Raw genomic sequence first — 144,179 nt, 5'->3', positions numbered from 1 at the left:
CTGTTACGAACGTATAATTCAGCGTTCATGCAATAATAGGACATTTCAGATCATGAGGATAGTAATCCTACTTTTTTTTTACTTTTCGTGTCTTAGCGCTGTCTTATCTCAAACGGGAGCAATAATCATGTACATGTATATCACTTAAAGCCAGTAAAAGTCTGAAATGACCAATATCTGTAATCGACTGTACTGAGTTTTACTCGACCAGTCTGAATTGTTCTTAATTTTAATCGACATTACTCAAGCCCCGTCTGAAAACGTCTTAACCCATTCTTGACCTGTGCTAGACCCTTTTTTCAGTCTAAAAATTAAAATCACAAAAATACTGAACTCCGAGGAAAATTCAAAAATAAAGTTCCTATTCAACTGGCAAAATAAACACCTCACACACATCAAACAAATGGATAACAACTGCCATATTCCTGACTTGGTACCAACATTTTTTTATGTAGAAAATAGTAGATTAAACCTGGTTTTATAACTAGCTAAACCTCTCACTTGAATGAAATAGCATCAAATTCCATTATATTAGACAGCAATATGTGAACAAAATTAACAGACTGAATAGGCGAAAATGTGAAAAATAGGGGAACAGCAGACAACAGTGAACTAACTTATATAAAAGTTATTTCTTTTACGTTTTATCAATTATTTTTCTTTTGTGGCACATCAACTTAAATGTATATGAACATATGATAATATAATAATTTAAAGAAGATTTAATCTTCTTCTGTTATTAGACAAACATAACTTAAAATGCTGATAAGTTGTAAAGAATGATTTATATACAATGTGAGACGGATAGGAGGTTGACCAAAGAACACCTCTAATCCTAGGTCTTGTTTGCGTGTGTGCGATGCGTGGTTCATTCCTATAAATGGAGTATTTTTTGTAATAGTTGTAGTAGGATAACTATCTGTAAATGTGCGTTTTACTGTTATTTGTGTTATGTGTGTAAAATAAGGTTTAAAAACAATAAGTACATATAAAGTAGGTTAAAAGATTGGTATTATAGAGGACATTTTACAACCATTTGATGGATGCAAATACTGGTGGACGTTGAACAGGGTCAAAATTCATAAACCGTATGAGTCAAAAGGATACTTTTTTTATACTATCTCCAACAAATTAAATTCTTATACAACGCTATTATTATAGTTACTGCAATTTGTTTCAATATTCGAATTTTTATGAAATTGTGATCGAATAACATGGTTTTGTTTTATCTGAAAAACTAAATTTTAATTTACTTTGACATGTGCGAATTGACTTTTGGTAATTTCATTCACATTTTCGTAATAAGATTTAAATATTTACAAAACTCCGAGAAATTAGATCATTCCATCATGTCCATAAAAATTCACAATTTGTCTGCATGTTCGTAGATACATTAAAATATCGTAGTATCATGTGGTTTCTTACCGCGAATTCATTTTAGATTACAATCGCTTTAGTAAGCCTAGTGTCATATGTAATTTCAGGGTGAATCCCTTGAATTTTTTTTATTTGTAATTAATATTCAATATTTCAATTTCCAACCGGAAAAAAATATAACTAAATGAATACATTGTTCAGATACCTGTACATTTATTTCAGATATTTATAAAGTATTTAATTTAAAAGTACATATACTAATCAATTTTATCACTTTCTGCATGAATAATCATAACACATAACAAAATACTATAGGCATATCCTGTTTCGTAAATTTGTATTTACTTATCATTGGTATCTTACACAAGAATTATGAAATAACATTCAAAGTCTTGAAATGATCTTGACATACTTCATGTAATTACTCAATGTACTTAAAGGGAGAAACAATCCGGGCATGGATTGATTAAAAAATTTCCTGTTTTAATATGTGTTATACTTATACAACACAGTAACTGTTTATCTTGACCTCCATTCTGTCAATCTCAGGAACAGGTATCCTTGTAGTCCCCACTCTATCAGAAAAGTTCACAGTTTTTACAGTTTGGCTGCATGTACATTATAATATTGTAAGATCTTAAACTGTGAAATCATTAAAGATTAAAATTTCAGGGTTAATTCCTTATTTTTTTTTATATTTTCCATTACTATTCAATATTTCCAAATACTACCGGAGCAAATATAACTACTTGTATATAAATTCATAGTTTAGATACCTTTGTATGTATTTTTAATATTCAAAATAAAGATTTTATAAAGTATTTAAATGAAACTACATTTTGTACAGCACAGCAATCCCAACCATCCCCCTCATGTTGAACAGTGGTGTAACAGTACAACATAAGGAATGAACTATAAAACTCAGTTGAAAAGGCTAAACTTATCAGATGAATACAAATAGAAACACATCTAACAAAAACTGCGTGGACTTTCACATCAGCGATTAGGAAAGACAAGAATACAAAAATTATCAAAGAACAATAACATAATGACAGGACGAACAAGTTCAGACCAACGTCAAATAGACATCACCAAAAACAGACCAGACAGTAAAACTAATATGCATTAAGAAAAATAAAAAAGTACTATAACATGTTATTAAGATGATAAACAACGTCAGTACCCAGAATCTATTCTTCAAGACCAACCTATATTATTTGGGCATTTGATACAGAATATTTATCAACAAGGTCTTGGTACCTTCCGATGTTTTATAAAAAAGCACGAGACGTTATTTGAAATACCCCTGGTTCATTAACTTTCTGCTCAGACACTGGTGACGCATTACAAGTCTGAGTAGAAACTGCAAACTCTTGAATACTGAATAAGTTGGGAAATGTATATCCTATGTGCAGGTAAAGCTGGTATATTGCTACTAAGGTGGGAGAAATTGAAATTTTAGAAAATTAAAATCTACTCGTTTGTCAAAAATTATGGTCCTGAGATGCCTGTGTATGTCAAATTCGAGGAATAAGTCTAAAAATGAGCCGGAGAAAACCGTGTCTTTTTTATCGTTTAATTTCTATACCGACTTCACCCGCATATGGAATATACATTTCCCAACTTATTCGGTATTCAAGAGCTTGCAGCTCCTACTCAGACTTTGTAAAACGTCACCAGTGTCTGAGCAGAAAGTTGATGAACCAGGGGTATGTCAAAGAACGTCTCGTCCTTTTTCTAAAAAAGTTCAACGGAAGGTACCCAGAACTTGTTGATAAATATTCCGTATCAACTTCACAAATAGTACACGATGGTCTTTAAGTATAAATTTTGCGTACTGACGTTGTTTATCATCTTAATAACGTTTTATATTATTCTTTTATTTGTCTTTATTTATATTACTTTTGCTGTTAAGTCTGTTTTTTGAGATATCCTTTTGACGTAACTCTGTGCTTATGTATCCCATCATACTTTGAACGACAAAATTATTTTATGATGTGACTCTCTACCAATGTATCTTGTCATACCTTGAATGACAAAATTATTTTATTTATTAATATTACTTTTACTGTTAACCCACTGTTTTTGTGATATACATTTGACGTGACTCTGTATTAATGTATCCCGTCATACTTTGAACCACACTATTATTTTATTTATTATTATTACTTTAACTGTTAAGCCAGTTTTTGTTATATCTATTTTGCGTGACTGTATTTATGCATCCCGTCATACTTTGAACGACAAAATTATTTCATGTCGACCTGTGCGAATTTCAAACGCGCAATTTTACACCAGTACTCAAAACCCTTCTTCCTTGATGGGTGCATTTTACATAGACAAATAAAATCGTATAATATAATCAAAATGAGGATGTTAATTTGATGTATGCCCTTTTTGTGCTTCTTCTTTACATTTGTTGTTTTTATAGTGATTAAGATGATAACACAATGTTGACTGCTGTACCCCGGGTACGTCTAAACACCGCTCAGGACCTCCTGAGTGCACTCAGGACATACAAAGTGCACTCAGGACCCTTCATAGTCATCGCATTTGCACACAGGATGGATGTATATATTCGTTACATGCTGCTTATTTAAGAATTAAATTTTGGTAGAATTTGAAATCGAACTTAGATAGATATGTTATTTTTTTTTAAATAATGAGGGCACGTGTCACTGATTACACAACTACTGAGCCGTGAATTATCCAATCAACAAAATTAATTGGATTATCTTTATTGATGATTATGAATTGTGTTGTTTGTACAATGTTGCGTTTAAAATATTTGAGATTGTTTCATGTAGTTAAATTTAAATTATGCACTGTGAAAATAGTAAATTATATGGTTATGGAGAAAAAAATAAGATAACCCATTCGATGTTCTTTTTCAGTCTATTTTTCATTTTGACGGCTAAATTTTTTTTTTTTGTGTTCTGCAGTTTATGAATAAAGAAAATATATCAACTTAATAAACAAAAACAATGTTTACTAAATATCAAATTTTATTCTCAATAAACAATACACATAGTTAAAGAGAAGACAATTACATGTATGTACAATATTTACAATGACAATATTTACAATTTAAGAAGTATAATATCTTGGCTGTGAATGTGCTGTCCTTGGTCTTTTCCTTTGGTTAGGCTTACGAGCAAGCTTCTGTGGTTTTGGCACTTCAAAATCTGAGCACGAAGACTTAGTTACTTTTTTACAACAAATCATTCTTCAGAATTTACTTTTACATTAAAACTGCTCAAGGAATTTAATACTGGACAAGAACGAGCTCAATGCAAAACCAAATCTTACTACATGGAATTGTTTAGAAATAATACCCAAATGTGAGATTTCAAAAAACGGAGATAAATTCATTTCTCAGAATTTATTTTCACATCGAAATTCGTTCAAGGCTTGTACTACTGGACAAGAACGACTTTAATGAGAAATAAAATCTTACTAAATGCGGATTTGTTCAAACATTCGTTTTACTCAGGAATTATATTACTGGACAAGTCCGATAAAAATGAGAAAAAGAATCCTAACTATATGAGATTTTTATTGTTTGAAAAATTTATTTTGGTCAGTACGGTTTCTATAGTTAAAAACGGGCTCCATATACATAACTAATTAACTTCATGAAAAGTAAATTTATTTCCCTTTTTAACCTCGTTCAAGGAATTTATTACTGGACAAGAACGAGTTTCAATAGGGGAATAAATCATACAAAATGAAATTTTGATTGAATCATAACGACAAGAAAGTAGAGAAAACACACACACACACACACATACATATATATATATATAAATATTAAAGTATTAAAAAACGCAATGATACCAATTTAAAAAAGAATCAACGCTACTATCCGTAATTGTAACTGTTAGCTTGGAAATAAATTATATATAAAGAGGTGTATCACATATTCTTTTTTACTATGGAACAGTACAATTAAAATCTATTTTAGTATAGAGATATGAAAATACGAAAGGATTATTCATCTTAATTTTTAACCTTTAAAAAATAAAACTAAAACTTTTCCGTATATTGAACGAAATTTGATAACAAAAAAATCAACGCTACTTTTTGTGATTAACTGTTAGCTTAAAAGTAAATAATATATTCTTTTTTTTTCACTATGGAACAATGCAATTAAAGTCTATTGTAGTATATCTAGAGATATGAAAATACGAAAGAATTATTCATCTTGATTTTTAAATTAATATAACTAACACACTTAGTATTGAAAAAAAAATTATATAAAATTCGAAAATCTATACAAAGAAAATATTTATGATATATTTTTTTATCTATTAAGTTAATATACCTTGCTCAATCTCAAACTATATGTAGATTTCTCATATTTCTCAACTGGCTTCAATTATTACAAACAAAACGAAAGGTTTATTTAACATTTTTTTCCAAAACAATATATCTTCTTTGTTCTATATTTTTCAAAAGACATCTTGGTTTTGTTTGTTTGCCAAGCTTACATGTATGAGGTTAGACCCATCACTAATCACTTCTAATTATTAAAGATCAACATGATAATATAATCATCGGTCATGCCTGACATATTTCATAAAAACGGCGCGTGCCGATGAAAACTCAAATAACTTCTTAAATATTAAATTGATTTTACCGAAACAAAAACTATAAGATGAAGTATTAAATTATCTATCGAATGCATAACTTCACCACCCACTAAAACATATATTTCATGTCCTGAGTGCACTTTGTATGTCCTGAGTGCACTCAGGAGGTCCTGAGCGGTGTTTAGACGTACCGCTGTACCCCTATTTTTGACATTTTTACCTATCGTGTCTGTTTGTTTTGTTCACGCATCGGTGACAATATCATGGAATTTGATGCGACTGTCATACAAGTGAGAGGTTTAACTAGCTATAACACCAGGTTCAATCCACCATTTTCTACATTTGAAGTGCCTGTACCAAGTCAGGAATATGACAGTTCTTGTCCATTCATTTTTGATGCGTTTTGTTATTTGATTTTGCCATGTGATTATGGACTTTCCGAATTGAGTTTCCTCTGAGTTAAGTATTTTCGTGATTTTACTTTTTTCTATTGGGGAATATATTAATGGAACCTAATCAGAAAAGTTCGGATTGTTAATTGAACAAAAATCATCAATATATCTTAATGTGAAATTAAATAACTAGGCCTTTTTGTTTTTGACAAATGTCTGAAGGAACTCCGGTTCGTATGAAAATAAATAGAGGTTGGCAAGGAGAGGCACATCGTTTGTTCTCATAGGAAAAGAACCTGATTATAACAAACATCTTAAATTGACAATCTGTGTAATAGGTATTTATTTTTTGTCTAAATTTTGTTGTCGTTGGTTATTCAATTTTTTTTCTTCATTTTGTTTTGCAATTATAATTATAAGGGCTAAATAAGAATAAAAGCAAATAAAAAATATGATTTGTGTAATAAATAAACCTTTTGAAATGCTGGTAGAGATATTCCCCTTCAGAACAATAATTAGGAAAGTCTGTTTAACATTTAAAAACGCACCCGGAACGATAATACATGTAACTATAAACACCTTTAAGGATAAATACCTTTTGTGTTATAAAATAGTTATCTGAATTACTTTTGGAAAATGTGTATTACACGTACACAAATCAAATGTACCCGTATTGTATAAATTTTTATAAATAAAACATAAAAAAATATACACTACTGTAAATTTACTGTGTCTGATACTTCTGCAGTTTGTTTACAGTTTAAGATGGTTGTACATGATATAGATATCTATTGCAAATCACGCGGAACAGATTTCAAGGTCGACTACTTTTTGCGTATTAAAAATAAAATTGTGTTTATTTACACGTTTGTGTATTTAAAATTGCAAAATACACGTACTCCCAAATGTATATATAAAATTAGCAACTGCACTGGTTGGAACTATTTTGTATATAACTCTACAGATGTATCCAATGTGACAATAGCGAGTAATCATTTACAAAGTTTTTAAATGGATTTATTTAAACAAAATTACATAAACTCTCGAGGATTCTGTCATAAGAAAAAAACGTGGTATGAGTTTCATTACATTTTTCCTTTACTGATTTGGTATCTTCTTGTTCGACATACTAATAGTTCATTCTGTGCTTCTCCGGAGTGTCTTGTTGGATATGATGCAGGGAAAATGCCAAGGCCACATAATGCAAGTGGACTGTGTGGACGACATTGTAAATATTCATGGATTTGTGACCCTTGTCAAATACTGAACAGTACAGCAGGTAATTATTTTGATGTGAAGGATCAATGCATAGAGCAGACAAAATATATAAATATAAATGGTCCTTTTAAAGGAGAGGACAATGTATCTGGTAATTTTTAAGAAGTCTAGAAAATATATCACAACTATTTAAAATTAGACTTGATATTTAAAAACTCATATATTAGAAAATTGGTACCGACATATGTGCACAATTTTAAGATTATTTGTTAGTCCGTGTATTGACGCCAGTTTTTTTAATGTTCGACCTTTTCGATCGGACCAGATATCCCGCCAGCATTGTGCGCAGAACAAAAGATGTAATTATACATAAACAATGTGTCCATAGTTCATGAATGATGCCCAACTTGCACGATCATTTTCTATGTTTAGTTGACCGTGAAAATTGGGGTCAAAACTTAAACAACTTTAACCTGAAAAACTTGAAGCGAGACAGAGGGACGAACGAACCAACAAACAGACGCACAGACCGAAAAAATATTTGCATAAATGGGGATTAAAAAATAATTAAATAACAGAACTTGAAAATAATTCCAATAAAATTGCTTCCTAAAGCGAAGCTGGATACGACCGTATAGGTACAACCCTGAACAGTTGGGACCAAATTGGACACATTATTCTTAGGTTTCTGACACAGAATAACCGTAGTCAAAGAACGGTTATACGATTTGAAATAAGAAATCTTGAAGAAAATTACCCCCCCCCCCCCCAATAAATTGTTTACCCCCACCCGTCCCCTTTTTGCCAATTTCTAATCTTTCCCTCAACATATGGTTATCATCTCAATTCAAATTTCCGATTGAGTTTGCAACCATCAAAACCCATTTAAATACACCAAAAAGAATATAAAATGACATACATAATCATGGCTAAAATTAATATATTTTCACAACATTTAAAAGTTTCTCTAAAAAAAATAATTTATATGCATTGAGATAAACGTATGCTTAACCTTTAAACGTTTAATAATAACGTGTAAAACTGCTTTTTCTCATTTTAAATTTTAAAGAAGTAAAAATATATCTAAATATGAAAAATAGATAATTGCAATAGAATACAATCGTATACAATCGTAATTTTTGTTTTGTTCATTTCAGCTGATGAAATTGATGAGATGCTTTTTGTTGTTGAACCACCTAAAACTATTTGCCGTAATGTGCGCAAATACAGAATTTCATTAGCAATAGTTAACAGAATGAATTCGGGGTAATGTGTTTTATTTTATGTTTTGGTATTTTTCCCTCCTTTATGATTTATAAAAAACAAGGGTCTAACAAGAATATTTTCGGGGATGTTTTAAACCAAGGAATGTTTTTCTTCGTACGTCGTTAATTAATACTAGTTCTCACCATTATTTTCATTGTGTCAAGTGATCAATAGTTCGCATTATCTATACTAGAAGATGCCTACGAAATCGCGGTACAGTTCATAGGCAAGTGCAGGGGCGACTCCAGCTATTTTTAAATGGAAGAGTTTCAACTGTATGTCCCCTTTTAAATCCATAAATCGTCAACAAAGGGGGGTTCCAACCACTACACCCCATCATTGATACCAAAACTATGTGTGAAAACAAACAGAAATCGTAGGGAGTACGTCGACTGTGCGCAAAAGTGACCGAATTCGGATATTTCTAAAAAAAATGCGTTTTTTTTTAGGAAAAAAGATAGTTCCAAAGACAAATCTAGGATGTATAATAGTTATCGAAGGTACCAGGGTTATAATTTAGTACTCCCGACGCGCGTTTCGTCTACATAAGACTCATCAGTGACGCCCAGATCAAAATAGTTATAAAGCCCTACAAGTACAAAATTGAAGAGCATTGAGAACCCAAAATTCCAAAAGGTTGTGCCAAATACGGCTCAGGTAATCTATTCCTGGGATACGAATTTTTTTTTTTTTTTTTCGAAAAATTCAAAATTTTGTAACAAGAAATTTATAAAAATGACCATATAATTGATATCCATGTCAACACCGAAATGTTGGCTACTGGGCTGGTGATACCCTTGGGGACGAGACGTCCACCAGCAGTGGCATCGACCCAGTGGTGTAAATAGTTATCAAAGGTACCAGGATTATAATTTAGTATGCCAGACGCGCGTTTCGTCTACATAAGACTAATCAGTGACGCTCAGATCAAGATATTTATAAGCCAAACATAAACACTACATTTATACGTCACATCAAAAATATTTCCGACTGTTTATGGTTTCAAAGGAGTTGCAGCTCAATGAAATCGGTCTCTTCCGTCAGTAGTATAGATGCAAAGTTTGATCTAGTTATGTTACATTAGTTATTATTGTTTTTGTTTTCTCCTATTACATAAATCTTAAACCTTGCTGTACTGTCGTGAGTAAGCTTACTAATAAGAATTTTCTCGTTACTGAAAGCCGAATTATAACCTGAGGGTTGAAACATATCGTCGTTTGTTCTGTGCTAATTAATTTTTTCGTAGGCAGTCTAAGCATATCTATATATTAGCTCGTCTGGCCTAAATTGTCATTGGATAGTTATTTTTCATAATGCCCGAAAGAATATTTGACTTGATATCATTGATAATAAATTGAAGATTTCATATCTGTAGTGTTATTTCAACTTTAGACTTTTTATATAAAAAAGAAGATGTGGTATGATTGCCAATGAGACAACTATCCACAAAAGACCAAAATGACACAGACATTAACAACTATAGGTCACAGTACGGCCTTTAACAATGAGCAAAGCCCATACCGCATAGTCAGATATAATAGGCCCCGATAAGACAATGTAAAACAATTCAAACGAGAAACCTAACGGCCTTATTTATGTAAAAAAATGAACGAAAAACAAATATGTAACACATAAACAAACGACAACCACTGAATTACAGGCTCCTGACTTGGGACAGGCACATACATAAATAATGTGGCGGGGTTAAACATGTTAGCGGGATCCCAACCCTCCCCTAACCTAGGACATTGGCATAACAGTACAACATAAGAACGAACTATAAAAATCAGTTTAAAAAGGCTTAACTCATCAGATGGACAAAAATACAAGTAGACGTGGCCGGGTACTTGTACATCCCGACACAAAAAGACGCAATGAACAGATCTGAGAGTACTCGCAGTTATCTGACAGCTAGTTCAAAGCCATTGACAACTAATAAAAAATCATACATCTAAGACTAAACAATCAATCCGTACACATCCAACATCCAATTGATTTAGTGTAAAGACGCCATAAACAGCCAGAGAAAAAACATGACCTTGTGCAATGCCAAGTTACAGGTATCGACAGATTGTAGATCCATGAATATATATATATGTATATAACATACTAGTAATATTTAGTTAGCTTTTAATTTACTGATAACAAAATCAATATTTATACCAATAAAAACAATATTCAACGATCTTACTACAGTGTTGAATAGGTAACCTTTTAGAATAAGTTTATTTAAAGGAGCGACAAGTTTACATGGATCATTTTTAAATTTCCGGGCACGGTTAACAACATTTCCGTAAAAATGAGGATGTGCTATCCGTTTGAAATAAGTTTTCTACAGGTACAACCAAACTTCAAAACCAAATCTTTATATCTATGGAAAAATTTAGTAAATGTTTTAAGTAATTTATGGTAACGATATCTCTGGTTTAATAATTTACCAGTAATACATAGGTTGCGTTCGTTAAAATTTTATAGTTCATTTCATAAAATATATATCATATATGATCATAATATAAACGAGAAAATGATAGTTTTGAAAACCAACTTGCATATGAACAAAATATCGATTATTCACAACGTAAAGACATTTCAATTAAACTCACTCTATGTTTGATTTATATGTGAAATGGTAATTAATAAACTCATCATATATACAAGGTATTAGAATTAATATATTATACAATTAAAAAGTCAATAAAGGGTTTTAACTTCATTTATTGACGAGGGTCTAGAAAATTTACATAAAGATATAGGACCCAGGTATTTATACAAAAATGTAAAATTTTATCCCTTGTCCTTAAAATACAACTTTCATGCATGCAGAACAGAGGTAATTATTATTATGAAAATGTCACAATTGTCATTGCCCTTACAAAGGCGACGAAATTTATTCATTTCTATGTTTTCCACATAAGGTGTAGTAGAAAGTGCTCAAGCAGGACAAGATATATAAAAAACATCTTGGCTGAAGTCGTCATAGACTTTTATAGGTCTAGAGTTATCACCCTTGATGACACTGAAGTAGATTAAGATTGCTCTTATATGAAAATGTTTCGCCATTTTTCGCTCTTTAACCAAAAACTATAATAAATATTGTTTTTGTATTTTATCAATTTTATACAAAACTTCTAAATGAGGTGGAAGATATATACAGGCTTCTTTAAACTGTAATTTTGATGTTGCCGAATATCGATCTTATATTATAATATCGTTGTTATTTTAGCGTCACTGATAGTTCTGTTCTGACTTCAATAAGTTGTTACACAAGAATTATTTTTCAAATCCTTTTACAAAGAGGAGTTTATGATAACACAACTGTTTTGGTTCCAAAGGTACGAAAATAAAAGAAGTAGTATTTCAACTAATAACACCATTCAAATGTTTGTAAAACGTAGGTCTGTGAGTATTGCAAACGAAACACTTTACGTGCCAAACTTTAAAAAATGAAAAAAGAATCTTCCTTTTTCAGCTATCGTTTACAAGCTATAAGATTTTAGCCAAGATTTTTCCCAAAATAAATATGTCTAACGTCATAGCATGTATTTTATACAGATGTAAATTATCGGTCTTATGTAAACCATTAATATTTATACTAAAAGCCAGTTGTCATCAACTATTCAACATAATGCTGAATACACTTAATTGTTTACCTACAGGGTTGAACAGAAATGGAAGTCAGTAGAGAAATTTAGTGCAAATCTACAGTGTTTTTTCTAATTTAAAATTTATATTTTGTTTCAGTAAGGGAACAAGTCAAGCAAAGACTTTTGCAACCAGTCTGAGGAAATACGAGTGGAACTTTGAAACTGGATCTTGTGGAAATAATGTTGTTATATTTCTTTCTCGATACGATAGGCAGGTAATAAAATTAGTAAGTCGGAGTCGTCAACTTGAACATAAACGTAAAAAGGAGGACTTTTTATGATAGTTGATTGGATGATGTATGTATCTATCATCTATTACAAGAAACAGAATTGTTACGAACTTCACTCAGACAGCAATCGACTGACGGTTAAGGTAAAAAAACGAAAATGCAAAACAACAACTGTTTAACTCATGGCCTTCAAAGATGTGAAAATCCATACCATATTTTACCAATTGTTTTTTTTTATGTAAATTATAAAAGATTATATTAGGGTTAAAACATAACAATGTCACACTTTTTTGTATATTGGTAACAAATAGTTTATATCTTGTGTATTTTTTTTCCGAAATAAAACAAACGTTTCACCGAGAATGCTGTAGGTTGTGATAAATGCGTACATTTTGTTTTAACAATCAAGAACGTTTTATGTATATTAAAAGAACACTTAACCCCAACATATTTTAAAATAAAAATGGAAAAAAATGATCTATCAAATAGAAGACAAAGAAAACTGTTTAACAACTATAAAAAACAAGTAACATTCCTTTATGGAAGTATATATCTTAGTAAATTCCAATGATCCAGCAAAGTTAAAAAAAATAAGATTTTCTCGAAAAACATTTTGTATTTGTTAAACAGTTTATCAAAAGTTAATACAAAGTTCTTCATTTGAACAATACTATATCGAAATTTGCCTATTTCATGTATAACTAAGACCTATCGTTTATTGTTTTAAAACAGGCAACACTTTAGTCAAAAGCAAGATTGACAAAAAGACAAGCAACAATAAAAACATCAGGGATGGGGTAATCGTTATCTGTAATCGTAATTGATTGTAATTGATTACATTTTTTCAAGTAATCGACAGTAATCTGTAATCGAATACATTTTCGATTACATGTAATCGTAATTTAATCGATTACAGCAAAAATTTGGATGTAATCATCGATTACTTTTCGATTACATTTCGATTACTTTAGTAAAATAGTTTGATGAAAAATAACCTATTTCAGAGGAAAATATGTATGTTATCACTTTGTAGTACAGGTAAAATATTATGGATTAACAATACTTAAGCAACTGCCTTATTTCTATCTATTGTCTCTAGCTGCATTATGAGTAACCAGATCCCTCCCCTACCTAAATTTACTTTATATCTAGCTTTTGAAACAAATGGATGTATGTGCTTGTCAATAATTCAAGAGCTTTAATATTTAAATAAGAAAATAGATTTGAAAAAATAAAATAGATCTTAAATAAGAAATGTGTCTGTCTTTCGTTCAGTTCTGTACTACATTTTTTAAAAGTAGTAAGCTTATTTGTATTAAATTTCCTGAAAACATCATTTTCAATCAGAGTTGAAATTAAAGCTAAGAATACATTAACAGTTGATTTCTTAAATGTTATGATAAATATACATGTATATAAATTAAATTTAAAAAGAACACAAAATCCTTTTAACAATGAACCGATGGCAATGCATAGCAATTCTTTTTAGAAATAGATACATGTATCCCTTTGACACTATAAATATATTTTGTATATAATTTGATTGGAGAAGTTAACAACATTCTTGCCTTTACCAATGAGATGATCATAGTCTTCTTATCAATAACAAACATACTTTGTTTTTATTTCAATTATCTTATGTCTAATAAAGAAGGAAATTTACAATATTTAGCCCCAGGTTATAAATTGTACTCCAGTGGCAGTTAAATAATATGTAATTAGGGTGGTTATCCAAACAAAAGTTTTAAAACATGCATGTCATTATAAAAATAAATTTTGATCTTAAAAATTAGCTGAACTAATTAATTATTCTCCTTTTTTTATATTTCCTTAAACATTGTAATTAACTATGCTAAAATATTTTTTTTTAAAGAGTAAAAACAAAAAAGCTAACGTGTAAGTAAGAAAGCTATTTTTTTGAAAATAATTAGTTATGAATAAGTGATTATTGCAATGCGATGACATCTTTCATATATGTTGAAAGTCAAAATTACAAGATTTTTTAAATATTTCTAATTTTCATCAAGAGATTTGATCTAAAAAGCAGCTATTAACTTATAATTTAGAAACAATGCTTTGAATGATGCATTAGGTAAAGATCTTAATTTCAACTATATATACAAATGTTGAGCAATATAATTGTGTTTTACTCAATGTTATTTTTTGTTGAAATGTTGAAGTATGTAATTGACAGTAATCGAAAAGTAATGTAATTACTTTTGATAAAGTAATCGATTGTTATCGATTACATACTAAAATTTGAGTAATCGATTATTAATCGATTGCACAAAAATCCTTCATGTAATCGATTATTAATCGATTAAATTTGTCAGTAGTCGTGCCCATCCCTGAAAAACATATATACTATTCAGCAAACAAGGGGTTAAGAAAAACACGCCTTACATGGTTTTGGTTTTTATCATTGATAAAGGCTGTATGCTGGCTTATAATTTCTTACGTTGACTTCATTTGAACATGATTGTGTCTTCGGCAATAAAGCATGTCATTAGTTTTATACTTATCAACAACCTGACTTAGAGGCCAGCAGATACAGAAGTTCCTCTTCCATATCTATCATGTAATGCGGTACTTTCAAAACAATAGTTTGAAATGTAATATAAAAAAGAAGATGTGGTATGCTTGCCAATGAGACAACTGTCCACAAGAGACCGAAAATGACAGACATTAACAACTATAGGTCACCGTACGGCCTTCAACAAATTGAACAAAGACCATACCGCATAGTCAGCTATAAAAGGCCCCTTTAAGACAATGTAAAACAATTCAAACGAGAAAACTAACGGTCTTATTTATATAAAAAATGAACGAAAAACAAGTATGTAACACATAAACAAACGACAACCACTGAATTACAGGCTCCTGACTTGGAACAGGCACATACACAAATAATGTGGCGGGGTTAAACATGTTAGCGGGATCCCAACTATCCCTCTAACCTGGAACAGTGGTATAACAGTACAACATAAGAACAAACTATAAAAACCAGTTGAAAAAGGCTTAACTCATCAGATGAAAAAAATACAAGTGGACGAGGCCGGGTACTTATACATCCCGACACAAAAAGACACAATGAACAGATCTGAGAGTACTCGCGACTTTCGATTTCATGACTGCTACTATCAATATCTTAAATTATAATAACTGCCTTCAGGAGGATCTAGCTTTATTATTCAACATATTACTAGCAATGAGAAAAATTAAGGCAACAGTAGTTTACCGCTTTTTAAAAGAAGCAAGATTTTGGCATCTTTTCAAAGTCATTACTGTTGTCTGTTTTTGTTTTTTAATAACCTCTAGAATAACAAAGTTTGTCGACCTTTATCATTTTTTTAAGATAACGACAAACGGTTACGTCACTTGGAAATGTGAAAAAAGGATATTTGGCTATGTTTACATTTTCAAGATGCAACTAAAGCATAGCCTTGACGACCAGAGCGGATATCTTAAGCATAAATCAAAATATAGCAACATTTTTGAATTTTAAAAACTTCTGGTAAATATTGCTGCAATGAACTTGTTTACTAGCAAATATCATATTTGACATGACGATGATTCATGTTGTTCTGTAGATATATACATCAGCTGGTGAAGCTGCTTTCAAGGTTTTGAATGAAAAGTGCATAACTGGCATATACAAAAAAGCAAAGGAAGACTATTTTTTATCTGATGACTTTGAAGGAGGATTGAAATTCATGGTACAGGAATACAAGTATGGATTTATTTCTAGTATATATGTTCGTACTGTATTCGTTAATCATGAAATCCCACAGGTTAATACCTTCGTGACAAGATGCAAATTTAACGAGGTCTCTCCACTAAACAACTCAAAACTGAATACATGAACGTACGTGACTTACCGAATTAAACTTACTACCGGGTTTGTATTACATGAGCAACACGATGTAGAGCAGGATATGTTAACCCTTTCGGAGCACATGAGATCACTTGCAATTTTTCGTGTTGCTTAGTCTATTTTTTTTTGTGTACTGTTGTTCGTCCGTTTGTCTTTTTATTTTAAAGTCATTGTGTATTTTCGGCTTATAGGTTTGCATGTCCCTCTGGTATCTTTCGTCTCTCTTTTTTTCAGAAAAAACATAGCTCTCAAATTAAGAATAACAAAGTAACATTTATTTACTAAGTATACTCGTCAAATAATTTAAGGATGCACTTAGGTGATCTAAGGTAAATCAAGAATTCAAAATTGATGAAAATATAAAGAATATGAAACAATTTAAAAAAAGCTATATTATACATTTATATATCTTTACAATAATTACAAGATATATTACAATCAAAGTCTGCTCTATCATACTTTTTAATTTAAAAAAGCACTCCTTAGGGATAATATATTGGATCATTTAGTACTTGCTGATTTCGACCATTTAATTCTTGCTGTTTACGGTAGAAATTTGGGTTGACTCCTTTGTTCCCCTATCACTGGATCTTTTATCTGACACTAAATCAGTTGAAATGTTTTGTCAGAATTCAGTCAGTCTCACTGTACAAATTATCAAAATAGACAGTATGCAATATTGTTTTTGCTCATTGTTGAAGGCTGAAGACTATTGGTGTTAATTTCTGTGTTATTTGGTCACTTGTGGAGAGTTGTCTCATATATAATTTTATTTGGCAATCGCCAATGGCAGTCAGCAGGGTTAAAGAACATCAGTTGTTTAAATATACTTCTTCACTTTTTTGGTCTTTTGGAAAATGATGTTTGTGATGTATTTAGACCCTTCTACTACGAAATTTGTTTACATGCACACGTATAAAAATTCTGGTTTTTATCCAACGCAATCATAGATTTGAACGTAGTTTTCAATTTAGACTCGTTTATATTTTTTCGTTTGGGCTTGTATCATATTTTCTCCTCCGGTTTATATGATCCGTTCATCCTATATTGACTCTTAAAATTCACGAATCTATCTAAAAATGAGGGTACATTTTATATGGCCTTCCAAATACCGTTTCGATCCCTAACATCACTGAAGAGACATTTATTGTCGAAATCCGGATCTGGTGTACAAAAAAATATTAACACCTTATGTTTGTGGCATAACATCGTGGCCACAAGTTAATTGTTTTCTGTTTAGTATTGAATTTATAATAAGATCCATTTTGTTACATCTTGTGATCAATTTTATTTGGCAATCGCCAATGGCAGTCAGCAGGGTTAAAGAACATCAATTGTTCGACCTGTTAGTCAAATGCGTTTTGTTTAAATATACTTTTTCACTTTTTTGGTCTTTTGGAAAATGTTGTTTGTGCTGTTTTTAGACCCTTCTACAACGAAATTTGTTTTACATGCACACGTATAAAAATTGCGGTTTTTATTCAACGCAATCATAGGTTTGAACGTAGTTTTCAATTTAGACTCGTTCCATCCTTTATGGGCGGACTTTACATAGATAAATAAAATCGTATAATGTAAGCAAAATGAGAATGTTAAATTTGATGTATGCCTTTTTGTGCTTCTTCGTTACATTTGTTGTTTTTATAGTGATTAAGATGATAATACAATGTTGACTGCTGTACCCCTATTTTTGACATTTTTACCTATTGTGTCTGTTTGTTTTGTTGACACATCGTTGACAATGTAATGGAATTTGATGCGACTGTCATACAAGTGAGAGGTTTAGCTAGCTATAAAACCAGGTTCGATCCACCATTTCCTACATAAGAAAATGCCTGTACCAAGTCAGGAATATGACAGTTGTTATCCATTCGTTTGATGTGTTTGAACTTTTGAATTTGCCATTTGATTTGGGACTTTCCTTTTTGAATTTTCCTCAATATTTTTGTATTTTTACTTTTTTCTTACATATCAGCTAAATAATCTATAGTAAAGGATCCTACAAATTATATATATATATATAAAATGACAATATATAAACAAGTTCTCGTGTTTGTGGTACACCATCAGAATTGTTTTGAATTATCGTTTTCTGTTTGATAATAGATTAATTATAAGATCCATTTTGTAACATCTTGTGATCCGTTAATTTGGCAATGTATAAACAAATATCTATCCGGATATGGTGTTCATATTTTTGCACCTAATATTTGCGGTATACCATTTTCGCAGGTTTGTTGTTTTACTTTTGGTAATAAGTTTGTTCTTGCTGTTTGCTCATTGTTGAAGGCTGAAGTTGATGAGAATGTTGTACAATGTGAGAGGTTTAGCGCTATTATCATTTTCAAATTACTTTATATATGAAGTGCTCTATAAATATAGATAAAGAAATTGGCCTTGAGGGAAAAGGGTGGCACTGGATTAAATCTTATAAATGGTCAGAAAATTCTAAACTTAAACTTATTGATGCTTTATTGACTGAAAATGTAAAGAATGAGATAATAGAGTTTGAAATGGTTAATTACGAGGAAAATCAGGTTGGTGTTGATGAGGCTACAGAAAAATTGACAAAAATTTTAGATAATATTTCAAGCCTGTCTTGTAAAGCAACTCCAAAAACTAAGAGGTGGAAAAAGAAAAAGAAATTTAAACAAGCTTGGTCAGACAATGTTATATATGAAACCAAGCGTCAAATAAATAAAATAGGAAAAAAATAAGGAATAATCCAAATAATAATAGTTTAAAGCAAAAAGTTTTTGGGTTAAAAAAAAACTTAAAGAAAATGGTTAAACAGAAAAAGTATGAATATAAACAAAAACTTTATAATTGTTTAAGTGATTATATCAATCAAAATCCAAAGGAATATTGGAAAATTTTAAAATCTCTTAAGAATAAAACGAAAAAGATGAAATACCAGAGGTATAAAAAGATGAAGAAGTTTTAATAAAGCATTTTCAAGATCAAGGTAAACCTTCATCTATAAATAATGCTTTTATGATAGACATTGAATCACAATTAAAGCTATTAGAAAATAATATAGATTTCAAAGCTGAAACAGATGCTCCAATATCTTGTTCAGAAGTAAATAAGGTAATCAGAGGACTAAAACTTCAAAAGTCTGCTGGACCAGATAGAATTATAAATGAAATAATTAAAACCTCAAATCAAGTAAAAATTAAGTCAATTGTTCAAATATTTAATTTAATTCTATAAACGGGTATATACCCAAAATCATGGAAGGACTCATATATAATAGCACTTCATAAAAAGGGAGACAAATCTGATCCCAATAATTACAGAGGTATATCTTTAATCAGCAATCTTCCTAAAATATTCAATGCTGTACTCAATAATAGACTAATCACAGTTGTGGATAAACAGCTGAATAACTGACAGTTTGGCTTCAGAGAAAACCACAGAACTGCTGACAGTATTTTCATATTAAAATCTTTAATTAATAAATATATACACAAAAATAACAGAAAAATATATGCATGCTTCATTGACTTAAGAAAGGCATTTGACTCTGTATGGAGGACAGCCCTTCTATATAAATTATGCAAAATGGGAGTAGGAAAGTCTTTTTACAGGGTAATAAAAAAAACAATATTTAAATACAAAATCCTTTTTAAAATATAAAGATCACATTTCTGACTATTTTGACATTACTAGAGATGTGAAACAAGGGAACTCATTAAGTCCTACTTTGTTCAATATTTTTATAAATGATATCACTAAAGGTTTGAAAGATGACAACTCAAGTCCATTGGAGCTCATAAATAGTAAACTAGGCTCCCTCCTGTTTGCTGATGATCTGCTTTTACTATCAGAATCTAAATAGGGTCTCCACAATAGTCTAAATAAAGTTTCCATGTTTTGTGAAAACTGGCAGCTTTCTCTGAACATAAATAAAACAAAAAGTATGGTCTTTTCAACAACAAAGCAAAAGCCTGAAACATCTATACTTGTATATAAAAACAAAAAAACAGAGAATGTTATGGAATATCCTTACTTGGGTCTGCTGATTAAATCAAATGGTAATCTCAGTCATAGTACAGCTGAATTAACAAAAAAGGCAAAAAAGGTTTCGTTTTCTATTAAAACATATACTAATTTTTATAATTCTGAGATAACATATTTGGACTCATATATAACATATTACAAAGCTAAAAAAAGAGCTTTGGTTTCTGGAAAAATTGTGGACCCATTTAATTTTATTGACAAGACTCCAATAGAAAACTTGCATCTTGTTTATTGCAAGTTTACCCTTGGCACTAACAAGAGTGCCTCAAATTTTGGTACAAGGAACGAATTGGGAAGACTGCCTATTGAATGTCATATAAAAACCCAAACTATTATGTATTTAGCAAGACCTTTCACCTCAAATTTGAATCCCTTATTACATGAATCTTTTCAATTAACTAAAACTTTGGATTCTAGTGGCTCCTATTCATGGTTCACTTTTGCAAAAGATATTCTTTCTGAATCTAACATTGATATAGATACACTAAAAACCAGTAATAATTTAAAACAAATAAAAAATATTAAAAGCTATATTAAACCCCAAATAAACTCATATTACAACAACCTGTTGATGGATAAGTTGAAATCTATTGACGATAAAAGTAAATTAAATTTTTATAAAGGACTTGAGCCAAATCTATTGATCAAACCTTACCTCTCTAACCCAAACTTTGAATTTAGAAAATTAATTACAAAACTTAGAATCAGTGACCATACATTACTAATTGAAAAAGGAAGGCATTTTAAAATTCCTCGCGAAGAGAGACTTTGCAAAAAATGCAAAGTACTAGATGATGAGAAACATTTCTTAATAAATTGTTCTCATAATTCAAATATTAGATTAACATATTTTAATTGCATTAACAGAGAAAGTAATTCATTTATAATCTCACTGACAATGACAAAGTTATATATATACTTAACCCATCAACACCAACACAAGTGAATAAACTAGGATCCTTTATAAAAAAGTCAATGGAACTGAGGACAGGGGACCCTTTAATATTTACCTGAATTTGTGTATATATATTGAGTTACTTAGTTATTGTCTTTATTTGTTTTTGTTGTAGTTGTATGTCACAAACTGTGTAGTTTATATGGCAATAAAACTTTGAATTGAAAAAAAAATTGAATTGCTATAAAAGTGCAGTATTTTTGTGATTTTACTTTTTAATAATCAGATCCATTTTGTTACATCTTGTGATCCGTTTATTTGGTATCACCAATGGCAGTCATCAGGGTTTAAGAACATCAGTTGTGCGACCTGCTAGTCAAATGCGTAATGTTAAATTATACTTTTCTCGTTTTTGGTCTTTTGGAAAATGTTGTGCAAATAATAAATAACGCCTAAAAAGTGTTCACAACAACACCAATAAAAAAAGGAAACTATAAATGTAATTATTTATAAATATTTCGGATAACATATATCCTTCATCAATTTGATTGTGATGTTAAATGAATCAAATGTCAGTCTACTAAGATTAAACTATAACAATCTTGAAATTTATACAATAAAACAAGAGGCTCTCAAGAGCCTGAATCGCTCACCTTAATTCTTTTGGTTAAATCTCTCATCAATGATTATTTTGGCTTTTCAATTTATTTAAATGTTTTTTGGATCGTCCTATTTTCTTCAAAAGCCAAAAAAAATAATCATTTTCTCCTATGTTCTATTTTAGCCATAGGAGCTATGTTTCTTGACATACAAGGAAATAAAATATAAAATTTATACTAGATACTCTGAAACTCATTTAGCCTAAGTTTGGCTGAAATTGATACAGCAGTTTCAAAGGAGAAGATTTTTTAAAGTAAGTCAACATGATGAACAAATTGTGAAAAAAGTCTTTAAAGGGCAATAACTCCTTAAGGGGTCAATTGACAATTTTGGTCAAATTGACTTAATTGAAGATCTTACTTAGCTGAACATTATTGCTGTTTACAGTTTATTTCTATCTTTAATTATATTCAAGATAATAAACAAAAACAGCAAAATTTCCTTAAAATTATCAATTCAGGGGAAGCAACCCAACAACAGGTTGTCTGATTCATCTGAAAATTTCAGGGCAGATAGAAATTGACCTGATAAACAATATTACCCAACGTCAGATTTGCTCTAAATGCTTTGGTTTTTGAGTTATAAGCCAAAAACTGCATTTGACCCCTATGTTCTATTTTTAGCAATGGCGACCATGTTTGTTGATAGATCATAACTTCGGATACAATTTACAAACTAGATACCCTAAGGAACATTCAGTTAAAGTTTGGAAGTATTTGGCCCAGTAGTTTCAGAGGAGAAGATTTTTGTAAAAGATTACTAAGATTTACGAAAAATGGTTAAAAATTGACTATAAAGGGCAATAACTCCTAAAGGGGTCAACTGACCATTTCCGTCATGTTGACTTATTTGTAAATCTTACTTTGCTGAACATTATTCCTGTTTACAGTTTATCTCTATCTATAATAATATTCAAGATAATAACCAAAAACAGCAAAATTTCCTTAAAATTATCAATTTAGGGGCAGCAACCCAACAACAGGTTGTCTGATTCATCTGAAAATTTCAGGGCAGATAGATCTTGACCTGATAAACAATATTACCCCATGTCAGATTTGCTCTAAATGCTTTGGTTTTTGAGTTATAAGCCAAAAACTGCATTTGACCCCTATGTTCTATTTTTAGCAATGGCGACCATGTTTGTTGATAGATCATAACTTCGGATACAATTTACAAACTAGATACCCTAAGGAACATTCAATTAAAGTTTGGAAGTATTTGGCCCAGTAGTTTCAGAGGAGAAGATTTTTGTAAAAGATTACTAAGATTTACGAAAAATGGTTAAAAATTGACTATAAAGGGCAATAACTCCTAAAGGGGTCAACTGACCATTTCCGTCATGTTGACTTATTTGTAAATCTTACTTTGCTGAACATTATTCCTGTTTACAGTTTATCTCTATCTATAATAATATTCAAGATAATAACCAAAAACAGCAAAATTTCCTTAAAATTATCAATTTAGGGGCAGCAACCCAACAACAGGTTGTCTGATTCATCTGAAAATTTCAGGGCAGATAGATCTTGACCTGATAAACAATATTACCCCATGTCAGATTTGCTCTAAATGCTTTGGTTTTTGAGTTATAAGCCAAAAACTGCATTTGACCCCTATGTTCTATTTTTAGCAATGGCGACCATGTTTGTTGATAGATCATAACTTCGGATACAATTTACAAACTAGATACCCTAAGGAACATTCAATTAAAGTTTGGAAGTATTTGGCCCAGTAGTTTCAGAGGAGAAGATTTTTGTAAAAGATTACTAAGATTTACGAAAAATGGTTAAAAATTGACTATAAAGGGCAATAACTCCTAAAGGGGTCAACTGACCATTTCCGTCATGTTGACTTATTTGTAAATCTTACTTTGCTGAACATTATTCCTGGTTACAGTTTATCTCTATTCATAATAATATTCAAGATAATAACCAAAAACAGCAAAAATTCCTTAAAATTACCAATTCAGGGGCAGCAACCCAACAACGGGTTGTCTGATTCATCTGCAAATTTCAGGGCAGATAGATCTTGACCTGATTAACAATATTATCCCATGTCAGATTTGCTCTAAATGCTTTGGTTTTTGAGTTATAAGCCAAAAACTGCATTTGACCCCTATGTTCTATTTTTAGCAATGGCGACCATGTTTGTTGATAGATCAAAACTTCGGATACAATTTATAAATTAGATACCCTAAGGAACATTCAGTTAAAGTTTGAAAGTATTTGGCCCAGTAGTTTCAGAGGAGAAAATTCTTGAAATAGTTTACGACGACGACAGACGACGACAGACGACGGACGACGACGGACGCCAAGTGATGGCATAAGCTCACTTGTCCCTTCGGGACAGGTGAGCTAAAAAGTCAAACCGAACATTAGTTAAGACGCTTGCACCATTCTAAAAATGTGTGAAAAATGACACAGGTTATATGGCTAATAACAACAAAGAGTTTAAATATATGCTTTAAATAAAAATAATAATATGCGATATGAACTAGCACAATTCTAAAACTTTAACGGTGAAGACAGTTATGATGTTACAAGAACGATTGCGTCAATACAAATTCCAAATAAACAGCTCTGAACGATCTAAATTTGTAAATATTTTGAATTTGACAACGGTAGAGTAGTTACAACAGAGTCTGCGTATTTAAACATCGCAAACAAACATAATAATTATAAAATAATATTTACAAATTTAGATCGTTCAGTGGTGATGACATATTTGTCAACATTGATGTCATTCATGATTTATGGTTATTTTATGTAATGTATCCGTTTTTATTCTGTAGTTAGTCACCACATCAGTTTAATCATGTATATCTATTAAATAGTAATTTAATAAAATTTACTGTTTGCAAAAGTATGAATTATTCTAAATAACAAGGATGTTCTTAACATAGACAGAAAGCCGTATTGGTCGCAACGTTTTCGAACTTTTGGTTCTCTGTGCTATTTAACTTTGTACTTTTTCGAACATTTTTCATCTGAGAGTCACTTGTGTGGACGAATCGCATGTCTGGCGTATTGGACGAGTCCGAAAAGCAGAATTAACTCTTGATTTATATCGACTGAGCAACGTCCTCAGTATTGCACATGCTGATTTGTCCGTCATTTTATAATCCACTTTATTATATGTCTGAAACAAAACAATTATTCATCTTGTGATTTTATTGTCTGATTCCGGTACACTTGGTTAATGAAATGTAAATAATACAATAACGTATTATTCTCTAAAAACTGTAATTGTAAATGTGAAAAAATAAAATTAGTATCCGACATTGTGAATTTTGATTGGAAAATCTCTAAGGCTCATAATTCATACCGCATATATAACTGCAAACGCATACAGCTTTGAAAATCATGCTAGTTATCTATAATTTCAATTATCTTTTAATTTATCATTTTGTTGATTGTATGCAATTTGTGTTGTATATTAGCTTGTAAATAGTGTTTCATATATTGATGCAATTTTCTTTCAGAAAAGCTTTAGAAGAAGGAAAATGCTCCTATGATTCAATAGCATGGGAACTCATAATCGTATGGATAGTATCTGGTTGTATCATGTATTTTGGTGTTTCTTTTTTGATTTTGAAAATGTGTCATGGCGACGGTTCATGCAGTAGCAGCGGACGGGGTGGATTGGGCGAAGTGGGAGGAGGAGGTGGAGGTGGAGGTGGCGGAGGTGGCGGAGGAGGAGGAGGAGGAGGAGGCGGTGGTTGTTAAGATGAGATTATAAACTAGGGTTCAAGAGTAGTTTTTTAATTAGTTGTAAAATGAGAAAATGCATTTAGAGTTAAAGATACTAACGTTGACTTATTTATATGCTGTATTTTACTATATGTAAAGTAGTTTATCGACCTTATACTGGATGACATAAAAATAGATATAAAACAGAAAGAAACAGAGATTTGACTTAAACATAAACTTTGGAAAAAACCCTGACCATAAATGAACGACTCTGATATGAACGATGCATATTTTAATCGGAATATTATTCCAGGGTACATTTCGGCACATGTTTTGTTGTATATTTTATTATTAAAACGCATTTGTAACGACTAAAACAAAAATGATTTCCTTTAGATATACTAATTTATGAAACAGGAAAAATCGTGTACGGTAAATTTATATTACAATGTCGTTGAAAGAGTAGATCAAACATGGTTTTTAACATAAACAAATAGTGCCAACAGGTATGGTAAATGACTCTTGGTAAAAAATCCCGATAAAATGTAAATGACAAATTCAAACACATTTTACCACAGCAGTGTATTTGTTTAACTCTAGGAAAACACTTCAGTGCACGAACCATGAATTTTGTGTCTAAATGAACCCACTTATGGATAATTTTTCTACGAGACAACACCACAACAACGACAGCCATTAATACGTGGATCAACCGACGAAAAACGATGTACAAATATCATATTTACAATGTTTCTCTACAGCGAAAATTTTAATTTAATCAAGCGTACACTTGTACTCATTTGACATATTAGTACTTATGAAAATTTATACATATTGTTACTTTGATACATGTAAAAAAAATAAATTGCCAAAAATAGTTATGTTCTACTACATGTAATTCAAAGTGTCATTGTATTCTACCCCTTAGGTCGAAATAAGTTGTATTTCCATTTCCCTTTAGCTTTTTACTTTACTTTCCCCTTTTTTTCACTGGTTATGTTGTTGGGTTTTTTTTTGGTTTTTTTTTTTAGTTTGTTTTATTTTCTAGCATTGTTTAAGCTTTTTTTTTGTTTTTTTTTTGCACCCTTTACTTAACATACCTGAATTCCTACAATACTATTTTCTGATGAATATCAGTCACGATGAATAATTAAGAAAATTCACTATTGTATAAGTTTTGTTAAAAAGAAATCAAAGACGATTCTTTTAAAGACTAAGTCTACACTAATCTTACTATTTTAAGTAAATCAGGTTGATGCATACATACTCACCTCTAAGCAAAGCTGAATTAGTTAAAAAGATCAAATTCACTCAAAAAGCCTATGTTCCTTGCTTATTTGTAGTCAATTAAAACACCAATAACAAACAAAAAAAACTTATTCCCATAAATTTTCTTGATATACGAAAAGCCTCTTGATGTTCAAACAGAGTTAATACTATTTATTTTAGGGAATACATTTTCTTGATATACGAAAAGCCTCTTGATGTTCAAACAGAGTTAATACTATTTATTTTCTTCTAACAATACAACTATTTTTGGCACTGTTGTGGTAAAACCCTGTTTTTTTCCTGTTACATGTTCCACCTCCTTTTCATTTTGTATATATTTTACTTTTTATTACTTACTTTTTTATCAGTCATCCACGTCCTACTATTCTTATCAGTTGTTGATAGTCACTGTTACCTCCAACACACGATAAGATTATAACCATTTTTATATTATGAGCACATTAAGCCCCCACGCGTGTCCTATATTACACAAAGTATCTACTATAATAATACCGTTATGTCAAACGTTGACCTAATTACATATAGGGCACGCGTTGGGTCAAATTACTCGTGGTCTACTCGATTGCCTAAGCATCTACGCCTAAATATAGATCAACTTGTGTTATTGCTGATCATAACAAAGTACAAATTTTTTGGTGTACATTTATATGTCATATGTCGAATAAGATGTAACATTGAAATAACAAAGTTATTTTATGCTTTACTGAATGTTAGATTGAACTGTTACTCAAAAAAAAAATGATGATCTTCAGAATATGAGTTTGAGCGTATTGTCGTCGTTGTTGATTTTACTGACCATCATAAGTATTGCCGAGCAGTCAGGATTCTACTTCGTCAAAATTATCTCCCCATTACGCCAGTTCATTTTCACAATCGTAGAAATGGAAGCCATTGTAGGGATGATGCGCTGCCAATTTTGCTCTCGGAAACCGATAAATTTATCCACATTACACCATTACGATCCTTATATGTCAGTTGTATTTGAAAAGACAAATGTATCAACTAGCTAATGAGCATCAGTTAATGATCTTGTCTGCATTGATTCAACTTAAAACTATTGTCTGATCGGTTGTCAGTTGGAATTTTCGAAAATTCATAAACATTTAAAAAAAATTCTAATTAAATATTTCGTGGAAGGGCAGACTAGATTTTTTTAGTGGTTGAAGATTATAAACCCTAGTTTTCACACACAAATTTTTTTTTCGAAGATATGCATTTTCATCATCCAACTTGAAAGACTGTCGTCAAGTACTTTCAGTAAAAAAATAGCTATTCGAACACACCTACTCTGTTTTTGTGATTCATTAGATAGGTATTTCACTTGACCCATATATTTCATCATTTAGTACTGGTGATTCGACAGTAAACCAACTGCTATGTCTTATTAACGATATTGGTAAAGCATTAGATGAAGGGAAAGAGGTCAGGGTAATCTTCTGCGACATTAGTCGAACTTTCGACCGAGTTTGGCATAAAGGCTTACTTTATAAGCTTAGACAAATAGGAATTAATGGTAACTTGTTACTTTGGTTTGAAAGCTATTTAAACTCAAGAAGGCAACAGGTTGTTATTGGTGGAGAAACGTCCAACAACGAACATGTTTCAGCTGGGGTACCCAATGGGGCTATCTTGGGTCCTATTTTATTTCTCATTTATATGGTGGTTGCTAACGAATATGAAGCGGCAGAAAAGCTAAATAAAGATATTGAGAAAATACATAATTGGTCTAAACAATGGCTTGTCAATTTCAACCCAAACAAAACAGAAATAATGACCATTTCAAAAAGGCACCATAAACCCCACCACCCGCCAGTGTATATGAATTATAATATAATAAAAAAAAGTTGAGTCGCACAAGCATTTAGGGGTTATTATAAATGAAGATGGAAGCTGGAATAATCATGTAAAAATGATTATTGATAAGGCTATTTCTAGAAAAGCATTATTCTGAAAGTTAAAGTTTAAACTATTTATTTATCTTTCATACGCCCAGTCTTATAATATGGGGACATTGTTTGGGATAACATACCTAATTATTTAAAAACATCTCTGGAAAACTTACAACTAGAAGCAGCAAAAATCGTTACAGGTGGTACTAAGATATCATCGCGACAATTGCTGTACGATGAAACCGGTTGGGAAAAAGAAAAATCACAAAAATACTGAACTTAGAGGAAAATCAATTCGAAAAGTCCATAATCACTTGGCAAAATCAAATAACAAAACGCATCAAAAACGAATGGACAAGAACTGTCATATTTCTGACTTGGTACAGGCATCTTCAAATGTAGAAAATGGTAGATTTAACCTGGTCTTATAGAGCTAACCATCTCATTTTGATGACAGTCTCATCAATTTCCGTTATATTTACATTTATGCGTTAACTCAACAGACGCAATAAATAAAATAGTCAGAATATGGGTACATCATCGTATAACAATTATAAAAGGAACAATTTCATTGAACACAAAAACATCTATCTACAAACACATTCATTGATTTGTGTGTCTGACGTCAGAAAGTTGTATACGTCACATAGATTTGTCGTTCAATGTGCATACAAACTATTTTAATATTTACCGGGAAACTCTCCAGTCTCGACGTGATAAACATAAGTTATTAAAATTTCATCAAATGTTTCACGGAGATTGTCCTGATAATCTTTCTGTGTTTGTTCCAAATCAGAGACTAGATCTACACGACCACAGGACTAGGGGTCTTCAAATTTACAAACTGTATTATGAAGACAAGCTATTATCAAAAGTCATTTCTACCAGCCGTAGTAAACCTTTGGAATAATATTCCAGACGTCAATCAAAATCGTGTTTTAAGACTTATCTCTCTCAAAATAATATTAAAATACCATTGTATTTTCACTTAGGCTGTAAAAGAGAACAGATATGTTTAGCAAGACTAAGACTCCAGAGTAGTGTTCTAAGGGACCATCTATTTAAAAAAAAATCTAATCGAGAACGCACTGTGTTCCTGTGGTCGAGTAGAAACTACCTCTCATTATTTCTTCAAATGTCCAAAATATAATGAAATTCGAAGGGATACTATCGGAACGATCTCCTGTTCTAATCTTAAGATTATCATATATGGGGACAATCTTAAAGCTGACGAGGACAATATGCAAATGTTTCATAAAGTTTCTGAATACATAAATAAAACAAAACGTTTTGAAAGTTAATCTAGTATATGTATATATATTATATATATAGACTTTTTTTTATATGATGTACATTCGAATGGATTGCCCGGCGTAATTGACTATAGTCGGACGTGTGTGTTGGTTCCAGTTACTGTCTAGAAAAGTAAATAAGAGTTGACTGTTTCGTGTTTTTTTTTCCCTTTTTTTTCCACATTTTATTTTTTTCATTTATTATATTTGTTGTATTTTTTTGGCGTGTGTGCCTGTTTATTTATTCAATTTATCATATGCTACCATAAACTGAATATACTGTTGGCACGTAATATTGTTTGTTAAATAGATGGGTTTTTTTTTGAGGGAGACGGATTTATAAAAGTTTTTCCAAACTTGTTTCCGAATCCCATATTTGAACTTTATGTAACATTGTAATATTTATCTTGACATTTTTCATTAATAAATACTGTTTAAACTAACATAAACAAATGGAACATGTGAATATCCATACGCTTACCTTAAAAAAAAGTTCGATAAGTCCTTAAAATGGCCCCTATTTCTATCTTAAATTTAGAATGTATTTACCAATATCACAATGAATCATAGCCAATACAGTCCCTAGGTAGGAAATATATCTTTTTTGTCTACAAACAGCGTACTTGCGTTCTATTCAAAATAGCCTGACCTCTATGTTTTTGACAAGTGTTTGAAGGAACTCCGATTCGTATGAAAAAAAGGAGAGGTGGGCAAGGAGGGGTGCATCGATCGTTCTCATAGAAGAGGAAACTGATTATAACACACAATTTGGCAATCATACTCTGTATAATTGGTATTTATTTTTTGTCTTAATTTTGTTGTCGTTGGTTACACAATGTTTTTCTTCATTTTTTTTCAATTATAATTATAAGGGCTAGGGCAAATAAAAAATATGATTTGTCTAATAAATAAACCTTTCGAAATTCTGGAAGAGATATGCCCCTTCAGTAAAATTATTTGGAACGTATGGTCAACATTCTAAAATGCACCCGGAACGATAATACATGTAACTATAAATACCTTTAAGGATAAATACCTTTTGTGTTATAAAATAGTTATCTGAATTGCTTTTTGGAGATGCAAATGACAGATACACAAATCAAATGTACCCGTATTGTATAAATTGTATGAATAAAACATAAACAATTATACACTACTGTAAATTTACTGTTTCTTATACTACTGCAGTTCATAGTTTGTTTATAGTTTAAGATGGTTGTACGTGATATAGATCACCCGGAACAGATTTAAAGGACGACCACTTTTTGCGTATTGAAAATAAAATTTTGTTTATTGACGCATTTGTGTATTATATTTCAAAATACACGTACTCCTAAATGTATATATAAAATAAACAACTGCAATGGTTTGAAGAATTTTGTTTATAACTCTACAGAAGTAACCAATGTGAAAATATCGAGTAATCATTTACAAAGTTTTAAAATGGATTTATTTAAACAAAATTACATAAACCCTCGAGGATTCTGTCATAAGAAAAATGTATGTTATGTGTTTCATTACATTTTTCCTTTGCTGATTTATGTTCTTCTTATTCAACAAACTAATTGTTCATTCTGTGCTTCTCCGGAGTGTCTTGTTGGATATGATGCAGGGAAAATGCCAATGCCACATACTGCAAGTGGACTGTGTGGACGACATTGTAAATATTCATGGATTTGTGACCCTTGTCAAATACTGAATAGTACAGCAGGTATTTATTATGATGTGAAGGATCAATGCATAGAGCAGACAAAATATATATATATAAATGGTCCGTCTAAAGGAGAGGAAAATTCACCACAATCAACTTAGAAGAAAACATGTGTACATATATTTTAAGATTTTTTGTTAGTCCGTGTATTGACGCCAGTTTTTTTAATGTTCGACCTTTTCGATCGGACCAGATATCCCGCCAGCATTGTACGCAGAACAAAAGATTTAATTATACATACACAATGTGTCCATAGTACATGATGTCCAACTCGCACTATCATTTTCTATGTTTAGTTGACCGTGAAAATTGGGGTCTAAACCTGAAAATTTTTAACCTGAAAAAAATTAAGCGAAACAGATGGACGAACGAACCAACAAACAGACGCACAGACCAAACAAATATTTGCATAAATGGGGATTTAAAGTTAATTAATTAATTAAATAACAGAACTTGAAAATAATTCCAATAAATTGCTTCCCAAAGCGCAGCTGGATACGACCGTATAGGTTCAACCCTGAACAGTTGGGACAAAATTGGACACATTATAAGTTTTTGACACAGAATAACTGTAGTCAAAGAACTTAAAATTAGTTATACGATTTGAAATAAGAAATCTTGAAGACCCCCCCCCCCCCCCCCCAATTTATGTAATCTTACCCGCCCTTTTTCAAAAAAAAATCTTTCCCTCAAGATATGGTAATCATCTCAATTAAAATTTTTGATGAAGTTTGCAACCATCAAAACCCATTTAAATACATCATAAAAGTATTAGAATATAAAATGACACATAATCATGGCTAAAATTAATATATCTTCACAACATTTAAAAGTTTCTTCTAGACATGTTACAAAAAGGTATATTCTCGACGTTGAGGTTGACAAATTACACTTTAAATTTGAGGACGGTGTCAAAACATTGATTATAGATAAAAATTACATCATGTGCGTCTTGATGAATTCACATTTATGTAGAACATCATTATGTAACATCCTAATATTATGACAATTGCTTTTGTGATATTGTTGGCTATCATACGACATGAAAGGTGTACTCGTGCAAGAGTGGGTGGGCTAGTAAAAGCGGGGCTGAGAGTTATACAAGGTTATTCGATTCTAGATTGATAATGTATACATAGTAAGCCAGTTAAATAATAGTTTTATTGGTGTATTACAGTTCCCCTAGAACCCCCTCCCTCTCCCTGAAATAAACCCTGGTACCCTCGTAGAGTAGTAATAGGTACACATCTATAAAAACGCCATAATATTTTTTTAGGAAACCCCTAGCATTGTAAGCTTAACTAGAGGAAAGACCCATCGGCCATTGGTGTTAATTTTCCTATTGTCATTTTCTTATGAAAAGGTTGGCGAATTTCGACAAAACTTTCCAGGAATTTATAAAAATACGAAATATCTGGTGTTAAGGTGTAAATGCAAAGTCACCATGTAATGCTTTTGAAAGTCTGCAGGAATGTTCAACTGATGAGTAGTGAATTACACAGTGATGAATTACCACTGAACACTTTGATAAACACTATCAATATATAATGCATACTACTATCACAGTTTTTTATGTTTCTAGAAACAGCGAAAAAGTAATTCATACTATAACTAGCTGACAACTTTACATAATTTAAAAGCAAGGTAACGGCGGTTATTTAAATAAAGCATTTTAATTTTTATCTTATAAATTTTGTTTATTAAACATTAAATCAAACAAAACACATTTTATAGCCTTAGGACCAAAATTTTGATCAACTAGAATTAGGCCGAACAATTAAAAATATACAGTGTGATTCAGCGTATGTAAAAGAATGAAATACTAATAGCATGAAAAATTGTAACACATGCACTTATAGCAAAAAGTCCCAACATGAAGAATCACAAAATCCAAAAATATTGTTCTCTTATGTGTAAAATATTACGAATCAATCGAATGATATCCCTTATATATAATGCTTAATGGACCAATATCTATTTCGTTGAGATCCGAAGACCAATAATCAAGTAATTGTCCATTAACCAGGAAACCCTTGCCCCTTTTTTACCCCTAATTCCTAAACGGTTTGAGTCATAAACCCCAACAGCTAATCTTAACCATCCCTTTGTGATATCGGAACTGGTGGTATAATTTCAGAGTGATCCATACACTGTTCCAAAAGTCATTGTCTGGAAACTAGAAAAATACTTATTTTGGTTCCTTTTTGGCCCCTTATTCATAAAATGTTGGAACCAAAACCAAAAATTAATCTCAACCTTTCTTTTGTTGTGTCAAATTTTGTGTTGAAATTTTGTAGATTTCTATTTACTTATACTTAAGTTATTGTCCGGAAACCACATATTTTCGGACGACGCTGAGGATGAAGACGACATGATACCAATATACGACCGCACATTATTTTGCCGTCGTATAAAAAGGGAACTTCTATATAAGTATGGTGTATGAAGAACATGTAGTCATTACATTGTAACTAAATTATTTGGGTATTCAGCAGTCAAAAGTCACGTGTAATGATTTCGGACATTTTGATAAACACAAACCGACCAAACTTTTCAACAATATACTGTTCAGTAATGTGAATTATTTATTAGAAGATTGCAGCCCTTTTGTGTGATTGATATGTATATAGTCAAGTCCAAATAGTTTTTGTCGCACGATAAGTCCGCGTATTTATCTAACTCCATCTGAATTGTTACACAATTTCGATAGTAACATCATGATGTTTTATTGATTTTAACTCTTGAATAATTTTTTAAACATGTACTCCCATGACATGCAAAAGTAATGTCAGTGCATCTTATATACGTTTTATAATATGGATATATCAAGACATTAAAAAAATAAATCGTAGAAGTCATGCACAGAATATGCGTACTACATACAATGGAAATACTTCATTATGTTCACCAACAAGATTGTGATAAAAAAAATTGTATCATTTAAACAATTCAATGCATTGTCTTTTTAATTGCTTTGTATTTTTATACGAACAAAAAAAAATCGACATGCTGATATTTTTTAACTTTGAAATTATAGCATAATTTATATGCATTGAGTTAAACGTATGCTTAACCGTTAATAGTTTTAAAAAAACGTGTAAAACTGCTTACTGTCATTTTCAATTTAGTAGAATTAAAAGTATATCTAAATATATAAAATAGATAATTGCAATAGAATACAATCGTAAATTTTGTTTTGTTTATTTCAGCTGATGGCATTGATGAGATGCTTTTTGTTGTTGAACCACCTAAACCTATTTGCAGTTATGTGCGGGAATACAGAATTTCATTAGCAATAGTTAACAGAATGAATTCGGGGTAATGTGTTCAATTTTTATTTTAGTATTTCTTCCTTCTTTATATGATTTATAAAAAATCTGGCTCTGACAAGAATATCTTGGGGAATGTTCTATACCAAGGAATGTTTTTCTCCGTACGTCGTTATTACATACTATATCTTACCAGTATTTTCATTGTGTCAAGTGGTCAATAATTTACATTATCTATACAAGAAGCTTTAGATGCCCGCGAAATCGTGGTACAATTAGGCAAGTGAAGGGGCGGATCCAGCTATTTTTTTTAAAAAGAAGGGTTTCAACTGCATAAATCGTCAAAAATGAGAGGTTCCAACCACTGGACCCCATCCTTGACACGAAAATTAAGTGAACAAACAAAAATCGAAGGGAGTACGTCGACTGTACACAAAAGTGACCGCTAACGGTATCCGAATTCGGATATTTCTAAAATGATTTGGGTTTTTTATTAGGAAACAAGATTGTTTCAAAGACAAATTTAGGGTGTACAATAATTATAAAAGGTACCAGGATTATAATTTAGTACCCCAGACGCCCGTTTCGTCTTCATAAGACTCAACAGTGACGCTCAGATCAAAATAGTTATAAAGCCAAACAAGTACAAAATTAAAGAGCATTGAGAACCACGAATTCCGAAAAGTTGTGCCAAATACGGCTAAGTTAATCTATTCCTGGGATAAGAAATCACAGCGTAAAGACTTTCCGATTAAAATCACTCTATGTTTGATTCATATGTAAAATGGTAATTAATAAACTCATCATATATACAAGGAAAAAACCACTGTTCGCCAAACACTGGTATCATTTACATAAGACTCACCATTGACGCACGTATTAACAACGTTAAAATACCAAGTGAGACACAAAGCATGCATTGAGCAGTAATAATTGAAATTGAAATTAGTAAATTAAGTTAGACATGTTAGAGGTCAGCATGATATTCATTGAGGTCAATAAACCAAATAAAACATGTTCATTGTACTTGTATTAATATATATGGGGTTCGTGTTGTTTATTCTTATTATGAGTTTGACTATCCCTTTGGTATATTTCGTCCCTCTTTTATACAGTTAAAACATCAATAAAGGGTTTAATAAACTTCATTAATAAGTTAGTGATTGACGAGGGTCTAGAAAATTTACATAACGGTGTAGGACCCAGGTATTCATACAAAAATGTAAAATTTCGCCTTGTTCTTTAAATACAACTTTCATTCATGCAGAACAGAGGGATTTATTATTATGAAAATGTCATTTTGGTTTCTAGGGTACGAAAATAAAAGAAGTAGTATTTCAACTAATAACATCATTCGAATGTTTGTAAAACGAAGGTCTGTGAGTATTGCAAACGAAACACTTTGCGTGCCAAACTTTAAAAAATGACAAAGAATCTTCCTTTTTCAGCTATCGTTTACAAGTGATAAGATTTTAGCCAAGATTTTTCCCAAAATAAATATGTCTAGCGTCATAGCATGTATTTGATACAGGTGTAAATTATCGGTCTCATGTAAACCATTAATATTTATACTAAAATTCAGTTGTCATCAACTATTCCACATAGTTCACACAAATTAATGCTGAATACGCTTAATTGTTTGCCTACAGGGTTGAACAGAAATGGAAGTCAGTAGAGAAATTTAGTGCAAATCTACTGTGTTTTTGTAATTTAAAATTCATGTTTTGTTTCAGTAAGGGAACAAGTCAAGCAAAGACTTTTGCAAATAGTCTGAGGAAATATGAATGGAACTTTGAAACTGGATCTTGTGGAAATAATGTTGTTATATTTCTTTCTCGATACGATAGGCAGGTAATAAACATATTAATCCTTTGTTTTTTCGGAGTCATCAACTTGAACATACACGTAAAAGGGATTTTTTTTTTTATTAAAGTTTATTGGATGATGTATTAATCTATCATCTATTAAAAGAAACAGAATTGTTACGAACTTCACTGAGACAGCAATCGACTGACGGTAAAGGTAAAAAAACGAAAATGCAAAACAACAACTGTTTAATGCATGGCCTTCAAAGATGTGAAAATCGATACCATCTTTTACCAATTGTTTTGTTTTGGGTGTAAATTATAAAAGATTATATTAGGGTTAAAACAAAATGTCATACTTTTTGGTATATTGTTAACAAATAGTTTATATCTTGTGCATTTTTTTTCCGAAATAGAACAAACGTTTCACTGAGAATGCTGTAGGTTGTGATAAATGCGTACATCTTGTTTTATCAATCAAGAAATTTTAATGTATATTTATGTAACACTTAACCCAAAAATATTTTAAAATAAAAATGAAAACAAATGATCTAACAAATAGAAGACAAAGAAAACTGTTTAATTGATGTATAACAAATATAAAAAATAATTAACATTCCTTTATGGAAGTATATATCTTAGTAAATTCCAATGATCCAGCAAAGTTAAAAAAAAAAGAGGAGATTTTCTCGAAAAACATTTCTATTTGTTAAACAGTTTATCAAAAATTAATACAAGGTTCTTCATTTTAACAATATTATATCGAAATTTGCCTATTTCATTTATAACTAGTATCTATGTACGTTTATTGTTTTAAAACAGGCAACACTATAGTCAAAAGCAAGATTGACAAACAGACAAGCAACAATAAAAACATATATACTATTCAGCAATCTAGGGGTTGAGAAAAACAAACCTTACACGGTTTTGGTTTTTATCATTGCTAAAGGCTGCATGCTGGCTTATAATTTCTTACGTTGACTTCATTTGAACATGATTGTGTCATCGACAATAAAGCATGTCATTAGTTTTATACTTATCAACAACCTGACTTTGAGGCCAGCAGATACAGAAGTTCCTCTTCCATATCTATCATGTAATGCGGTACTTTCAAACGAATAGTTTGAAATGTAATATAATAAAGAAGATGTGGTATGCTTGCAAATGAGACAACTGTCTACAAGAGACCAAAATGACACAGACATTAACAACTATAGGTCACCGTACGTCCTTCAACTATGAGCAAAGCCCATACCGCATAGTCAGCTATAAAAGGCCCCGATAAGACAATGTAAAACAATTCAATCGAGAAAACTAACAAAGAAATGAACAAAAAACAAATATGTAAAACATAACCAAACGACAACCACTGAATTACAGGCTCCTGACTTGGGACAGGCACATACACAAATAATGTGGCGGGGTTAAACATGTTAGCGGGATCCTAACCATCCCCTAACCTGGGAGAGTGTTATAACAGTACAACATAAGAACGAACTATAAAAACCAGTTGAAAAAGGCTTAATTCATCAGATGGACAAAAATACAAGTGGACGTGGTCGGGTACTTATACATCCCGACACAAAAAGACACAATGAACAGATCTGAGAGTACTCGCGACGTTTGATTTCTTGACTGCTACCATCAATTTCATAAATTATAATAAACGCTTTCAGGAGGATCTAGCTTTATTATTCAACATATTACTATCAATGAGAAAAATAAAGGCAACAGTAGTTTACCGCTTTTTAAAAGAAGCAAGGTTTTTGGCTTCTTTTCAAAGTCATTACTGTTATCTGTTTTTGTTTTTTTAATAACCTCTAGAGTAACAAATTTTGTCGGCCTTCGTCAATTTTAAAGTTAACGACAAACAGTTACGTCACTGACAAATATGCGAAAAGGATACTTGGCTATGTTTACATATCCAAAAAGCAACTAAAACATAGCCTTGTCGACCAGAGCGAATATCTTTAGCATATATCAAAATATAGCAAAATTATTGAATTTAAAAAAAACTTCTGGTATATATTGCTTCAATGAACTTGTTTATTAGCAAATATCATATTTAACATGACGATGATTGGTGTTGTTCTGTAGATATATACATCAGCTGGTGAAGAAGCTTTCAAGGTTTTGAATGAAAAGTGTATAACTGGCATATACAAAAAAGCAAAGGAAGACTATTTTTTATCTGATGACTTTGAAGGAGGATTGAAATTCATGGTACAGGAATACAAGTATGGATTTATTTTTATTATATATGTTCGCACTGTATTCGTTAATCATGAAATACCACTGGTTAATACCTTCGTGACAAGATACAAATTTAACGAGGTCTCGCCACTAGACAACTCAAAACTGAATACATGAACGTACGTGACTGACCGAATTAAACTTACTACCGGGTTTGTATTACATGAGCAACACGATGTAGAGTAGGATATGTTAACCCTTTCGGAGCACATTAGATCACCCGCAATTTTTCGTGTTGCTTAGTCTATGTTGTTTTTTGTGTACTATTGTTCGTCCGTTTGTCTTTTTATTTTCGGCTTATAAGTTTGAAATCCCTCTGGTATCTTTCGTCTCTCTTTTTTTTCAGAAAAAAATAGCTCTCAAACTAAGAATAACAAAGTAACAATTATTTACTAAGTATAGTCTCGTTAAATAATTTAAGGATGCACTTAGGTGATCTAGGGTAAAATTAAATAAATCAAGAATTCAAAATTGATGAAAATATAAAGAATATGAGCCAATTTAAAAAAAGCTATCTTATATATATCTTAACAATAATTACAAGATATATTATACAATCAAAGTCTGCTCATCATACTTATTATTTAAAAAGCACTCCTTAGGGATAATATATTGGGTCATTTAGTACTTCCTGATTTCGACCATTCTTGCTGTTTGCGGTAGAAATTTGGGTTGACTCCTTCGTTCCCCTTTCACTGGATCTTTCATCTAACACTAAATCAGTTGAAATGTTTTGTCAGAATTCAGTCAGTATCACTGTACAAATTAACAAAATAGACAATATGCAATATTGGTTTTGCTCATTGTTGAAGGCTGAAGACTATTGTTGTTAATTTCTGTGTTATTTGGTCACTTTTTGAGAGTTACAACTCGTCTAAACATCAACCCAACAATGTTAGATCTGTAAATTTGCTTTCGTAATTTGTTTGTTCTTTCCTCGCCGGGATTCGAACCCATGCTACTGAGATATCGTGACACCAAATCGCCTGCACTGTAGCCGTCCCGCTAGACCACACGACCACCTGGGCTTCATAAAAATGAAGCTTTCGGTGGCCGGGTGTTACCTTTCCAAGTCAGTGTTAATTATCTATAGTAAAGGATCCTACAAATTTATGTAAGATACAGTCACAGGAAATAATTATATTTATAAGTACGTCTGAGCCAGTGACAACTCTACAACAGATTTATCCATCGGATCACCAGCAGTGATGGTTGTATGATTGCAGTTGTCACTACACACAGGCAGACATATACATATATTTATTTACAGTGATTGTATGCTTCTAAAAATAGATTAGCATCCTGCAATTATACTGAAGAGATGAGAAGATGATCATTTCTGTACACTAACAATAAATACTTCGTGTATTGTATCAGAGATCCTTATTTAATTCCTACACGAAGGTAACACCTCCCGAAACGAAAGCTTATTTTAATAAGCTAGAGTTAGAGGAGGGGATAAGGTCTCTGCACAATGCTAGGCGGTGTTGTCGTAGAAGTTAGAAAAAAAAGTACAGGTTCCAGCCCCTGCGCCGTGGAGGAAGTTACGATTCAAATCTACTCTAACATCGTTAGGTTGATTTTCTAGGCACTTTGTAAAACGTCTGAATAGTAGTCCACGATTTTCTCCACGAGGGCGCTGGATCGTTACGAGTAACGATACATGTACACAATAAATAAATTATATAAACGCCTAAAAAAGTGTACACAACAACTCCAAATACAAAAAGAGGTAACTATAAATGTAATTATTTATAAATATTTCGGATAACAGATATCCTTCGTCAGTCAGATTCTGATGTTAAATGAATCATTTGGTCCGAGTACACAGTTATTTCGTAGTGCATTTCTTTTAGACAATAAATGAAAATTAAAAAAATCCCACCTGCGCTTTCTCAATAATATTTTCACAGTGTGTTGTACTACTTTTGGGACAAATTATGTCAAAATTATAGAAAACTTCATCAGCTCTAACTCAAATTATGGACAATTTTATGTTAAGGGGGTTTTGAAATCTTTTGACAGCTTCCGGAGTGCTAATTTTTTACCTTTTTCAGCTGGACCTAATCACTACTTTACATTAATATTTATGACCCAAATTTTTTTACAGTGTCATTTCACCCCCCAACTTGCTATATGAGGCATAAAACATGGAGAAATAAATTTGGAAGGGGTATAACAAAAAATGGCAAGTAACACACTGTCCACACTAAGGACTACAACGAAAATCAAAGGACGATAACTGTGTACTCGGACCATCTTTAAGACTACTTCGATTAAACTATTACAATCTTGAAATTTATACAATAAAAAAAGTCAAACCGAACATCAGTTAAGACGCTTGCACATTTCTAAAAAAACATTACATAGGTTATATGGCCTATTACAACAGAGAGCTCACATATATGTTTAAATACAAATAATAATGTGCGATTTGAACTAGCACAATTCTAAAACTTTATCGGGAACGACAATTATGATGGTATAACATGTAAAAGCATGATAACGGCTGTAAAATTACCAAACTGACAGCACTGAACGATCTAAATATTTGAAATTGACAGTAGCTACAACAGAGTCTGAATACTTAAACATCGCGACCAAACGGCCGTTTAAATGTAATAATAATTTTTGACTAAGTATAACGAGAAGAACGTGGCTTGGTACTTATACATCCCTAAAAAAATTGAGTAATTTAAATTGCTGTATTCAACAAATTTATTTAATAAATGAAAAAGGTTAAGAAAGAGAAACAGAGACTGTAATAATAAGTAATATAACCTAAATGTGAAGCACTACACCGAGTCGAACTACATCTTTTCATTTATTCCATTTGGTGCCAAAGTTGTTAGTTTTCTTAACCAAAATCTTTCCCGAGCAAGTCTATCCTCCTTAGACCAGGCAGAGTTGTGGTCAATGATTTTAATGGTCAGTCGATTGAGATCTGTCTTAGTGTGACTAGGGGATCTCAAATGTCGACTGAGAGGGAGGTCTGGCTTGCACTGGTAGTCGCTACGATGGCCTTTCATTCGTTTGTGAAACGGCTGTTCTAACTTGCCTACATACTGTTTACCACATTTACACTGCAAGAGATACACAAAATTTGACGTCTTGCAATTCACATTGCAAAATATGGTGTATTCTGTGCCAGTGGAGTGACTGTTAAAAGTCTGGGTATCCAGTATTTGTTTGCAAGTCAGACATTGTTTGTTTCCGCAACCCTTGCAAGAGCCCATAGATGAAGAGCCTGCTTGAGAGGATAAATCAGCTCTCACCAGCATGTCTTTAAGGCTTTTGGGCCTACGGAAAGCCAGTACAGGTGGCTATATATATAAATGCCTAAAAAGTGTACACAACAACACCAATAAAAAACAAACTATAAATGTAATTATTTATAAATATTTCGGATAACATATATCCTTCATCAATTTGATTGTGATGTTAAATGAATAATATGTCAGTCTACTTAAATTAAACTATAACAATCTTGAAATTTATACAATAAAAAAGTCAAACCGAACATTAGTTAAGACGCTTGCACCATTCTAAAAATGTGTGAAAAATGACACAGGTTATATGGCTAATAACAACAAAGAGTTCAAATATATGCTTTAAATAAAAAAAAAAATAATGTGCGATATGAACTTGCACAATTCTAAATTCTTTAACGGTGAAGACAGTTATTATGTTACAAGAACGATTTGCGTCAATGAACATTCCAATTAAACAGGTCTGAACGATCTAAATTTGTAAATATTTTAAATTTGACAACGGTAGAGTAGTTACAACAGAGTCTGCGTATTTAAACATCGCAAACAAACATAATAATAATAATATAATATTTACAAATTTAGATCGTTACGTGATGATGACATATTTGTTAACATTGATGTTATTCATGATTTATGGTTGTTTTATGTAAAGTATCCGTTTTTATTCTGTAGTAAGTCACCACATCAGTTTGATCATGTAAATCTATTAAATAGTAATTTTATAAAATTTACTGTTCGCAAAAGTATGAATTATTCTAAATAACAAGGATGTTTTTAACATAGACAGAAAGCCGTATTGCTCATAATTCATACCGCATATATTACTGCAAACGCATACAGCTTTGAAAATCATGCTAGTTATATAATTTCAATAATCTTTTAATTTATCAATTTGTTGATTGTATGCAATTTGTTATGTATATTAACTTGTAAATAGTATTTCATATATTGATGCAATTTTCTTTTCAGAAAAGCTTTAGAAGAAGGAAAATGCTCTTATGGTTTAAAATCATGGGAACTCATAATCGTATTGACAGTATGTGGTTCTATCTTTGGTTTTGTTTTGATAGTCTTTTTGATGGGGAAATTTTGTCCTGGCAACGGTTCAAGCAGTAGCAGCGGACGGGGAGGATGGGGCGGAGGGGTAGGAGGAGGTGGAGGAGGAGGAGGAGGTGGTGGTGGAGGAGGAGGAGGAGGAGGAGGCGGTGGTTGTTAAGATGAAATAATAAACTAGGGTTCAAGAGTATGATTTTAATTAGTTGTTCAGGCGTCCAAATGCAACCTAGTACGATAAAATGAGAAAATGCATTTAGAGTTAAAGATACTAACGTTGACTTCTTTATATGCTGTTTTATACTATATGTAAAGTAGTTTATCGACCTTATACTGGATAACATAGAAAAAAATATAAAACAGAAACAAACAGAGATTTGACTAAAACATAAACTTTGAAAAAAAACCTGGAATTCATGACCATAAATGAACGACTCTGATATGGACGGTGCATATTTTAATCGGAATATTACTCCAGGGTACATTTCGGCACATGTTTTGTTGTATGTTTTATTATTAAAACGCATTTGTAACGACTAAAACAAAAATGATTTCCTTTAGATATACTATTTTATGAAACAGGAAAAATCGTGTACGATAAACTTAGGCCGTGTTCACACCAAACGCCATGTACAGTAAACTTGTTTACAATTAGTTTAATGTACTGGACATTGGTTTCACATTAAATTTGTTCACATCTATACACCTTGTTTAATTACCTGTACATAAGATTTGTTCACACTTGTAAACTCTATGTCATTTAAATGTTCATTACGTAGAACCGAATGCAAAGTTTTCGGACAACTGTTCTAGCAGTAAGGGAACGACCATTTGACCTCAAATCGGCTGGGGGGGGGGGGGGGGGGGGGGGGTGTCGATGGAAATATTCCGAACCCAAATTGGATTAAAAAAAAAAAGGTCCTACAGATGATACAAAAATATTATAAATCAAGAGTTTCCCCATACATTATAGTGTTAAATGTTGAAAAAAAATTGATTACCAGCATCGAAAAAAAACCCGGATTTAAACGTTTGCGCGGCAAAATTTCTGGCTCAGATAAATTAACAAAATGCCCCCCCCCCCCCTCTTTTTGAGTTAAGTGGTTGCTTCTTTATGAAAGCCATTTTGATGATTTGCAGTAGTTTAAAAATAATAAAGATGTCTCGATTAAGCATTAGAAAACGTAGGCTGCAGCAGCATGCTTACAGGCGAAGAATATATATTTTTATTTTCATAAAGCCAATGCATTACATCGGTACAGAGATTGAAGGAGAAGAAGGAATGACATATAAGGGATCACTATATTCCTATCTTTTCTGTTCGTTTCAAATGGTATTTCTTCTCCAAGGAGTATTTGGCAAAGGGAGGGGGTAATGTTGTTTTTTTTAGTTTTAAGGGTAATTTAACTGATCCGAGATACATGTACTAGACAAACAATACATTTACCTCACACTTTTTAAGTACTGCATTTATGAGTGAATCGTTATTTGAGTAAAGACCAGTGGCAAACATTTCTGTGCAAGTCATGTCGATTTAGAAAGACCTTAATTGTCAAATGAATTATGTGTTCGGCAATGATGCTGCTTTGAGTCTTGATAAGGGCTTAATAAAGCTACGTTAAGTTTAAAAAAAAACACAAATAAATATATCAAGTTTAGACAAATATGTCTGTAAAGAACTTTATTAATAATTGTTATAAATATCAATTTTATTCAAAAAATGTTTCTTCCTTAAATATGTACACGGTTAAACTAATGTTTTAAATGCCTAGTTTTATGTACACTAAATCTACACAAGGCCTACATCGAGTATCGACTGCATGTAGACAAAACATGTTTTACACTACATGTAAACATTGAGTTTTATCAATGGGAACGTAATTTTGTTTAATTTACGTGTGAGTTACACTTACACATCACCGAGTTTAGGTCAATGTGAACACGGCCTTATATTACAATGTCGTTGAAAGAGTAGATCAAACATGGTTTTCAACATAAACAAATTGAACATGTGAATATCCCTACGCTTACCTTAAAAAAAAGAAAAGGTCCACTAAGTTCGATAAGTCCTTAAAATGGCCCCTATTTCTATCTTAAATTTGAAATTAGAATGTATTTACCAATATCACAATGAATCATAGCCAATACAGTCCCTAGGTAGGAAATATCTCTTTTTGTCTACAAATATCGTACTTGCGTTCTATTCAAGACGTCATGAATAGCACCTTTATGTATAAATACCACCAAATCATGGTACATAAATCACGTCAGATTGTATATGGAAAAGGGTTGAACAAATAGGTTCCCTTGAAATTGACAGTTGTGGGAAATTAATCCTACGTGTCTTTCATTGCAGTTACTCAATTGTTATTTAAATTTGCTTATTTCCTTCGTGCTTTTATGTAAGTAATTTCAAAAACATTAAATGAAGTATTGACTACCTTTTGTCTGAACATATGCAGTTACATGTAGAGCGTTTGTTATTCAAAACGTCTAAATAGCACTGCAATAAACAAGGTAAAGCAAAAAATCCGAGTATTAGTATAGGAATGGTATTAGACGGTTCCTTTGCTGTCCGTGAAGTAAGTTGACAACCTTTTATTAAACCAATCCTTTATAAATCTAATTCTAGTGACTTCCTGTACTGGTTTTTGCTTTGCTTAATTGATTTATGACTATTGAACAATGGCTTACTTCTGTTGTCTTTTTTCATCAACAAACAAAGCCCATACCGCATGGAAATCATAAAAAAGGTCACGAAATGACAAATTTAAAATAATTCAAACGAAAAACTAACGGACTAATTTTTGTACAAAGTAATGAACGAATGAACCAAATATGTTATACAGCAACAAAAGGCCACCACTGAAATACAGGCTCTTGATAGAAAAACATACTATATAGTGGGTTTGAACTAGTAACACACAGTTGAAAAGTGCTTTACTTGTCAGATGACAAACACTGGTCCGAGAAAATAGTTTTAGTGTACGGTAGTGCATTTAAAAAATTTAAAAAAAGATCTATTTATAATTTATAAAATATGTTAACAGTGTGGGGTACTAGTATTACAATTGAAACAAAATATATGAAAATTATACAAAAGTCTACAACTTAAATTCATGACTCTTTTTTGTATAACGGTTTGATTACACAAACAAAACTTCAGATCTAGACATACCAATTTTTGACCTTTTCAAACTTGACCAGATCACTTCTCGTTTTAGATTATAATCATAACTATTTCCTACGTGTAAAGATTACTACGAACAGATTTTAAATGTTATTCGACTTTTTTGCCCCCGGCGGCAATATGAGTAGGACAATTTTGCGGTTATTACATATGCAAAACCCATTTTTTTCGTAACAAATATGTGATAAAATTATAGATTATTACATGGCATTTTCCATATTTGCCTGAGTATCAGCCCTAGACTCCCATACCAAGCCAGAGTGCTTGATATGGGTCGAGGGCTGAGACCAGGACCAATATGGAAAAGGATAAGTTATAATCGATTGATAACATATTTCCCAGCTGGAGAAAAAGAAAGCATACTTCTATTAAATTATGTTTAAAAAAAAAGGTCGAGGTTATCAATCAAATTGCAATATTAGCTGGGTTATTTCACCCCAGTATTATACTTGCTTTCTATTTTTATATAAATGACTGAGGATAAATGTTGAGCGTTCTTTTCAATATCAAGATTTTTAGTCTTATATAAATGATTTTTTTTATTAGTTTGCTTTGAAGTCGATATCAGTAGCTGTGAGTACTCCATAAAATTGGTGGATAGTCTTATTGGCAATCATACCTCATCTGATTATATTTATATTTACTGTTTAGTCTTTGATAAAGTATATTCATCCGTTTTCCTCTAGTTTATGTTTTAACACGTGATTTTCTATGTATCATTAATCGAATTTTAATCCAAGTAACCGTTATTAACTGGTGGTAAGCGGATGGTCGTAACTAAAAGTTACGACCATCCGGAGATGGGAGACAACTGTAGGGATAAGGTTTTCTTTTCCGATTTTCGTGCAGTATAAGGTTCATTTGAGCCAAACCGCTTGTCTCATACATACAATACGGCAGTTCGGTGATATTGAAACCAAATTTGATGCATTAAGACATTCCAATTTTCGTAAAACAGTCATTCATAAATTCGAGCATGATGGCCGTAACTAAAAAAAAACAAAAATGTTGATGATGGTCGTAACGTAGATTTGTGATGCTCGTAACTCTGTTTTAATAAGACCGAATAAGGCAAGTTAAGAGTTTTAAGCGGGCCTTTTATATATATGCATAATTATATTATATGATGTATTTTTGAAGATTTTATTTTTATTTTTACATAAAACGTAAAATAAAGCAATTCCAATCCGTGTAACACTTATCAATTCAAAATTTAAAAAAGTTTTAGAATATTAGTTTTTGGGGAATTTTGATTAAATAGATATAGGAAGATGTGGTGTAAAGTTTGATTTAAAATTCCAAATGTTTAAAAAGTTTTGGACCAAACAAGGCAATTTAAGAGTTTTAAACGTGTCTTTTGTTATATGAATATATTATATTATATATTTGTGAAGTTGTTTCCACCTAATAATAAAAACTAAAAGGGGTGAAGAGAGGGGTACATGTAAAGTGCGAAACGGAAGAAAATTGGAACGAATCTAACGAAACAATACAAAATGAAATGAACAGCCATATATACTGAAAATATAACGTATAAAATTAACCAAGAGGCAAATAGTTGAATTAATGTAAGCGGTTAAATTCAGTAACAATTTCTCAAAAGTGGAGAATTCGGTTTAAAACAAGAACAACAGCTCTGATTATGATAGGTCTTAGTTAGAAATAAAAAGCACGAAATGTATCAAATCATTGTTTAATTACAAAATAAATGATTTTAAGAAAAGGCATTTTTAATAAATTGGACACCACCTGAAATAACACTGAGTATCCTGGTTTTTTTTTCTTCTTTAGATTTTGCATCTATTGAAAAGATAAACTTTTTGAGGATGTACTTATACTAGGGGGTGTTGTTTTTTAATCTACAATTATTGTTATGTCTGATTTCTTAAGGTTAATCAATTCTTTTTATTCATAATCGATCTTAGAGTAAGGGCGCGTCTTCACAATCAAGCAGCTCTTATTCGGGTCACACACTGCCCTTTGGCGGCATTTTGACGAGTACCGTACAAAACAGACGCCTAACGGACGTTGAACGGACATTTTATCCGTTGGACGTTCATTCAAAGTTTTGAACATGGTCAAAATTTTCCACCGGACAGAACGGACGTCGACGGATAAAACGTACGCTTAACGGACATGCAACGGATATGGACTGATGTCTAACGTTTAAGAACGTACGTCTAACGGACATGAACGGATTGAAAAAAAGTTATGCGTTAGGCGTCCGTTCAAGCTATCCGGTAAGGTGTGACCGAGGCTTTACGGATAGCTCGAACGGATACCTAACGGATAACTTTTTTTTTCATGTTTTAATGACTATTTTACCAAGAATGATTTTATCTATCAAATTAGGTTTCAATATCAACGCACTCATCAATCGATTGAGAAAAAAAAACAAAATCCGGGTTACAAACTAAAACTGAGGGAAAACATCAAATATAAGAGGAGAACTACGATAAAACAGAAACACAACACACAGAAACATATAATATAACATTGGCTTAGTACAGGACATTTTAAGAAAAAATGGTTGGTTGAACCTGATTTTGTGGCTAGCAAAACCTCCTGGTTTTATGGCAAAACACATGTAAGTGCTTTATATTGTTGTTGAAGACAGATATGATACAAGATTTTTTACCAACTTTTTGCTAGCAAAATTTGAATATGTGTTAACGCAATAACTTTGTTAAAAAAAACTTTCACGAAGCTGCAATGTGTTATTTTCGGTAATGATTGGGGAGAGGGACAAAAGATACCAAAGGGACAGTCAAACTCATAGGTTGAAAATAAACTGAAAACACCATGGCTTGAAACAAAAGAAGACAAACAGACAAATAATAGTACAAAAAAAAGATATCCCTGGTGTGAAAGAATTTAGGTGAAGTAGGCCGTAATTATTTAACTAATATAGCTTGATAGAAAATAGTTTTTTTTCAGATCTGTTATTAATATCAAGTGTGAACTCTTAGTTCTTCTCTTAATGTTTATGTTTAAGAACACATATCTGTTAACAAAACTAAGGCTTACTACCTCATGAATCGATTACCTTAGCTGTATTTGGCAAAACTTTTAGAAATTTATGGTCCTCAATCTCTTCAACTTCGTACTTTATTTGGCCTATTTAACACATTTTAATTCGAGCCTGATGATTGAGTCTTTTGTAAACGAAACGCGCCTCTTTCTTTAATATAAAACTTCAATCCTGGAATCTATGGTGAGTTCATTTATTGATATATTGATCTTTCCTATTCGTATTCATATAAAATGCAATGTAATTCCCTGTAGAAACAAAAATGCGGTATTTTTTGACAGAATTTAGAAATTTAATAACTATGGATAGAATCTCTTTTTTCTTAATTATCGACATAATTGTTGCTTTTCTTTCGATCGTCAGTATAGAGTTATTTCCGATGTACAATTAAATATATGCGCTATGATAGAAGGATAAATTCTTTCTTAAGAAGCATTTATTTTACGAATAAGTTTGCAAGATTTGTATACATTTTTGATAATATTTATTCAGTTAACATGCCTAGTAAGTTTATAAAGAGTAACACATGTTTTCAATAAAAAAAAAACCTGAAATAATCATTTATGTATTGTGCAACAAAAAGCCCTTAAGGTGGTATGGGTGTCTTCCTCCATCTTGGATTGTAAAAAACAGAGAATCAAAGGTCCAGATTTTCCATCAAATTAGCAAAATTTGATGCAGGAATGCAAATGTTTAATGTACATTTTCATTTAAAAGTACCAATTTATAAGAATATAACTTCTAAATATTGATATTTTTGCAAATGTTAATTATTTTTGGTTGTTTTTTTTGGTTTTTTTTTTAAATTGGCATTTTAAGGGGAGGTAACTCTAAAAAAGTGCATTTTCTGAAGGATTCTGTATGGAATTTTCCTATTTTGTATTTTAGCCGGAAAAAACGTACGATGACCCTATCTTTTCTTTTGATATTCTCAAAGCAGTGTCTGAAAGCTATCTTTTCCTGAAGTATTTAACAATTCTATCATTTTGTTTAGTTTCTAATCACAAAATGGTGTTTTTTCCTGTATAATCCATACAAAATGTGTCATTTTGTCCCGTCCTGTAGCTTGAGAAAATGCGCGGTGACCTATCATTTTTATTATATTTTTCAACATATATCAATAGATACAACGTTTTGGCAAAGTATGAACAAATTCTATCATTTTTATTTTAGACTCCCATACCACCTTAATAATGTTTAATTCTTACTTCATCTTTCCACTGTGTATTAAGTGAAAACAGTTTTAATGTTATATTTATTGTCGAACTATTACAGAAAAAAGTGTTGGTTTTTTCTTGGATTTAAGCAAACTTGGATATTCGTATTCTTTATCACACGTGAGTGGACTTATTTTTATAACGGATGTTCATGAAACGTGTTGACTGCCATGCCGATTGTCAAAAAATGAATCCCCACATGTAATAAAAAGAATCTAAATTATCAATTTAGTATCGAACAGAAAAAGAATGAACTTGCGGAAAAGATGGCATAGCGCAAACATGGTAAAGGTTAAGGGTTATTTATACAGCATAAACAACATTTCCAGAAAAAAACAAAAAAGTTAGCGAAACACATTTGACTAACAGATTGAACAGCGGATGTTAAATATATAATATATATATAAACGCATACAAAGTGTACAACACAACACCGAAATTATAAAAGAAAACATTTAATGTAATTATCAATGGATATTTCAAATAACAGATATCCTTCATCAGTATGATTATGATGTAAAATTAATCATATCAATCTATTCTGATTTAAACAAAATAACCTTGCAATGTGTACAATTAAAACAATTTAAACGAACACAAAAAACGCTTGTACAATTCTCAAAATTAAAAAAATTACGTAGGTAATATAGCTATTTAAGATGTTACAACAAGAACTATGTGGAAATGCATTCACAATGAACAGCGCTGACCGATCTAAGCTGGTATAATATTTCAAATTCGATAACGGCTGAGTGCTGCGTGTTTAAAGATCCCAAATTAATAGCAGTTTAACAATGATTAAATAATAATAATAATAATAATAAATAAGGTTAACTGAAGTAGCTGCGTTCTTGTACATCCCAAATGAATAAAACCCTGCTATTTAAACTGGTATAGTTCAATGATTTAAGAGTTGACAAAGTTAAATAAACTCATTATAGATACAAGGATCAGAATAGCAATAGAGAATGTGCAGTAATATGTAATATAACACAAATGAAAATCACTACACATTGGATAAGAACATTTAAAACTTCACCACCAAATAATATAAATGAAAAGATGTAGTTCTATTTCGTTCAGTGCTTTTCATTTGGGTTACATTACATGTAACGTATTGCACATGGTTTGGAGTGGAATCTGTTTCTCTAATGATTTTTATGAAGACATTTTCATTCCTTCCATTCGAATGATCTGCAAAACGATGAGTTATTTCTATTTTACGTCCTCAGGCATGGTCTCTTTTTTTTTCATGACGTAAAAATCTCGAGAACACACAAATTATCAGTCAGCCAGATAAGAAAAGTTCTGGGGGAAATGTTAAAAAATTAATCCATATGCAGCAAAGTCCACGTTTTTGAAATTAAGTTACTGAGCAAATTTTAAAGGACATCATCAAGATGTAACCATACAGGTAGAGAAAATGAGACGACTTTTTCTTAAAATGAAAATAAAATAATAAACATTTTTTATAACTCTAAACTATTATAAATTTTTGAACCGGTCATTATCATGTAAAAGTCTGTTAACGACCAGTTTTCAGGTCCGTTTTGTTCTGTTAATGACCGATGGAACTTATTACTGAAGAATAAAGAATGTCATGTGACCTCTTTTTATCCAATACGATAAGCCTTTTCTTAACCGATATCAAATAATTTATATTAATTTGGAAATGGAAATGTTTATTAACATAAGAAGCATCAGAAATATTAAAAACAAATCTAGTTGAATACAATTATTTTAAACTATATTATAAGTTAATATGATCTATATGAACTTTTCCATTGACCAAGTAATTAAACTTAAAACTTGTAATAGACCGTCGTTTAATGTGAAAATTGCTTGTATAAAATATTCAACAATGCTAGCAGATCACATATGTAGTGCTTTTTTCCACAACTCTTCAAAATTTCAACACAATTCACAAAATAGGGTAACAAGAATTCCGATGAGTTGCCAAAACAACAAACACTTGAAAAATATATTATGAATCACTTACAATAAAAAAGGATGTAATATTATAACCAAGAAAAATATCCTAAACATCTTAACAAAATAAAACATAGATATCGAAACACGGGAAACAAAGTTTTGAGATATTCTATCAAGTAATATAGAAGGATATTACAGTACACACTATAGAAATATTGAAAAAAAGCATCAAAGTCTAAAGAGTCTCTTGTAGAATTTGTACAAGCTGGAAATCCTGACAATATGCACATGTTGACTTTGTTATGCAACAATATTCAAAGTTTTATTTTAAAAGATCATAAGCAGAAACAACAAAAAAAGATTTTTTCTACATCTTAACCAACATGCATTTGATTTAGCCACCTGGAATTCACCTATGTTCATGATGTTTAATTAGTATGATTGTTTTGAAAAGTATGCACTTTTGCTTTGATAGCTACTTGCACCTATTCCTAGAACGCCAACATCATTTTACAGGTAAATTGTCGGTATATTAAAGAATGTTAGCATTCAAGGAATAAACCAACAGTTTATATATAAAAGAGGGACGAAAGATACCAAAGGGGCAGTCAAACTCATCGAAATCGAAAATAAACTGACAACGCCATGGCTAAAAAAGAAAAAAGACAAACAGACAAACAATAGTCCATATGTTGTTATTGGCTTTGAACTAGCTGTAAATAACTGCGATTACTCTCAGATCTGTACTTGGCCACTCTGTGTTTTTGATAGACGAATTTCTATTGATATCCATCTGATTAGTTATTTTTCAACTAATGTGAATGTTTTTTTTTTATGTTGTACTGTTACACCATTGTACCAGTTTCGGAGAGGGTTAGGTGCTTGATTCTGTACATTTTTGTTTTTTTGTTCATTATGTGGTGCCTCAATTAGGCCGTTCGTTTTCCAGTTGAATAGTTTTACATATGTCATTTCGTGGCCTTTTGTAGCTGACTATGCTGTATAGGCTTTGTTTATTGTTATAGGCCGTATGTATATTAATTTCTGTGTCATTTGGCCTCTTTTGGAGAATAATTTCATTGGCAATCATACCTTATCATATTTTCATAAAAACAAATTACTATTTCAATAAAGAAAAACAAAATAGTATAAAGTCATCATTATATAGACAAAGTTCATAAGCAAACAATGAAGGACAAGAATACAAAAAAATGACCATATCACACTAATATAACGGCTGGATGTATATATATCGAGCCTAGCTAAGGATTTTACCCAAAAATGGAACAGAGTAAAGGTAAAAAATATACAAAGACAAATAAAAAGAACACCAACAGGTGCACTTCTGTAAATATAGACAGAGCAATTTCCCATAGGAACTCCCTTAGCGGATTATGCAACTTCTTTTTATGACATTTCATGAACAGTTTTATCCTAGAATGGAAAGTTGATATGCACTACTATTTTATTCAAATGATAAAACATAGGGCTGTGCGGCATACTTTTAACCTGCATGTGCCCCGAACAACTTATAAGTAGTTTAAAGTTATTCTTCATTTATGTCCTACCCTTCTCTTCAATTTGGATGACCCTCATAATTTAAAATTCACCACAACCATATCTATAAGATGAAACATAGAAATCCTTTATGGAAACAAGAACGTAAACAAAACATATCTATGACTATAACGAATCTCCCCAAAAGAAACGTGGTTCGGGAAACAGATGTGTAAACAAATGTAAAGCACAAAAATGCCGATAATCACCTCAAAATCTAACTTAAATTTTAAACAGACTTATTCAGAATGAATATAGTTACGATACTGTTGTCTTGTCATTAAAGATTTCATATTTTGGAATTGATATTGATTCATTCATAGGTTATTTGCATCGGAAATAACACATTAATTCTAAAACCCGGTGATTGCATGGTACGGGTATGTTCTTCTCAAATATATTTAAGATGATATGATACTAAACCCCTAACGGAAGGGATCGTGATTGATTTTCATATGAAAGAGGCACAATCTTTCAGTCAGTTTAATTGAGGTTCAAGCAGTCCTTTGTTAATTTATGTAGCATAGTCATTTTGTTTAGTTTCTTTTGCAACCGATTTGCTCATATTATTACAAACCCAGTAAATAGTCTAATTCGGTAGGTCACATTCACGAAAAGAGAAGCGGTCGGTCTTTACGCCGTGAGGAACATATCCGATATCATCTGTGAAACGGTTGTTCCATAATGGTCAACCAACGGATGGCGTCCGTAAAATTTACGAAGCGATGATTTCATATTCACCATTTGGAACTTTTGGTTTAATAGTTATTATATTATACAGTATTGTTCTTATTTTAACAGTGATTTTTGTTCACAAAGGATATGAGCTCAAAAACCATGTCAATAAAGTTAACTGTACCAATTTTCTTGTACCAGATGCGCATTTCGATAGTACATTTCTCTTCAGTGATGCTCGTGGCCAAAATATTTGAAATCCAAAGCTTATATAAAAGATGAAGAGCTATAAGCCAAAAGGTCCAAAAAGTATAGCCAAATCCGTGAAGGGAATCAGAGCTTTGCATGAGGGAGATACATTTAAAAAATTGACCGATCACATTACATTATGAGCACGGCTTTTTCCCGTCAGTATATTATTTACTCATATTTACTTATTTGAAGTCTCGTTGATAGCTATCTCGTTGGTTATCACACAATTTATTATTTTTATACCAATGTTTGAGGTGAATTGCTCAGCTCCCGCCTCAGTATCGAGCGTTTAAGTCTTAAACAACTGTTGTTGATTTTTTCATTAGTTGACTTTCAACTAGCTGTCAGTAACTGCTAGTACTCTCAGAGCTGTAATCCGTGTCTTTCTTGTTGATGTAAGAACTTCCAGCCAGGTGCGTTTGTTTGTCGTTGCTTTGTATCAATATCAATCTGATGAGTAATGACCTTTTTGACTGATTTTATAGTTTTTTCTTATTATTTGCTGTAACACCACTGTTCCAGTTAGTGGATGATTGAGCGCTGACAAACGTGTTTAAACACATGTTCCTGTCCTCGTGGTTGTCGTTTGTTTATGTCTGTCGTATTTATTTTTCGTAAATTGTTGTATTACAAATTAGACCTTTATTTTACCTCAATTTCTTTAATGTCTGGGCATTTTATAATCGACTAAAAAGTATAGGGTTTTTTTTGCTGTCGAAGACCGTTGGGTTGTCTGTATTCATAACATCGACTAAATTTGTACTTTGGTGGATAGTTGTCTTATTGGCAATCATACCACATCTGCTAATTTTTATATTTAATGTTTTGTCTTTTATAAAGTGTATACTTTCGTTTTTCTCTAGTATACGTTTTGAACACGTTTTGTTAGTTTCTTTGTATCATTTATTGAAATTTTAAATCCATGAAACCAATAGCTATAGTGTAATTCGTTTTTCATTGGATTTAACATTTTTTTGTTAATTCCTGTAGCCGAGTGAAATCTGAACAATGAAAAAATAAAAATCTTATTAAACAGAAAATGCATAACTAAGATACTTACAAATATAAATATGAATCAAATAAGAATTGTTATATTGCAACACATTTTTTATTTTATTTCAGACTTCCGTAACTCTGTTTATATTTTAATATTAATTATGTAAGTTTTGCAAAAACCATATACAATTTAACGACATTCAATAAAACAAATACACGATAAGAATAGATTTTTTAAAACTGTTTCATTTACAGTTTCGAAAATTGCCTTTTAGAATGGGGGCGATGTTTTGTTGATCTGTTTCAAGTGGCTTTTAGACGTTAGCTGTTGTCACGCCTTACCGGATAGATCAAACGGAAGACGAACGGATGTACAAAAAAGTAAGTTTTCTGTTGACAAAATAGATATCCTTTGGGAGCCCGTTTCTTTACTGACAAAATAAAACGGACGCGTAACGTATGCATAACGGACACAGTCACAGATGATATGCAACGTAAGAAAAACGGAAACATACCGGACAGAACGTCGGATGTCTAACGTCAATCCAAGGGACGAGTACCGCATAAAGCGTACACCTAACCGTTTTTGAATACTAAAAAAGTTTCCGTGTAAATGGTTGGTTTATTCTTAAAAATGCCACTGAAGGGTAGGGTCTGGCATAAATTAAAGCTGTTTGATAGTGAAGATGTGCTCTTATTACTTTAAGATCAATAATAAATAATAAGCATTCATGACACTCAAGAAATTTGACATACCAATAATTGTCATTTTGTCATTTTTAACGCAAATTTTCGATTTGCATTTATCCGTTTCATCCGTTTTATTCGTTATATGTCCGGTACAAGTCCGTCCCAGATATGTTCAACATCCGCTTTTTTTCGTTATACGTCCGGTTCAAGTCCGCTGGTTATGGTCTACCAGACCTGTAACGGATGAGTAATGTAACGGATACAAAACGGAAACGGATCTGCCGAGTACCGTATAAAACGGACATCTACCCGATGTACTACGGACACTTCATACGTTGAACATTTGTTTATAGATATTAACATGCTCAAAATTTTCCACCGGAGAGAACGAATAAAACTACCACTGAACGGACATGAAACGAAAATGACCGGACATCTAACGCACATGAACGAATTGAAAAAAGGTTATCCGTTCGGCGTCCGTCCGCGTTTTCCGTTAAGGTGTGACCGGGGCTTAAGTGATTCACAATTTTATTTGTTGAAGGATACAAATATAAATCCTCTATCAAATCAAAAAAGAAATCCCCAAAATGAAAAGGTAGAACTTTACTGAATTAATTTTACCTACTTTTTAAAACAAAAGCCAGACATTTAAAACTTACTGTAAGTTCGATTTCCAAGACGCTATCTTATCTATATAAGTTTTTTTAACAGCTGTACACATATCCATAGAATATGAAGTTTATCAGTGCTATAGATTGTTCTTGAAGACATTATATGTTACAAAAGTAGAAATTTTGCAGTATTTTTTGCCATCTTTATGCATGTAGAATTTAGTAACGTGTTTATGCCATCAATTAGTTTAAACATACACGAGCCTGTCATATTGTAATTTTTGGAGAGAAAAAATGGAAAGCAATTTCCCTTTGAAATGATTTCGGGAGATAACAGATCTGAGCAAAAAAAAAAATTATTATGCTATTTTAGTCTCAGAATTTACATTTGTTCTATCAATGAATTAGATATTGACAATTCACTTTGAAACTCAACATATATCCTCCCAACACTTACCAAAGAGGAAATCCTTGAAAAGCATAGGTCTATTCTATGTTTCTTTGGAATTTCAATAAAAAAAAAGATGAAAAACTGGATCTTCCGTCACTGTATTGGATACCTAAACTACATAAGTGTCCTTTCAGACAACAGTATATGGCTGACTCTTCCAAGTGTCTACCAAACCTTTTTCTTAATTATTTACATCTATTTCATCAGCTATCAGAGCCAGGCTTCAAAGATATGTGAAACTGTCTATTCTAGAGGTGGCGTGAATCAGATGTGGATACTAAAAAATTCCAACGATCTTCACAAGAATCCTTATAAGGAAAGGTATATTGCAGGTTTTTCTAAGTGTTCCACTGAACCCCTTTCTAAAGTTCTTACTGCCATACTCACTACAGTCAAAGAAGGACTTCAGAAATATTCCGAAACGGCATATTCAAGAAGTGGTGTCAGTCAGATGTCGATATTGAAAAATTCAAAAGAGTTATTGGTGAATTTACAATCTCAATCATTAAAACAGTGCACCAACATTAAAACCTTTGATTTTTCAACTCTTTATACCACTATTCCACATACTAAAATTAAAGCTCGACTGAAAGAACTTGTCAGTTTACGTTTCTTTAACAAAAAGGGCACTAGACGCTTTTAATATCTAGTTTTGGGCAGGAATTCAGCTTACTTTGTGGAAAATCATACGGAGTCAAGGAAAAGATACACCGAAGAGGATATCACTGCCATGCTGGACTTTTTAATTGACAACATATTTGTTGAATTTGGAGGTTTGGTCTTCCAACAGACCCAATGGGTTCCAATTGCGCTCCTCTACTTACAGATTTGTTTTTATATTCCTATAAAGCAGAATTTATCCAAGGGCTTGTACAGAAAGAAAAGAAATTAGCCCAGTCTTTTAATTTCACCTTTCGGTATATTAATGATGTACTGTCTCTTAATAATAATAGATTCAGTGATCACTTACATATAATATATCCAAGTGAACTTGAAATTAAAGATACTACCGACACAAATAAATCTGCTTCATATTTAGACCTTTTACTCGAAATGACTACTGGTGGTAGGTTTAATAACAAAACGTATGATAAACGCGATGATTTTAATTTTCCTATCGTCAACTTTCCGTTTCTGCGTAGGAACATCCCAGCGGCACCAGTATATGGAGTGTATGTGTCACAATTGATACGTTACCATAGAGCTAACTCAAAGTACGTTGATTTTGTTGAACGAGGAATACTGCTTTCTCTATAATTGCTAATATAGGGCTATGAATCAATCAAATTCTGGATCAGTATTATGGAATGGACTACCACACAAAATGCGTAAAGCTGAAAACACTTTTATCATTATTATTATTATTACTGCTTTCTCTATAGTTGCTAATATAGGGCTATGAATCAATCAAATTCTGGATCAGTATTATGGAATGGACTACCACACAAAATCCGTAAAGCTGAAAACACTTTTATCATTATTATTATTATTATTAAATTAAGGTCATCACTCAAGAAATTTCACGGTCCCCATCATGAGCTGATTGGCCATTATGTCAAAAGTGTGTCAGAAATCATATCTGATATTTTTCCTCAGTCATAATAACCTTCCATCATTACCGAACTGAACAATGAAATAACACTACGACGGGTGCCGTATACGGAGCAGGAAATTCTTACCCTTCCGGAGCACCTGATTCCACTCCCGGTTTTTAGTGGAGTTCGTGTTGTTTCTTATTTATTATTTATAACTGTTGATGTAAATGTCCCTTGGTTTTGTGAGTCTTGGTTACTGAAAAAAAAAGAATGCTTAACGTAGATAAAAGTATTTTGTCTTAGGGAGGGGTCAATCCTACTTTTTAAAGTATCTCTCTGATTCAAACAAATATTCTCTGAAACTGACATCAAGATTCTTGTTATCTTGATTGACAACATATATGTTATGTTTGGAGGACGTGTTTTTCAGCAGACTGTCGGTATTTCCATGGGAATAAATTGTGCCTCTCTTCTTAGCGACTTGTTCCTTTTCTATTATGAGGCTGACTTCATACAGGAACTTATTATGAAGAAAGATAAGAAGTTAGCAATATCCTTTAACTTTACATCCCGCTATTTAGAGGATGTTCTCTCACTAAATGATTCAGAACTTGACAATAAGGGTCAGAAAAAGAAACTTTTCGACAAAAGAGATGATTTAAGCTTTCCAATTGTGAACTTTCCATTTCTTTCTAGCAAATTTCAGCAGCGCCTGTGTACGGAGTAGATATCTCCCGTGAAACTCTCTTAGCGTCGTTATATACGTAGTTCAATGGTCTATCATTAATAATGGCTTCTATTTCTGTTAGAATTGTTTGAACGTAAGATCTACCTAATGGTTTCATCAAACAAGTTTTTGTAATTCCTATAAAACGTTCCCACCATCCACCATACCAGGGCGCTCTTTTCGGTATAAATCTCCAATGTGTTTCATATGTTGACAACGTATCGTTTAGCGATGGTGATTGGATTAATTTGTTTAATGTTTCCGAAGCGGCTAAATATGTCGAGGCGTTATCCGCAATCATGGTGTGTGGTCTAGATTTTTGACTAGCAAATCTTCTAAAGGCTTGTAAAAAGGATTTTTCTGATAAGTCCGGTACAACTTCCAGGTGTACGGCTCTCGTTGAAGCACAAGTAAATAGACATATAAAAACCTTGTTTTCAGTATCATATTTATCTCTAACGTACAGCGCTCCTGTAAAGTCGACGCCGGTAATTGTGAAAAGCTGCGCTTCCAGTAATCGAACTTTTTGGAGTGGTGGCGGATCAGGTGCTGTATATGGTTTACTGTTGATTTTTCGACAAATTACGCAATTTCGCAAAATTCCTCTTACGTATTGGGGATTTCGGTGTATCCAGTAAGTTTGTCGTATCTGAGTCACTATTGATAAAACTCCCGAATGGTTCATGTACTCGTGTATATCAAGAACAACTAATTTCGTAAAAGGAAATTTCGTATTTTCAGGAACAGGTGCGTTATGAATTCTCCCACCACAGCAAATTGCGTCTTTGTTATTCAGGTACAATCTAAGTTGTCTAACTAAAACAGTAGGTTTAGTATCCTTTTATTTCAAGTATTACATTTCGTTCTTAAATAAGATCTTTGGCAATTTAGTATCCAACACTCTGTTGCATCCTGCAATTCCTCTCTTGAAACGTAATTTGTCTTATTTCTCTGTCTGCTGTACTTGAATCTTCTATATCTGTAGCGGTAAGTAATACTGTTTTGTCATTTGACTTCCACGACGGCCATTTTGATATATCACAGATCCATTTGGGTCCGTGGAACCATAGTGTGTTCTTTTCAAACTGTGACACATTGAGTCCTCTAGTAAGAAGGTCAGCTGGATTATCTTTCGTTCTCCATTCTTGTGTATTGGTCAATTTGCGTATTTCCGTTACTCTATTTCGTTTGAACCTTTTCAAATGATTTGAAGATGATAACCACTGTAGAACTATCCGACTTTCCAAAACGTTATGTCTTCTATGTGTAAAACTGATTTAACGTGATCGGCTAGTCGTGCTCCGATCAATGCGGCCATTAATTCCAGCTGTGGTAGTGTCAGTTGTTTAAACGGTGCTACTCTATTCTTTGCAATAACTAAAGATGACTCATGATGGTTACATATTAAACAGTTGCTCCGTATGCAGTTGTACTAGCGTCTACAAAAACGTGGTTTGGTTTTCTGATTTGGTAAATTGGGAAAATACGGTCTTTTCAATTCTGTATAAGTCGATTTCTCCAAATCTTTGGCTAAATTGTTCCATTGTGTCTGTATTTCTAATGGTAGTGGCTCATCCCATCCGGTCTTCTGTTCCCACAATGTCTGCATTAAAATATTTGCTCGTACGGATACAGGGCTTAGTAATCCTAACGGATCGTAAATACGTGACGACTGTTAAAGAATTTCACGTTTCGTAATATTTGATAGTTCAATATCAAATAAATCAACTTTTTGAAAAGTTATCGTATCTTTAACTGTATCCCATTTCAGTCCAAGTATTTTGACAAAAGTTTTCTCTTTCACATACGTTATGTTGTTTGGCTATATCTGTATGTTTTGAGCAATTTGAACTCCATGAACGAAGTTGAATTCAGCCTCCGACATCAATGATCTGGCTTGTACAAAATACTTTGCGGCGTCATCTTCATTTTCCAAACTGGACAAAATATTATCCACGTAAAGGTCATTCTTCATTGTTGATATATTTGTGTTGCATGCATCCAAGTGTTTAAGCAGTGTTGCATTTAGGATGAATGGTGAACTTGTTGCACCAAACAAAATAGATTTAAATCGATATGTTGTAAGAGTACTGCTGGGATTATTTGTGTTGCTCAACAAATAAAAAAAGCCTGTAAAATCTCGATCTTTCTCATCTAATCCAAGAAAAGCCTTTCTATGTCCGTGCTTATTGCGTACTTCTTGGTTCTAAATCCCATTAATATTTTTGTCAAGTTGTTCAAGTCTGGCGGAGTTGACATTAGGCAATCATTCAAACTTGCGTGATCTGGCGACTTTTTACAGCTACAGTCGTACACTATACTAATTGGTGTTGTTGTCGAATCTTTTTTCACGGCATGATGTGGTATATGGTGAGTGCTTTTACCATTGTCGTTTTTATCGTTTACCTTTTCTATGAACCCCCTCTTCATTTGGTCTTCAATAATTTCTGAATATTTTCTTAATGAATGTGGTTCACGACTTAGTCTTCTAAATGTGCTTTCGGTCCTTGTTTTAGCGATCATGATTTTTGAAGGTGGTAAGTCCGGATGATCCAGTTTCTTGGCAGAATAACGCCCGTTTTCAAATTTGATACAGCCTTGTTGATAAATCTTTACAAAAATCTCCTCGTCGTTCTGTTGTGTTGAACGTATTCGTAACGATTCTAGATTCCAGAATTTCTCTATCTTGCTTTCCTCTGCATGGTGTGAAGTAACATTCAAAAGAACTGATGAAGTAAAGGATTTCTTTCGGTTTCTTATTACGGGTCCAGATAACAAGTAACCAATTTTTGACGCTACGGCGGTAGATTCATTCTTTCTTATCACGTGATCTTGAACTATATCCCATTAATAATCGGCTCCTATCAAGAGTGAAATTTCAAAGCTAACAGCATTATTTGCAGGATGTGCGAGCTTTAAATCTTTCAAGTATGGCGAATTGCATGTAAGGTATTTCGTCTGGTTTTGAAGTGGGACTGCATTATCTGGAACAATCAATGCATTAATACTTACAGTCTCACCTTTATCAGATTGTAGTTGAATGGTTGCTGTATCAAAATGACGTATATTATTTTCTTTGTCTCCAAAAGCTGACAGTTCAATTGTGTCCCTTCCGCTTGGTCTTATCTGTAATGTTTCGGCTATGCTCTGAGTGATGAATGAACGTTGGGCACTTTCGTCAAATAAAATACTAGCTCCTGTGATATGTTTCCCGTATGATATAGGTGCGATAGCTGTTTTCAATAAAACGCTTGTGTGTTGTGAGGTATACATTACTGCGGTTTCTGGTTCTGTTTGACCAAGCTTACAATGGTTGATTTCTCCTTGCTGTCCTGTCCTTTTCCATTTGTAGCTTGTTCCCCGGAAATACTGGTGGGTAGGTTTTTACATCGGTTACGCGATTTACACTCGAAAACACCGTGGTTTCCTAGACAGTTGAAACATTTTTTCTTTTGCTTTACTATGTCTTTCATTCACGTCAGAAGTTATCGTGCAATCTCCCGAAAAATGTATACCAATGCAGTAGATGCATGGACGTTTTTTGTCATTGAAACGTGGATTGTTTGTATTGAAATTTCGCTGTGTTTTATTACGAGCTTCGGTCAGAAATGCTGCAGTAGTATGTAGACCTGCCCGGTCGGTAAATTGTCCCGCTTCAAGAATTTTCGCTTCTTTTGTGATGGCTTTTCTGAGGTCGCTTAGAGTTATATGATCGCTATCATATTCACGGGCAATACTTTTTTCTTGTTTTTACTGGTAGTTTACTAATAATTATAAGTATTAGTAGCGCTCCATACATTTCTTGTGTTTGACCCAAACATTCAAGGCATCTTACGTACGTTTCTATGTGGTCTCCATATCTTCTTATGCTGTTTAAATCATTTTTTGTGAAGCAAGATCCATTAAAGCTTTTATGTAGGAATGAATTATCTTGTGGGGCGATCCAAAACGCTCTTTGTGTAAATTGACGGCTGTAGTGTAATTGGCATTTGTCAGTGCGAAACCTTCAATAGTTTAGGCGGCATGACCATAGAGTTAGGCCATCAAGTAACTAAATTTATGTATCTCGCGGTCAAAGTACTGTTGAAATGAATAGTTGATTCATAGGAATCCCAAAAGGTTTGCCATTGTAAAATTTCCGCATCAAAGTGCGGTAAATCTAGTTTAGGTAATCTGTGGTTTTGACTGCTATTTGAGACCAAAGAAAAGTCTTGGTTGAACAAATTATTTGAAGACTGCAAGTCACGATGGGTATTTTGCATGGAGCGAAAATTATCAAAATGGGTTGGATGTCCATTAATTTCAGTTTCATTGCTGTGTATAACATTGGCATTGGTAAGCGATGAATGTGTGGGGTAAGATGGCGTAAAACTGTTTGCATTTGGATCTAGAGACCTTGATGCGACATTTTGAGAAAGTGAATCAGAATGTGTAATTTTTTCTAATTTTCCGAAGTTTGGACTCTAAATTAAACATATACTCATCAGACTCTTGAATTTCCTCTGCTACATCCTCCTCCGACGTTACAACCAGTATCTTTTCATTCAAATCCACAATCGTCCTCTGTTTCTGTTCAATTGCATCCGAAATTAATTTCACATCGTCTTTGTCTAAGTCCGAATTATTTTCAATCTCATCTAATTTCTTTAATAACTTTGTAACTTGCCCTCTATGTCCTCTACGTACTGCTTTTAACTTTGATTCCATTGTTTCCGACAGTAACGGCACCATAAATGTTGTGTAACATAGATAAATGTGTTGTGTATAGATCGTGTTTATTCTAAAGTTTCACCATTGCTATATAAGTAACGTCATAATTACATAAGTCAGGTAGCAATGTTAACATGTATATATTCGCGCTAAATTCCCGAACACCTGAAATCGTGTTGCTTTTGTTTACTATTATTTGTCTTTTTCTTTTTCAGTCATGACGTTGTCAGTTTATTTTCTATCTATGAGTTTGACAGTCCCTCTGGTATCTTTCGCCCCTCTTTTACTACAAATGGTTCTAAACTACTATGTGACTAAAATAGCAGGATAGAAAACGGTTTTCTGCTTCAAATCTTATATCAAAGGTGTTAGGTGCTATGGATTTCTTATTTTTATATTAATGTTCCTGTTTAAGGACATATTTTATTGATTAAGATATAAAGCTTTTTCTTATTACAAGAAATAATGCTTCTTACCTTAAATAAAGGCAACAGTAGTATACCCCCGTTCAAAACTCATAAATCTATGGACAAAAAACTAAATCGAGGTAACAAACTAAAACTGAGGGAAACGCATTAAATTTTACACAACATTAACATGTAACACACACAGCAACGGACTAAGCATTAGACAAAATCCTATGAGAATAACCAATATAACATCAACACCAAATACATGAATTTGGGATAGAAAAGTACCATGACACGTCTTATAGTACACTCAAATATAGAAGAAAACAAACGACACAACGGAAACACAACGTAAAAATGTTACACACTCAGAAACGAACTATGATATAACAATGGCCATTTTCCTGACTTGGTACAGGACATTTTAAAAGAAAAAAATGGTGGGTTGAACCTGGTTTTGTGGCATGCCAAACCTCGCACTTTGATGGCATTGTTAAGTATAACATCAAAATGACAACATAATAATACAGGACCACAATACAAACAAATAGGAGAACGTATTAGAAACACACGAACAACAGATAACAAAATACATCAGGTTTAAAATTCATTACGTCGAAAACGCGCCTCGTCCAAACAAGAATTACCAGTGACGCCCAGATATAAAAGTTCGAAAGTCAAAAAAAGGGTGGGGTACAAAGTTGTACAGCTCTGAGGATCAAAAGTTGAAAAAGGTTGTGCCAAATACGGCTAGGGTTTTCTGCTTGTGATAAGAACATCCTTATTATATAGAACAATTTATGCTATTGCAAACAGTAAATTTAATCAAATGAATATAAAAGATTTACATGATAAAACTGACGTCTTAACTAATTACAGAAAACAAAACCCGAATACATAATACATTGAAGACCAACACAGATATAGACACGCCCGACTCAGTGACAACCCAGGCTTGAACGCAAAAAGTTATAACCATGACGTCACATACGAACGAAATGGTGAAAAGGCACAATGTTACGTCATGCAGACATTTGAATTTCTGAAACAGCACAAATATGACGTCATATTTGAAAAATTATGTCTAAAAAATAAGATAGAAATAGGATTGATATAAGATTATAATAGAACTAAATACTGATATTACATTTAAACACAATGCACATTGCAATACTAATTAATAGCAATTAACTATATTATATATATGTCCGGTTTGTTTTGAATCTAACTTATAAAAATACAAATTACGTTGAACAAAATCAAAACTAATAAATGAAGGCGGTGAATAATTTTCTTTACCATAACACATGAATTTAATAGAAAAGAGGTCAACCAGTTTGACAAAATCCGATGAAAGTTACAAATATAACATCAAACTAAATACATGAATTTGGGATAGATAAGTACCGTAACACGTCTTATAGTAATGCGAATTCACACTCAGCAAAACAGTCACAATCGGGAATAAGTCACGTTCGGTAATTAAAAGATACGACGACGTATTCACTCAAATCCTTCTAAAATACAATTTATAGAAGGACTTATTCATACTTTACTCGAATGAAGCAGAATTGATTCAGTACCTTCTAAAGTACAAAAAGAAAAAGCACCTTACGAAATTCTTTAATTTTCCCTGCAGATACATTAATGCTGTCCTATTACTTAAAGGGAAAATTCACGATTTTTTACTTATGGTTTAAATATGTTCATTATGACATAATATATTCACAAAGTTTTATCGCTATATGTGCAGTAATAAAGGAGAAATTCAATAATTAATGAAAAAATATTAACTACTTCCTGTAGGTCGTGACGTTTTCTCCTGGTTTTTGCATGCCGGGATTTAAAATACAATCATTAAAAGTCTTGGTTTTTAACTATATTTTAACGTAATCGTAAGCGCGCCGATGACTAATGCTATATATAATAACCATCCGATAATAAGAAAGTAAAACGCACAGACGTGCAGTTGTACACATTCATGAGATAATTTTTCTATATTTCCCTAAATATTTAGATTTATTTTTGTAGACAGCACAAGAATTTTTTATTATTATTATTTTGCTTTAACATGTTTAATATATGCTTTTTCATACTGATAAAGTGAATAAATTGAAGTATATAACTTTAAACTGTTAAGACAATATATAGGTTTACGCTTATTGACCTTTTACTATCTACGTTATTACTAAGTTGATACGATGTGTGTATTATATATTCTCCGACAAGACTTGTGAAGGTAAAATGTTATTTGAAAATTGGTAATTAGCTTGGCCTCTAGGGCACTCCGTGCCAGGTGCGACTGTCTATTCGGATCAGTGGATTATAAGACAGGAGGTCGCGTTTAATACACAAATTTAAAATACATTTTCAAGGTGTTGAAAAATACAAGTGAATCGCCGTGGAATTATTTAATTATATTTGATGCTTTTATTTTTTTTTGCATTCAAATAAGTAACTAAACTAAAAAATGAGCCGGTTAAAGTATGGAAATTAAATTTAGTTTTCGGAATAAAATGATATACACTCTTATGATTTATTTATAATTTTTAAAAAGGGAAAATAGAACTAGTTTTACAAAAGCATTTTAATTGTCTTATAAAGGCAAAAAATGTACGGGAACACTTAAATTAAGACATTTGAATATGTCACATTTACAATACCCCGGTAATTACCTGTATTAAGCCATGCTGATTACAAGAAGACAAGTTTTTGAACGTGGGTCAAGTTAGGTAAAAACCCAAAATAAGCTAAAAATATACGTTAGAAAAAAAAGCATTTAAAAAAACTTTTACAAAGGAAATAAATCTCAGTTTATAATAAGTATCTCCGGACTTTTTTCACTTTATTGAGACATACTTTAACATTATTATAGCATAATTCATACAATACTTGATACTGTATCTGGGTGCCAAAATGTAAATTTATTGACCAGCTAAAACCATTGTACGATATTATGTCATTTACAGCTTTTTAACCTGACCTGAGTATTGTACTTTGAATTTGATTTGATGATCTTGAAAACTATGTAGACTTCTTCAGCTTCCATTACTTGGCCGGGTAGAAAATCCATCAGCTTGACAAGTCATATTAACACTGATTAACGGACATGTCATGCCGTGTACAAGGACTTTGTGGTAATTAGATATCCGTGGTCATTAGTTTTCAAGATGGTGTCTTGCCGAGAATTTAGAGTCGATTTTAAAAATCTAATAACTCACTTATCTAGACAAATAAAGCTTTAATATTTTGAGAATATGCTTATTTATTTAGGATGAACATAATATCAAATTTTTAATTTTTTTGCAAATTTTCCCTTTAATAACCCATATTTCAGCCAGTAATTACATTTCATATATCCCAGTGATATAACTTAAAATGAATGGATACCAGTGGCGTAGCTTGCATGTATGCTCACATCCACATCATTTGGCAGGAAAAAAATTATAAATAAAGATATGTTCGCAGCAGTTAAACTCGGAGGTATAACAAGGGTTAGGATATGAGGATAACATCCAATTATTTCCGATGAAGTATGCGTGGTCTTTTATTAAGGACAATTTAGTTCATGTAATAAAAACAAGATGGATAAATCATAGAAAAGTGTTCTCGATTTTTTTTCGTAAAAAGATTACGTCGTCGGCTACGGCAAGTGCAGAGGACGATGCAGAGATCCTCGGACATGTTTCATCTGAAATTGAGCCTAGCGGAGCGATGGCTTCTACAACTGACTAACAACATAACTGACAACTAAACCACCATATCCTGATATCGTTTCCTGTGACATGAAAGACGACGTGAAAAAAAAACTAATCTATAATAGAGTGTGATCATTCCTAGGCTTATCAGTAAATTCCAGTTTCTATCTAGGTCCACATATTAATTTTATTTTCAATAAAAGAACAAAGTTCCTATGTCTTCTGCATTGCACATATTTTATGTAACCAAGGAACAAGGGCAATAACTAATAAAAGTAATGTTTTCCTTTTCCTTTTACTTTTAATGGAGAAATAAAAGCTTCAGGGAAAATGCAATGGGATTTCCGTTATAATTTATATTTCAAAAGGTTAAAGCTGAGGACTTATTTTCGAAATTGGCATTGCTGATGATATAAATAATCTGGCAAGAATTGTTCACATGAGAGTGCAAACAAGACCGGATAGACGGACACCATGAAATTCGATGATGTCCCCTGCGACGCGTTAATGGGATCACTTCAGTTTCTATATTCCGAAGTGCCGCTGTGATGGGGCCGTTTTTTTTAAGAAATGCTAGGAAAGGGGATCACATCAGTTCCTTTATACAGAAGTGCCGCTGTGATGGGACCGTTTATGAGATGTCAAATATAATATTGGTGGGAAACTTTTACATTAAATAAATAAATTATGAATTACATTCAATTTCGAGAAATTCGAGAAAACATTAAAATTTTGTTTGAAATATAATTATATGAATTTGTGGGTATTTTGAAATTAAACAAAAATCTAACCAGTGTCGGATTCTAGGGGAGTACATGTGCTTACAGGAACAATGTCTGAAAAAAATATAATTTTCTGCATAAAACAGTCCAAAAATGTTTTCGCCTCGCTCCGCTCGGCAAAGACATCCACATCATTTCAACCCTGGCTACGCCACTAGATACTACTGATACTAGAAGGACTGTTGTGTTATTAAAATTTACTGTTACAAAATGATAGAAATTATTATAAATTAAGGAATGTATCTCCCTCATGCAAAGCTCTGATTCCTTTCACGGATTTGGCTATACTTTTTTGACCTTTTGGATTATAGCTCTTCATCTTTTATATAAGCTTTGGATTTCAAATATTTTGGCCACGAGCATCACTGAAGAGACATGTATTGTCGAAATGCGCATCTGGTGCAAGAAAATTGGTACCGTTAATTTTATTCACACCTTGATATCAGATGGACGACTTTAAAATAAAATCTATGACAAACGGGACCATTTTAACTTCCAAATAATCAATTTACCATTTCAAAGCAGTAATATACCCTCTTGTCCCATCGTATGGCGTTTACATATCTAAGTTGATACGTTATGCTTGTATACGTTCACAATATACGGATCTCATATACTGCTCCAACAAAGTTTTGAGGAGAAAAGATTAAAATAACTTATCGTTTGTAGTTGAAATGTTATTTTTTTTTCTATTCGTATGTAAAGGTAAAGATAATTAATCAGCCAGTTCATTTGTATGATTTTAGTTATGTGCTCAGGATTTATTTTTTTTTACACGGTTTTATTTAGAATAAAGGCCGACATAGTTTATACAGGGCAGTTTGTTGAAAATTACTAACACCATTCTATATTGATATACTTGTAATTGTTATAAAATACATCAAAAATCATAATTACAATGTTTATACATGTACATATGACGTCACTTTATTAGGCGTTGATACATTCGATTGATAGACACACAGCTCGTAATTCTACCATGCTGCTTTTGTGTATTGTTCTTAATGTTCGTAATTATTTTTAGTTAAACGTTGTGATTCTGTGGTTAATATGTCGAAATGTACTGTTTATATTATTTATTTATGTGTTTCTCTGTCCTGAGTGTTCTCTTATTTATTTATATTGTATTTCCGTCATGTAATGTTTTAGTGGTATATCTAACATTTCCATTAAACGCGAAGTTTGGCTAGCCTTCAAATCAGATTAAACCAACCATTTTTCTTAAATGTCTTGTAAGATGTCAGGAATATGGTTGTTTTTATCTAATAACTCGTTTCTATGTATGTTGTATGTCGTTTGCTTTTGTTGTGCTTCGGTTTCTCTGTTTCTTCCCTCAGTTTCAGTTTGTAACCGGGATTTATTTTGTCTCAATCGAGTTTTAGAAATAGTGTAGAATAAGGTTAAACGCATAATAAATAGTATTATATACCCGAATAATGATTGAGACCAAATTTGGTTTTATTTGGCCAATTTAAGGTAAATTAAAAGCAGGTCATCTCAGTGTATTCTTACAATAGTTACTGGAGATCCGTATCATTATTTACATTAGTGTTTAAGTTACGACCATATGAAATTGTTTTCCCATAAACGTCTACATAGTAAACCCCTATGTTCTATTTTAAGCCATGGTAGACATGTTGGTTGAATTGTAAGGTCATTGTATGTTTTTCAATCAAGATACCCTTCTAAAAAGTGTGGCTTATTGTATTTGGCCCAATAGATTAAGTGGCGAAGATTACAAAATTTACGAAAATTGTTAAAAATTTACTATAAAGGACAAAAACTCCTAAAGCGGTCAATCGACCACTTTGGTCATGTTTGACTTATTTGTAGATCTTACTTTGCTGAACATAAGTGTTGTTTACAGTTTATTTCTATCTATAACAATATTCAAGATAATCACCAAAAGCTGCAAAAAGACCTTACAATTACCAATTCAGTACAGAAACCCAACTACGGGTTGACTGATTTGTCTGGAAATTTCAGGGCAGATATATCTAAACCGGATAATCAATTTTACTCCCGTGTCAAATTTATTCTTAATGCTTTAGTTTGAAAGCTACAACTCAAAAACTGCATTTACCATCTATGTTCTATTTTTGGTAATGGTGGCCATGTTAACTGGCAGGCTGGGTCATCGGACACTAGATACACAATGATGATTGTGGCTAAGTTTGATTTAATTTTGCTCAGAAGATTGTTGTTAAAGTTAATGGACGACGACGACGGTCGGACGACGGACACCAAGTGATGAGAAAAGCTCACTCCGAATTAAGAATTTGAATAATCAATGATAGAACTCTTTGTTTTGTAATATCGACAACAGTGTTGCTTTTCTTACGATCGTCAGTATAGTGTTATTTCGCATATACAATTAATATATGCGCTATGATAAAAGGATAAATTTATTTTTACGAATAAATTTGCAAGTTTATATGCAGTTTTGCTAATAATTGTTCAGTTTACATGCCTAGTAAGTTCTATTAAAGCGACATATGTTTTTAATAAAACTAAAATTCTCATTTCTGCATTGTGCAACTAAACACTTTCCACAGCGTATTTGATGAAAACAGTTTAAAGTTATATTTATTGTCAAACTATTATAGAAACGGATAATTGTCAAAGTTACAGGTATGCATTATTTACTTATCCATCAAAGAAGACACGAATAAGTTAGGGATGGATTGATTAGAGGTGGCAAGTTAAATGCATATTTACGACGAGAACATGATAATGTAAGATGAACATAGGCCCTGCTATGTACTAGACCGTCAAGCTGAGTCGGGTTTAATAATGTGCTACTACACAATGGGCATCTTAGCAATAATATTGGTACCGTTAATGTTAATATTATCACTGGATTGATATTTCTCCACCAGCTCAGGAGCCAGCAACTCGGTAATGACGTTAATAGATGGATATTGTGCTATTAAGTTTATTGTCAAATATTCCAAAACTATTTTAAAACAAAGAATATATTTCATTCATGCAAAGCTCTTGTTCCTTGTTTGGCTTTGGCTATTCTCTTTTTCAGTTTTTAAGCTCATCTATCTTTATTTTTTGTTTTAGTTTTTTAAGTATTACCGATAGACACTAAGAACCACCGAGTCATCTCGTCTGCTTGTGGATTGTAAGTCACTGACGGTGTCGCCAGCCAATAAGCCGGTACTTCGAATTGGCAAGGAAGGACAGATATTTTTGAATTAAAGTTTATGATGCTCCCAGGTGGTCGTGTGGTCTAGCGGGACGGTTGCAGTGCAGGCGATTTGGTGTCACGATATCACAGTAGCATGGGTTCGAATCCCGGCGAGGGAAGAACCAAAAATTTGCGAAAGCAAATTTACAGATCTAACATTGTTGGGTTGATGTTTAGACGAGTTGTATATACATTATGTACACAGCCATGTATCACCATCATTGATGGCGATCCGATAGATACATCTGTTGTAGAGTTGTCACTGACTCAGGCGTACTTATATATATATATATATATAATTAAGGCGTGCTTTATTCATAAAGAGAAGCTCATGTTTTCATTTGAACTCTTATCGGTTGTTACTTATATAGAAGAGGTACACGTCGCAAGAACTTAGGTTTTTCCAATTTTGTTTTGGAAAAAGTGACGCTTATTTATGTTGTGAAGCAAGCCTTTTGTGTTATACCAAAATGAAATATCAGGACTGTGTACTTCTGGGTTTTGTATTCTACGAATAAGAGATTGTGCATGTTAATCCGTAAAAAATACTCTTTCATGCTATAGAGGTGTCTGTTGATCTTGTAATAAATATAATCTTACAACTTATCTACAGTTAAATCAATTCTAAAAGAATTGAGGCAACCGTATTGGAAATCAAACGGGGTATATCCGGGTATTTAAATTCAAAAATCCATCCCAGGAGCAACTTCAAGTCATCAACACAGAACCGAAGGTTATTCACAAATAATGTATAACGCGCTCGTCTTTGTGTCCCAATGTTTAACGGGATTACAAAGTACTTTTACCTTTTATGTCTGTTTCTTTGGTTATCATATTGTTGTCAATATAATGTTATAAACGACTGTCATACAAATGAGCGGTTAATATATCTATAAAACAAAGTTTATTCCACCATGTTCTTCATAATTGAGAAATGTCTGCAACAAGTCAGGAGTATCAGAGTTATTTTTTCCATACGTTTCATGTGTTTGAGCTTTAATACTGTTATTTGATAATGGACTTTCCATTTAGAATTTTTTCCTTGCAGTTCGGTATTTTTTTTATTGAACATTTTACCTGACTTCTTTTGAGGAATCCTGGTTAGAAGCAGCAAAACACAAACAAAATTGGTAAGTCCAGTCTAAAACCGCTGTGAATGCTACTTTTCTTCAGTTTGGATTTCAGTAGAATTTTTCCTGCAGAATTAAACAAGGTTGCCAGATCAGACCACTGCATGGAAAAAAAAAGTAATGTGCAATATTAACTGGTAAAATTCTTAAATTTCAAAGATGACGACAGTTAAATTATAATCCTGGTATCTTTGATAACTTTTTAAGATGTTACAACAATGACTGCGTGGAAACGCAATCACAATGAACAGCGTTGACCGATGTAAGCTGGTATATAATTTTAAATTTGTCAACAGTAGAGTAATGATTCTGCGTATTTAAACATCCCAAAAAAATAGCAGTTTGATAATGGTTAAAACAAATAATGAGGTTTGACAAGGTTAGGTAATTTAACGTGGCTACGTGGTACGTACCCTGCGATTTAAACTGGTATTATTCAAGAATTTTTAAGAGTTGACCAAGGTTTAAAAAAACAGAGACTGTGCAGTTATATGTGATAAAGCCAAAACTAAAAGCATTGAACGAATTATAACTACATCTTGGATAAGAAAACTGTTTAAAACTTAGGCACCAGATGATATAAATGAAAAGATGAAGTTCTAATTTGTTCATTGCTTTTCATTCATTGCACATGGTAGTGGTATCTGTTTCTTTAATAGATTTTTTAAACGATATGCAGACATATGCAATCCTTCCTTTCGATGATCTGCAAAAAGATGTGTTCTTTCTATGTTACGTCATCAGACATGGTCTCCCCTATTTTCGTGACGTTAAAATCTCTAAGACAAGCCAATTATCAGTATATAACATTTATTAAGTATTGATATTCTCGACTTTTTCTCAAGAAGGGCGACTTTTCTATTTTTCTCGAGTTATTTTTTTTCTACTGGTTGCGGATATTCGGTCCAACATTAGTTTATGGTTCCGATTTATGCTATAACAAAAGTTCAGAAAAAAAATCTTTCAGAAATTTCAAAAGTGTTCATATTTGCCACAAAAAAAAATACCTGAAAATGCATCTAAGAAGTTTTAAGTATTATAACCATTATTATTCAGAATAAGCGGAGAATTTTTATTATAGCTCACAGAAGATTCAAAAAGGTACACAACGACAAATAATTCATAATCGATATTTCAACTGAAGAGTTAGTAAGTTTGAAGTTTATATATCAAACAAAATGCCACCAAGGAAGGGAAACTCATGCATATAGATATAATCAGAAACCACTGCTGATGATTGATTGATTGGTTGACAATAAAAATATTCTGCATGAGAACTACATTTCCCTTGGGTTAGAAGAGGATAATACTTGGAAGATATAAGAAGATGTGGCATGAGTTCCAATGGAACAACTCTCCATCAATGTCACAATTTGTAAAAGTAAACCATCATTGTAAACACTCTAAAAATGTGTTTTAGACCCAAAAGAATAAATCATTTCTGTAAAATGAAAATGACAACATTTACTTCTTGGTTAAATGTTTACAGTGAAAGGAAAAGACTTTGACAGTCTACTAATCTGACATGTCTGCAATGAGAGGTATATGCTCTGACATGTCTGCAATGAGAAGTATATACTCTGACATGTCTGCAATGCGAGGTATATACTCTGACATGTCTGCAATGAGAGGTATATACTCTGATATGTCTGCAATTAGAGGTATAGGCTCTGACATGTCTGCAATGAGAGGTATATACGCTGGCATGTCTACAATGAGAGGTATATACTCTGACATATCTGCAATGAGAGGTATATACTCTGACATGTCTGCAATGAGAGGTATATGCTCTGACATGTCTGCAATGAGAGGTATATGCTCTGACATATCTGCATTGAGAGGTGCATGCTCTGAGTTCTCTTATCATTTATTCTTTTGACTGAATTGTTTGAAATTGTCATACTACTAAATGTGATCTACAGAAAATATATCAGAGTAGAATTTAACTTTGTTATGATAATATCTGTATGTTATAATTTATAGGTTCGATATGGAAGCCGTTTTTTACCTAATCCCTTTCGTCAGTTCTGTATTCAGCATGATGACAGAAAATGATATGCCAGAAATATTGTGTAAATGTTTTAGTGAAAAGGCGGGTTCGATAACCATAATTCCTGCCGACCTCATTTTATACACATGTGTAAATAAGTATCTTGCAGAAACTTGGTTAGAACGCTATCAACCACCAAGACTGATTGACCCTGACGCAATCAACTGGTTACGATCACTTGGTCGTAAGGTCAGAGGACAAGAATACAACATTCGAACAAAGAGACAAGCAGTCAGAAGAGTAAGACGGGAAATCAGAACTCTTACAGATACACAACGGAGAAGATTTATTCGAGCTGTTCAACAATTAAAAGAACGAAGAGTAAGCGTATTTAACAAATGTATCACTGAGTTATTTGCAACCACTTTTTCCTTTGTGCAATCTTTCTTTCATGTTTTTTCAGGTATGTCTTTTTAGGAATCAATTGCTTAGTCGCTTTTAAGTAAGTTCCGAAAAATTTACAAATCTAACATAGTTGGATTATTATTTAGACAAACTAAATATATATATAGCCTATATATAAACAAGTCTAAATTGAAAACTACGTTCAAACCTATGAATGAGTTGCATAAAAACCGCTATTTTTATATGTGTGCATGTAAAAAAAAAATCGTTGTAGAAGGGTCTAAATACAGCACAAAGAACATTTTCCAAAAGACCAACAAAAGTGAAAAAGTATATTTTAACAAAATGCATTTGACTAACAGGTTAAACAACTGATGTTTTAAACCCTATTTGACGATTGCCAAATAAATTAGTCACAAGATTAAACAAATGGATCTTTATATTAAATTGATACCAAACAAAAAAACAATAAACGTGTGGCAAAGATGGTAAACCACAAACATGAGGTGCTAATTTTTTATACACCATATCCGGATTTCGACAATTAATGTCTCTTCAGTGATGTTAGGGATATAAACAAAACAAAACAAAACAAAACAAAAATCCCAAATTTAAGCTGCTTATGCATTTGAAATAAAATGAATAATACAAAAATTATTGACTGACAATTTTGACTTTATCAAAATGGTAAATGCCAGAGTAATTTTCCTATAACTGAATCGCTTTCAGTAAATATATAAATAAACACCGAAATGTCCAATACTTAACTGCGATAAGCTGTCTTGTTGTCTTGCCCTTCTTGTGTTTCGGAAATATTTTGGTATACCAACAACACCATTGTGGAATGGAACACCATCAACATAGGTATTGATTTTTTTAAACATAATATACTTTTTTCCTCATAACTACTAAATCATTTTTTAATCTTATATTTTTCCTCGATTTCTTTCTTGATAAGAATCTTGAGATGATAAACTTGTTTCAAATTTGTCAATATTGTATTAGACGTAAGTATGTTCCTTTGTTCTCAAGTGATTTTGACAACACAAGTTAATGAACTTCAAAACACAGTGTAATGGAGTACGCGAAAAATCTAAGACGTTATTGCAATGCTTATTTAATTTGTTTTTAAATTCCTTGCGTTTCCATTTTAAATTTAACTTTGTCATCAATGTGACATTTATTAACTGATATGATGTATTAACTGTTTTCTTTAGTAAGTAATTAATATTTTCTATCTTCTACGGTTTTTTTCGTTTTTCTTTTTGTCTTGAATTTGAGCTGTTCGATTTCCATCTAAGTTCAAACAAAATGATTCCTTGTTACAGTCAGTGAATACGGAAAAGCTCGTTAACGAATTAGAGTACTGGTAAAACAATTAATTGAATAGCAGTACATTTATTATGATTTTTTAATGCAATGGATTTTTTTTATATTAAAGAAAGTCCATGTAAACTATACGTGTTCTAAGGCAAATTTTAGTCACTAACGACTAAAGTGAATAACACATATGTTTAATTTTTTTTACTCTAAGTTTCTTTTTATTGAAATTGTGTCAGAAATAAAATCTTCCATACAACAAAAGGTAACCTATAGACCAAAATTCGAATGAAATAAACAAAAATACACGTATTTGTGAAAATGAAGACATAACAACAGTTATTGTTTATGACAATCATCCTGAAAAGTGTCACCGCTTAACTCGATAGTTTTCGATTGTAGAATCTTTCGATTGAAGTCGACAAGCATAAATATGAACATATTTGTATTTTTACCTTACTAACTACACATCTACATGGAATTGTTTTTGTAATATCAGAAACTTTGTCTATCATTTTAATGTATCGTACGGTCAGTCATCACTAAAAAAAATTAAATTGGAAAAAAAATGTCTAAATGCTTTCATTGAATAGATCGGATCAACCAACAGATACGATGCTTTAGCTAGTGCACACGACGGAAGGGCTCTTGGGTCGGCGCATTCTGGACCAAACTTTCCATCATGGCATCGGGAATACCTGAAACTGTAAGAAAATAATATAAGTTTCTTTGTTTTGTTCAAATACATTTATTGCTACAATGAAATTAGTACACGAACATAATTGTAGGTCTACAACAGGGATGGGGTTATTGAAAATGTAATGGTAATTAAGTGTAATGCATTACAATTTTCCATGTAATTGAATGTAATGTGTAATTGAGCATTTTTTTAATTACATGTAATGGTAATTCAATTAATTACATTGAAAAAAACATGTAATGCTCAATTACTTTTGAATTACATTTCAATTACATATACTTTTATGGTGTTAATGATAAGGATTTGTGTTTAATAGTATAAATTGTAAAATAATATTTGTTTTTCAAATATTGATATCACATACTTTTTCATTATATGAAGTCTATAATTTATACTGAAGTTACAATGTATATTAATATTTATTTGGCCTGCAGATGGTTTTTTTGATAATTATTATTTAATTATAAATTAAATAAATGTGAGAATCATATATTAGTGTTCAGTTTTTAAGAAAGATCTTTTAACTAAATAGATTGATAAGTAATTAATCACCTTGTTAAACAAAAACAAACAAAAAGTGTCACTGTGAAAAATCTTTCTTAGACAGTTCATTTGTATTTAAAACCACTGCACACAATCATTTTGTCAAATAAGTATACACAAAAGGGTTATAGAAATGAAAATAACAGCTGTAAAAACAAACAGCAATTAATCAGATTAAAATGTCCAGGGGCAATGCCACATGTATTTTTATCTAATTAGTAAAATATTGCTAATATTAAGACATTATTCATACATTATTTATACTAAAAATTATTTTCAATATTGTGACAAGCACACTTTTTGATATTTTTAATGCAAAAAAAAAATATTTAAGATTTATGTATAATATCTTTATTTATATTATGTTTAATTTAAATGACTTCTTTTCTGAGATGTCAAAATACCCCTTGATGTATCGGCAAGTTAATAGGAACCAATCCCCCCTCCTTTCAATATGAAGATCTTCTGATCATAGAACTTCCATGTTCTGATCAAACAATATCTGCCACATAAGCTCCTGTCGAAAAGCTATTTAGAATTGATGTCAAAGTGTTCAGACCAGAGAGATTCAGACTAAATGACAAATCATTAAAATAGCTAATGATTATCAAATTTAACGCTTTTTTTTTCGATAACAATGTGATCAAGATTCAAGGTTTTCAGAAATTTTGATTTTGTTGCTTTTTAAAGCAGGTTGATCATCGTTATTTTCTAAAATCTGCATGAATGTTTGTGGTATGGAACTTTTAATTCGTAAATATTCCGAAACACAATTACGTTTATCTATTAATTGTCTATACATTTCATTGCACGATTTAAAATCTTTGCTATTATCGTCCCATATATCACCAATAGTTTTGATCTGACTTTTTGAAAAGGAAGAATAAAAAAAGATTTGCCCTGAAATAAAATATTTGAGTTTCCAAATAATCGCTGTTTCTTTACTTCAATTTCGTTAAATATACCGTGTGTGATCTTTGTCAATTTTGACCACGATTGTAAAGCGCTTTTGTAATAATGTGGTAGGTTTTTTTTTATCTCAAGACCTGAAAGGTCAGAACATTTACACAGAAAAAGTTCATCCTCAAATTTCTTATCACATTTTTTTATCCAAAATTTACCTATGGCATTCCAACTAGATAATGGCTTATGTATTTTCGAATATAAAGATTTGATATATTTACTTTCTATCCAACTATCTAAATTTACCATCCCCATGCCCCTCTTTTTAACATCTAAACAACAAATATTCCGGTCTACTTGATTCACTTTCCCATCCCAAATAAAATTCCATATTATCTTATTCAATTCTTTTTTTGTATTTTTCGGGTATATCTCTTATTTCTAACTCATAACCACACACTGATATAATTAAATTTTTAACAATAAGAGCTTTTCCAGAGTAAGTTAATTTTCGACTTTTCCAGACGTGAACACAATTTTGTACTTTTTCTAATATTGATTTCCAAATTTTGTCATTGTCAATATTATAACCATGGTGAATACCTAGTGTTTTTATGTTATCTGTTGTCCAGCTTATCTTTTTAAAAGTAGGTCGTCTGCGTTTATTTGCGCCAATATTTATTCCCTTAGTCTTTTCGTAATTAATTTTAGAACCCGATGCCTTTTCATATTTGTCTAATATTTCAAAAGATCTTTACAGAACTTTCATTTTTATTAAATAATTGCGTGTCGTCTGCAAACATATTCAATTTGGTTTCTATTAGTTCCTCATTTTCTTCCCCAGGCAATATAATGCCTTGAATGTCTTTTTCTGCCCTTATTGCACAGGCCAAGGGCTCTGCTTGTAATATATATAAAAAGGGGGCTATAGGACACCCCTGCCTGGCTGATCTAGAAATTGAAAAATATTTTGAGACGTAGCCATTTGTTTTAATACACGTCTTTGCACGTTTTCATAGCATTTGAACCCAACCACGAAAATTGTCCCCAAAATTAAATTCCTTCATAACGAAGTTTAGCCATCCCCATTCCATCCTATCAAGGACCTTTTGATGGTCTCAAAAGACAATTATACCCTCTTTTTCTTCATCATCAATATATTTTATGATATCCTGTATCATTCTATTCGCTTCCGTTATATGTCTGCCTTTTACAAACCCTTTTTGGTCGGGATGTATCAGCTTAGGAAGGACTATTTTTAATCTTTCTGCTAGTATTTTTGCTATAATTCTATAATCGCAATTCAGTAGTGTAAGAAGGCGCCAGTTTCGTATATTTTCCCGTTCCCCGCCCTTAAATAGTAATGTTAAAACTCCTTTATATTGCGAGTCCGACAATGTTTTTTCATTAAATATTTCTTGCAATAACGTACAAAATTCTTCTTGATATTCCAAAATATAACATAAAACTCAGATATGATCCCGTCCTCCCCAGGGGATTTGTTAGCTTTTATAATTTTTAGGACTTTCATTATTTCCTCCGCGGTAATATCACGGTCAAGTAATTTTTCGTTGTCATCGTTCAGTTTATTTTCGATGTGACTGGTTAAATCTTTAGCACTTTCCAAATTCCATCCCTCGGAGCTAAATAAATTTGAGTAGAATTTAACTTGTTCATTTAGTATTTCGTCTATATTGTATTTATAATGCCCATTATCTGTTTTTATCCGACTCCATAATTTATTTTTTTCCGTTTTGCTTTTCAAGATTGAAAAAGTAGCTCGACGATTTTTCCCCTTCTTCCGCCCATTTTACACGCGCCCTTATTTTAGACGCCTGTGATTTCGTATCATAGTAATTTTTAATTAGTGATTCTATTTCTGATATCTTATTTTCAACCTCTCTAGACGTAGTACTATTTAATTTGAGCTTGTCTAATTTCTTTTCAAGGTTGATAATATAACTTTTTTAGAATTTTTGTTTAATATTTTACTTACTTCCATTGTTAACTTTTTTTTTTGTGATTTTGTTACATCCCACCAATCTTGAATTTTTTCGAAACCTACTTTTTTTATTTTCCAGGTTTCCCACCTAATTGTAAATGAATTCTTAAATTCTTCACTTTTGATAGTATTTATATTCATTATCCATATACCCGGACTTCTTTGTATTTCATCAAGTTTTAATTTGAATGACACAAGATCATGATCGCTAAAAGGACAATGCGCGATACCAACATTGTATACTTTATTTGACAAATTTTTATCACAAAAGAAATAGTCAATTCTAGACTTTGAATTTCCTCTCTGAAACGTATACCGTTTATCTTTTGGATATCTGTCTCTCCAAATATCTGTTAGATCATATTGTGACAATAAAAAAAGTAATTCCTTTGTACATATGTTATCACGATTATTAGGGGGATTTCTATCAATTGTTATATCAAGAGTACAGTTAAAATCACCTACCAAAATATTGTAATGATCTACACTATCGTCTGTAAAATTACCAAAACAATTATGAAATGATTCAAAAAGCCGTTTCCTCTCGATGCCACTATTGTTGGCGTATATATTTGAAATATGATAAATCGCACTTTCCGTTTTGATGCTACATTTTATTATTCGACCGTTTTGTGGGTTACTATTATCAAACACGACTTCGCCGGGACATTTTTTTGTTTGTAAAATAGAGACACCACGAGAATCACTGGTTCCGCAATTCCAAACACTTTTGTTGCCCCTATTTAAATTCCATTCATTTTGCCATTGCGTTATATCATTTACTGTGCAATGTGTTTCTTGTAGACAAATTAAATCATATTTTTTGTTAGCTAACCAATTGAAAACTAAATTATGTTTCTTTTTATCACGTAAGCCGTTTACATTCAAAGTTATGATTTGGATCGACATTCTTTAATAGTTTAGTTTTTTTTAAAGTTCACGATTTGATTTACATTTTAACACCGCTATGCCTCGTTGATTTAATTGAAAGTTCACGGTCAAAGCCACCGTTTTAAGTTTACTTTCAGTTTTACGAGTCATTGACCAATTATAACAATACACATTTGGTGAACACATTTCAAATTGTCCACTTAAGATAATAACAATACAGATACATCGATACAGTTTGAAGTACAATAGATAGAAAAATAATCTAAAATAATAATTCAAAAGCTGCAAATCAGTAGAATAAAACATATGTACATATAACATTTTTGTATTAATTTTTTTTTTATTGTTTTACATAAAAAGTAGCAAATACGAAGTAATTTCAGTTTGTGTATTATTACTTAAACTTATTTAAATTCAACGCTTACACTATGCTTACAAAAATATTTTACACATGCATTATTTATACATGTATAATATTGTTAAAAAATACCATGACGAAATGTAATGTGTAATTTAATTAATTACTTAAGTAAAGTAATTGTAATTTAATAAATTACATTTCAAAAACAGTGTAATGTGTAATTGATGTAATTGATCATTTTTGCAATGTAATGTGTTATTTAATTAATTACATTCCAATGTAATTGACCCTCAAGTCTGGTCTACAAGTATAAAAATGTCTAGGTGAGCAATGGCTATCTTTTCTCTCGCCATCTAGTCTTTATCTTCATTTATCTTTACAAATAAATGTATTCATAAATATAAGCTATAATCATTCCTCGTGTTTCTGACGAAAGTTCATCCTGCAATCAGACTAATTTTACGCAAATATATATGATTCATTTTAGCCATGTACGTTATAGAACGTTACGTCAGTAGTTCATATGGTGCCTGTAAGACATTTTCGACCCCTAACTTGGTCTTTTCCAGTTACGGTCGAGATTTGTAGTTCCAAATTCTGGTCGACTTACTATGCAGAAACTATCTTTTAATCATTGTTAATTTGTTCTTGTCCTGAATATCTTAATAGATTTATCATTTCCATAAGACACACAACAATCAATGAATCAAAAATAAAATTTATAAATGCTAAAAGTATTTAGCGTTGTCCACTCCCTATTCGCAATTCATTCTGTAAACTCGTATGACGCACTAAAAATAAGGGTAAAGCGACAGCACTAAGACCACATCAACTCTCAATACCGACACTTCCAATTGATGACTTGTTCATATAAAAATTAAAATAATAACTTACAGCGAAATAAATACATAATGTTCAAAACTAAATACTAGTATATTGATGTGCAGAGGGATAAAGTTACTGTGGAATTTCAAATTTACTTTCCACTAATTATCATGTATTTGAAATACAGAGAAAGAGACATGGATATAGTTTCATAAGATGGAAACTATGATTAACAGAAAATAGCTTTTAAACGTCCCGAGTCAAATCACTCCAGTTCGCAATTTACGGTAATTCAGGGTCAAAATATTGAAAGGAAGAACATATATAGTATTTGGAAGTTGCTTTCTGTCTACAATCCCTTATGATTGACGGATATTTAAACAGCCTTTCATTAGAAGTAGTATTCATTACTGATTCCCCATTTTGTTTTGTTTTTAAAACATTTATGCAAAATTTACATTTACAAAAGTATACACTAGTTATAGATAATCCAGAAAAGACCATCAGACGCATGACAATTTCATGTGACTGTCGAACCGCGAGCGGTATACTACTTTTGCCTTTATTTACTATGTGGCTGATTCAGAAGAACACATGCTCCTCTCCACTGCTGAATAATTGCATTTGTAGGTTCAGGATAAATTTTAACATTTTGGACAATTGCACGTCTCTTTCCTAGAATTTAGAATCATCCCCTGATGTTGATTGTATTACATTTTCATATTCAATAGAATCAAAATTTAACATCAATTCTCTGTAATAATAGATAAATATGAAAAATTTTGGCCAGATTATTTTTTTTCGATTACTTTTTTTTAAGTTGAAATGGTCTAAACTAACAGTCAAATTAAAAAAAAATCAATAAAAAAAATCTGTATAGTCTGGTTGCCATGGAAACAACATGACATATGTATATAGTAGTATAGCCAGGAGAAATGGCTAACATCGTATTTTATGGTAATAATGAGATAAAGCATAACATTTTTTGTTATTTTCATGGGAATAAGAGAAAAATTTAATCATTTAAACTGCTAACTGACAAATGTTTTGGAATAAAAACAGTTTTTTGGTACAATAGGGGTCCACCTAACACAAAAATCGGCATGATTTTTCCCGATTTTTGTCATTTTTTACATCTGATTTTACCGAAAACGCAGAAATCCTCACATAAAGGACTATAAAATATAAAATTATGGATGTTTTGTGAACAAAATGCTGCAAACAAATTCTTGGGTAAATGTTGCAGACAGTTGCCAAAAGAGAAATACTAGTCATTGTAATTTACCCTGAAATTCCCCTTTTTTTAGGTTCTATTTGTAAATAATTATTTTTCTTATGAATATTTTCATGATAAAATAGTCCTTTCTTATGACAAAAAACTATTTTTAGTGTATTGAGGGTAAATATATCATATAACATATTCCAGCAATTGAAAATTTCATGCTCAAACTAATTTGGATGTAATTTCGAAAAATGAGTTATTTCCCCTTTTTGAAAATCTTCGTCCGTCGTCGTTAACTTTTACAAAATCTTCTCCTCTGAAACTACTTGGCCAAACTAAACCAAACTTGGCAACAATCATCATTGGGGTATCTAGCTTAAAAATGTGTCCGGTAACCTGGCCAACCAACCAAGATGGCCGCCATGGCGAAAAATAGAACATAGGAGTAAAATGCAGTTTTTGGCTCATAACACAAAGACCAAAGCATTTAGAGCAAAACTGACGGGGTAAAATTGTTTATCAGGTCAAGATCTATCTGCCCTGAAATTTTCAGATGAATCGGACAACCCGTTGTTGGGTTGCTGCCCCTGAATTCGTGATTTTAAGGTAATTTTGCTGTTTTTGGTTATTATCTTGAATATTATTAAAGATAGAGATAAACTGTAAACAGCAATAATGTACAGCAAAGTAAGACCTAAAACAAGTCAAAATGACCAAAATGGTCAATTGACCCCCTAAGGAGTTATTGTCCTTTATAGTCAATTTTTAACAATTTTCATAAAATTTGTAAACTTTTGCTAACATTTTCCACTGAAACTACTGGGCCAAGTTCATTATAGATAGAGATAATTGTAAGCAGTAAGAATGTTTAGTAAAGTAAGATGTACAAACACATCACCATCGAATTATATGTATACTTTATTATGTTTTATATGTATACTTTATTATATTTTGTCTTGTCTTGCCATCACCAAAACACAATTTTGTCACGAATCAATCTGCTTCCTTTGTTTAATATTCACATAGACCAAGGTGAGCGGCACAGGCTCTTAAGAAACTCTAGTTCTGAAACAATAGCATAGCATCACAACATAGAAAAAGTGATACTTATTAAAATTAGCATCTGCCTAAAGTACACTTCATTCCAAAATTACGGTTTTTCAACAAAGATGTAGTATTTTGTCCTCTTTAAATTGAATTGAAGAAAAAAATTACCAAGTTATATGTTCAGTATAGATTCAAAAGATTTTTTACTTAATTACTCAAAGTAAACTCTGTAAAATAAATTGATTCTCAAAATCCCCAATTTTTAACATAAAACCCAAATTTTCTATAAATATAATGAACCTAGTGATGAACCCATTTTGTTTATCTCTTTGTTTAAAGAAAATCATTTGTAGTATCCATCCCAAAATTCTTTGATTTTAGTGCCTCTCTATTTCTAAATTATTTGAGCAAAAAAAAAAAAAAAATTGATGTCACTATCCCCCCCCCTCTTTTTTAAAGTTTGCATTAAGGTTTTTTATTGTCAACCATAGGTCAGTCATTTAAACAAACATATTCAACAAATACAAACATAAATCCAACATGTTAGTTGGTTTATATTGTGGAAATTGTCTGGTATGATAGCAAACATATAAAGAATTGACCTACATGAACAGTTTACACCCCTACTATGACCCAATTTGAATTATCCGCCATTGATTTCAAATATATTTACCCAGAGATATTTTTTCATTAATAATTAGCTAAATACCTAATCTTTAAGTGTAGTGAGTCATGTTTTGGCTATATTTCTGCAAAAAAAATATTTTAGGGACCAAATTTGGTCGAATTTGACTCTTTTTGGTTAAGATCCACAGTACCTAAAATAGCTATTAGTTCTGACATTCTATACTGTATTTCACCGTATATGATTTACTTTAATAAATATATCTTTATAAAGCATATTATATTGTTCATTTAATGGTAAACTATTAAAAGCTATCTGACATAATAAATGAGCTGTTCATAATTGAAATTGGGTCATATTAAGGTAAATTTTTCCTTGGTTGCTAAGGAAAATTATGTTCCTTAGCAACCGACAATAAGGACTGGGATGATTAAGATTTTAATCTGATTTTTATGAATAATGCAACTAACTTTGATGTTAGAGGTAGCTTTTCTATCACATTATGTTTTTATGTGGCCAGCTGTTGGTTGATGCATACAGAGAATTGATGTTAAGAACTAATTTTAAAGTGATCTGTATAATAAAAATGCATTAGTGAACGACCAGTTCATTCTAAGCTGGGGACGCATTTTTGCATCTCCTTGTGGTATGGGGTTCAAGGTGTCTGACAATTGGTCACTTAATTTTTTCTCAATATTTCAGATTTGAAGCTGCTCTTCAGGAAATTGATGATCGAGTTACCTTGCCATATTTTGATAGCAGATTGGATTATAATATGTATGACCCAAAGGAATCAAATTTTTGGGGGGAAAATTTCATGGGCGATCACAGAGGTGTGGTATCAAATGGACCATTTAGATATTGGCGACAGCGTAATGGTGCATTCTTAGAAAGAAATGGTGGAGATTCTGGTTCACTGATATCACCAAGAGGTATAAGAAATGTGCTCTCCAGAAGAAAAAATATTGATATATTGTCACCTTGGGCAGCAAGAGGCAGATATGGTCTTGAAAACTACCATAATGCGTACGTATGAAAAAATTTACAAAATTTCATCCCAAAAAAAGAATTTTTAATCAAACCGATTTTCAATTTGAAAATAATAAATTAAGGCATTTTGTTTCCAGAACCACACAATCCAAAACGGTCGTGTTTATTGAGTAGTAGTGTACATTATCATCAGCAACTGTCTTCTCATGAAGAAAATTACATTCTGCCAAGACTAACAGAGAAGTAAAACTATACTAAATATAAGCCTTTGAGCTAATGGTTGGGTCATTTATATCAAGAATGCCACATTATAAAGTCTTTGTGATTTTCATCGTTGATTACTTATGTAATCCCTTTTATTAAAAGTGTGCAAATAAGCGGATGCTATTAATACATAATTAATTGTGGTACATAATTAATATTTCTGTTATATAATTTCTTTTTGTCATATCTTACATGTTTTAACTTTGTTGCCCTCTTTCCCTGACCTCTAAGCAAATGAACAATTTTACTTTCTAGTAAAATTTAAGCCTTTATTCTGTAATTGGGTGTCATCATACGTTAACAGTCCAACAGCCATCAGATTTCGCTAGTCTGTATTTGTATACTATAAAAATATCACTTTATAGATCCGCCTACTGCCGGATTACATTTGTGTATTAATTGAATGAACTTCTTCTGTGTCGTCAGAATTTGTATTACAGTTTCATTCTAATGACGTATTACTTGGCCTTATGATAACTATAGATTATTTTACGTTCTGCGCATAGTAATATTTTTAAAAATCAAACAATCAGACGATGACCTGTACGTTGAAAATCATCTTACAATATTAACAATAATACATAATAGTTAATTATATTTATAACATAACAAGTTGTCAACTATGAACATATATAATCAATGTTAGATACCCAGTTGCGCATTGGGTTATATAATTCAAGTAGGTTTTCAAAACTGAGTTTTTAGGGTACAAATTGATTTTCGATTTTAACCAGAAAGTGAATGAAATAACCCTATTGGGTTAAAGCTCTTAGTCTTTTTCATGATGAGCTTCGGATTTTCAAATATTTTGGCCTCGAGCATCACCGAAGATACATTGATTGTCGAAATGAGAATCTTTTTCGGCAAAATGGGTAATATTTATGGAAATGAATTACATTGTGGCCCAGTTCCATCTGTATGGTCTCGATACCGACAATAAGCATGTACAAAAGAATATAGAAACGAGTCAATACGCTCTGATAAATTCAGTCGTAAAATACTGCATATATACGATGGCTACATATTCAACGCTCTTAATTTTTTATTCAAGAAATAATTCATAGAAGCAAACATATTTGTTGGAAATTGACACCTTTCCATGAGCCGTGATATTCGAATTTTATCATGAGCGTTAAAATGGCTCAGACCATGTGTAAATTCACAATAGAAAAATACGCTAATGCGCAAAATCATTATTGAAACTTTTTTATTTTGATTTTGTACATTTTCCGAGCTCTAATGCATAAATTCGTTTTGTTTTGCCTCAGAATAAGAATAATTGTTCTGTAATTTTAACACGGCTAAATTGACATAGTGTTTGCTCATAGGCTAGGATATATGTGGATTTACGTAGGAGATATATTTTAACATCCATTACTATGTATATCTCGGAGTCTGTGCTAAGTATAAATATATCGAGAGTTTTATCATGGTGTTTTAACAGAGCAAAAGGAACATGCCATATTTGAGTAGAAGACAACTTGTATGGTTTTCTTTTCACCTAAAAAAAGTTTTTTAAAAAATGTATGAAATATATATAGCTTCATTTTGGTGGTGGTTAACACTTCTTACCTCTAGTATAATTTTTACCAACCACAATTTCATTGTACAGTAAGGGCGAAGGTTGGTACTTATTAAAACCTATAAACCCGTTTGCACCTGTCCTAAGTAAGATACCTGATGTTCAGTGGTTGTCGTTTGTTAATGTTGTTCATTAGTGTTTCTCGTTTCTCGATTATAGATTGAAATAAGCAAGTAATTTCCCCATGATAATGATACCCTTTTTGTGATACAGACTTTAGAAAGTCGATTTTTTTTAACGAAACCATGAGAATTTTGATGCTTTTTTGACGTATTTTGTACTATCAATTATGCACTTAAAAAACGTATCTCGTCCTAGCGTTGAAAAGACATGTCATTTCTGTTAGGGCTAAGGAAAATATTTTATTTTGCCTATGAGAATAATGCAGAATGCACGAAGTCTCTAATAATAAAAAATTACGGGCACACATATCAACCAATCAGGATAAACCATACTCTTAATTCTGAATACCATGTTATGCTCATAAAATGGCTGATCCCATACAATCTAATGGTGTATTGTAACCTATACGGTATTCAATACTTTCTAAAATCATGCAATTCATAGTGCGTTAGATTCACAAATATATGCGTCACACATAAATCAGCTTCAAACCGTTCTGGCATTACTCTCTGAATTTTCAGAGGTGACCCCAGTCGAAAAATGTAAGAAAAAGAAACAAAATCTGATTTTTGTAGTAAATACGGTACTGCTAAAAAGGGCCTGAAGATAATGTCCACTTTCTCCGATGAGTCTTTATACGTTATCAAGTACTGATTAAATTGATACCAAAACCATGCAATATGTAACTACTACGATGAATTTTGAACAACAGTTTTAAATGAAACCATTTTCGTATAAAAGTACATTTTTGAAACAGACTAAATTTCATAGTTTGCCATTCGAGTGAACATTTCAATGTTCGGAGGGGACTATTTCTGTTCATTTTCACTAAATTTCGCAATTTCAATAACAGCACTTGTGTCGAGATTGTCTTGTTTAATAATCGATTGTTGTATCCAAAGTCTAGACGTGTACGCGCTTCCCTCAATTAATCAGCAGAAGTTCAGAAAATGGCATATTCTCCATACAGTAAGTCAAAAGTCGAGCCTACCATTTCTTTCAAGGTAAAATGCAATACAAATATGAAACAGACTATAGCTTAAAAACTAGTAAATCAATTATTAATTTTTCACCAAATTATACGGTATCACATCAAATTTCAAGTAAAACTACTGTTTTGACACTTTTTGAGCACTCTGATAAAGCAATGTCGACTCTGTATAGATTGAAGTAAACAATTAATTTTCCCATAGGCGACAATGATAGCCTTTTTTGTGCTTTGTGTTTGCGCCCATACAATCTAATGGTGTATTGTAACCTTTATATAGATTAGACCGTTGGTTTTTCCGTTTAAATGTTTTTACACTAGTAATTTTGGGGCTCTTTATAGCTTGCTGTTCTTTGTGAGCCAAGGCTCCGTGTTAAAGACCATAATTTGACCTATAATGGTTTACTTTTACAAATTGTGACTTGGATGGAGTGTTGTCTCACTGGCACTCACACCACATCTTCTTATATCTATCTATAGTAATAAAGAATAGCAGAACAAATTAAGAATAGAGTGATAAAAGGGGAGGCTGTAATAATTAAAAAAAATATCTAAAAAATCAAAGAAATGAGCCCTCCCCCCCCCCCCCCCCCCTTCCATCCAGACCATCATGTACTGTATTGTAACTATTTGTAACATGTTATATCTTTTACAGAGTACACGTTTGGGTAGGTGGTTCAATGCTTGGCGTAAATACAGCTCCATCAGACCCAGTATTCTTTCTGCATCACTGCTTTATAGACTATGTTTGGGAGCATTTCCGACAAAGACAAACTGTAGATCCTGAGACGGACTATCCATTTGATCGGCGTGCTCCACCATCTCAGGCACCAAACCGTATCATGGATAATCTAGAAACTGGGAAGAGGAATATTGACGGGTATAGTAATGATTACACAGATCAATATTACAGGTGAGTAACAGTTAATATAGAAACTGTGAGCATTGCTAACAAATTAATATCCGTGATCTCTGAATTTTTATATTGCAGTGAGTTGACTGTTAGTGTTGCTCTCCACCAATTGCAACTCATTCAAAATTTTGGCCAAATTGCAATTTGTTTTATTTAACCAAATTGTTCAACTGGTCAGAATATTGAACAAATTGTTCAGTCAAAATGTGAAAGTGCAAGGTGATAAAATAAAATATACTTACAATCCTATAAGACTTTAACTCCACTTTAATAATGTTGTGACAAAATTAGTTTATCAGTTTGTATAGTTATATTATAGTCATTTCCATGCTGAAGAGGAACTGTTTATTTTGAATTGCTATAAAATTGTCCAAACTAAGCTTTCATATAGTTTTTCTTTCTAAAAGTATTCTATATTTATAAGAATCAGATATCATTTTAAATAAAACATCATATATTCAGTAAAATATGTGTGAAATAACAATATGCTATTGATAAGTTTTCAGGGGAGATAACCTAAAATATTATTCTTTTGAATAAAGACTTTTTGAAAGAAAAGTTATTATCTCCCCCATGGAAACTTCCTACACACATATATTGCAATTTTACACATATTTTACTAAATATGAAATGTTTTAATTCACATAATGTCTGATTCTTATAAATATAGAATACTTTTAGAAAGAAAAACTATATGAAAGCTTAGTTTGGACAATTTAATAGCAATTCAAAATAAACAGTTCCCCTTCAGCATGGAAATGAATATAATATAACTATACAAACTGATAAACTAATTTTGTCACAACATCATTAAAGTGGAGTTAAAGTCTTATAGGATTGTAAGTATGTTTTATTTTATCACCTTGCACTTTCATGACTTGGCTGTGGTTTTCTACAGCAGTTGGTTCAAATTTCTGACCAGTTGAACAATTTGATTTTATAAAACAAATTGCAATTTGGTCAAAATTTTGAATGAGTTGCAATTGGTGGAGAGCAACACTAACAGTCAACTCACTGTAAAGTTTATGTTTTGTTTGTTATAGGAGTACGTAGGATATGGAACAGGGCAATACGTTCTGTTATTGAAAAACACAAATGTCATTAGAGTTAAGAAAAAGAAAAATGGTTATCTATCAATATAAAAAAAATATGAAATATCCAAGGTTTTTATTCATTGAAATCTAATCTCTAATTTCGTACTTTATTTTTTCTTCGACATATTTTGATTCGAACGTCTCTGATGTAAACGAAACGAGCATCTGGCGCAAATATACAATTGAAATCCTGGTATATATGATGAGTTTATTTACAACCACTGTGTCAATGCCACTGCTGTCGGAGTTTTTATTTCCCGAGTGTACCGCCAACCCAGTAGTTACCATCTCTATGGTTATATGAATTATCATTGATATGGTCATAATTATAAATTAACTGTTTACAAAACTTGGAATTTTTAAAATACTATGGTTTTTCTACCTCAGGAATAGATTACCGAAGCTGTATTTGGCAAACTTTTAGGAATTTTTGGTCCTTAATGCTTTTCAGGTTCATACTCTTTTTTTTTTTGCCTTTGCCATTTTTTTATTCGAGCGTCACTGATGAATCTTTTGTAGACGAAACACGCATATGGCGCTAATATAAAATTGCAATCTTGATATTTATGATGAGTTTATTTATGCATCATTTTATATAAATACAAAGGTTTTACATACGTACTGGCAGATGATAGAAAAATGGACGTCCATTATATACTATGGTTTCCGTGTGCGATATCAATGATAATTTTGTGTGTTCTGTATGTGTTCTGGACCATATGAGTATTTGTACCGTACGCGTATGGTCGGACCATAAGAGTATATACTCGTTTGGTTATTGACGGGTCGGACTGTATGCGTATTTGGACCATAGAGGTATTTTTTTTCAAATATGTATTAGAAACGTTTCAATTATACAATAAAGTTTTTCTAAACAATAGATATAGATTCCACAGGCAGTCGATCTTAGTTTTCATCGTTAATTGTATTCTTGTATGTATGCTTGGATGACATTTACTTCCACATGGTATCATCATAGCTTTTTCTGCATTTGCACGTCTTGGCCATGGTTGTTCACGAACCTTTTCAGTTACACCTTTTGTTGGCGAGTTACAAGCTAACCTTCTTTGCAGCTGCATGCTGTGATATCGAGGTCTCGGGCCATTCCGATGTGTCTACGGTGTTTTAAGAAGCTATAATTCTCCAATATCGTAAAATGACTGCAGTACACCATATTCACAGAACGAATTAAATAAAGTATGGTCCTTATCTGAGAAGTCATCAACTTTACACAATAAACATGGTAAATCACCAGATATTAAAATATAATAAAATGACCTTTTTAATGACGTGACAAATAGAAGGACCATAGATAATGAAAGGTTTAAAAGTATTTGAAGTAAACGTGTTAATTACCCCGACCATATGCGTGCAGTTGGACCATATGAGTATATACCCATATGGTCATGACCATACGCGTATGGTCCAAATACGCATATGGTCCGGAACATATGCTTCCTACAAGGTAAAAATACCCTGTTGGAGTGCAAATATGTATACGAATGTTTTATCTTGATTTTGTTTACATATAACGGTGCAACCATAATATACGTTTTTGATCGAATATACATAATTTTAAAACAGCATATATCCGAATATAACATATAATGGGGTAGATATTAGAAGATATTGTATGTGTGACAATCTATTACAATGCATAGATACAGCACATGCATATTGAAAAACATACATAGCTTTACCAAACTACACATTTATACATGATAAAACTGAAGGATAACTAAAATTAAAGCACTACTAAGATTATTATAAGCACAACTTTAAAATGAGCGAAATAAATTTGAAGCACAACTAAACATTAGAGCACACCTCCAAAAATTAAAGGCATAATGCAAAAAATAGGCATAACAGTTTAAATGTAAAGCGAGTTAACTAATAAAAATATACACGAAAAATTCAACTAAATGCAAAACAACGATCTTTCGATCATTGTAAATCAACTGTGAAAGGGTCTTCAATTGTAATAAACTATTTTTAGTCCTAAAATGGTCTGGAAGGTTGTTCCATAGAGTAGAATCTGCAAATTTAAAATTTTTATTATCAAACTGTGTCGATTTAACAAGTGGAATATCCAGTATATTACTATAGCTGAAAGAATACTTACCATCTTTTACTTTTAATATAGATCATTTAAACAGACAGTTCATGTATTTACTTTGTTAAATGTTTTCATTTTTATTGATCTTTGTTTTTCAATATGAAGTGAAGGCATCTTAGCATTTTTAAGTATCTACTGAGATGAGCTTTTGTGTACCTGTCCTAAGACTGGAGCCTTTGTCTAGTTTGTTTGTCGTTTGTTTATGTGGTTCATATGTGTTTCTCGTTTCTCTATTTTTATATAGATTATACCGTTTGATTTCCAATTTAAATTGTTTTAAACAAGTCATTGTGTAGAACATTTAAGGTTGCTGTCCAGTATTTCATGTCGTTTTTTCCCGATCATAGTTAATTGATGATACATTGTGACTTGGATGGACACACATGTCACATCTTGTTATTTATATTGAATGGTCCTTATACACTAATATAAGAATAGTATTTTTGAACTATTCAACAAGGGTCAGTTGAGACCACCGTTAATTAGGAATCAGTTCGAAAGTTATTGGTATAACAGTGCTTATCCAGTAACATTTGTGGTATCACAATAACAATTGCTAAAACAGTTTACCAAATAAAGAAATAATTCATGGAGGCCATAGATTGTTGGAAATTTACACATGGCCTGGGCCGTGATTGTCGAATTTTATCCTGAGCGTTAGCGAGGGATACAATTAACGAATATCATGGCCCAGGCCATGTGTAAATTTCCAACAATTCGATTCTAATAGGACAAATACGATCATAAAAAAAATGAAGCGAGGGTGGGTATGCTGTATTTGTGGCTGTTCCTTTTCACTCCCTGTTAGATAAAGCTCCAACATTCTAATAAATCTGTAGCTTACATTGATTATTTTGTGAACAACCGCTAGAAACAAATCTGTTTCATTCTTTTAATTCTCAAAACCAACAATTGCCATTTTAATTTACATGTTTTTCTCGTAAGCTACCGTCAAATCCAAAGTTGACATTTCGTAACTAAGGAGCCGCCATGTTGACTTGCTGAAATCAGTAAATATGTGATGATACTAAAATAGAATAGAAAATTAAACAAAACCTACCTTGAAAATCAATTTTAATACAATAGTATACGACATTTCAATGATTCACGTAACAGAAAACTTTCAACTCTAGCGTTTACATTTGTATAACGTCATGTTTTGAAATGACTTAAATGCGCCAAAAACATAGACTTTCGCAGAATTTTATTTTATTTTTATTTTGTTAGTTTCTCCGAGCTCTTGTACATTACTTCTTCTTATTATGCATCCGAATAAGAATAAAAGTTATTTTGTCGTTTTTTAATTGCAATTTTAAAAACAATTAAATCGGCAAAAGGTTTGCAGATAGGTTTCAATGCATGTGGATTCACGTGGGAAGTATATTGTAACAGCCATTATTATATACATCTCGGAGTCTGCGCTTAGTATAGATATATCGATAATTTTATCACAGTGTTTACAAAAGTTTACAAAGCGAAAGAAGCACGTCATATTAGAATTTCAGTTAGATTTCTTCACCAACTAACTGATCAACTGGTAAAATATTTTAGCAAATTGCTGAAATGAAAGGTTGTTAGTATGAAGTGAGTGCTGTAAAATTAAATTTAATACTTACCATCCAGTTCCAGTTACTAGTAGATGATGTCTTTGTCATGAATTTCAAAGAAAATGATTATTTACTATAATATGAGTCACTGATTTAGAAGGTCTAACTATGACATGAAAACGTGTAACATAAATAGATCTAATAGATGATTAGTTCAAAACATTGTTTCAATTCTATGTTATTAAAACCTATGTTTGGAGTTTTTATATTTTATGCATTTGTTTGTTTAATGGAGCCATTCCCAATGTAAATGATTTTATGTCACTATAACTAACTGATTATTGTTTGTAAATTTAATCCTAGTATGTTAAATAACTTTCGAAGATTAAATGATTATGCAAAACCTGCATGTATGTATGGCCACAGACATTTCAAATAATGGAAATTTATCTAAAAAATACTAACATAAGATTATTGTTTGTCGCAAAGATTTTATTCATTGTATGATTTTTCTGTAGATATGCAAGAAGTCCAAGAACATGTCGCCAATGTAGAAACCGATACCCCTATCTTAGATGTGGAGACTGGATCAGAGGACTTTGTTCTGCTACAAACAGACCGACCGTTCGAGCATTTGGTGGAAAATCAAGGGCATCAGGAACACCAGGGGCACCAGGAGCACCAGGTGGCGCAGGAGGGGCACCAGGATTTGTAGGGAGTGCAGGAGGGGCACCGGGATTTGCAGGGAGTGCAGGAGGGGCACCAGGATTTGTAGGGAGTGCAGGAGGGGCACCGGGATTTGCAGGGAGTGCAGGAGGGGAACCAGGATTTGTAGGGAGTGCAGGAGGGGCACCGGGATTTGCAGGGAGTGCAGGAGGGGAACCAGGATTTGTAGGGAGAGCAGGAGGGGCACCAGGATTGGTAGGGAGTGCAGGAGGGGAACCAGGATTTGTAGGGAGTGCAGGAGGGGCACCGGGATTTGCAGGGAGTGCAGGAGGGGCACCGGGATTTGCAGGGAGTGCAGGAGGGGAACCAGGATTTGTAGGGAGTGCAGGAGGGGCACCGGGATTTGCAGGGAGTACAGGAGGGGCACCAGGATTTGCAGGGAGTGCAGGAGGAGCACCAGGTAAACAAAAACAATCAGAGAATAAAGATCTAGGGATAACAAGAAAATTTTCATCTACAATTACAGATAATAGAAAGAAACCGCCACGTAAAAGGAGGTCAACAGGTGATTGGCTTGTGTACGAAACTTTCTTAGAGGAAAACAAAGTCAGAAAAATTGGACGAACAAAAAGATCGATGAATTCAGGAAGATACAATCAGAAAAGGCGACCATCTCACATTACAAACATGGACTCTTCCATGCAAAACTCCTTTTTACTGGATGGGAAGCCTGATATTAAGCGTTGGGTATTTATACCGGTAAAAATTGTCCATCGACGTCCATCTGGCTTACTCTTTGGTACAAAAGTGATAAAGAATAAAAGTATTGTAGATGGAGTTGATGTATATTCTTATAACAAATATATGAATTATACAGAAGAAGAGCAGCAAGCAGCATATTCTCATAGTTTTACATCTGGGTCAGGGGCAGACAAAGTATATGTTCAGGTTGATGGTATGTCATACAATGGAAAGTACTTAGATTACACGATAGTTGATTCCAGACTCCCTGTAACTGAATCTGTTGCCTTCGTTGCTGTGAAAAATCCGAAACTTAATTCTAGCATTTCTTACATATCTGCTTACGACTCACACGGTCGGATTTGTCGCCCATATTGTCATTCGTACGGGTCAAATTCAAACCAGTATGGAAAATGTTCCGGGGTGGTTAACCTGACTGAGGAAAAACCTAAGCTTTATGGTGAAGATGTCGGGGAGGTAACACAACTACTGTATAAATCTGGTAAAGGGGAGGGTTTTTCAAGAAGTGATGAAAACATATTTCTCAGTTTCTACTGCGACTTCCATGAAATTCCATGGGGAAAATGTTAGTTAATTATTTTGTGGAAGAATGCGTAGTTTACATAGCAAAAATATGTTGTTCATTACTACTAGGTTTTTGCGCTTGAGATATATTTCCGAAAAATCCTACTCACAATTAACGTCTAAATGTCTAATTGAAACGTTTACAAATATGTCCGATAACTAAAATATTTCTCAGGCATAAAACGAGACTAACTGTTAGAAATCATAAATGTCATACAACCAGAACAATATCCTACAAATTTAAATCAGTATGATGAATAATCTTTAATCAAGAAAATAACTCAATATGATACAATTTTTAAAATGTATGCACAAGATATAGAATAAAATCAATATAAAGCAGACTTCGTTTTTTTCTCAATGTGATTGCCTATACATGCAAAACTACTCTTGACTTTTGCCATGTAATGCCAATGATTTAAAACAAAATGAAAAAATAATTTATTAATTGTATGCCTTGTTCTGGATTAACCTTCAACAGGAACGCTTATTACCAAATAATGGAAAGGCAATGATGTGTAAAATATCCGACACATGTGAAGAGCTATAAGTTAATAATTCCAATATTTCAAAATACATTGTTTCTTCTTTGGACAGTTACGGTCAATGACAATGATAAACAGCCTGTTAAGATCTGCCTTAGAATGAACATACAACTCAAATGACAATCGAGTAAATGATATGACTTACAGTCGTCAATGGTAAATTAAGGTTGGGAGGAAGAGGATATACACCCCCCTAAGATCGAATACATATAATTTTTGGCATAAAATCGAGTCGTAATAAGAAAACGATATATTCCTAATTTGAACACATTTTTTCTTCAGTCAATTTGCTGTTGACCCTCTTTTTTTTTTAGCTAACTTTAACTTTTCCTCTATTGTTAAGAATCGGCGTTGATGGTTAAACTCAGTAAAGAACCGTCTTAAATTCATTTTGTTTCTTTTATTGTTGTGTCATTAATCGAGACGTTGAATTGATCTAACTTGTTTCACATTTTGTCATGCTAGGGACACTTATAACTAATTTTACGGTACGGTATTGTTGTTCGTCATTGTTGACTGTCATACGTTGACCTGTATTGCTTAAACTCGCTTCATTTTTTCACGGGGTTGGATAACTGTCTCATAGACAACAAAGTCATTGTTTCATATTTTATTTCAAGTTTTGAATATTTTGAAGGACTTCTACTGATTGATTTATTACCATTTATATTATGCTAACATACAATATAGCAAACGCAACATATTTGAGCGGGTGCATCATTTGAATTACCAATCCACCAAATCATGCCAATACAAAAAGTTAAAAAAAAAAAAAAAAAAAGAGATAGTAATAACATGTGTATGATTGCTTTTTAATACACAGTCAGGTCAAACATGTGTTGTAAATTGAATAAAATTGAGAATGGAAATGGGGAATGTGTCAAAGAGACAACAACCCGCCCAAATAAAAAACAACAGCAGAGGGTCACCAACAGGTCTTCAATGTAGCGAGAAATTGCCGCACCCGGAGGCGTCCTTCAGCTGGCCCCTAAACAAATATATACTAGTCCAGTGATAATGAACGCCATACTAATTTCCAAATTGTACACAAGAAACTAAACTTAAAATAATACAAGACTAACAATGGCCAGAGGCTCCTGACTTGGGACAGGCGCAAAAATGCGGCGGGGTTAAACATGTTTGTGAGATCTCAACCCTCTCCCTATACCTCTAACCAATGTAGTAAAGTAAACGCATAACAATACGCACATTAAAATTCAGTTCAAGAGAAATCCGAGTCTGATGTCAGAAGATGTAACCAAAGAAAATAAACAAAATGACAATAATACATAAATAACAACAGACTACTAGCAGTTAACTGACATGCCAGCTCCAGACTTCAACTAAACTGACTGAAAGATTATGATTTCATCATATGAACATCAGGCACAATCCTTCCCGTTAGGGGTTTAGTATTATACCATCATAACATATATGAGAAGAACATAACCCGTGTCATGCCAACAACTGTTTTTAGAATAAATGTGTTTAGTTCCGATGCAAAGACCTTATCAGTGACTCAATATTAACGCCAAAATATGCAATCTTTAATGACTTGACAACAGTATCGTAATTATATCCCTTCTTAATAAGTCTATTCAAAGGTTTTGTAAGTTTCTGAGGTGAATACTGACACCTTTGTGCTTTATAAAGAATATTACCATAAAAAATTGGATGTGAAATACCTGAACGTATTAGAAGTCTGCATTGTGAGCCATATTTACGAATGATGTCTTTATACCGATGATAAAATTTAGTAAATGTTTTGACTAGTTTGTGATATCGAAAACCCTGGTGTAATAATTTTTCAGTAATACATAAATTTCTCTCGTTAAAATCTAAAACATTGTTACATACACGAGCGAATCGTACAAGTTGAGATATATAAACACCGTAAGATGGTGACAAGGGAACGTCACCATCTAAAAACGGATAATTAACGATAGAAAATGAAAAATCATCCCTTTTATCATAAATTTTAGTATTCAGCTTTCCATTAGTGATATAGATATCAAGATCGAGAAAAGGGCAGTGGTCATTGTTAGTATTAGCTTTATTTAAAGTAAGTTCAACAGCTGCATCCAACTGTGTTTCCTTCTTTCCATATTTTGACCTTTCCACTGACAAGTTATATCTAACAGCTATTCATGAACTGCTTGAAACAAAGTTGTACAGAATCTTAATCAGGATGTACTTTACACAGGTAGTAACATCGTCATATATTGGCGCGTTTAGTTCAGTTAGTGTGTTATGATTCAGGTAGGTGACTAATGATGTATGTCTCAGTAATTAATCATACACAAAGTAAATGATATGATTGATTCAATAATTTACTTCAAACTGAAAGTGATAACAAAATACTTTATTGAAGGAAGTCGCAGGACTATGAAAATGATAGAGGTCAAAGACATAATAGAAACACTTCAGACCATCAGTTATCTGTCTACAAGACAGTGTGTATTCTGAAATGTAAAGCTGTAAACAGAATGTTCAGGCTGTAACACTATAGCCTGTGGATTAGAATATCTTACAATTGACACTTGTTTGCAGACATGAAAAATACATAGTTAATCTATTGGGACTATTACGTTCACTCTTTTTCTCATACCTCCAATGTCATCAGCGTGTATGGAAATATGTAACACTCTCAAACAGGTCCGCCTTGCAATGGCTTTTCCATGTCAAAAAAACGTTAAATAAGTTCTACAGGTATAATGTGGCACATTTAATGAATGAATTTGTCAATGTTATGACAAATCTTTTGTATACACTTAATTTTTTTTTATCACATTTCAATATCCATGATATAAAATCGGTCATATAACTAACATAGTCTGAATAAAATTTCTCCAAGATTTCTTTTTGTAAGATGAATATTTTGATGGCCCGAATTACATTATGTTCTATGTGCTTTGTTTGTAGACTTTTATGGTAGCTGGTAGGTTTTTATATCGCTCGAACGATAAACACTTATTCTGAAATCAGTTACTTCAATTGACGTTTAAACAAGCTGATTTTTATATTGAAAAAGACACAGTTAATTCTTTAAGACCTTTAACAAATCTTGATTTTTGCTAAGATCATTTTGACGAAACAATATATGCAGTTGGGAAGAAGAAAATCCTGTGCTTTAATGAGGATAGGACTTCATGGTTATAAAGGGGTAAATACCAAGGTTATGTGTCAAGTCAAGGAATACATATGTTATGCCAAGGTTATTTGTCAAGTCAAGGAATACATATGTTATGCCAAGGTTATTTGTCAAGTCAAGGAATACATATGTTATGCCAAGGTTATTTGTCAAGTCAAGGAATACATATGTTATGCCAATGTTATTTGTCAAGTCAAGGAATACATATGTTATGCCAAGGTTATTTGTCAAGTCAAGGAATACATATGTTATATATATTATGCCAAGGTTATTTGTCAAGTCAAGGAATACATATGTTATGCCAAGGTTATTTGTCAAGTCAAGGAATACATATGTTATGCCAAGGTTATTTGTCAAGTCAAGGAATACATATGTTATGCCAAGGTTATTTGTCAAGTCAAGGAATACATATGTTATGCCAAGGTTATTTGCCAAGTCAAAGAATATTTATGTTATGCCAAGGTTATTTGTCAAGTCAAGGAATACATATGTTATATATATTATGCCAAGGTTATTTGTCAAGTCAAGGAATACATATGTTATGCCAAGGTTATTTGTCAAGTCAAGGAATACATATGTTATGCCAAGGTTATTTGTCAAGTCAAGGAATACATATGTTATGCCAAGGTTGATTTTTTTTGTCTAGAATAAGTAGTACTAAATAAAAGGGACTATGGTGAGCAAAGAAAGAAAGTTATGAGGCTATCAAAAATCTTCTATACAATGCAGATTCAGCATTATACATTATCTCTGGGCAGTTTCCAGAGTCGAAAATACCGAACCAAATATTGATCACACTCGGTAGTATCCTGAAAAATAACTACATTGAAAAAAGTACAATGTATTAGCATTCGTCAGATATTAATTAAAGATGACACTTCCCATCACGCATCCGGTAGTTCGTCAGATAGAGGCAAAGGATTTGGTTTTGCCTTACACCGGGAAAGATGTTTAAGGCTTGATGAACATGTTAGGTGAGACAAGTCGTTTTACCTATGCCTGTGACAAGACAAATCCTTAGTATTTCGAATAATTCATACTTTTGCCAGCAGTAAATTTAAAAAAAAAATTAACATATAATTGATATTCATGTCAACACAGAAGTGCTGACTACCATGACTACTGGGCTGGTGATACCCTCGGTTACAAAGCGTCCATCAGTAGTGGCATAGTTATAAAAAAAATCAGAAATCAAACAAAATTTAATTTTGGACCCTTGGGAACTTAATCATGTTAATGTTGACAAGTAGGAAACCAGTTCCAAAATCCAAAATCTAAATGCAGTTATATTCAGCATAGCAAACAACCCCAAGATATTTTGTAATTGTTTTTTATCAAAGTTGAATTTTGGACCCTTTACACCTGAATGTGAACCAATTTGAATACGGGCCCCTAAATTTAAAATCTAAATACATGGTTAGAGATTGGGCATAACAAAAAATAACTGAACTCTATATGAAACCAAACAGTTTAATTTCGACCCTTTGAACCCCAAGGGGAACCAATTCAAAACGGGGCACCAAGATCCAAGTACACTGTCAAATTAAGCATATTAAAGAAACCCAAGAATTCAAGACATTGATTTAAAACACATTGAAATTGGTCAAAGAATAAGCAATGTATACCAAGTACAAGAAGATCATTGTTTTGGTTCAATTTCCTAAACGGTTAGGGCCATAACCCTAAAGTCAATCTTTATTTTATTTCTTTATTTGGTATGGAACCATATGATGCAATTTCAAAGAGATCCATAAACTTATACTAAAGTTGTTGTCTGAAATCTAAATGTCCTTAGACGACAGCGCTGATGTTACATTTTAGGACCGCAAAATTACATCACATATAGTACTGGTTGACATAAAGCTTTAAAGGAAGGACGAAAGATACAAGAGGGACAGTCAAACTCACAGATTGAAAATAAACTGACAACGCCATGGCTAAAAATAAAAAGACAAACAGACAAATAATAGCACATCTGAGAATCAAACCTCATCAGGTAACTTCAACCTTGATCACTGATTCTTAAAATGAGGTCAAGGCCAAGTGAACTCGGTCTCTCATGAACATGAAGATGTTAAATGGAACAAATATATCAAATGTTGGCATCATTTTACTCACAATAAACGAGACATTTCCAAAAGCAGTCTCTAATCATGAAATGAGGAAAGGAAAATGAACATGACAGACGGATAGTTTTTGACATAAGGTATCCGTATACAAGGTAGGAAGCATCCAGGTCCTCTCCAGGTACTTTCTGAAATATAAAACTTTTTACACAGTCAACGCCGGATAGTAATTATTATGCTCTTGAGTTCGCCTTTGAGTTTCGAGAGATCGTGGCTTTGAACCCCAGCCGACTCAATCCAAAGACTTTATAAAATGGTATAGTGCTGCTTCTCCGGTAAGCACCCAGTCTTAAGGAGTAAAAGCAAAGACTGCTTGACATTGAGTCAGAATAATCTGTCAGAGTAATGTAATGTGTCGTCAGGCAGACTGTTGCCTTAACAACTGTCAGGTCAAAAAACGCGGCTCAGAGTGTCGTCTTTAGTGCAAAGCAGGGTTAATATTCATATTACATCAACATGTTTTCATTTTGCGTATGCATTCTAATTTACCACTGGACTTTAAGCAGCCAACCATCCATCATCCTCATCCGTATGTTCTTGCATACTGTGACTAAAATTGTAAATTTGACAAAATATTGGTTTCTGACACGAAATAAATGTTGACCAAGATCTTAAAACTCTATTGCGCAATACAGTGCAATTGAAGATTTTTTCTTAAAGTTTCAAACAACCCCTCTTTTGGAGCAATTACCCTCCAAACTCAATCCAAGTCTTCACTTTTTAGTACTTTTTTCAAAGAGATAAATACACTTAAACGCAACTTATTGTCTAGAAACTAGAAAAATGCTTGTTTCTGGCACTTCCTCCCCCCCTAATTCCTGCATGTTTAGGGCGATTACCCCAAAACTCGATCCTAGTGTGATATGGAATATTGTGGTACAATGTCAGTGAGATTCATACAGAAGTTATTGTCCAGAAACTACAAACAAGAGTCTGTCACAACGACAGCAAACCGGATTTATTAACATTTATTTGTGTCCTGGCAATATCACAAGAACCATAACTGATGAACGGTGAAAGTGAAAATCGTCAATATCAAATTTGACCTGCATTTTGTCATCAGAAAGAACATATTAAAATTTGAAAAGCTTTTGTTGAACAGTTCATGAGTAAATGCACGGAAACGACTGGAAACGCCATTTTTCAATCTTTCAAGAACCATAACTCCTGAATGGTAAAAGTCAAAATAGTCATTCTTGATCTTGACCTCCATTTTGTCATCAGTAACAACATATTAAAATTTTGGAACTTTGATTGAACAGTTCATGCGTAAATGCACGGACACGACTGGAAACGCCATTTTTCAATCTTTCAAGAACCATAACTCCTGAACGGTAAAAGTCAAAATCGTCATTCTTGAACTTGATCTTCATTTTTTCATCAGTAACAACATATTAAAATTTGGGAAGCTTTTGTTGAACAGTTCATGGGTAAATGCACGGACACGACTGGAAACGCCATTTTCCAATCTTTCAAGAACCATAACTCCTGAATGGTAAAAGTCAAAATTGTCATTCTTGAACTTGATTTCCATTTTGTCATCAGTAACAGCATATTAAAATTTTGGAAGCTTCGATTGAGTAGTTCATGTGTAAATGCATGGACACGAAAAACACCATTTTTCAATCTTTCAAAAACCATAACTCCTGAACGGTAAAAGTCAAAATCGACATTATTGAACTTGACCTCTATTTTGTCATCAGAAAGAACATATTAAAATTTAAAAAAGCTTTTGTTGAACAGTTCATGAGTAAATGCACGGACACGACTGGAAACGCCATTTTTCAATCTTTCAAGAACCATAACTCCTGAACGGTAAAAGTCAAAATCGTCATTCTTGATCTTGACCTCCATTTTGTCATCAGTAACAACATATTAAAATTTTGGAAGCTTTGATTGAACAGTTCATGCGTAAATGCACGGACACGACTGGAAACGCCATTTTTCAATCTTTCAAGAACCATAACTCCTGAACGGTAAAAGTCAAAATCGTCATTCTTGAACTTGACCTCCATTTTTTCATCAGTAACAACATATTAAAATTTGAGAAGCTTTGGTTGAACAGTTCATGGGTAAATGCACGGACACGACTGGAAACGCCATTTTTCAATCTTTCAAGAACCATAACTCCTGAATGGTAAAAGTCAAAATTGTCATTCTTGATCTTGATCTCCATTTTGTCATCAGTAACAGCATATTAAAATTTTGGAAGCTTTGATTGAGCAGTTCATGTGTAAATGCATGGACACGAGAAACACCATTTTTCAATCTTTCAAAAACCATAACTCCTGAACGGTAAAAGTCAAAATCGACATTATTGAACTTGACCTCTATTTTGTCATCAGAAAGAACATATTAAAATTTGAAAAGCTTTGGTTGAACAGTTCATGAGTAAATGCACGGGCACGACTGGAAACGCCATTTTTCAATCTTTCAAGAACCATAACTCCTGAACGGTAAAAGTCAAAATCGTCATTCTTGATCTTGACCTCCATTTTGTCATCAGTAACAACATATTAAAATTTGAGAAGCTTTGATTGAACAGTTCATGCGTAAATGCACGGACACGACTGGAAACGCCATTTTTCAATCTTTCAAGAACCATAACTCCTGAACGGTAAAAGTCAAAATCGTCATTCTTGAACTTGACCTCCATTTTTTCATCAGTAACAACATATTAAAATTTGGAAAGCTATGATTGAGCAGTTCATGTGTAAATGCATGGACACGAGAAACACCATTTTTCAATCTTTCAAAAACCATAACTCCTGAACGGTAAAAGTCAAAATCGACATTATTGAACTTGACCTCTATTTTGTCATCAGAAAGAACATATTAAAATTTGAAAAGCTTTTGTTGAACAGTTCATGAGTAAATGCACGGACACGACTGGAAACGCCATTTTTTAATCTTTCAAGAACCATAACTCCTGAACGGTAAAAGTCAAAAAAGTCATTCTTGATCTTGACCTCCATTTAGTCATCAGTAACAACAAATTAAAATTTTGGAAGCTTTGATTGAACAGTTCATGCGTAAATGCACGGACACGACTGGAAACGCCATTTTTCAATCTTTCAAGAACCATAACTCCTGAACGGTAAAAGTCAAAATCATCATTCTTGAACTTGACCTCCATTTTTTCATCAGTAACAACATATTAAAATTTGGGAAGCTTTGGTTGAACAGTTCATGGGTAAATGCACGGACACGACTGGAAACGCCATTTTTCAATCTTTCAAGAACCATAACTCCTGAATGGTAAAAGTCAAAATTTTCATTCTTGAACTTGATCTCCATTTTGTCATCAGTAACAGCATATTAAAATTTTGGAAGCTTTGATTGAGCAGTTCATGTGTAAATGCATGGACACGAGAAACACCATTTTTCAATCTTTCAAAAACCATAACTCCTGAACGGTAAAAGTCAAAATCGACATTATTGAACTTGACCTCTATTTTGTCATCAGAAAGAACATATTAAAATTTAAAAAAGCTTTTGTTGAACAGTTCATGAGTAAATGCACGGACACGACTGGAAACGCCATTTTTCAATCTTTCAAGAACCATAACTCCTGAACGGTAAAAGTCAAAAAAGTCATTCTTGATCTTGACCTCCATTTAGTCATCAGTAACAACAAATTAAAATTTTGGAAGCTTTGATTGAACAGTTCATGCGTAAATGCACGGACACGACTGGAAACGCCATTTTTCAATCTTTCAAGAACCATAACTCCTGAACGGTAAAAGTCAAAATCATCATTCTTGAACTTGACCTCCATTTTTTCATCAGTAACAACATATTAAAATTTGGGAAGCTTTGGTTGAACAGTTCATGGGTAAATGCACGGACATGACTGGAAACGCCATTTTTCAATCTTTCAAGAACCATAACTCCTGAATGGTATTGGTCAAAATTGTCATTCTTGAACTTGATCTCCATTTTGTCATCAGTAACAGCATATTAAAATTTTGGAAGCTTTGATTGAGCAGTTCATGTGAAAATGCATGGACACGAGAAAAACCATTTTTCAATCTTTCAAAAACCATAACTCCTGAACGGTAAAAGTCAAAATCGACATTATTGAACTTGACCTCTATTTTGTCATCAGAAAGAACATATTAAAATTTGAAAAGCTTTGGTTGAACAGTTCATGAGTAAATGCACGGACACGACTGGAAACGCCATTTTTCAATCTTTCAAGAACCATAACTACTGAACGGTTAAAGTCAAAATAGTCATTCTTGAACTTGATCTCCATTTTGTCATCAGTAACAACATATTAAAATTTTGGAAGCTTTGATTGAGCAGTTCATGCGTAAATGCATGGACACGAGAAACACCATTTTTCAATCTTTCAAGAACCATAACTCCTGAACGGTAAAAGTCAAAATCGACATTATTGAACTTGACCTCTATTTTGTCATCAGAAAGAACATATTAAAATTTAAAAAAGCTTTGGTTGAACAGTTCATGATTAAATGCACGGACACGACTGGAAACACCATTTTTCAATCTTTCAAGAACCATAACTCCTGAACGGTAAAAGTCAAAAAAGTCATTCTTGATCTTGACCTCCATTTTGTCATCAGTAACAACATATTAAAATTTTGGAAGCTTTCATTGAACAGTTCATGCGTAAATGCACGGACACGACTGGAAACGCCATTTTTCAATCTTTCAAGAACCATAACTCCTGAACGGTAAAAGTCAAAATCGTCATTCTTGAACTTGACCTCCATTTTTTCATCAGTAACAACATATTAAAATTTGGGAAGCTTTGGTTGAACAGTTCATGGGTAAATGCACGGACATGACTGGAAACACCATTTTTCAATCTTTCAAAATCCATAACTCCTGAATGGTAAAAGTCAAAATTGTCATTCTTGAACTTGATCTCCATTTTGTCATCAGTAACAGCATATTAAAATTTTGGAAGCTTTGATTGAGCAGTTCATGTGTAAATGCATGGACACGAGAAACACCATTTTTCAATCTTTCAAAAACCATAACTCCTGAACGGTAAAAGTCAAAATCGACATTATTGAACTTGACCTCTATTTTGTCATCAGAAAGAACATATTAAAATTTGAAAAGCTTTGGTTGAACAGTTCATGAGTAAATGCACAGACACGACTGGAAACACCATTTTTCAATCTTTCAAGAACCATAACTACTGAACGGTTAAAGTCAAAATAGTCATTCTTGAACTTGATCTCCATTTTGTCATCAGTAACATCATATTAAAATTTTGGAAGCTTTGATTGAGCAGTTCATGCGTAAATGCATGGACACGAGAAACACCATTTTTCAATCTTTCAAAAACCATAACTCCTGAACGGTAAAAGTCAAAATCGACATTATTGAACTTGACCTCTATTTTGTCATCAGAAAGAACATATTAAAATTTGAAAAGCTTTGGTTGAACAGTTCATGAGTAAATGAACAGACACGACTGGAAACGCCATTTTTCAATCTTACAAGAACCATAACTACTGAACGGTTAAAATCAAAATAGTCATTCTTGAACTTGATCTCCATTTTGTCATCAGTAACAACATATTAAAATTTTGGAAGCTTTGATTGAGCAGTTCATGTGTAAATGCATGGACACGAGAAACTCCATTTTTCAATCTTTCAAGAACCATAACTCCTGAATGGTAAAAAGTCAAAATCGACATTATTGAACTTGACCTCTATTTTGTCATCAGAAAGAACATATTAAAATTTGAAAAGCTTTGGTTGAACAGTTCATGAGTAAATGCATGGACACGACTGGAAACGCCATTTTTCAATCTTTCAAGAACCATAACTCCTGAATGGTAAAAGTCAAAATCGTCATTCTTAAACTTGACCTTCATTTTGTTGTCAGTAACAACATAGTAAAATTTTAAAAGCTTGGAATGCACAGTTCATGAGAAAATGAACGGACAACATTTGGTTGCCGCCCGCCCGACTGCCCGCCGTACATCCGCAAATCAATAACCGACATTTTGTCACAAAAATCCGGTTAAAAATGCTTGTTTTTGGCCTCTTTTGGCTCCTAATTCCTAAACTGTTGGTCATCAAAGACAACATCATAGCATCATACAAATGCAAACAAATTTGTGTGTTCATATCAAATTTATTTAATGAAAAATGCACCAGTCTAGTCAGGAGCTCATGAGGTATTATGGACCGACTTGTACTGTCTCTCTGCACTCTGGTAGGGACAACATAGTACCATATTAATTCTAAGTGAGAAAGTTCAAATGGCCATCAACAACAAAAAAAAACAAGATAAAATCAAGTTTTGACACCTTTATATCCTTGATATAATAATAAAAACAAATTAACAAATTAAAACACTGTGTCTATATCAACAGATGGTTTTATGCTTACTATACATACTCTACATAATCCAGCAAAGACTCTGCTCTTTGTTTGTATACTAAATTAAGAAAAATTTCTATAAATATTTCTATAACATAACATTGTTAATTGAGATTTTAATACATGCACAAAAAAAAATGTAATGTTAATGTACTTCAATTTAAAAAAAAACATAATTACAAATGCTGGATGTTGTTCATAAAATTTTGTTCTTCTGACAGCAGTTTCTATTCCAATGTATCAAAATAGTTATAAGTTATGTGATGCAAATTAAGAAATAGTTCTCACATAAAGAATGCACCAATTCAATCCTGAATTATTTTCTGTCATATTCCTATCAGTCAAGTGTGAATATATATATAGACCTTTTTTAATCTCTTTAAAAAATGTATATATTTATTTCATTTAAATTCACATTTAATGTCTAAGATACATTCGATAAAAAGGCATGTATTACTAGATGTTTAACAAATAACCAAGGTATGACAATAGTTCCAATCGTGTTGCATCACTAAAGAATGAAGTCTTCCATCAAAGTGGATCATTGCATTTCACAAGAATTATTGTATTTACACCATTTGTTTTCAAAGTTGTTGAATTTTTTTCTGGTTCAACTTCTGCATCTCTCATTTTCCTGAAGTTTTATCTGAAATTTGTAATTGCAATTATACTGAAAATTATAAGTATATTGTAAGAAATGTAATATTTAAAACTTAAACTTTGATCATCCTTTATTATCCCCTGTGTTCTCATCAAAATAAACAGTGATAATAGAATACTGATTTTATAAACCATGTTATACATGCCTTTCTATAGTTATTCATCAAGTAATCATTTATTTAATCAAACTTCATGTAAAAAGAAATGGAAATAAATGCTAATGGTTTTACTATTAAGACTAGTAAAATATAAAGGAGTATGTTCAGAAAGGGTCTCATTTGGCAAAACTCAATAACTTCCAATCTATATAAAATGCATTATGCTCTGTGCCAACTTTTTGAAAATGTTTTGTAAAAGTTAATTACTTTTGTTGTGAGCCAACAACTGAGTTTTGTTGATCCTGGCCCAGGTAAAAAACATAATGTTAGAACAGAAAAACATACCAAAGATAAAAATAAAAATCTAATAAATTATTTATACCAAAGATTCTTGACAATCTCATTACAAAATTTAAAAAGTGAACTCCTTTTAGACAGACAAATTTTCACAGTAACTTACTCTACAAACACAATCAACAAGTAACAAAGATATTTTCAAATTGACATCATTTTCTAACATTCAACTACTTTCAGAACTAAATTGTATGTGAAAATAGAAAAAAAGTCATTGTGTTAAATACAAAAGAATACACATATCCTATTCTACCACACTGTATACAAATTGGCAACAAAATATCAAAATGAAAGACTTCTTAAGCTAATTTTGTTATCTGCATATTATTTACATATCTAAACAAACACATAAAATATGACAACAAGGAAATATTAACTGACAACAATAAACTGTGGAAAAAATGATTAAATGTTTACCATTGTTGTAGTCTTTGGCAAAACCCTAATTTCCTTACACAGGGATGTTTACTTCTGCAATAATAGCTACTTATGTGCTTACTACTTACAACACAGAAACCAATATTTTCGTCATAAAATAGTGGACTGGCTTGCTTGTCATAAATAGTGGACTGGCTTGCTTGTCATAATCATCTGCTTAAAACAGTTTAACAAACAGTTACATTATAGTTGAGACGGTTGTATGTGTTGTTAAATTTATTTCAGAGTAACCCATAAATCTCAATATTTCATTAAAAAACTAATTTGCAGCAATAAGTTTTGTCTTGTGATTTTATTGACAAGATGATATACAAACGATATGAAGATATCAAACAAACTGTAAAATGTCGCTGTTAGAAACAGTGCACTATTCTTTTCTATATAAGCACCAATACTAGCCATTGTTGAACACATTTATTTTTTTAGTCTTTGAAGTTAGACCAAATTTTACATCAATTTAAACTCAAATGTATCCTGAGATTGTAATATTAGAAATATTGAAGCTTTCCTTTACAAACCACACATTTGCTAGTCATGTAAGATAATTATAAAAACAAAATATGTTTTGTCTGAATAAGATTTAATCACATTTTTTAATTAGGTGTTTTCATATTGCCTGTTTTATTTTGAAAAGAACCAATACCATTCAATGCACTGAAGATAGATATATGATAATCTAGATTTGTATCCTAACATCTAACAAATAAACAACAAGAATGTGTCCTCAGTACACGAATGCCCCACTCGCACTATCATTTTCCATGTTCAGTGGACCGTGAAATTGGGGTAAAAACTCTAATTTGGCATTAAAATTAGAAAGATCATATCATAGGGGACATGTGTACTAAGTTTGAAGTCGATTGGACTTAAACTTCATCAAAAACTACCTTGACCAAAAACTTTAACCTGAAGCGGGACGGACGGACGGACGAACGAACGGACAGACGGACGGACGAACGAACGGATGGACGGACGCACAGACCAGAAAACATAATGCCCCTCTACTATCGTAGGTGGGGCATAAAAATCTAGTTTGAAAATCCAAAATTCTATTTCTTATGTTTAAACTATTAATTCCGTTCGGCAGATATTTAGACAATTAAATGGGGTAAAGGTCAAAACAAAGAATATATCAATTATATAATATAGTGATGAAACCAACAACCTATCAAATTGTTACGTTTACAGAAACTTGTGGATACTCAATAAAATAGATCTTCTACACTTTTGCTTATTAATTACAATATTTATCAACTGAAGATAATTACAATATGAATAATAACTACCCAGTAATATCCGGTTACATTTGATCTCAAATGAATTGGTTAAGAAGTCCTTTTATTACATTGATTGCAATGAATTTCCAAGTAATTACAAAAAGTTCACATGTGAATTAAATCTGATAATAAAATTTTACCCAAAATCAACCAACTCTTCAAATTATGATAACAAGCAAGACTGAGAGTGCTTTGCGTACATCTTGACTTAGTTTACGTGATAAAGTGGCTGAGAAATGATTTTTAATATGTATTCAAATTTAAGAAATTTTACAAACTATTAAAAGGCGTGTTCTCAAATTAATAAAGTAGGTATATATCAGTGTCAGGAAAGATTAGTTTAATATTAATTTCTATACAGATGTTGGTTATTACTGTTATGATATACATCAGTGAAATATATATATATATTATACCACATCAAAACTGGGTCACAACCATTGATAGTAAAAAAAAAATGCTACTTTACACGAAAATTAAATTAAAGGAAAGAAAAGATAACTACTGCATATGAATCAGGAGTGCTGCCAAAAATTGAACTTTTTTTGGTTCAAAAAATTCTACCAGTTCCATAAAATTCATTCTCTTTCATATACCTTAGTATCTGTATCAATCTGTAACAACTTAGAAGCTCTCTTTTAAATCTTTAAAAAAACGTTATTTCTGGAAGCTCAGGAATATATTTGTTTTATTACTGTTAACGCATTGCATGGTCCAGAATGCATTATTCAAATTGCTCTTTTTTAAGTTGCATTAAAAATCTTCTTTATCAAAATTGCCATTTAAGTCCATTTTTTTTTATTTGCATATATAAAATCATGCATTTCTTTACAATTAACCATAATCTTTTATGGGCAGCATTTTACAATAAACTACATAAAATCCTACTGCTAAACACCAAAAATACAGATAATTTCACTGCAATATTTTTATGAAGAATAGGCAATATAGGAAAGGTGTACTGACATAAGTGGTCTCTAAACACATCAACTCCAAATGGAGCTTTTGTTAGTAGAAGTCATATTAATTATGTGTATGTTTTTATGAAGAATACATTATGACTCAAGCTTAAGAAGGACTCCTTATATTATTAGAAATGTCTTCGTATTCCACATACATAAATTAGCTAGAAATCACATTTATTTCTATATATTCATTGAATTTAATATAAGACAAAACAATTGAAACTGTCAAGTGATGAAAAATGATGAAAAATGCATATTACATAAATTGAGTATATACATGTAATGAACATGCCTTTACAATATGAAAATGATATTAAATTAAAATGAAAGTGAAAACACAAAAATGACAAAAGCAGCTATGAATACACATTGGCACATGTTAGTAATCTGGATTGCTCATGGTTCTGCTATATTGGTTTATTACTGTAGTAACACATCAAGGAAAGCTATATAACTGGACAGTGATATGTTCAATGTATATCATAATAAACATATCAAAATTCTACTTTCATTAAAACATTTCTTTAAAAAATAACTGTTGTGGATACATTGTATAACATTTATGTATATCTAAAAAAATATTCTCAAAATATGTAAGTTATACCTTATCTTATCTTATCATTGTTATTATAATCATGGTTATACTCTGCACATATACTGATTCCACAATTGTGTCCTAGGAGAAACAACATTCATCAAGGTTTGTCTATTTTTAAAATATCAGAATTTTAAATGTTTTAAGTGGAGAAGTAAATGTATCAAGCTTTGGTTCTTAAAAAAAATGAAAATATAACCACATTGAGTATAACATAAAAATCATAACCTGTAGACACTTTTTTTTATAATTTGTAGACAAAACTTTCTGTGTAAAATAAATATCTTGAGGCCTCAATTCTTTAAACCAAAAAATCAACAAGAAAATCTGATGTCATAATTTAATTGAATTAATTCCTCCTTAAAAGCAGGGGATCCACAAACTTAGCATAAAAAGTAGCAACCACCCAAGGGAAACTCCACTTAAAACTAAATAAATAGATTTAACAATTTTATATATACATTGCACATCATTTCAAGTATCTACATGCAACTGAGGTAACAGGTAAATGCATATGAAATAAAGAAGTCTGATCTTTTTTAGTACTTAACCATTGAGATCATACCAACATGTATGTACACATGTAATGTATCTAGAAAGATCAGATAATCAACTGTAGCAAGCTTTGCAATGTCATGGCAGTTTTTTAATTTGTATGAACAAACGTTTGAAATATAAGATACATATACTGTATATTTTCTGGTCTAAAGATGTGAAATAAATAACCTAAATTAAATGTCTCCATACAATACAGATAGATTGGTCTTTTGATCCTTCTGGTCATTAACTCAATAAATGAGGAATGGTAAGTAGCACTATTAATGAAAGTTCTCAATTAAAAACATAGATCTTAAAGAAAAGTTGTTGATAATGTTCTATAGGTTGTTTACCAATTATCAAAATGTAATCAACAATGCAAACAGTTGTAACAAAACGTTTTCATCATTTTATATTTTAAGAATATTTTCAAAGTAATAAAGAAATTTTCATAATGGTGGAAAAGGGTTGAAAAAAGGGAATGCCTGTCTGAGAAGGGCCTATAATCCAAAGGTTATAACCATTTAAAAACTAATTTATTGTTGACCTCACAGTCTTCAAGCGAAATTTTCTATCGAAAATTAAAATGGCTATTTTAGGACAATTTGATGTGGACCTAAAATTTGATCTAAAAAAAAAACAAAATCCTTACTGAGAATATATCTGACTTTCTGAAAAAACAGTTAAATCACCCTTTTCAAAAGTCAGTTTTTGTAGTCCAGAGTTGATCATTTTCAACATATAAGTAAACAAAAAGGCTTTTTTTTATTTTTATCCATAAAATTAAATTCTTAAAATTAAAAGTACTGAAAGCAAACTTTTATAGAAAAACATGATTTAAATGAATTTGTCATCAAGAAAATAAAAATTATTAAAATTCCATCAAAATCATATGGGCAATGAAATTACTTTTCAGGTAAATTAGTACAGAAAACAGTAGCGTTTTTTTGTACAATTTAACAATTCAAGTTGAATTTCTGTGAGAAAAGGGTTTTTACTACTCATTGTTTTATCTGATGATCATTGCACTATTGGTTTAAATTCAGACTGCAAATAAAAGTTTACAGAAATATGTAAAAAGTAATATACTCTTTTATCAATTGTAACCATAGATGTATACTAGTATCTATTTATGAAAATTCGATTTTTAAAAAATAACAACACATTTGCTGACTATTACAAATAGATTTGAGCTAATGTTGACTTTGCTTTACAACAGAAAATGAAGTAGACATTTCTGAATGCCAGCTCTGTGACTTTGTACTTAGATAGCCATTACTGTAATCAGAGATATATACACCATTATTAGAATTCTTTTCATCAATCATTGCATCACCCCGAGAGAAAATTGTTTGAGAGTTTAATTCTTCATCCTCATTCTGATCCACCCAATCCTTATTAGACGCATGGATGTAGCCATCTGACTTGCTGGCTGGAACATGAATTTCAGTAACATATCGTGGACTAGTTTCAACATGATTAGTATGATTAGTATGGTTGATGTCAGTTTCTCTTTGTGGACTAGTGTCAACGTACGGAAATGGATCATTAAGGGGATGCATATCAATATCGTCACCTGCTTGGGGGTCAAAGTTCACATTTTCAGTTTCCATGTTATCGTAATCAGAGTGTACTGAGGGAGATTGTTGACCGTTTAATTCAGCAATATTTTCTACCGTTGTTTCATGAGAGTTATGGCTATAATTTGCAGTAGTTGGAGACATATCATCATTAACAGGAGTATATCTAGCTTCTTCGCCCATATCAGAATCACCTGCATAAGATGTCCGTGAACTTTGCATTGATAGTTTTGCATGATAATCAGCCAAAGACAAACGAGAATTTGCAGCAGTATCATAGTATGATGACTGGTCATCAAATGACAATTGGCTTGACTGCATAGATGATGACTCTGCATGACTTCGTCCAAGCTCGGGTGTAAATGAATTAGATAACCCTCTCTTTCGAAGGTACCCTGCCTTTCCTTTGTGAGGGTTTCGTTTGAAATGTTCATCTGCTGAATTTGGGTTACGTCCCTTTATTATTTGTTCAATACTAGGTTCAATTTCTAGCCCAAAAGGAAGAGTAGCTTCCTCATTAACTTTAGGTTTTGGAGGTAGTAACATCTTAGCTTTATTCAGTTCCTCTATACTGACTTGTATCTGGTCCATTACGGCATCCTCTTCATAACCAAAATCTTTCTCTAAACCCGACTGTAAATAGGCAACAGCATTTTCCATACTTAACTTTACTAACCTTCCTATAAAATAAATACAGATTAGTTGTTAAATATTCCCAGCAACAATGATTTTAGATTTTATCTAAAGGGTTTAATTTTTATAGGTTTATAAGATGCCATTGTGTTACAATATTTCATAACTTGTCAAAGTCCAATTATTCATGTATATATATATACCTTCAAATCAAAACAGTGGTAAAGTTTGGTCAACTAAACATAATGCCTATCAATAATGTCTATCAATAAAAGCTTTCTTGCAAACAGTCTAAGAGGAAAAGTATGATCAAGGGAATAAGATAAACAAAAACTTCGACAATGTATGACAGCTTTCAGTCAAATGGTCTCTGAAAAATTTCTGTTGATTTATACCATTTTTTTCCCCCTTTTATTATTTTGAACATGTATATGTCAGATTGTTAGTTTTCTCATTGGAATTATCTTACATTTGTCATTCCAGGGCTTTTCATAGCTTACTATGTAGAATGGGTTTTGCTCATTGCTGAAGGCCCATTAGTGATCTATTTCATTTGGTCTCTGGTAAAAAATTGTCTCAACCAAACCATATCTTCTTATTTTTCATTTTGAGTATAGTGTGGTCAGAAGGATGGATAGATGGTAAAGGACTTCTACATTGTCTAAGACTTCTACATTGTCTTAAGGTTATGCAATTTTTTCACATGATTTTGATCATTTTTTGAGTACTTGAAAGCAGTAATCTTTTTTTTCAAACGGTCAAATTCAGTCATGACGCAACAACATAAACCAACCTGTATCATGGTTCTGATGCAAGTACTATGTAAAATGTTTTACATGTTTTCATGTACATACATAAAATGTAAAGTTTATAACAGCAATTTTAAAATTGGGAAAGACTAAAAATTATTTTGGAAATGAGTATGTCTCTCCAAAATTTTGAGAAACTAAAAATTTACAAGTTGATTAAAAATAGAGAATAAAACCAAACTTGTATTGATCCCTTGAATGCTTATGATCAATTACAGAAGAAATATTATGAAAAAAACTTACTTTTATGAAGTTTAAGTATTGTATAAGCTGCAGCACACAACATTTTGTCACCTTCCAACATAAACACATCATAGAACCTTAATGTAAGTGTAAAAGGAATCTGAAAAAGATGAAAAAAGTTACATACAAGTGTTAATATATACTTGGTTCTATAGCATGTATAGCTGATTGGCATACAAGTTAAACTGTTATTTTAAGAATTGCCTGAACAAAGCTTCCAACTGACATTAGAGCAGATATTATGGAACTAAAGATTTTCAATACCAGCTGGACAATCAAATACCTTATATTTCATCAACTGACAGGTATTAACCTTTATTCTAGTGCCACAACTCTTTAATTGTCTATATGTCATTTACTTAATAAATTATCAATAAATGTATATGGTATACGCACTTGAATCATAGTTGATTTGTAGAATTTAATTTATGTTATTTTTAGTGATATTGTTTCTATTACCTGATTACAGGTGCTAGTTTCTTTTACGGTACTAAAAACATTTACAATTTCACCAATCTATTCACACTAATCATATTTGTCAGTGTGACATTTTGCAGACACCAATATGCAATAATTTTTAAAATATCTTATTTTTTTCTTTTTCTGGGGCTCAATGTTAACTTTAATCATACCTCATTGTTTCTGAATTAATAGTAATTTTGGGGGAATGCTATCCTTTAACAATATAATTTAACTTACCCTGTCGAGAAAACACTGCATATACCACTTTATAGTATAAAGACTCGTATAAATATCATTCTTATCCTGAAACATATTATTAAAACATTATAAAGACTCGTATAAATATCATTCTTATCCTGAAACATATTATTAAAACATTATAAAGACTCGTATAAATATCATTCTTATCCTGAAACATATTATTAAAACATTATAAAGACTCGTATAAATACCATTCTTATCCTGAAACATATTATTAAAACATTATAAAGACTCGTATAAATACCATTCTTATCCTGAAACATATTATTAAAACATTATAAAGACTCGTATAAATACCATTCTTATCCTGAAACATATTATTAAAACATTATAAAGACTCGTATAAATATCATTCTTATCCTGAAACATATTATTAAAACATTATAAAGACTCGTATAAATACCATTCTTATCACAAAACATATTATTAAAACATTATAAAGACTCGTATAAATATCATTTTTATCCTGAAACATATTATTAAAACATTATAAAGACTCGTATAAATATCATTCTTATCATAAAACATATTATCAAAACATAAGATATTTTGAGCTTCCTTACACATAACATGGAATGGTTTCATTCGTACATGTACTAGTACTTGTGTTTTTGTTGTTGTCTATTAGAACACTGTTAAAGGTTAGTTAGAGAATAGAGTAATAATGAAAATAGGAATCTTGTGATTGTTCCCGTCTTTCCATGTTTCATATCTTTCTGGAAATTAAGAGTTTTTGTTTTCTATGTTAAATTTATTCAAAAATGACTTTACGCTTGTTCATTTTTAGCTTGATATGGTTAGGAGCCTTGTCAATCATTTATTGGTTACACTTTGATCACAAGTTGTTTATTTCTAAGGGCTATTCCAGAAAAAAATGTATGGGGGGGGGGGGGGGGGGGGGTTTGGAAGGCAGTTTTTGTCAGCACCTGCCACCCAGACAATTGTAATTGAGAATTATAGTGCGTTAAAGTGTGAAAACTTGCTCCGATACCCATCACCTATGTATTATTAATATAATGTGCCTTCCAACCCCCCCATACATTTTTTTCTGGAATGAAATTGTTATTGTTATGTTGTCTCATTGTCATTGATGCTGACTCCATATTTGTTTATTATCATGAAGCACAATCATGACAATGTTCAGTTAAACTTGGAAAGATAAATATCTGCTAAATTATAACAATGGCACTTTTTCATCATTCCTTGGGTAGAACACAAAGATATGGTGCTAGCATAAGGCAGCTTAACTGCCTAAAAATTAATCTTGAATGCTGCCGTATCACTATCCCTATGTCAACTTTCTGCAACTAAAGTCGCAGGCTCAACAAAAACAGACAATAATTAAGAGTGAAATGAACTGAAAATTTTGTTAACTGCATTTTTAATATTCTTACTTGTATTTTAATTTATACCTAGAAATAAAATTGATACATAATTATTGGTACAACGCAATCCCAACACTATATTCTTACCATATACTTCTTCAACTTGGGTAAAAATTTCCTGAGAATATTGTCATGATGTTCCTGGAATCTTAACAACTTGGGAAAACCATGCATAAACATTCCTGCAAGAAAAAAATTATAATAATTGGTTCTGGTCACAACATATAGGGGATTGCAATTGCGTTGTTTATTCCTGTATATCATATATGAATTTTGTTTGTTGTTTTGTACATAAATGAAGCAATTCGTTTTCCCTTTGAATTATTTTATATTTGTCACTTTGGAGCCTTTTATAGTATGCTATGTGGTATGGGTTTTGCTAATTGTTGAATTCCTATACAGTGACCTATAGTTGATAACATCTACATCATTCGGTCTCTGGTGGAGGTGTTTCATTGCCGTCTTCTTATTCTATATTTCACCAGAACTAACCATATCTATTAGTACAATATGATGTTTAGGAAGATTAATTACTTCTTTCTTAATTTCAAATATATACAGACTTTTTCAAATATATTTGTCATATACAGTATATGACAAATATATTTGAAAAAGTCTGTATATATTTGAAAATATGACAAATATATTTGAAAAAGTCTGTATATATTTGAAAATAGGAAAGAAGTTATTAATCTTCCTAAACATCATATTGTACTAATAAATATTATTATACTATTACATTTATACCAAATATTTATACTAAGTGTCTTTCTGTTGTGTTGATGTATAAGTATCGTTCCATGTCCAACTTGTGATATTTTTTTTTAAATGTGTTTCTATTTGTATCCATGTGATGAGTTGAGAGCCTTTTTCAACTGATTTTTATGGTTTGCCCAGATGTTTTACTTAAACACAACTGTACCAGGTTAGTGGGGAGGGTATGGCGCCAATGAACTAGTTTATCCCTACAACATCTGTATATGCCAATAATCAGGTCCTATTTTGACCTTCAAATGTTTGGTTTTTTTTTAATTCTATTGAAATTTGTATACTTTAGATTGCTTTTTATTAATAAACTTTTTGTGTAATAAAAACAAATGTCATATGATTATAAGATACAAGTTCCTTGAAAATGGTTTCATGTTAATTCTAAATTATAAGTTTCAAAATTCATCAAAGTTGTTCCTTTAAAATAAATTAAATAACTTTAACAAGCATTTCATAAGTAATGCAAACAATACAATAAGAGCATAATGAGAGCCATGGTGTAGTGGTTAAGGCATTGGACTACTAACACAAAGGTCCCTCCTGGTTCGATCACAGTTCCGGGGAGAAAATTTTAGGGACTGAATTTTCGGCTCTCCTTTGACATCATTTGCGAGTATGGTATTAAGAAAAGATGATAGTTTGTCAGAAGGGGATGATAAATGGATGACCTGTGTTAAGAGAGCCATATCTCTTGCACCTAAAAGACACCCTAGTAGATTTCGAAAAAGAGTAGGCTAATGCCGCTACAAGGCAGCACTTGCACCCGCAAACTGGAAAGGGATTATTATAAGTTGCAATAACTTGCTCCCCAATCCGCTATAAATAAATATGTTTAAACTATAAATACAATAAGACTTACCATGACATGCATATCTCTTTTGGCAAAACATTTGTGATAAAGCCCAGAATGCATCCTGCAATGTGATAATAAAAGTGTCATAAATAAGGAAATGCTTTTGTTACTGATTGACAGGTGTTATTAACATACATGTAACAAATGTTGTTTACATAACAATATCCGTCATGTCCACTTGTTTGAGATGTCTTAAATGTTAATGAGATAAACTTGAGTTAAAGTCATGATTCTTTAGTTACGATTTGAGGTATTAATCTGTAGTCTGTAAAATACGTGTTATACAGTGGTCCTCTAAATATCCTATTCATATACGTATACACTTATTGTCTTCATCTTATGAATAGAGTTTCCTTGAAATTTATGCTGTCTTTTTATTTTCACGTTTCAAAGATTACCGTGAAAATAGCGAAAAATTTCCCTGTTTACAGTATTGAGATTACAATGTAAATAACCCATACCTCTTCATTAAGATACATAAGTAACAAGGCTGCTATTTCACTCATTCCCTGGCAGTAACCAACCTCTGTATTGTACATGGAGTAGGCTGACAGAACATGGAACAAAGCTTGCTGGCTGTAAGTAAACAAACATATATCATTTGAAATATCGGACAGTGCAAAAATAAATTTGTCTGAACTCTAGCTCATCAAAAGAAGTTACATATTCATCATAGTTATTTTATTTCTCTTCTACTTAATCAAAATAGCAATTAGAAAACCAAAAACAAACAATTTATTTATTTAAAGCTACATAAGTTTTTAAAGTGAAGTTCCAATAAAATGCTTGAGAGTGCAGCCTGATACGACATCAGAGGGTGAACCCTAAACAGTTTGTGCAAGTTTGGACACATAATTCAAGCTTAACACTGCCTCAATTTGGACTGTGATCAAGTTTTGTTTTCTGACAGAAAATAAATGTGGTGTATCAACTTTCAATTGAAGATACTGTAATATTGTGCAATAATGTACTATTGCACAATAATGTGATATTGTGCAATATTGTGCTTCTGCCCAATATTGTGCTATAGCGCAATACTGTGCAATTGAAGATTTCATGCTATTGTGCAATATTGCGAAATTGAAGATTTCTTGTTATTGTGCAATATTGCGAAATTGAAGATTTCTTGCTATATCGCAATACTTTGCAATTGAAAATTTCTTGCTATTGCACAATACTGTGCAATTGAAGATTACTTGCTAAACTGTGCAATACTGTGCTAAATACTTCACATTATAAATCACACATCATGTTTTAATAGTGTGTATCTCCTGCCATATCAGTTTTTTTTGGCTTTTATATATAAATCATAAATAATCAATAGAAAAGTGGAAAATTATAACAAAATGATTTAAAAAAAAAATCCCCAAAATATTTTTTTTTAACCCAAGAATTAATCCCAGCCTTACCTTTGTGGTTATTGTCCAGAAACAATAGAATGCTCGTTTTTGGCCCCTTATTTATAAACTTTTGGTACCATAACCCCTAAAATCAATCCCATCTTCCTTTTGTGGTATTGAACCTTCCAGTAAAATTTCATAGACATCCATTCACTTAGGTTATTGTCCTGAAACCAAATGTGTCTTCTAACTATGCCGACTTTGTCCACATCATACCATTATACGATGCATTTTTTTCTCCCTTAATGGACATTGTATTAGCTTGGACTGAACATTACAAACCACACAGTTAATAACTTGACACAGTATTAGCTTGGAATGAACATTATAAACCCCAGTAACTTACCTTGACACTGTATTTGCTTAGACTGAACATTATAAAAACCACAGTAACTTACTTGACACTGTATCTTTGCCTGTACATTATGTTATTTCTGTAAGTACGGTTAATGTCTAAGTCTATCTGTCTTATATCTGGGGATTTGGCTCGTGCCCTCATCTTCATTTTCTAAATAAAAACATACTTGTCAATTCTTTTATCAAACACCATCATTTTAAGGGATGACATCAAAAGATCGATGTAGGATAAAAAACTTAAATCAAATAGTTTGGGGGTGGAGGGGTTAAAATTCTACAAGTTTTGTATATCTAAAATCGATTTTTACATATATCCCTATTGGTAAATCAATTTTTCCCAAATTAAGTTAAGAGGGGGATGGGGGTGTCAGTGAAAAAACTATGTGAATTAAGTTTTTTATCCTACATTGAACTTTTGATGTCGTCCCTAAGGGATTACACTCATTCAATAATATTTAGCCCAGAAGAATTTCTTATTAGTATGTGATGCTTTAATGTCAGTTACAGATACTGTGGATTCATTAATATACCAATTTTAGTGGGTTTCGAGGTTATGAGTGAACCACAAATTCAAATGTCCAGCAAATTTCAATTTTTCAAAAGGCTTTGTATGCAGAGATTGTCAAAACCACAAAAAAACTATTTTCCACGAAAAATGCAAGTTTTCCTCAATTCAAGAAAATTGATACCCACGAAAATAAATGTATCCATAGTACAATATTTCTGTTTTGCTGTTTGTAGTCACACGTTTGTGTGGCACTGTAATTTTTTTTTTTTTTTAAACTTAGACAAATGTTGTACTAATCAGAGCCTTGTTGATGAAGGAGCAACTTCAGAAAAAACTTTTATTCATTAGGGATCTTAAGAGAAAATAATGTCATGAAGAAATGTTATAATGTACAAAAGCTACATATATATGCTGAGCACAAAGTATTGGAAAAAATTATCTTGATAATTTGAAAAATAATTTCATAAACCAGAGTTTACTAAAATAGGAGATTTTTCATAATATATATTAAGATAAACCAAATGCCAGTGATAGGGGAGATAGTCTAGCCAAAGAAATTGGTCAAATTCAGTTTTTTTTTCATATCGAACCAAAATTTTGCTTCGTTTCTATCGGAAATATTATATCTAGTTATAATTCAATCCTGGAAAACTTTCTTGTTTTTGAATCTTGTTATACATACTCTATAGACTCCACTTTGTTCAGCTTTAACTTTGTTGATATCTAGTAGTCTAGCCCATATTTCACCTCTCAAACTATCTGGTATACCTTTGTAAATTCTTCTTGTCATCTGAAAACATTAATCAATCTACATGTATGTCCAATTACCATGGATTATATATTTATACTGTCACCCTTCATTAATGCCTCAATAGACTTTTATGCTAGATAAATATCTACTACTGTTAAAGTATTTAAATTTGTAGGGTACCACTATTCTTGGTTTTCTTGAATGGCTTTATCCACGAATTGAAGTGTCTAATGAAATATAACAACTGTTGTCAAAATCATGATATAAAGAGAGATCCCCAATAAAGGTTTAGAAACCTAAAAATTCATGAATTGAAGAACTCATTGACACGTTTTTTTTGCTCAAACTGCGAAAAAATGGTACCCATGATTAAAATGACTTTCACAGTATATAAAGAAAGGAAATGTTAAACAGATTAATAAGAGCTGTTTTCACACTTAGGCACAGGCCTAGCAGCCAAGGCTTGTAAAATTGCTTTCAGGCATGTAAAGATCATCATTACAAACCAATAGTAGCTGACTGAATTTTCCAAAAAATTTACTTCTATACCTGAATATTTACAAAACAAAGAATTCATTATTCTTTTATCTTAGATATACAATTGCTTCAAACATTTTACCAGAATTATTCATTTAGAAATCTGTGATTTGAACAGGAGTGGTCACAACTTTATTCTAACTAAGTCAGGATACTGGAGGCAGTTAATTCAACTGATTATAGTGTGATGGAATGAATCTTTAGTAGAATTGTACAGAAGCTATATTAACTGTACTCAGTTGTATTTGGCAAAACTTTTAGGAACTTTGGTCTCAATGCTCTTCAACTTCATACTTTATGTGGCCTTTTTAACTTTTTAGGATTCAAGCGTCACTAATGAGTCTTTTGTATAAAATTCAATCCTGATATCTATGATGAGTTTATTTAGAGTTTTTATTCAGTACAGTATCTTACTTTCTCTCCAGGATAATATTTTTTCCAGCTTTTCATCATCTTCAGCCATTTCTTGGTTCTCTCTGATTCCACTTCTTTTGCCTATAAAAAAATCAATTTAAAATAAAAAGAACATGATGTTGATCATTCTACTATAACATATATATAAGAATTAACTTGATGAAAACAACTAAACCATGGAAAACAGTATAAGAAGGATCATTGCTGGTGTTATTATAAGACAATAAAAGAACAGTGCTTAAATCTCCTAGTATTGAATGTATTTTATCTATCCAAGGAAAATAAATAAAAAACAATATTTTTGTTCTTTAAAACTTGTTACAAATATCTTAGAGAAATGAAAGCTTGAGAGCAAATAAAAAGCAATTTCCAATATACAACTCTTTAAAAAATAATTAATACTGTAAATTCAGAAATTATTGCGTGCATTTATTATTGCGATTTTGTCATTTTACACTTGAATGCGATTTTAATTTTTACGATTTTGATTAAAGTCATGCTTAATTCCGTTTAAATATAACAAAATGCGAGTTTTAATTATTGCGTTTACAACTCAGTCGCATTATTCGCAATAATAAAAACCTCGCAATAATTTCTGAATTTACAGTAATCAGAGATTTTTAAATTTCTCTGAGACATTGCTTATATAAACCATTGATATATAATTTGATAAAAATCTGGCAAAAATTGTATACATGAGAACGCTAACAATGAAATTTGTCATTTAGTTAATACTTCAAGGGGCATAACTATTCTAAAATAGCTGATCGGCACTGATTTTCTAACTTTTCCGCAGACATTGCTTTTATAAATCTATGATTGATACAAGTTTTATAAAAATAATTGGTCAGGAATTGTACATGTGCGAGACAGACAGATAAAATTTGAGATGGACACCTGTATTTCTATGTCCCCTGCAACATGTCTTGTTGAGGACAACTAAGCTATGGAAAAAAGCTTAATTTTTACCTTTATTTCAGCAGCATCTCTTTGGGTTGGTAATCTACTATCACTGAAATATTCAGAAACAAGAGATGCATTAAACATATGGAGGTTATATAGTAGTACTAATAACAATCAAGCAATAAACAACAACTCTTTTCTTTTGAGGCCTTTAAAAAGTATTAATTAAAAGCTTGATAAACAAAACCATGAAAACTGATTTGAAAAAATGTTTTAAAAAAAGATAGATCTATAACATTAACAATCTATTTTAAATTATATCAATGCATTTATCTATTTTAATATTTTCCCAATTTTACTGGAAATAGTGGAAGTAATGTGTTAACAGTCATATAATTTTACAATTTTAATGTTGTTATTCATTTTCTTCATAATTTTTTTTAATTTTGACTTACTGTATAAATCCATATCTATCTGTCACATGATAGACTTCAAATGTTGGGTCCTCCCATGGATCAATTTGTGCTCCTTCTTCTCTTCCCTGTTGAGGAAAATTCATTTACAATGTATTGCGTGTACATACAATGAATTCAATACTGATAATACACTTAACAAAGGTAGTATAAAGGTGTCTTTTGCCATCTTGGAATGTAAAAAATAGAGAACCAACGTCCAGATTTTCAATCAAATTATCAAAATTTGAAGATAAAGAATGAGAATTTTGTGTATCACAAAGCATTCTCTAAAAGCTATCTTCTCTAATTTTATTTTACAATCTTATCATTTAGCTTAGCTTCTAATCACATAGTGATGTTTTTTCCTGTATAATTCATACACATTGTGTTATTTTCTCACAACCTGTAGCTTGTAAAATGCTCTGTGACCTACAATTTTTAATATATTTTTGAACATGTCACAATATATACTAAGTTTTAGCAATGTATGAAAAAATTCGATCATTTTTAATTTATACTCCCAAACCACTTTAATAATAAAGATATGTTTCTTCTTGTAGTGTAAATTAAAACAAATAAATGGGGATTGTGTCCACTTCCATTTATCATATAAAGTTATGAAGAGACATAACTGAAGTACGGTAATAGTGACCCAAATTTGAACTTAATTTAGAGTTTTGTGAAAAACAATTCTGTATAAGTTTCATAACATTTGGTTGATGTAAGTTTAAGTAAGAGAACAAATGAAAAATTCATCATTTTTTTCATATGTAAAGGGGCATAACTCTAGAATGGTTAAAGTGACACCACCAAAATTCAAACTTGATCTGTATTTTGTTGATATAAGTATTGTGTATAATTTTCATAGTATTTAGTTGAGGCAATTTAAAGTTAGAGAACGGAAACCAACTTTGGGTGTAAGGACGGACAAGGGTAAAATTTTATGCCCCCTCCGCTACACAAGGGCATAATAAAAATATGGTAAGTGAATAAAAATACATAAAATAGCTCTTTTCTAAAGTAACTTGGTAGTGATTGCTTATAAATGCCATATATACCTTATTAATTTTGTAACCTTCAAAAAGATATTTAAGAGGAGAAAAATAGTTTTCCTTCAAAATTAATGAAGTTGTCCATTTTAACTGAATGGAGTCGGCGATAAAAAGCAAGATGTAAAAATGGAGAATGTGCCCCCTATATATAGCTACGACAGGGGCATTAAATAGTTCATAATAGGCAGCTCCCTAACAGATTTCTTTGATTTGTTTACCTTGTCATATCTGCCAACAATCTCTGCCCTTTCCCTCTCAGCCTGCCTTATCTGTTCATACTGATCATACACAGGGGACGAGCCTAAATATATATATAAAAGAATTTCAATATTTTCACAAATGTTTAAATGCATAAATGGTTCAAATTTCTGAGACTACTGATTTTCAAAAATCCACAGACATGACATTTTTATTTCCAATAAACATGATAAAGTTAAAGAACAATGACTATGACAATTTACAACATAGAATGATATATTTCATAAATTTTTCATTTATAATTAAGAAACCATCAAAATAAATTATTGAAACAGAGATATATGCATGATTCACCATAAAATTTTGGAATATACATGGCAATATTTTAACTTGTAATACATGTATGCAAAACATGATATTCAAAGTCAATGAACCATGACTGAAGTTGTAAGGCAAAATAATCTCTTTAGATACGCTATGTTGTCTTTGGTTTAGGCTAAATGTGTTTGTGTCATTACTGATCTTTCTTTACTTTCTTTTTATTATAATAGTATACACATACCACTACTCATTCTGTACTCTAGTTATCCTTGATCTATATAATCATAAAACCTACAAATATATAAATATCAAGATATGATTACTTATCCAGGAAATACATCTAAATTTAGTGATGTATATAACTTATCATGTTAATTGGAATAAACACTCATTTAACACTTGACATGCTTCATCAACTCTTAAAATTATAAATATATAAAAGTCACTGAACAGGAAGATTTATACTCTTTTTTTTTAATCCTAGAATGTTACAAGTACATTCATTCATAATAAAGTCTTACATAAGACATTCTTCCCACTAAGAATGTGTATGCAAGGCATAGATTTACCATCTACGTCCAATGCATGTCCTATATTGAGAATAAAATACAATCTCATTATAAATTAAATTTATTAATAAATTCTATATGACAAGAAAGAAAATTAAATCAAATCAAATTCAAATTAAGTTTAAAACCTTACAGGTAGCTACCAACTGAAACCAGATGCTCCGCAGGGCGTAGCTTTATACGACCGCAGAGGTTGAACCCTGAACGGTTAGGGCAAGTATGGACACAACATTCAAGCTGGATTCAGCTCTAAATTTGGATTGTGATTAAATAGTTGACACAGCATAGGTTTCTGACACAGAATGAATGTGTTCTAATGAACTTAAAATTTTTGTTTCTCTTAGAGCAATTCATTATGCTGTTGAATATTAATCCTCTCAAAAAAATGTTTGAAGAAATTTTCTTTTTTATTTATGAAATTTCAAATGAGAAAAATTGAACCCAATTTTTTTAATCACATCCCCCTTTCCCTTATTCCAAAACTAATCTCAATTAAAATTTCTAATGGAGTTTGCAACAATAACTACTCATTTAAATACATCATAAAATATTAAGATGTAAAAAAAACTGCTAGTTATCACTGAATGGTAAAGATTATTTTAATTTATCAGTTGGTAGTAAAAAGTGAATATACATTGTATATTGTATATAACAAAGATTTAAGTTGATTCTGGACAAAGAAAGATAACTCCAATTAAAAAAAAATCTTGCTATTGCACAATATTTTGCAATTAGATATTTCTTGCTTACTATTCTGGACAAAGAAAGATAACTCTAATTAAATTTCTTTTTGATATTTCACAATATTGTGCAATTAGATATTTCTTGCCATTGCGCAATACTGTGCAATTGAAAAGACTTGCTATTGCACAATACTTAATATAATAATTTTAGATCCTGATTTGGACCAACTTGAAAACTGGGCCCATAATAAAAAATCTAAGTACATTTTTGAATTCAGCATATCAAAGAACTTCAAGATTTCAATTTTTGTTAAAATCAGACTAAGTTTAATTTTGGACCCTTTGGACTTTAGTGTAGACCAATTTGAAAACAGGACCAAAAATGAAGAATCTACATACACAGTTAGATTTGGTATATCAAAGAACCCCATTTATTCAATTTTTGATGAAATCAAACAAAGTTTAATTTTGGACCCCGATTTGGACCAACTTGAAAACTGGGCCAATAATCAACAATCTAAGTACATTTTTAGATTCAGCATATCAAAGAACCTAACTGATTCATTTTTTGTCAAAATCAAACTAAGTTTAATTTTGGACCCTTTGGACCTTAATGTAGACCAATTTGAAAACGGGACCAAAAGTTAAGAATCTACATACACAGTCATGACAGTTAGATTCAGCATATCAAAGAACCCCAATTATTCAATTTTGATGAAATCAAACAAAAGTTTAATTTTGGACCCTTTGGGCCCCTTATTATGTTGGGACCAAAACTCCCAAAATCAAACCCAACCTTTCTTTTATGGTCATAAACCTTGTGTTTAAATTTCATAGATTTCTATTTACTTATACTAACGTTATGGTGCGAAAACCAAGAAAAATGCTTATTTGGGTCCCTTTTTGGCCCCTAATTCCTAAACTGTTGAGACCTAAACTCCCAAAATCAATACCAACCTTCCTTTTGTAGTCATTAACATTGTGTTTAAATTTCATTGATTTCTATTTACTTAAACTAATGTTATTGTGCGAAAACCAAGAATAATGCTTATTTGGGCCCTTTTTTGGCCCCTAATTCCTAAACTGTTGAGACCAAAACTCCCAAAATCAATCCCAACCGTTCTTTTGTGGTCATAAACCTTGTGTCAAAATTTCATAGATTTCTATTAACTTAAACTAAAGTTATAGTGCGAAAACCAAGAAAATGCTTATTTGGGCCCTTTTTGGCCCCTAATTCCTAAAATGTTGGGACCAAAACTCCCAAAATCAATACCAACCTTCCTTTTGTGGTCATAAACCTTGTGTTAAAATTTCATGGATTTCCATTCACTTTTACTAAAGTTAGAGTGCGAAAACTAAAAGTATTCGGACGCCGGACGACGACGACGACGACGACGACGACGACGCCGACGCCAACGTGATAGCAATATACGACGAAATTTTTTTCAAAATTTGCGGTCGTATAAAAATCTGTGTTCAGCATTTCAGTTGATACAAAATTAGACATTTCTTATATATCTTTGAACTCTTCATAAAATGATGGACTAGTCTAAATGAGAACCCTGCTTGTCAAGGGTAAATCTAATACAAGTGTCTTTTATTTGCTGGTACAGGAAAATTATTTTGGAGGTAGTTACATGTATATCCCTTACATATTAAAGTAAAAGACTTTGTTCAGATATTTGACAAGGGACAGTTTATTAGACACATGAGACATGTAATATGCTATGGTTGTAAACATTTTTCCTAAATACATATATATATCTATCTCTTTTCCATATTGTGTTAGTTTACTACTGATGTTCCTATAACATTTTCTTTTGAATGTTTATTCTTTACAGAATCCACCTAATGTCAAATGAATGTTAGGTCTATTTTCCGATTATAATATGACCTTGACTGCTTTAAAGGTGAACATTGACAAAACTGGAACCCATCCATGCTGACTGGAAATAAATTTGACTTCCTTACATTCTTGTGTTTCTTGACTATAGTGACTACCTATGCATGTATGCAATTGAAAGTTAGTAAATGCCTTAGGCCTATACCATTAATGTGGTGGCCATCAAACAACTTCCTTTTATCATGTTGAATCATTAAAAAGGTCTTGCTTAGGAGCCTGTTTTGGAAACAAATGTTAGTTATTTTTAGATCTCTGACAAGACAGTGACCAAGTTGTCTCTGACAAGAAATTTTCTGGCCATACAATACCTCTTTGTGATTCTAAACTACCTATGTACATATGATGTATGTAATTTGGATAATAATAAATACCTAGGGCCATAAACAACAATTATAACTTGTAATAATTTGTTTAATGTAGTGACCATTAAACGACTGTATTATCAATGATACATATTATATATATATATTAATTTATAGTTTTACTTGTTAACCAGATATAAACCTGTTCACGATGCTCAAATAATAAAGGGAATACAAAATTTTATTTTTTAAATAATGTCCAGTCAGCAATAAGATTAAGACTAAAGTAGACTGAAAATTATAATACATTTTGTACATTGTACTTTCTATTACAAATAATGCACCTGTTCACTAAAATCTAAGTCTTCTTCATAGTTTTTTTCAATTCATTTCACCCATAAATCTTGGACAATAATCACTTCAAATTACTATCAGTGGCGGATCCAGGGGGGGTGGGGTTCCGGGGGTTGGAACCCCCACTTTTATTTGGCCAATCTATGCATTTGAATGGGAGCATATAGTTGGAACCCCCCCCCCCCCCCCTTTACTCTGGGTTGGGAACTCCCCCTTTTTAAAATGGCTGGATCCGCCACTGACTATGATTACCATCAGATGAGATTTTTTTAATTATTCAGATTCTGTTGGTCCAGGATCATTTATACCCATCATAGTCAATGATAGTAAAGATTTTTTTAATTATTCAGATTCTGCTGGTAGAGTATCATTTATACCCAACATAGTCAATGATAGTAAAGATCTACATGTAACATTACGTAATTTAAGTTTCTAATGACATTGAATGAGTTTATGTTTGATGGATAAAATAAAAAAGAGGTAATGACTAATTTGAAATATTCCAGAAAAAAAGTATTTGGCTGCCAGAAACAGTAAATGGAACCTTACAGAAATATTAAGTGAACAATTTGTATTACAATTAACATGTAGTACATATTTAGTATTGACTGAAGATCCTTTGAAAATCAATAGTACTGTACAATGTAAATATAAAAATAATATGAATAAGATGATGTGGTAAATGTATATATGACTAAATAGTTTTGCATTTTTGTGTACTTATTTTCATTTTGAATTACATAACCTATATAATTAGATATCTACTGATAATTTTACAATTGACAATATTCATGCATACATAATAAACCAGATATGTACCAAATGATTGCAATTCTAAACTAAAACAGTATACTGTAAACTCAAATTGATTTCTTCTTAGTTTACCTACTTGTTTAAAGTCAATAATTCAAATTGATTTTATCTTTCTTATGCAATTTATCATTGTATTACTTAAATCATTCTAAGATACAAAAAGCTGAACCTTCAAAGAATCTATTGTTTCAAGTTGTCAAAGAACTTCACTAAACAATATACATGTATATTTAACATTATCATTTCTTAGCTTTATGAATCATGGCAGTAAAAATTATGAAGATATAAACTGTTGATAAGATTAATGTAGATCTATGTCTTGTGTAAATTCAATAGTAAAATCCATACAGTCAAACCCCAATAAGTTGAAGGAACCCAACATACATTTTGTAACTAGTACTGCTAAACTAACATGACTAATCCAAAGTTTTCCAATTTCAAAATACTACCTTGTATTAACCCCAAAAGACATGTTTTATACTCCAATCTATCTGCATCAATATTATTAATAATCTGCATTAATTAAATTTCAACATGCAGTTGAACCTCTCTATATTGATTTCAGTACTTCAGATGGCAAGGCAACTTAAAATTGTCAAATTTTAAAGCAAGAACATAATTTGGTCACTTAAATAAGCTAGTGTAAAAAAATGCTTCGCTGAGCATAGCCTGATACAACCGCATAGAAACCTGAACAGTTGGGTCTAATGCCGCCGAAAATTGTAGTATTATTTACTGTTCAAAATATGTCTTGTAACCTCGTTTGTCTTGATTAACAAGCTTAACTTGTTTCTTATCTTAAAAATTCAATCATCAACATTATAAGTACATGTTCTTGGCCACTTTAAAAATCAGTTTTTCTTGTTGGTAGCAGTACAAAATATCTTATTCAGATTTAAATAGCATCACCACTTCACTACGTACAATATTAACTGACTGGAATGTAAAATTATTGTTCAAAAGCAACATTAATACAAGTATCTGTAACTGATAGATAATTAGATAGATAATTAGATTAGAACATGGAGGGAAACAGTGTGACAGGAATTTTATACACTTCAGCACTGGGACAACTTGGCACAAAGACTATTGACATATATGTGAAAGACAATTCGGCTCCCAAGAAAGAGTTTGGTATGAAGACAAATTGGCATATAAAAAAGTGAGAATTTATCAAAACTCATTTTCAACTTACATGTACATGTAACATGTGTAAATAAAATTTTGATAAATGTATAATTAAAAATAAATAATCAAATGATTGAATATAAATAAGAAGATGTGGTATGAGTGTCTATGAAACAACTCTCCAATCTCCATCCAAGAAACAAACTGACAATTGTATATCTTTGTTAAAGTATGGCCTTCAACATGGAGCCTTTACTTACATGGAGAAGCAAACAACAAAGGGCCCCACACCAAACCAATGGCATAATCTATATTAAACTAGAGGCTCTCAAGAGCCTGTGTCGCTCACCTGTTAATGTGTTTACAGATGTCGGCCATCTTTGTTGGTAGGCGGGGTCAATAGACACTCTTTTTAAAAATAGATACCCTAGTATTATGATTGTGGCCAAGTTTGGTTAAATTTGGCCAAGTAGTTTTAGAAAAGATTTTTATACAAGTTACAAAAATGAGGAAAAGTTGTTTAATATTGACTCTAAAGGGCAATAACTCCTTAGGGGGTCCTCTAACAATTTTGATCATGCTGACTTATTTGTAGATCTTACTTTGCTGAACATTATTGCCGTTTACAGTTTATCTCTATCTATAATAGTATTCAAGATAACCAAAAACTGCAAAATTTTCTTAAAATAACCAATTTAAGGGCAGCAACCCAACAACAGGTTGTCCGATTCAACTGAAAATTTGTGAGGGGATATATCTTATTCTGATGGACATTAAACTCTTGAAAGATTTGCCCTAAATGTCTTGGTTTCAAAGATATAAAGCAAAAACTGCATTTTACCACTATGTTCTAATTTTAGCCATGTCGGCCATTTTGTTTGGTAGGCTGGGTCATCGGACACATTTTTTAAACTATAAACCACAATGATAATTGTTGCCAAGTTTGATTAAATTTGGCAAAGTAGTTTTAGAGAAGAAGATTTTTAGAAAAGTTACAAAAAATGATGAAAAGTTTATAAATTTGACTATAAAGGGCAATAACTCCTTAAGGGGTCGACTTGCAATTTTGGTCATGTTGACTTATTTGTAGGTCTTACTCTGCTAAACATTATTGCTGTTTACAGTTTATCTCTATCTATAATAGTATTCAAGATAATAACCAAAAACTGCAAAATTTCCTTAAAATAACCATTTCAGGCGCAGCAACCCAACAACAGGTTGTCCGATTCGTCTGAAAATTTCAGGGCAGATAGATCTTCACCTGATAAACAATTTTAGCCCATGTCAGATTTGCATTAAATGCTTTGGTTTTTGAGTTATAAGCCAAAAACTGCATTTTACCCCTATGTTCTATTTTTAGCCATGGTGGCCATCTTGGTTGGTTTGACGGGTCACGCCACACATTTTTTTAACTAGATATCCCAAGGATGAATGTGGCTAAGTTTGGTAGAATTTGGCCCAGTAGTTTCAGAGGAGAAGATTTTTGTAAAAGTTTACGGACGACGGACGACGGACGACGGACGACGGACGCCAAGTGATGAGAAAAGCTCACTTGACCTTTCAGGTCAGGTGAGCTAAAAAAAAACCGAGACAAAAAACGCTTATCTGCTTATGAGTTATGTTCATTCAATAAATCAAATTTACTTTAAAACTTTCTGAAACATGTGTAAGGATGTATTATCATTAGAAAAATTCTTGATTTACAGTTCTTTTAATTCCTGTAATTATTATTTTTTATTAACTTTTTAAGATTACCTGATTACAGGAAAATATAGCAATAAAAAACAAGGTACATTTATTCAATTTCCATGATCACGAAATGGTACCAAATTGTCTATGGAACAAGATGATGAGATGTGTCAAAGTGTCTTGTTTCTATGTGGTAGTTGTGATGGTTGTTTCTTATTATAAGTTCTAGTGTCTAAATTTTCATCAAATATCATGAATATCACAAAGGAGCATACTGCTTCCTGTCAATGTATATATGCATTTTTTAATTTAATTTTATTGGAAAATACGATAAATAAAACAACATGCACCAATATATATTTTTGAACATCTGATTCTTTAAAATTCTAGGAGGTGATAATCTCTGGGTTTTCTCTCAAACTCATCAGGTAGCACAGCTCATATCAACATCTACCAGATAATGGCCACAAACAAACTGAATATTTTGTCATGACTTCAGTGCTCATATCGACCCCTCCCCCTCCCCCAATATTGTTTGAAATTAATTTCAGATTTGTCACCAAGGCTTTAAAAGCCTTGACTGACGTCGTTGACACTACCCCTGGAGGGAGACTGTTCCAATATTTGATGGTTGGTAGAAAGAAAGAAAATTTCCGGTAATCATTTGATGCTGCTGGAATTTGGAAGCTTCTGTCATGCATATTTCTTGACAATCGTTTAAGTGGAATCAAACGATCTTCCTTTGTCACAGCAACTTTCTCATTTACTATTTTGTAGAGCATCTTTTCGTCTTTGTACAAGTGATCTCAAGGGATTTTGGTGTTTGTTCATTAAGGTAGATCATAAGTAAATCTTTTTTGAGACAGAATTTTCTTATACTTAGCCAGAATGAAGATTTTAATATGCTCTTTTCAAAAATATAATAAAAAGTAGGGGTCACCGTGCTATTTTTCAAGCTATGAGTCGTTGAAAATTGCCTAAATTTGGTTAGATTGTTAATGGAAAAACACAATTGTGTGCATAAAAAATAATCTATGAGATAGAATTTTGAAATAAATTTTGAAAAGATAGGTTTTGTAATATGTTTTAAGAAAATAAAAAGAAAAAATGGTGTCACCGAACTTGTTTTCTTGCTACAAGTAAAAAGAAAAAAAATCCCTATCTGTCCAGTATAAATTTTTTGCTAAAAGAGTTATCTTCCCTTAAATGGCTCATTTGAAAAAAATGATTCAAAAAGCAAAATAAAATGATATTTGTTTAATTATTTTGAATTATACAATAAATTGCCAAGTTTTCTTTATATTATTAAACAGTCTAACCATCAAATTGCAAATCTGTCTCCAAATTTGCAGATTTAGGCAAATAACTAGACCGATTTTTTACTGTGATTGTTCAATCCAAGATGGCGGTATACCATGAATCTACCTTAAATATCATGCATATCGTGCTGCACGTCTCTGGATCATCTCTAGCATGTCTAGTCGTTCTATTTCTGTTTTATTGTACGAATCCGTTACAGGACTTACGTACATGTATTCTGTTATTGGTCTAACAAATATTTTGAACACACTTTCTATTATCTATTTGTATTAGTGTAGTGTTGCAGGACTAATCTAGGGTTATTGTTTTAATACAAGAGTTAGTTACACCAGTTGAACTGAGGTCAATCAACTATCTGTTTCTTACTAAGGGTTGATATAAGAATCATTGCCCATGGGAGATGCATGAATTTGAGAGTCTGTCAGTCGTCTATTTAAAAGACTAAAAATGTATCTAACAGTCAGTGTTCTCCCCAGGCCGTTTTAGCGTGCGATGCTATATTTTTTCACCGTGATGCTATAATAATTCCCGCGACGCTATAATTACTTTGAAGATGCTATTTTACTTGTCCTCAATTTTGAACTTTCATCTATAATCGATTATGATCATAAAAATTATATCACCTGTAATTGTAATCCCTTTAAGTGGACACAAAAGGCAATTAAGAGATTAAATAGCCAGGTGTTAATTGCCCTCAGGGTGATAACTGTTTTGATGCGATATCCCAAGCTGACACTTGTGACATGACTAATACCACGTGTCTAGATCTGCAATCACCAATTTCGACATGGAAAAATGCAATCACAAAAACAATTCGAAATCTATGTTTTGTATAACGAAATTTCAAAGATTAAAACGATTTTTTTTTTGTTAAAAGGTCGTTTATTTGTGCAAATCTCCAAAAAAATACTTTCTTTCTCTTCCGGTAAATTAAGAGAGTGAGAATTTTGGTTTTGAGCTAAAATAAGTTTTATACATACTTCTTTAAAAAGTGATCATAATTGGCTTAAGTTTATGTTTAATTCATTTAATGCATTAAAGGCGTCTTATTCATTCACAATCTCTAGTCAAACAATGTTTATTCTTGGACTCATTTTCGTATATTTTTCTACGGCCGCCATTGCACATTTTTGTGTAAACTACGGATCGGAACCGGACCAGATATGACAAGAATTCGCATTTTCACGATAATTACAACAGATGGACGGTACACAGAAAAAATATACCAATAGAGAAAACTACGCATTAATAGACTATTTGTTAGATAACTTTGTTAAAAATACGTATCATTTTGATGTAAAGATAAGAAACAACAAGTTCTAATTCATTCAGTGCAATGAAACAATGAATTTCATAAACATGTTAAAAAAAAAAGATTTTAAATTGATATTTTTTTGCTACTTTTGCTACTTTATCTTTACTTTTAAATATAATATAAAAAAATAGTTAATTTTGTGTACTAGATATTCAGTTTTGTATATATACAGGTTGCAATATAATGAACAATTCATTCATTTGACTTATTGTTGGGTAACTGAAAGCACATATTTATTTTTATTTGGCACAAGAGGAAAAAAATAATTCTGTAACTATAAATGAATAAAGAAAACATAAACTGAAAAAAACTGTTTTTATTGTTATAGTTTAATTGTATTCTCAGTTATGAATTGAACAATATAAACTAAAACATATAAAGGAAATAGCTAGAGCATCAACGTGACGCGACAAATGACATTAAAAAAAAAATGCAGTTATTTTTTTACGCAAAATGTGATGCTATCCAAAATTTCTGGGGAGAACACTGAGTCAGTGACTGGTGTACATTTTAGTAGGTGTCTGTACAAAATATATTTTTATATAATAATTGCTGATCAAATCATAATTGCGTGTGCAAAACCTACTACTTATAAAAATTGAGGGTCTTTCAATACTCCATAGACAGGGTTTAAGCTAGGATTTTGAGGGCTTTAGTCACTTTTGCGCGCTATTAAAATCAACCTTATTTTGTGTAAAAGCAAGGGGCCAATGATGCATATTACTAGCTTCATCTTTTGACTTTGTCAGATTTTAAGGGATTGAGGCACCAGCATGATTGGCAGTTATTGTATGATTTGACTGTATTGGCCATTATTATGAAAGATTCTGACATGGAATCCAGAAATTTAGTTCACAATTTCTCTTCAGTTTGTTCCAGGGGTCATTCCTGATCAACAAAAGTTGGATTCTATTTTTTTTAAACAAGGAATCACAGCAGAAATTAACTTGCAATGATTATTTCACTGCATAATCATTATCCATATAAAAGGTCTAAATCGATATTTGGAATCATTTCTTTCAAGTTGGAAATGTGTAAAATCCTTTTTGGAACTATAATAATGACTGAAAGTAGGTTGTAAACAAATCAACAATAGATCACGTTTACCACTTTCGGTTTTAAAATGAAACAAAAACGGGAAGTGACACGTGGATAATAAATTCAAAACGAGTCCGGATTCATCAGGAAATTATCATTTTTTTATTTAAATTCCTTTAGTAAGAGATATTTGTCTCTCTCGTTTAATTGATTCTAAATTAAATGATTTCGTATTTTACGTTTTTTTAAAGTCTATAAATAGTCAAAAGAATACTTTCACGCATGCGTAAGAATACAATACAGGAAGCACCTGTTTAACTCGTGAAAGTTTTGAATAAACACATTAAAGTTCTTTATTTCATGTATTTTAAATGGAAATTGTCGAAAGTTTTTTGATGAAAATTTAAATCAATTATGACGAAAATGCCTTCGAATGACGAATCTACGACAAATGAACTTCAGATCGTTGGAAAAATATTGAAATTCAAATGCGAACTGACCGGGTTGTTACATTTTTGATTAATTGACGAAACTAAACTCCTGATTGTTGAAATGACTTGCCGACTGGCTGATTTTCCTGGGGAAATAATTATGATGGTCATTCAATTATGGGGTTTAATAATAATTTACGGATTAGTGACCCATCCGATGGCGATAAGCGGATTAGTTGTAATCACAACTTGTAACACCTGTTAAAAATGTTAATTACCTGGAGGTCATAAACTTGTCAAAAACATGAAGACAGGTAGATTTACAGTTTTTATTGCGAATTTTTTTTTACACTTTCAAAATTAAAGTGACGAAATTGATTTGAAATACTTTCGTCAATGAGAAAACTCTTTCGTAAAATACGAAAGTGACGAGCGCTAGCAAAATCACTGTCCATAGAAGACAATTGTGCAACTGAACCAGTCAGGCTGAACAGTAGCTTTTTCTGTCATACTACAATGTACTGGTATGGAAATCCCTTGAAGACCGGAGAAAATCAGAAAGACTCACAATGTCGTACAAACTTTCTATTTGGATGGTAAATGTAAATACAGAAGACACGCTTATTTCACCAGACAGATTATCCCGGAACTTAAACATCAATAGTTTCCAATTACCAACTTGCAGAACAGAACTTAGGAAAGCATCGTTCTATCCAAGAACAATTAGGGACTGGAACACACTACCACTTACCACCACCAGCGCAGGTAGTCTTGAAAGTTTCAACGATTTAGACCACATCAAGGATGATTTTAACCGCACTGTATATAGCACATGTTCACATATTTTTATCTAAAATATTAACATGCGCATCCAAAAAGTGACAAAATAATCAGTTTGTTGATGGTGGCCCCAAAATGGTAGAAGTAGAAGTCTGTAAATAATGTTAACAGCTACTGTAGTACTGACAAGATACTGTTTTCACTGGACATTTATATCAGTCTTGTTTGTAAATAATGCATCTGAGTGGGGTTTGATATGAAGTTGCTTTTTCTTATTCAAAACTATAAACATACATTGTATCAACACAGTGCTGTATAAGCTTAAAACTCTATTGATTTTCACTGCATGATCGAAGTGAAGTTTGTATTCGTTCTCTTTTCTTGATTTCTTGCTTAACAGGAAACACCTAAAATCACGTGACACACTTGAACCGCTTACGGTCTTGAAAATTAAACAAAAGCTTTTTAAAAAAGCTTGTAACATAATACGGCTTTTTTCCTTTGAAGTTTTTACGTGATAATCTGCTTAATAGTTTGGTTTTTGAAAAAACATGGTTTAATATAAAGATTGATATGTTATTCCATTAAAAAGAATCATGACGTACTTTGTCCTTGCAAAGTGTAGATAGGCGGATCTTAATCTGATATTTTGTATGTTAAACAAGTGTGGACACAGATGAGTGTGGATAGTATGTTTGGATTTTTGACAGTGTGACTGTCTTATGACAAAAGGGAGTTCTGTTTTCCTATATGGTGTTATTACCTTTGTTGCACAATGACAACCAACCTGAGCAGTAGGAGTATTGTTTATTTAATATTTAGTTATTATGTTCAAGACGGGCATGGAAGAGACAGTAATTACATTAGTTACCAATGATTAAGATAGAATATGTTCCACATCTTTGATTCTTGGATACATTTTGTAGCTAGGAGAGCAACACATAATAGGTTCATTTTTTCATGTGTTTTTTGTTGTTTTTTTTCTAAATGGGAGATGATAATAGATTTGATAACATGATATAAGGAGCTTGCAATTAAGTGATTGTCGTTTGTTTGTGTGTTATATACTCGCGTTTCGTTAATTTTTTGTACATAAATAAGGCCGTTAGTTTTCTCGTTTGAATTGTTTAACATCGTCATTTCGGGGCCTTTTATAGCTGGTAATGAGGTATTGGCTTTGCTCATTGTTGATGGCCATATGGTGACCTGTAGTTGTTAATTTCTGTGTCATTTTGGTCTCTTGTGGAGAATTGTCTCATTGGCAATCATACCACATCTTTTTTATATGTATTTGTTTACTATTTGCATGGTTCTATTTATATTATTTTGTGGTGGATCATCAGTACCATTAGTAAAAAAAAATTGTTAAAATGTTCCTCAGATTAGAATACATTTATTGGTTTTTAGTAATGACAATGCCTGACATGATGCTTGGGGCTAGATGATCTAGGAAGTAAACCTTTGTGCTATTTTTATCAATTCTTTGATAATATCTCCTCCAAATCTGGTCGAAGCAAAGACAAATTTTGTATGTTAAACCATGATTTAAACTCCGCTACTTTGTTACGTCTCCGTGTGATTGACAGTTTAGTAAACGCACGAGGACAAGAATTTCGTTTATTTTACAAAGAGCAGGCGCGGATCCAGAGGGGGGGGGGGGTCCGGGGGTTGGAACCCCCCTTTTTTTTGACGATCAATGCATTTGAATGGGGACGTGTAATTGGAACCCCCCTTTGTCCTGGGTTAGGAACCCCCCTTTTTAAAATGGCTGGATCCGCCCCTGAAGAGGATTTCTACTTTCCGTCACTGACTTTATAATTTCAACGGGGGGGGGGGGGGGGGAGGGGTCTGTTTATACCCGCGAGTGAGCCGGAATATTTATTGCAATACAATTTTGTTGGAGGAATGTACAAGAAACTGAA

At 31.9% G+C, this 144,179-nt stretch overlaps 4 protein-coding genes across 6 annotated transcripts; 3 read left to right on the top strand and 1 right to left on the bottom strand.

Annotated features, from left to right (window-relative positions):
* Positions 1 to 7,183: 7,183 nt before the first annotated feature.
* Positions 7,184 to 25,893, top strand: LOC139492911 (uncharacterized). Its single transcript, XM_071281061.1, has 5 exons — positions 7,184 to 7,640; positions 8,737 to 8,845; positions 12,587 to 12,704; positions 16,310 to 16,449; positions 25,650 to 25,893. Exons 1-5 carry the CDS (start codon positions 7,373 to 7,375, stop codon positions 25,891 to 25,893), a joined length of 879 nt encoding a protein of 292 aa, XP_071137162.1. The 5' UTR covers positions 7,184 to 7,372.
* Positions 25,894 to 31,632: 5,739 nt separating this feature from the next.
* Positions 31,633 to 43,854, top strand: LOC139492910 (uncharacterized). Its single transcript, XM_071281060.1, has 5 exons — positions 31,633 to 32,039; positions 35,249 to 35,357; positions 37,042 to 37,159; positions 39,211 to 39,350; positions 43,608 to 43,854. The coding sequence occupies exons 1-5, from the start codon at positions 31,772 to 31,774 to the stop codon at positions 43,852 to 43,854; spliced, it is 882 nt and encodes a 293-aa protein (XP_071137161.1). The 5' UTR covers positions 31,633 to 31,771.
* Positions 43,855 to 72,673: 28,819 nt separating this feature from the next.
* LOC139492259 (tyrosinase-like protein 2) lies at positions 72,674 to 99,271 on the top strand. Of its 3 annotated transcripts, none has more exons than XM_071280465.1 (7): positions 72,674 to 72,789; positions 76,468 to 76,855; positions 78,793 to 78,905; positions 88,021 to 88,344; positions 91,921 to 92,178; positions 97,454 to 97,743; positions 97,981 to 99,271. In XM_071280465.1, exons 2-7 carry the CDS (start codon positions 76,475 to 76,477, stop codon positions 98,931 to 98,933), a joined length of 2,319 nt encoding a protein of 772 aa, XP_071136566.1. In that variant the 5' UTR covers positions 72,674 to 72,789; positions 76,468 to 76,474; the 3' UTR covers positions 98,934 to 99,271. The 3 variants fall into 3 exon arrangements, with proteins under 3 accessions (XP_071136566.1, XP_071136567.1, XP_071136568.1); XM_071280466.1 differs by having other exon boundaries at positions 72,681 to 72,789; positions 97,454 to 97,620; positions 98,062 to 99,271; XM_071280467.1 differs by lacking the exon at positions 72,674 to 72,789 and having other exon boundaries at positions 76,474 to 76,855; positions 97,454 to 97,572; positions 98,062 to 99,271.
* A 15,812-nt stretch (positions 99,272 to 115,083) lies between these two features.
* On the bottom strand, positions 115,084 to 142,703 carry LOC139491694 (USP6 N-terminal-like protein). Its single transcript, XM_071279507.1, has 14 exons — positions 142,552 to 142,703; positions 130,174 to 130,223; positions 129,632 to 129,714; positions 128,362 to 128,447; positions 127,973 to 128,015; positions 127,004 to 127,084; positions 125,984 to 126,091; positions 124,835 to 124,944; positions 123,498 to 123,612; positions 123,043 to 123,097; positions 121,503 to 121,597; positions 120,007 to 120,072; positions 119,308 to 119,407; positions 115,084 to 118,302 (listed from the first exon to the last, which is right to left on the bottom strand). Exons 2-14 carry the CDS (start codon positions 130,181 to 130,183, stop codon positions 117,236 to 117,238), a joined length of 2,019 nt encoding a protein of 672 aa, XP_071135608.1. The 5' UTR covers positions 130,184 to 130,223; positions 142,552 to 142,703; the 3' UTR covers positions 115,084 to 117,235.
* Between the last annotated feature and the right edge of the window lie 1,476 nt (positions 142,704 to 144,179).

This window comes from Mytilus edulis, chromosome 10, assembly GCF_963676685.1.
Source record: "Mytilus edulis chromosome 10, xbMytEdul2.2, whole genome shotgun sequence".
Taxonomy (NCBI): Eukaryota; Metazoa; Mollusca; class Bivalvia; order Mytilida; family Mytilidae; genus Mytilus; species Mytilus edulis.
This window is presented reverse-complemented; position numbering and strand designations above follow the sequence as displayed.

What these genes read in the sequence shown, in the direction of transcription:
- LOC139492911 (XM_071281061.1), top strand. Translation starts at nt 7,373, where the DNA reads ATGGATTTATTTAAACAAAATTACATAAACTCTCGAGGATTCTGTCAT. An exon ending in GTTAACAGAATGAATTCGGG is followed by an intron (nt 8,846 to 12,586) that starts GTAATGTGTTTT and finishes ATTTTGTTTCAG; the next exon opens with TAAGGGAACAAGTCAAGCAA. An exon ending in TTCATGGTACAGGAATACAA is followed by an intron (nt 16,450 to 25,649) that starts GTATGGATTTAT and finishes ATTTTCTTTCAG; the next exon opens with AAAAGCTTTAGAAGAAGGAA.
- LOC139492910 (XM_071281060.1), top strand. Translation starts at nt 31,772, where the DNA reads ATGGATTTATTTAAACAAAATTACATAAACCCTCGAGGATTCTGTCAT. An exon ending in AATACTGAATAGTACAGCAG is followed by an intron (nt 32,040 to 35,248) that starts GTATTTATTATG and finishes TGTTTATTTCAG; the next exon opens with CTGATGGCATTGATGAGATG. An exon ending in TTTCTCGATACGATAGGCAG is followed by an intron (nt 37,160 to 39,210) that starts GTAATAAACATA and finishes GTTGTTCTGTAG; the next exon opens with ATATATACATCAGCTGGTGA.
- LOC139492259 (XM_071280465.1), top strand. Translation starts at nt 76,475, where the DNA reads ATGGAAGCCGTTTTTTACCTAATCCCTTTCGTCAGTTCTGTATTCAGC. An exon ending in CATCGGGAATACCTGAAACT is followed by an intron (nt 78,906 to 88,020) that starts GTAAGAAAATAA and finishes TCAATATTTCAG; the next exon opens with ATTTGAAGCTGCTCTTCAGG. An exon ending in TACACAGATCAATATTACAG is followed by an intron (nt 92,179 to 97,453) that starts GTGAGTAACAGT and finishes ATTTTTCTGTAG; the next exon opens with ATATGCAAGAAGTCCAAGAA.
- LOC139491694 (XM_071279507.1), bottom strand. An exon ending in GAGATGCTGCTGAAATAAAG is followed by an intron (nt 127,085 to 127,972) that starts GTAAAAATTAAG and finishes ATTTTTTTATAG; the next exon opens with GCAAAAGAAGTGGAATCAGA. An exon ending in AATATTATCCTGGAGAGAAA is followed by an intron (nt 126,092 to 127,003) that starts GTAAGATACTGT and finishes TAATGTTTTCAG; the next exon opens with ATGACAAGAAGAATTTACAA.